General features: G+C 31.8%; 2 protein-coding genes across 3 annotated transcripts; one reads left to right on the top strand and one right to left on the bottom strand.

The window, feature by feature from the left end:
- Nucleotides 1–508: 508 nt before the first annotated feature.
- On the top strand, nt 509–54,383 carry LOC143230942 (cytoplasmic dynein 1 light intermediate chain 2-like). 2 transcript variants are annotated; one of them, XM_076465283.1, is made up of 12 exons: nt 509–687; nt 3,334–3,407; nt 5,182–5,298; nt 17,985–18,215; nt 23,388–23,548; nt 27,921–28,014; nt 30,181–30,316; nt 36,280–36,391; nt 38,324–38,425; nt 39,522–39,614; nt 42,498–42,615; nt 49,226–54,383. In XM_076465283.1, the coding sequence occupies exons 1-12, from the start codon at nt 605–607 to the stop codon at nt 49,240–49,242; spliced, it is 1,338 nt and encodes a 445-aa protein (XP_076321398.1). In that variant the 5' UTR covers nt 509–604; the 3' UTR covers nt 49,243–54,383. The 2 variants fall into 2 exon arrangements, with proteins under 2 accessions (XP_076321398.1, XP_076321397.1); XM_076465282.1 differs by having other exon boundaries at nt 49,221–54,383.
- A 910-nt stretch (nt 54,384–55,293) lies between these two features.
- LOC143230941 (pseudouridylate synthase RPUSD2-like) lies at nt 55,294–97,518 on the bottom strand. Its single transcript, XM_076465281.1, has 13 exons — nt 96,600–97,518; nt 95,218–95,296; nt 94,893–95,014; nt 90,788–90,888; nt 84,647–84,734; nt 83,519–83,597; nt 80,601–80,742; nt 79,721–79,857; nt 79,151–79,204; nt 78,340–78,431; nt 61,617–61,683; nt 56,894–57,342; nt 55,294–55,513 (listed from the first exon to the last, which is right to left on the bottom strand). Exons 1-13 carry the CDS (start codon nt 96,837–96,839, stop codon nt 55,448–55,450), a joined length of 1,716 nt encoding a protein of 571 aa, XP_076321396.1. The 5' UTR covers nt 96,840–97,518; the 3' UTR covers nt 55,294–55,447.
- Between the last annotated feature and the right edge of the window lie 4,013 nt (nt 97,519–101,531).

Genomic DNA, 101,531 nt, shown 5'->3' with positions numbered 1-101,531 from the left:
ATATTGGCTTTTAAAGTTGAAGGCGATACGTATAGTATTAAAAATTGTACCTTTATTACAGTTATCTTAATGCACTATAAAGTTTTGATATAATGTTTATTTCCATCTTACTTCCTCCAGTGCACAGCAGCATATCTGCGGACTTACAACGCTAGAAACCGAGTTTCGATACCCATGATGGGCAGAGCACACACAGCTCATTTTGTAGTTTTATGCTTAATTACGAGCAAATAAATCCATCTTGTTGAGATTGAGTACATAAATAATTTCGAAAAAATATGTTTGTATCTTCAAAAACTTACAACATTAAATTCTTAAAAAAGAGTCCATGTTATAAGATTTTCTATGGTTTGTAAGTCACGTTAGACATTAATAGAAACATTTACATTTGAAAATATTATTTATAGTATGTATTTCGTGTAATATAAATCTGTATTATATTCCTTCCAAAATTTTGGGATGATCCCTATTAGAGAAGTAAACGATCGGATATGACGTATTCGCCGTATATGTGACCACATGCTCTACCTGCTCTCTTATAGATGTAGTATTCTATAAATGTCTCTATAATATTAATAGTTACAATACAATTCCAAAGTCAGTAATGGGTCCTGTTAAAGAATATAAGAATTCGGACCCAGAATATTTGGAAGAGAAGTTGAACAGCAACATTGATCATAATATTTGGTAAGGAAACAAATGTGAAGAGACATGTATGTGAACTGTAACATGAGATGGAATTTTGCAACAATAAAACTAAATTAAATTGAAAAAGAGAGATGAATAGAGCTAGTGATAGCAATATATTACGAAACAATACCAGCAGTACCGTCTTTGTTAGGGAGTCTTACAACTAGTACTAGATTACAGAAGAAAGGAGCGTTTACGCCAATTAACACGCATTTCATCATAAAACATTAATATATCTATATTATGTTTTTCTATATATTATTTAATTATGGTCAAAATATTAACACCGCCTAGAGAAAAAATGTTTTATAAATTGATGTTTTTGAATTGGGACACATTTCGAAGCTTAAAGGCTTTCCTGAGTTATTAAAAGGCAGGTAAATGAGAAGTAAAAGTTATCTATAATTTAAGAATTATATTCACGTTGTGATACAATTCAAAGGTGGTTGTGTGTATTTGCCGTCTTGTAATTAAAATGTTACTAATAAAACAAGAATTTTAATTAGTAATATGCGCTGTGTGTAATTTATCATTTAAAAATAAAATTTAAAATACATAAAGTTTCTAAAGTATATAATACTTGGAGTAATGGCTGAATAATGACCTCTAATGGGTAAGTTCATGGTAAAAATATTACAAACTGCAAAAACAACTAGTTCATCTTTATAGTTGTGAAATGTAACAGGAAAAACTCATTTCTATAAAATTTGATATTTTAATTCAAAATATTTTAAATTTTATTTTTTAGTTTTACAATTTGAACAGGTTAGTTCAAATTTAATATTTGTATGATGTTTTACTTTATTAATTTTTTTAGTGAATCACATTTATTGTAAACTTGGAATTTGCTATTATTACTTGCCAAGTTTTTCTTTGTGAAACACTTGTAGATGATTTTTTTTATTTTTTTTTGCTCAGGAAATATTAAATTGGAATAGTTTAGGCATCAATGGCATACTGCCTATAAAAATTTAAAACCCACAAAATATATTCTTAGCTCTATGTAAAGGTGTGGTTAAAAAATATATTCATCTCTTTCCTCATTAAATACAACATTCATAAACATATCATTTTTGGACTAAAATATGTATAAAATATAATCCACTTAGTTTGCTTTTTACATTATTTATCAAAAAATATTCATATCATTCAGTAATCTCAGCTCAAGGCTGTGCATTAGTTCAAAAAGTGTTTTGAAAATGTATCTTCCTTAAAAAAATCATTAGATGTGAGTATTTAGACACTGAAACATTTTTGTTACAACATTGAAATCAGACAGTTTATATTAAAATATCAGAAAACAATCAGCATCATTAATCAATAACTTATGGAGATGTGACATATTATCAAATATGAAATAAGCTTAATGTTTGTTAATAGTTATTACATTTATTTCTTATCCATTCTGAAGTCTTAAAATATAAATTAGTGAGTTTGTTGATAGAAACTTCAAATTCGTGATTAATATCTCTCTCTATCTATGTGTAGGATAATGATGGAAAAAAGAGCAAGTATATGGGTCTTTAACTTTTGATTAATCTATTAAAAGTACTGAGGTACCAGAAGAGCAGTCAATCTCACTAATTTTTAAGAGTGGAATATAAATAATAAAAGTTAGTCTGACTTCAGCAGTTGGTAACATACTATTAATACTAGAGTATTTGGGCAGTTTTTGTGCTGTTGTAAAGAATTAGCATGAATTTAGAAAGAGAATGTCATGTATTATAAATTTGCAAATTGTTTTTTTATTGCTTTTATATTTAATTTGGCTATACATGATGTAATGAATTTGACATATTGGAACTTTCATACTGGCCTTAATAAGGTAGCCATATAAAAGATTCTTATAAAAAACATTTGTTAGGGCAAGAAACAAGTTAATTAAATGCATTAAGAGTGACAGAAAATTGTTGTCAGTAGTGTGAAGTTGGTGGATTAATGTTATTAGTGGCTCTGTACTGAACCTTTTGTTATTTATCATTTTCATTAATTTATCTGATACAGTAAAACCACTAAATTGGTTGTAGGTATTTAAATTGTAATAGATAAGTTGTTCTGTTAAGAAGTATAGACTACTTAGTCAGCTGGCAAACCTTGAAATAGACTTTTGTAGACACTAGCAAATGGTTGTTAAATACTTTTTGATCACTATCAGATTCAGGGCTGTAACTGTATTATACCATGTTTTCCTATACGTGTGAATGTCAAAATTCATTTTAGTTACATGTAATAGGGTTTTTATTTGACTTATTTCATAAAAATTGAAAAATGCTCAATTTGGGTGGAAACTGATGTGTCTAAGCCATGAGTTTCTGCATCGACAGAGCTTATATATCCCTATTCTGGTCACTATTTTATACTAATGAGGTTATTATTGAATGTTAAAGTTTAAATGGCAAAAACTTATTGCAGTCCTCATTTATGAACCCATATTGTGGCTCATGATAACTGTTCAGACTGAAACATTTAAAAATATATCAGAGTCTGCAAGTTAAATAAACACATCTCATTGAACAGGCTTTTTGTATTGGTTTCTTACCTGTACCTAAAAAGGAATTATCCTGAACAGCTGGTGACATTAAGTCTAGTATTAGCAAAATTAATTAATCTAATTACTTTCATAAAAAGTTAATTTTTACACAGGTCAAACCTTCTGACTCAGGTTCAAGCATCTTCTCCAAACAAGTTACCATCTGGAAAACTTCTTTTAGTATTAGGTGAGTGGTGGGAGTTATTTATTAATGAATTGAAAATTTTTTTATTGAAATATATTGTAATTAAACCTCATGAAGTTTTGTCATTATGATTACAATAAATTCTTTAGCTACTAGGAATTTAAAAAGAAATCATACTGGCATATATTGTATACTTAGGTATGGAGTCTATTATGTACATGTATCAGTTGTCTTTTGAAATTTTGCCTTCTTTGAAACAATAAAGCATAGTCATTTTTAATGAATATAAATACTGCATTTTCTAATTTTGAAAGTTTTCTCTTGCAATATGAATTAAATTTTAGACTAGGTTAAAAACTGAAACATATAATAGAATTTAAATTTAAAAAAATAAAATTAATTATTTTAAGATCACAATTGTTAATATCATTTTCTATTAGAAAATAGAAGTTTAAAATATAGAGTTTTGTCACGTTTTTTTTATAAACTATCCTAAATTTTAATTCCTCTTGTAACCAAGAGTTTTAATGTCTATATGAGCTGTCTTTATAATACTTTCATCTTGTAAATAAAAGAGCTTTTTATTGTACTTTTATGCACTTTGAGACATTTTGTTTCTAGTATCTTGCTCAGAAACATATATGAGCTAATTCTAAGTTTTATTTATGGGTGTTCACATGGGAAATTTTTATGATCTTTCAGTTTATTACTATAATTATATGAAAAACGAAGTACAATATAGTAGGCTTATATGAGGGAAATAAATACAGAAATAATGGACTCCATATATTTATCAAACATTAATTCACAAACACTACATTGTATAAAATAGAGCTGGAATTTTCAAGGTTATCTTTTGCAATTCCTTTTTAAGTATAATTACTTCTTTTATCTAACATATTTTAAAATGATTTTAAGAAATGTAAATGTTACATTCTAACATGAGAACTGCATATTTTCTGTTTTAGATTATTTTAGTGTAGGTCAGGCACATCTTAGCAAGTTAACTTTTAAATGACACAATCTGTACAACTGGTTAAGGCTGATAGACCAGTTCCTTAAGATGTGATTAGGTGATGATTCTTTAAAGTGTATACATTTTTACTGTTGAAAACCTGGTGAAATTAGATATGGCAGGTTAATTTAAATTACCTAAGATATGATGGCATTTTCTTGGAATTTCTCATTATGTCAACTTATCATTATTGTATGAGGCTCCTTGTAGATAGGTTATTTATGTTCATGTAATGAATATTATATGAAGACATTATTTGATACTCAAGCATATTAATTTTTTTAATTCATAGAAACTTTCATATAAATACAGTCAGCAATTATCTTAGCTCATATTTGCAATTAATTTGTGTTATATGATAGTCAGTTTTCCTGCTTGTTAATTTTAACATATTTCTGAACATCTACAAGATTGGCTCTATTTCAATGATCCACTAATAGCAGCTATAGATATGTTTTATAGATGGGCCTAACTTTCTGTTTGTTACACTCAGAATGTACAACTAGATTAACTGAATGTAAAATAATGTAACAACAACAATTTCATTATAGACTGGTGTATAAAGAGGCTTCTCTGAACCAATTTGTGTGTACATATATATATATATATATATATATGTGTGTGTGTTTTATATACAAACATATATACAATCTAAATCTCATACTTGTTAAGTTGATAATAGTTAACAATCTAGTTATATTAAAAACTTTACTATGTTTCCTAGTGTTATAACAGTTACTTTGTTGAATGTGTAATTTTAGTTACCTTGTAGTACAGTGCTCTTTTCATATGCTGTACTAGGTGATGAGGGTTCTGGAAAAACTTCCCTCATTGCTAGGATCCAAGGAAATCGAGATGCTAAAAAGGGTTCTGGATTGGAGTTCAACTGTGTTGTAGTACAAGATGATTATAGAGATGGTAATTATTATGTTATTTAACCCAGCTTATTTACACAAATTTCACACGTATTTATTTTAACTGTTTATAAGAAGCTAATTATAATTTGTGCCATTGTTTTTCTAAGAGTTATTTTTTGTAATTCTTTAAAAGCTTATTGTTTGCCATCTGAGGAGACATTTTTTAATTAATTATTCTCTATTGCAAGAAATAATAAGTTGTGTCAAGTAATGTTGTGAAGTGTAATTATTTAGCAGCCATTTTTTAAACAGATAGTAATTCCAATAATTATTGAACAGAGTGCAAAGTTATGAAATTGGATGCAGATAAAAAAAGATTGTGATAGTGTAATATTACAGTATGGATAACTATTGTGATATATTTTAATCCTTTCACAATGGACCAGGGTTCAAAGGTCATGTCATCCCATTTGTTGACTTGCATTCAAAATTTTATTGAACTGCTATTTTATGAACTTATATCAATAAATTTGGGATCAAATTGTAGATTATAATTCAAACTTAATATTATATATGAGTGAATTTCTTAATTTAGAAGTAAATAGTAAAAGAACACCTTTAAATACAGATTTTGATGAGTTACGTGGTATGTTGAAAGCAGCACTGTTTAAAATTAGATGTTTGTGATGTCAAAATACTATGTCTATAGTTTTGTACAAATTGGGAAGTCAAATTGCTAATATTATTAAGTTAGATTATAAAATTAGAACCTCATACTTTTCTTTTTATTTTGCTGAGATATGGCTTATGTACTGAATCATACACCTCTTTCCATTTTCTGAAATGGTCCATTATATACACTTACTTCAACATATGACATGTGAAAAAACCAGCAGCTTAGAATGCCCCCTTTGTGGTTTTCTAAGCCATTTTAATTCTCAAAAGGCTACCACGTTCTTTCAAACCAAGGTTTCATAGAGGTAGGTTGTATTTTTAGTCTGCTCGAAGTTTCATATTTTTTAACATCTAAATAAATCTTAGTTATTCAGCTTAATAAATTATAGTGGAATTCTGTGCCCATATATATGATTTTTTGGTTATTCAAGTGTGTGTGTATATATATATATGTATAAAATCTAAAAACTGTTTTGTTGTTTTTTACATCCTCAGTGTGCGAAATTTTAAAAGGCTTAACAACCTGTATCCAACACCAACTAAGAAGAAAGGTCATAGTGAGAAGAGATAATTGTTTGCTTTACTTTTTGATTTATTGTTCTATATTTTAAGAAAAATGAGTTTAATAATTTATTTCTAAATAGTAATAATCTACACACACACATACACTACTGGCCAAAATCTTAAGGCCAATGAACATAAAAAAAATATGCATTTTGTGTTGTTAGACTCAACCACTTATTTGAGTAAAGCTTCAAAAGATGAAAATAAAGAAAGGTAAAATAAAAATAAAAAACGTTTTTAGCATTTAATAGGGAAAATGTGAACATTATGAAATTAGCCTAAATACTAGCTGGTCAAAAGTTTAAGACCATACCAAAAATAAGTCCTAAACAGGGTAGGAAATGCCCAACAAGATTTCTTAGTAGTGAGTTGCATGGCTGTCATTGCGAATAACTGCAAACATTCGCTTTGGTGGTCAATATAAGCATTTGCAGAAGGCTGGCTGGAATGTTATTCCAAATAGTGAAGATGGCTTCACGAAGATCATGCACTGTTTGGAATTGATGTCCATTTCTATAGACTTCCCTTGCTATCCACCCCTAAACATTTTCAATGGGGTTCAGTTCAAGAGAACACGCTGGGTGGTCCAAAAGAATCACGTTATACACCATGAAAAAGTCCTTTGTCCTGCGGGCATTGTGGATTGCAGCATTGTTTTGCTGAAAGATCCAGTCTTTTCCACACATGGGAGGGCTTTCAATCAATTAGGATGCTCTCTCCAACATGCCAATGTAACCAGCTGTTGTTTGATGCCCCAGTATAACCTGAAGCTCCATTGTTCCATTGAAAGAGAAAGCACCTCAGATCATGATGGAATCTCCTCCACTGTATCGTGTTGAAAATCTCTCGGGTGGGATATCCTTATCGTGCCAGTAATGTTGGAACCCATCTGGACCATCCAGGTTAATTTTTTTCTCAGCAGAGAAAAAAAACCTTCATCCACTTTTCTATGTCCCATGTTTGGTGCTTCCCAGCAAAGTTTAACCGAGCTGTTTCGTGGTTTGTAAGGAGGCATGGCCTTTGAAGACATTTACGGTTTTCAAAGCCTTTCTCTTGTAGGTGCCATCTTATTGTTCTTGAGCTGCATTCTGCACCTGTAAGGGCATTAATCTGGTTTGACGATTGGCTGGTGTCTTGCCGGACAACCCATCGGATCCTCCTGCTCAATGCCGGTGAAATTTTCTTGGGCCAACCACTTGAAATTCTCGTTCCATATCCCTCAGGGTCTTTAAAGAAATTTGCAACAGCAGTTTTACTATGCCCAATCTCACCAGCGATGGCACGTTGAGAGAGACCTTGCTTTTGCATCTCGACAATTCTGCCACATTCAAACTCAAACTCTGTCAGCTTTTTAGCCTTTCCATGTTTTTACCCAATGTAACACAAGTGACTAAATTTCGTTACGTGTTTACCAGTTAACGCTTCATTTCAGTATGGTCTTAAACTTTTGACCAGCTTGTATTTAGGCTAATTTCATAGTGTTCACATTTTCCTAGTAAATGCTAAAACAGTTTTTTATTTTTATTTTCCATTTTCTTTTGAAGCTTTACTCAAATAAGTGGTTGAGTCTAACAATGCAAAATGCATATTTTTTCTTTATATTCATTGGCCTTAATATTTTGGCTGCAGTGTATATATATATATATATGTATAATAATTGAAATATGATTGTATATTACAAAATACTAGTCCACTAAAACACAGCTATGTTTTCTGTACACAAAAAATCAGATATTTTATTGAAGTATTTTTACTAAAGATTTGTTTGTGAAAATATCTAGTCTGTTACATTACCAGTCTGAGTGCAAATTGACTTCTTGTTGTGATTAAAAATACTATTCTTTGTCCCATGAATTTTAAATATTTGCATAATCTCTAAAATCATCTAAATACATTTCAGATGTTTGTTTTCAGTAAGACTATATATTTTATGTATTTTTCTATACCTTGACTATTTGAGGTCTGTCATTTAACCAATCTCATAACTGTCATAAAAATATTAGGAAATATAAATTATGCTATTTTTGTGCTAGAATGACAACATATTATAACACAAAAATACAAATATTTAATCTAAGTAGCTTAAGTCTCAAATGCTATATATTTACATATATATTTATTATGTTTTTTCATTATATTGACATTCCAGTCATACCTAGCTAATATTACATAACTTGCATTGATGCAATGCACATGCACTCATGTTATGTATTTTATAATATAAAACTGACCTCTAGTCTTCCCCATCTTGGCTGTGTTTTAGTGGACTAATATTATGTATACAGTATACAGCCACATTTCAATTATATATATGTATAGATTATTACTACTTAGAAATAAATTATTGAACTTATTCTTTATAAAATTTATCCATATTACTGATACTGACAAGTTAGAATATAAAATAAAACCTCTCTCTTTTCTCTTTGGTGAGATATCATAACATTTACTGAAAACACAGCAGTCCTACTCATCTCTTTCTGTCTTTTGGAAACACTTCCATATGTACTACTACTTCTATCTGTGACATGTGAATAGCCAATAAAAAGCTCAGAATTTGTGATGATGAGAATTACACTTGAAGTAAAAATATATCTCAAGACAGCTGGTATGGGTATTAAAATATTTATTAAAATAAAGTAGAGAACATTTTGACCTTCTTAACCTGAAAATAACCTAAGAAGGCCAAAAGCTCAGAATGTACTCCTATTGGCTTTCTGAGCAATTTTGAACTATTAGGGTGTCAATCTTCTTATTTTGATACATGATTTCAAACTGGTAAAGTAGTTCTTTAATGGTTTTGAAACTCCATATTTTTTTAGACCCAATTACAGTGTAGTTACTAAGCTTGATAAAGTATAAGAGAGTTTGTGGTACTGATATAGTAATTTATGATTTTTTGTTTTTTTTTAATGTATGTACAAATACCTTAAAAATATTTTGTTCCACATCCTTCACATGAAAAATTTCTTAAGACTTAGCAACCTATGATAAGCAGTAATTGAGTACAAAGGTCATAATTGGAAGAGGTGATTGTTTACTTTTTTATTCACTGTTATATGTTTTAAGAGAAATAAGTTTTAAGACTTGTTTGTCAGTGATAATAATGTATTTACATATATAATGTATTAAAACTGAAATGTTTCTGTATTTTAGAAAATAATAGTTCACTAAAACACAGCTAAGACAGGTAATTGTGTAAAGGCTAGTCTTATATTATTGGATGTGGTAAGATGAGTGCACGTGTGCCATTTCATTATAATTTAAATAATATAAACCAGGCATGGCTAGAAGGTCAACATAATAATAATAATTATACATAAAACTATAATAGTATGAGATTTAAGTTCTTTAAACCCAACATTTGTGTTTTTGTGTTATAATCTGTAGTCATTCTTGAAAGAAAAGAGCTAATTTATTTCCTAATTTTTTATATGATGGTTACAAGGTCTGTCAAATCTACTGAACTGATAAAAATATTTTTTAGTAAAAATAACAGAAAGTTTTTAACAAATGTGTGATGGCTATGTGTATGTTATGAAAATTTTCTGATCCATTAAAGTATTTTAACCTTAAAATTAAAATTACTTTGCATGTTGAATAGTCAACAGGCAAAAAGAAAAAAGGCATGAGAAAAACATTACTTAAACAATCTTAAAACTTAATTCAAATATCTGATATTTTGCTTACAAAAGCCCTGTAATGTTTACTGATAATCTGGAAAATTTCATGAAAATATGCCTACTAATTTTACAGTTATAGCATGAAAACTGTAAAAAATATAGAATAGTTACAAGTTCAGTCTCAGGGACCAAGGTCATGCTGAAAGAGTTAGTAACAAAAATAAGTAATGAAAGGAAATTATGCATCACTGTAACCTGTTTTTTTTTTCACCTTTAAAATATGTTCTTTTGTAATCAAAATAAATGATAAAAGGAAATTTAATGTGAACCTACTCTAATGATTTTCCAACATTGATTTTTTGGATTCCTTCTTCATTTCCTTCTTTGTTACTCTCATGCACCTGATCCTCAATCTGTTACTTTGCAAGCATTTGGTCTCCTTGAGTGAAGTGATCCTGAGTTTCATGTTTGATGGAATCAAAATCACTTATTGGAGGCGAGTGGAGAATAGCTGATCAGTGATCCTGTCAGTAGGCAAGTGGAGCATAACTGATCAGTGATCCTGTCAGCAGGCAAGTGGAGTATGGCTGATCAGTGATCCTGTCAGGTCCCAGACAAGATTTAAGATTGGTGTTGATCATCTTTATCTTGCTGAATCATCTCTCAGCCTTAGCAGAGCTGGCTGGTGTAGATAGCAGTAGGTCATAGAGGGCACACATGTTAGATAGCTTCTCCTTAACCCTAGGGATAATATCAGCCCATGGCTGGCTTTTCTTGCTATGCCTGATGAAATTAAGTACTCAAAAATAAATGTAGAAAGTATATCAGAGACCATCTTGAGAATTGCATTATTATTCCTGTTTCTAGATCATTATTTTACATTCATTTAAATTACTTTGTGTGTTTTGTTCTTTTTAGTGCAGTTTGCAGAGTTAGATTCATAAGTGTTTGCCTGAACATGCATTTATCTACAAACTATGTACATACAGTAAGATAGATTCACCAAATTCCAATTTTGCTGGCCTGTTTCTGAAAAGCATTGACAAAAGAAAAAGAACTTCATGTACATTTTTCAAATGTGTATGAACCTTAATATAGACTTGGCATCATACAAAAAAGTTAAAAAAAGTGGCATTCTGATTAAAAACAGTAGTGAGCTTTATAAAAATTCAAACAATTACTAGTTATCAAATTTTGTAAATGAAATTTTAGATATATAACCACTACACTGATACAAAAAGTTTGAATATTGGATGAAATGATAATGGCATTCTTTTAATGACATTGCATTTATTTTTAAAATATCTATGCCTTCAGAAGGTCCCATTCAACACTTCTTATTAATATCATCTTGTTTCAAGATAGAATGGAAGTAGATGAATAAAGTGGCCACAACTTAATTTCCAAAGTCTTAATATCTTTCTTATATTTTCTCATTTATCAGTATATTACTTACTGAAAAGTTTCTTACATAAAAAAATAAGAATGGATACTTGAGAACATTTTCTAGTAACTGAGATATTTCTAATGTTGAAGACTGATTATAGTGTATTACTCTTTCCATTTACTTTCCTGTATAAATAAAGTCAATCATCGTTACCAATGACATGTTTTCTATCTCAAATATAAAATATTTTGCTGTTTAAATAGCATTTAAGTTGAATTTGCTATAGCTTGACATGCAAAATACCCTAGAATTTGACTATATGAACAAATTCAATGAATTTCATCAATGAAGTTTCCAAGACGGCTTTGTGCAGACAGTCATCATTCACTGCAGTTCAAGTTTTGGAAATGATTCAGCAAGATTTGGACTCAGAGTGACTGTTTTGAGTATGAAAGTTCAGAAGAAGACTGAAGGCAGTGGTAAAGAAAGTAGACTAAGCACACAAAGCAAATTGGAAGCAACCAAGGGAATATACATAGTTAAAACCTCAAGGGGACATGGTTCCACTACCAGTGGAAGGTGAGAAAAATCAAGGGGAAGAGCGACCATGGCTTGAGGAATGACCCAGGGAAGCAGTTCAGGAATTCCACTCCAGGTACAGTCTCCATCTCCACCTGAACCCAAACCATCAGTTAGTTCAGAACAGGATGCCAAGTAGCAGTGGAAAACTCTAGAAGAAATGAAGATGTTTGAAGAGGACCAACTATGTACACTCCAAACAAACCCTGAAAATTTCATGTTTATATGTTGATATGCATTGAAGTTATAAAATTTGTATGTAATGCATCCCTATTCAGAACTAACAGGCAAAAAGAATGTGGCAATTGGCATCAGTTAAAAATAATAACTTGGCAGTGAAAGAGTTAACAAGTTACTGGCAAAAACAAAAATTTCTTTAAAAAATGTCTGAATACCATTCCTAATAAATAATTCATGTTGTGTGTTTTATTTCAAATGTCTCATGCATGTTGATGACATCTACTTATTCAGACAGCCAGTCTGAATAATAGTATTGCCTAGCTGAATAAGTACATCTGGATTTAAAAATAATATTAGTCTACATTCAATACCATGTTTGCAGAAAAAAACAGTTGGGCTACAGGCAGCATTTTGGAAATCCATTTCCAAACTTATTTCAATATATTATTTAGAAATTGCTTCTTCGTACACTAGTTTGCTGAGAGATTGAAAACTGACTTGAATCATGTACAAAAGGTAGAGAATAAACTGGTCAATCACAAAAACAAGGACCTTCACTGAGGAATGTAATATGTCACAATCATGTTTTGATACATGATTATGTTTATAGAACCTCAGAATTAGTGATTCTATGCAGAAGATGTTTGGAAATAAATGCACTATATCTATTTTTTGCATTACCAAGCAACATTTTAAGATGTGATTTGAATCTATAGTTATGAAATATATTGACCTAATGGATTCAAGGTAGAATGCACAAATAAATTTATCATTATTTTGCAAGCTAAATTCATATCAGCAAAAGTATTATTAACCTGACGTGATCCCTTTAGTCAAGATCTATTTGGTAGATTCTCAACTTTTTCATGACTTCGTTCAAGTTACATGCATATTGTATTAGTCTATGCCCATGCACAGTATATTTTTAGGTATATTGAGAACTGCACTTTAGGTTTCAGTCTAGTTACTGTTTTGACTGTAAATCACACAGATGAAGGATTGATAAGTATATACCTGCATCTTAAGATGGCTAGTATGGGTATTAACACTTTTACTAGTAAAGCAAAGAACAATGTTTGGACCTAAAAGGGTCAAAATATTGTTCTCTGCTTTACTAGTAAAAGTGTTAACATCCATACCAGCTATTCTGAGATACATTTTTACTTCAAGTCAGTTTCTTGTCATCAAGAATGTAACTGCATGCTTTAATTCAGTTAAATTAAACCTGAACATTTGAAAACTAACAAAACAAACAAAACTACTGATTAACACTGTCCTTCACTATGAAGTGAATGAAGATCTGTAAAGGGCTGGCAGTGCTTTGAAATTGCATGTGCATCTTTGAAGTAATATTTCAACTAATGTATTGTCCATTGATTCTTTTTTTTTGCATAATCGTTTTTGCTTGGCTCTTGTAGATTTTATTGAAATTGTGACATTGTGATTTTCACTCCCCATATGTGTCTGGATCCCATCAAGCTTGAAATTACTGCATCAATAGTAGGATCCATTCAAAGTTTTAACAGGCTCACCTTTCACATTCTCTTCTTGACATACCTCTCAGAATTTTATTTCACCATTTTCATCAAACCCAGCCATATATTCTCCTTCTCCTACTCCTTCCTGTAAACTCTTTTCTACCTTGTCATATTTTCTGTCCATTTGTCTCTTTTCAGTTGCATCTATGTTGTCTAGGTATCATCACTTTGTTATGATTAAGATGAAATGTCTGCTTGTGACAGATCAGAATGTCTAAAAGATACTCAGTCAAAGATGTAAAGAAAACTGGGATTTTCATGTATCAAATGATATACTATATTACATTGTTTTCTGTACAGAAAAATATTAATTTTTCTTTTAATACAAGTTCCACTTCCATGGAAGACATATCAGCTAGCTTGGATAAATTTGTAACAGCTCTCATTGCATAGTTATAAAACCAGAAAAACTATGATAGTCATGGAATTGTCAGCATTTATCATTATTTTTATTATGTGTGTGTGTATATATATATTATTTAATTAATTATCTTATCATGGTTAAATCAAATTGACCAACCACATGACCACTTTGTACTTGTTATAGTTTCCATACTACTTACTTTTAATATAGTTAGTGTATCTTTATAAAATTTGCCAGACTTTCAGTAAACTTCTCAAGACTCTTATATACAAAGAAACCTTATTTTTAGTGGAGAATATTTATTAAAGATTTGTTCATGAATTATATTGTTTTTGTTTTTAACTAGTTTATATTCAAAGCAATTTTCATGTTAAGATTAAATAAACTTTTCTTCATCTCAAAAATCTTGAATGTTATTTGCTTACTCTCTGAAACCTCCTAAATACATTTCAAACATTTTTGTTTTTTCATTAAATATAGTTTATTTGTTATTTTTTCCACACAAACTCTATACAAATATTACAAGGTCAGTCAAATTGACCTATTATTTTAACTACCAAAATAATTAAAAATAATTTAAATTATCTTGTTTTCTTTCTAAAGTGACCTCAAATTGTATTGTGAAACTACATCTAGTTAAATTTACATTTTATTCTTTTATTGACCTTTGACCATGTCAAACCACTATTCATGCCAGTATAAGTTATAAATTACTTGGGGAACTTGCAGCTCATGCTACACTTCAATTTCGCTACTCCAAGCTGCTCATATGTGTGCTTCATGAAAATTTTTATTGTTATTTATTTTACCTAATCTAACTTTAACTAACCTAAAGAAATTCCTATTTTTACCTTTTAGTTACTTTTATAATAATAAATAAAAGAATATGCACAAGATTTTTTTGCTGTCAGTTGTTGAGAACACTTAACCCTACTTTTTTATCACAGTCTTGGGCTACCATGTTATGATATTCTGACAGATTGGTGAGCAGCTTTGCCACTCACTAGCATTGGTCCTTTGGGATAGCTTAATCTTACAGAGGTAATTTAGCTGCAACAGCCTTGGCAAAGACTATGAACCACATGGAGCACATTGACCTTGACCTTGTTATGTATTACAATTTAAAATAGCCTGAAATTGAGTTAAATAATAATTTAAATTTACAAGTTAAATAAATGTTTATACGTATCCTGTTTATGATATTTGCCAATAAGATTGATACACACACAGTTTTCTCTTTTTTAATACAAATATTTTGGTGCCTCACATTTATATAGAGGGGTAGAGTTTCTAGGAATTTCAGCCAGTAGAACAGTATAGATTATACTCTATTTCTGGGGGGTCATTGGCTCCTGCTACCCCTGGAGTTTTACAATCCAAGTGAAAAAACCTTCAAAAATCAGCAGATCTTATGTAATTACATCTCCATTGGCTTCTACTTTTTCATCTTTTGTAATCACAGTTGTCTTGTAAAGATAAAATTGTTTCAGAATCCTTTAGGTCTTTTGTATAATCTTCTTCTCCTTAAGACCTTTCATCTTGCAACCTTTCAATGTTTCTCCATTCATTGATAAGGGCACTTTCTGGACCTTTGCTTTTGGCCATGGAGGACATACTTTCTTCTCTTACTAGCATGTACTCCTAAACTTACTGACATTTATACTATTAATATTAGAAGGCATTGTTTTCTGAGTGCAAACTTTTATCTAGTCAGAGCCATTTGACTCAAAACTAACCGAGGCAAAAAAGAAACCATCTTTTTTTAATTTTATCTACTGTTATTTTGTGTTTGTTTTACAGGCCAAAATCTTCAGAGCCACACATTCTGTATACTACCGTATAAACCATTCTGTATCTTTATAATGCTCATAGATCATTGACTCTGCAATAAGTATGTGCTAGTAGTATCAGCAGCTCCAAGTTTCATTCCATTAGATAACATATCTACCAGTTTCTTTGGCTTGATCAGTTCAGATATTTTTGGAAGCATTCTGAGGATTAGAATTTGCAAATCTTCTTGCATAGCACTTCTCATAAATTACATTATATACAGCTTGCCTCCAAGTGAATTACAGCATTCTTTCCTGATGATCCATTGAAGAAGTGAATTTGTGTCAAGCAATCCTTTAGTTTTTTAAAAATTGTCTGGATACTCTAGTTTTGTCATTAATATACTTTTGGAGAAGTCCAATGTTTTGTATCTTTTTTTTTTCTGGTTTTCAAAGCTAGTGGTTTGAAACATATATCCAATACAAGGATTCAAGAGTACTCCTCTCCCTAATTTATGTGTATGTCTACATGTGTGTAAGTGAGAACTTACTACATTATTTTTCTCTTGAAAATTACTCACTCATTTCTCTATATGTTCAGGATTCTTTTTTCAAAAGAATGTACTGTTAAAAACCCTTCTTCATATCAGGTATTGAAACTGCCTAATGTTTTATCATAGAACCAGCAGTGGTTTGATTTCTGACTGTAGAACAGTTTCTGTCATTTCTTGTTGGTCTAACAGCCTTAAAAGTAAGTGTTGGTCAGCTTCTACCCACCAGTTATGTGCACTCTTGTGTCCACATTGTTGTTCAGTCAAAGCTTTTGAAGGAATTATGTATATATTAGAGCTTTCCAAGAGTAACGAGTGTCTTTCCATTTCCTGTAGACTCATTACTAAAAATACATGTAGGAATTCTAGTTGTAGTAATAGCAGAAGTTAGAAATGCTTGTTTTAGTTGTTTCAAGCCTTTCCTCATCAGTATAGTAACAGAGAGGACTTCTTTCTCTGAGAAGATCTCATCAGTATAGTAACAGAGAGGACTTCTTTCTCTGAGAAGATCAAATGGTGGTGAGTTGGAGAGAGAGGGGTAGAATTTTATTTGAGAATAGCCTGATCCTGTAATAGTGTATCTTTCTTTGGTGCTTATAATTAAATATATAGGTTTTGAAGTGTGATGTTGAATTTAAGAATAAAAAAACTTTTGTCATTTCTATAAGAGTAGTTAGACTTTATTTCATGTGCTGTCTTCAGTACTGGTTTTCTTATAGAAAGAATCTCTAATTTTATGAATAGTATACATGGCTACCTAAAATATTACTTAGGTTAAAATTACAACACTCATTCATTCTGGGTACACTTGATATCATATAACTGATATGTTATGATACATATGGAAAGTTTTATGTCTTTACTAATAAAAGGTACTTGAATATTAGAGGATTTAAAAGAAGATTTTTAAAAGCAATACTTGTTATTTAGTATAAGTCTTTTCTTAGGTCTTATAGATTGTCAAATATTTATTGTATTATAGAGTTAAAATTGGTTGTTTAGTGTTTAATGGTTATTACCTGTAGAGTCAGGCAATTGAGCACAAATTGCATTCATGAGTGTCATAAAGATATTTGAATAATAAAAAAAAATATGTAAATCACATAATGTCATGAAATTAAATACCAGATTGAAATTTGTGTTTGCAGATATTACTGTTTTTAACCATTCCAACTATCAAAATATCGCAATTATGATTTCTCATTATTATATTTAATTAAGTGAAGATTTTTCATTTTATTGAGTTAGCATTAAGACTCCAAAAAGTAATCAACTGTCAAAATTAGTGTTTCCAGTTATTCCAAAAATCCTAGTCACATATGAAAATAATTGATTCGTTGAATGTAATTGATTGATGAGCCTAACAGATAATATAATAGTAAATTTTACTACTTGCCCATTTCTAATCATCAGAGACCTGGATAGACCTTATGGTTTGTGGTCATATTGCTCATCTTTAGTGTTGAATTACTGACTTTGAATTGACTTTTGAAATGGATGTCATTTTTTGTTATCAGATCACACTAGACTTGGTGTGTGGATCTTAGATGGAGATCCATGGCAGAGAAACTTACTCAAATTTGCATTGAATGAGAGAACGTTCCCCCACACAGTAGTCCTGTTTACAGTAGCAATGACCCAGCCTTGGAAAATGATGGAGTCTCTGCAGAACTGGGCAGATATTCTAGAGGAACACATTAGAAGACTTAAGTTTGATCCTGGGCAATTAGAGGAATGTAAAGAGAAAGGTATATCTTGCTGTAGTCTTTAAGAATAATGTATATTATTACTCATTAAAATGTATATGTGGAAATTCATATATATATATATATATATATATATATATATTTTACCCACATTTAGGAATGATAAGTTGGCTACAATTGTATAGAGTAGTTACTTTTTCAGAGTGTTGCTTGTAGAGTTGGACTGTGAGGTTCATGAGTATCCTAGGTATGTTAAGTTCACCAGGTGTTTACATAAACTAGAATACAGATTTCAATAAGTAGTGGTTGAATACAGAAAAAAAAAAGTATTAGAAATCATTAAAAATTTTTATGAAGATGTAGCTTCTACATTTATAATCAAAATACAGATGTTTGTTATGATGACATAGCAATTTTGATTTTAAAAATAATCAGTAGATTACTTATGACTTATGTTTAGCTAACATGCTGTTAACAGCTGCCTTGTTAAAGGCAACATAGTGTCTATGTAGTCCTTTCATGGACCTTTTATACAACTCTTACTAGTCATTATACAGTATCTTACAGCTGTTCATAATGTTTGACTTACCCAGTAATTATATACTGAAAAGTTGTATCAAAGTAACAAGTGAAAATAACTTTCTGCCAGTTATTATTATAAAATTTTCACTCAGATTTTCAGAAAACACTTGAATGGGCTGAAGTGTCTGCCACAGATTAGCAGCTTTAGCCAATTTGAGAATTTCCAACTATCTGAGAAGCAATTGTGATACAAACCCTATGACCTTTAAAATGAATTTCTAAATCTCATATTTTTTGTAGTTATGGTTAATAAGTTTTTTCTGTTTTGTTTTAGAAATATATTGCAAATTAAATAGATGTTTTTCAGTCACAGTAAATGAAAGGGGAATATACCAGGGTTGCTTGCATGGACTGAAAGGCAGTATTTTGCAATACAGAAATACAGGCACATGGGTTCAGAAACAAAATAGCTGTAACAACAATGGAAAAGTGTACTTACGTGTTACTTGACATTGACTAAGAATGTCATAAAATAATAAAATAAATCAATGAAAATATACTGAAACAACCAGTATGAAACTGTTAATATTTAAATTATTCATAGCAGAATATGTAGTCTATCAATTTGCATATTTGACTCCATTTATTATGACATATAAATTCCGTGTATATAACTAAGTATAAAAAAAATGTATTTTTATGTGTCGATTTTAAGCTTGAAATACATGTACTGTTTGTTTTACTAGTTAGTTTGCAATGAAGTGTCTTTAGTTTTCAATGTTTAAAACTTGTAAATTATTCTTTTGTAATCCAGAACAAAAATAAACACTTAAAGAAAAGAACTTTTTCTGATTATGTATATCTCCACTAGCATATAGCTTTCCTGATTTAGTGTTGCCCTCTATGTACAAAAGTTTTGCTCACTACTAGCCATCTGAGCATGTGACAACCCTCCACCAATAGGAATATGACACATCCTCCTTGTATAGCTTACTTTCTCTATACAGATTATTTAATCTTCACATTTTAGTTTGGTATTTGTGTGTAATAATGTGTCCTCATTCTCCTCATGAGCTTTAGAATATTGAATTTTTTGTGAAATATCTACAAAATCACAAACTTATACAAAATGTTAAATTTGAATTTAAGACTTTAAACATTATGAATCCACATATGATATTAGTTTCCACTTTGGTATGGAACAGCAAGATGTTCACACTAGACAAACATCATGGCATCAGGTTCCTCTTTATCTTTTAAAGTTACAGTTGTTGTGCAGTGTGGAATGGAGTTTTTCATGTGATCTGGATATTCTTTTGAACCTGATATACTTCCTCCAATAAATCCATTTTCTAATGAAGAAAATTATTTTGACAGTCATTTCCTACCTGCCTTTTTCAAATCTTTTATTAGTTCTGTCATGGATCTAACCTAAGACTTTTTCATAATTTCTGAACTTGGTAGCTTTTGTTTGCTGCTTCCCTGTCTCCTATAGTTCTTCTCCACTTTCTTCTGACTTCTTTTTTTTTCTCCCTTTCCAGATATTGAAGTTAATATCAAACATTTTTTTTATTTTGGCATTACTCTGGTGCAGGCATGTCTTGTTCTCCTTGCCTGGTTTTCAGATATGCCTTGTCTTAACATCAGGCTGTATTCCTTTTCTTGGACTCCTAAACTTTGAGGTCTATTCTTCAGACTGAGGCTCAGATATATTTTTTCTGTTGGACTTTCTCAAGTCCAAATTTCTTGCCTTTATCTTACCATTACTATCCTCTTGTGTTATTTTTCTTACCCTTCTCTTCTTTTCAAAGCAATCCACTCTGCTTCTGTGGAGATTTAGTAGACACTTACTTGTCTGTTATCTTTTCTACATTTATGCATTATTCTTCCTCAGCCTTGTCTATTCTGACTTGGTTGCTTTGTTACTGGGATTTATTGGGGAGGGATGCTCTTTTTTCTTGGGTATATTTGCCTCCTTCTCCTTATCTCAGAAATGTTTCTGAGTTCTTTTGTCTGCTAAGGCCAATTTTGTTATCATATCTTATTCTCTATAGTCACTCTTTTCCTGTCCTCCCTTGTCTCCTGTTTTTCCATAGTTCCTTCCTTTCCCATTATAGTCTCCCATCTTTCTACATCTTCTCTCCCTGTCCCATTCTCTTGTTTTTCTTCTTCCACCTGTTCTTCCTCTAATTGTAGTTCTTGGTGCTAACAATCTCATCAGTGACTATCCTATAAGCTCAGAGTCACTAGGAACCATTTCACTTAATTTGTTCATCAAACGTGCTCGCCCTTTCAGCCGTGGGGGCATTATAATGTGACAATCAATCCCACTATTCATTGGAAACAGAGTAGCCCAAGACTTGGCAGTTGGTAGTGATGACTAGCTGCCTTCCTTAGTCTTACACTGCTAAATTAGGGACATCTTGCACATATAGCCCTCAAGTAGCTATGCACGGAATTCAAAACAAACCAAACTGTTTTCTTTTCACCATCATTGTGTGTTAATGGAAGTAGCATAAATGTTGTCATTGGTCACTGTCATTCTTTCCCCCTTCTCATCCTCCTGCTCCTCAACTGTCTGTGTAGTTGACTGGGCTCTTTGACCAGAGGTTCTCAGTTTCAATTGTTGCTTTTTACCAGGTAGATCTCATTCCTATGTTTTGGTTTTCCCTTTACTGTAAGAGCTGTTTTTCCCTCCATATTCTTTACTATGCTCTTTCATTTCTTTTTCCTCTATTGCCTTTGCCATCCTTCTAGCTTACCCAACTGAAACCTTAATGTTTTTCATGCTCTTATACAACCTCTTTTGGGACCCTTAAGCTACTTATTCTTTATATCATCTTTCCCTTAAAGTCTCTTTTTCTCATTTGTTCACCTATGGTCATCAACATTCTGACATGGATGCCATCAATTCTTTATGCATTCTTTTTCATATCCCCTATGCCATTTTCCATCCTGATCACACTTTTTTTCTTCAACTATCTCCTGCATGTAAGGAGAACTGTGCATTCACACCTCTCTCTCTCTCTTTTATTTCTCATCTACTTTTTTGTTCATTTCCTGTTTGCTTCCTTTCTCATGTCTGTGTGCTACATTATTATGTGGCCCTATATTTTTTCATATGTGATTCCTGGTACAATCTTTTCACTTGTTATATTACATCTTTTCAACATGTTCCTTCTCACTTTACCCTCTCTGAATAAATTCATCACCTCAATTGTTCCTCTCAGTGTGGATTCCTATACTTGGTGAGGAGACCTCCTAGAGAAGGTTCTGTTCTATCACTTTACCTTCTCTGGGGTCTAAACATTCACCTAAGTGTTTTCCATGCGTATTGACCTGTGAAGGGGAGGAGAGTATCCTGGTGGTTGAGAAATCCAACCCTAACACACCACCTTGGCATTGGATTTCTGCAGATGGGTGGTCCCCTTGGGTAATTCAGCTGGTCCACTTGGGCTAGGGTCAACCAAGTTCTCAGCTGGTTTTGTAGACATTGTATGTGATGCTGGTGTTTGAGTATAGTGCTCACAAAACCCTGGCAGTGCTGCAGTGTTTTGGTTTGGCACTGTAGTGCATCTCCTCATGGGGCTCCATGGTAAGTGGGGTCAGTGGGTACCGAAATATTCTTTCTTTAGTATGGATTCCCCCAAATAAAAACTAAATTAAAATAGTGAAAAACAGTCCACAGGTAAATGACCACGTCTTGAAGATTCTGAGCAGCAGTCTTCAACATCTTTAACACCTGTACCTAATATTCTTATAGTACATTATCTTTCAGACAAAACTGTAGGGAAAATGTCTTCCATTTTTTTTCAGAAGGGACTAGAGGGACTTGCTGACTCTCTTAAGTCAGTCAGAAAGCTTTGCTCTGATAACATATTGGTGGAAACATCCTCTCCCAAAAACAGTGAACTACTCTTGCATTTGAAGGCAATTGAGGATATGCCCATTGAGGTTCTTCCCATGCTACTTTGAATTCATCATGAGGAGTTATTGTTAAGAGGGATTTGAAGAACATCCCAGAGTCAAGAGATCCTCACTGGATTCTCCACCCAAGGAGTTTCTGCAGTAAGCCGTATCTCCACGGCTTACCAAATACAGACCATAAACACTCATGAACTATTATGAGTTTAAGCATCATCCATACCTAGTTTAGAACTTGGAGCTGACCTGCTTTTATGAATAGTCTTAGTGGTCTTTTGTTGACTTAGAGTGATGCAAGTCTTCAGGCTCCCTAATGCACTTTCATCTCACTCTTTTTCTAGTGAATCATGGAAGGCCTTGCCACTAGTGTTGGGGACCATGGAGGCAGCCTTCTGAACATGATCAGTTCTGTTTGGTACAGAACATAGTGTATTTTCTTACCTAATCTCAAAACCATGATTGTACAGTCAGTATAGATAGAATTAGCTGTTCCAGAAGGGTGGTTTCACTTCTATTAGTGAAGAGTTGTCAGATGCTCATTTGTATGCAGTGATGCAACAATATAATGTGAAATTGGCTAGTAGGGAGCCATAGTTTGTTTATAGATGAAAAAACACCAAATGTGAACAGCTATATGTGAGAAAGGATGAGTATTTTAGAAATACAGTGTTAACTTTTATTTGAAAACTGTTGATTGTGGAATTAATTTTAATTGAAATATGCTATATAATATTTCTTCTTAGATTTCAATAATTATATCTGTTTCAGTGAAAAAGAGATTTAATGGCTACCTTGAACCAGGAGCAGAATTGGAAGGATTTTCTATTTTTGGACGAACCAGAAATGAAACATTGGTGGCACCATTTGCCCTTGATGAGCATACATTAACTTGTAACTTGGGACTTGATTTGGTAGTAGTTGTCACTAAGGTATTCCATCTACATATTCTGTTAATTTGTGACATGATTTGATAATAGTTGTCTCTAAGGTAGCCTTTGACAAATATTTTCAAATCTAGGAGCCACGTTTACCTAGTATAGTTTTACAAGTGTTTGTATCATAAAATGGGGCTACTCTAGTGTTTCAGTTATCCTTACCTCCATTATCCACAATTCTCAATTATTTGCTCTTTTCTTTCCCCACCACATTTTTCTCCAAATAAGCATGCCATTACAATTCTAGACAATAATTTACATGTTTTGAAGGAATTGTCACTCATAAATTAACTCTGTTTGCCATAGTTCAGGTGTTCCATGATATCCAGGTTTTCACAGGCAGGATCTGGTGCCCCTTCAAATCATAAGTTGGCTTGTTAAAGCCTAGCCTTAAAAAAGAGGACGTATTATAAGAGAAAAAGTGGAATTGTGTAACTCCCCAAATGTAGAAAACCAAGTATGACCATCTGATTGACTGACTGACACTTGGCTTATATGATTATGTTTGTAAGGGATTGTGACAATTTTTCATGATAATTTGGTTAAATAACATAATGAAAAATAGTAATTTAAAACAAGGAAATTAAATACATTGAAAACTTTTATTTAGATTAAACAATGGGCTAACTAGTGAGATATACTGTTTTTCTTATTCTCAATTTCTTTACTCTCCAAGAGCAGCACATATTTATTTATTCATTTGGATTTGAAAGGGAGTGTGATAGGCTATGTTATGACATCATTTGGTTTTGTGAGAGATTCTCTTGATATTATAGGATGTCAATGATTGAAAACGGCAGGTACAAACACATTAAAAAAACACTTCATTTTCAAAAAAATTACTACATTTTTCTATCAAAATGATGGAAAAATAGAAATAAGTAAGGGAAAAAATGTATAGAGAAGAGGACTGCAATATAAGTTTTGTCAATTAATGCATAAACGTTTTGGTGAAAATGGATGAATTGATCAAATTTAGCTTACAAATCATGTTTTATTATGTTTTAAGTACCTACCCAAAATAATTTTCCCACTGAATATAATGCTATTTTTCATTATTTTTATTTCATTAATCCTCTCACTGTGGGTTGATCAGAATGTGTTGTCATAATCTTTTATAGAGTTGCATTCAAAATTAAACTATATTATTGTCAATGTATACAGTTAATAAATCCAATTTTAATATACTCTTTCTCATAAATCACCAGTAATTATCTCTGATGTTTTAATTTATATCATTTATAACTAAAGAATTTTTAATCTATCAAATAACAGAGAATTTTTGTTGTTTTCAGTAGAGAATATTTTCAGTTTCATCTTCAATTTGAAAGTTTATCTTGCAGAGTTCAGATAAAGCAGATAAGGGAATTAATATAAGCTCATCTTATCTTAGGTATAGGACATTGTTTTCTTTGAACATGTTATTATTATGATAATATGCATTCTTCAAATAAATAAAAATTATTTGATGAACTATTACCATCATGAAAAAGAAAAAGTAAGTCTTAAACTTGTTGTTAACTAACAGAAAAAAATATGTGGTCAAAAATGTACTGTATTTTTTGTTTTTCATAGCTATTTTTTCATTTATGGCTATAAGAGTAACTACAGTGTAAAAGAAAACAAATTAGGTTGGATAAATTTAGGTTACAAAAGGTGATGAAAAATAATAACTGTCAGAGGTATGCTCTTGAGTAGCTTATGTATCAGTCATTCAGGAAGGTAATGGGTGATTTATGACTTGTGTGGTAGAACTATTAGATTATTAAAATGACAATAAAATCAAGTAGAAACAAGTGTATACTGTTATGAGCCATAAGCCATTTAGAACAAGCAGTTACAGTTTTAATCTATGATCTGCATTCTCTCTTGAAAGAAAAGGATAATTTAGATGTATTTCATACTTTTCATGATATATAGAAGGCATATCAAATCAACCTAGTCCATATAGCATTAGGGTTGAGGAAATAACAAATTCATTACAAGATTTAACTGGAAGAAAAATATTTCAGTATTTAGTTTCAAAGTTTTAGAGCTTAGAGAAATGAAAATTGAAAATTATCAGATTAAGAAAAGTAATTTTAATATTAACATTAAATCACTTTCCACTTGGAGTATTAAACAATTTGTTAATATAAATTCCTAGACAAATCTTAGTAAAAATACCCAATTAAAAATTTTATTTTAGTGTCCAGAAGACTAGTAACACTTACTAAGATTTATAGTGTGGAAACTAATGGTTACTGTATGGTTACAAAGTGACTCACAGTGACTAATCCCATATGGAAAAAGTTTAATTTCCAACATCTAGATTTTCTGTTTGTAGAATTTTTAATATTGTATATGAATTTACTCTCTGACATTTTTACATTAGTTTTTTGTACACAAGGAACGACATTTTTGTGAAATGTCATGCATCATCAATATTTCTGATTGGCTTTTTTTTAATATTTGTGGAGCACAGAACTTTATTCTGTCTCAACTCTTTGAGAATATGTATTTGAATATTAACTAACAAATTAGTTGTTAACCTACCACAGTCATTTCATATATACATCCATTATTGTTCTATTAATTTGCAACAAATTCATACTGTCAACTTACAGTCATGTGAAAAAGTTAGGACACCCTATGAAAGCCTGTGTATTTTTGTAACATTTTTGAATACATTTAATCTCAATTTTAACAGTACTGAGAGATTAGAAATACTAAACAATTAAAACTGAAGAAAAGACTTTTCAAGATCTTCTGTAAATGTAATTCTACAAAAATGCATATTCGAACTGAGGAAAAAGTTAAGACACCCCCACATTTATTCCCACTTAAAATAGCTCAACTCACACACAGGTGTATTACACCAGGTGCACATGATTAGAAAATCCTTACTCAGCATTTTGAATGAGGCTTAGTTTGGTGTGCTCCTGACTGTTGAAGTGAGAGTGAGCACCATGGTGAGAAAAAAAGAGCTGCCTGAGGCCTACAGAAAGAAAATTGTAGCAGCTTATGAGTCTGGTAAGGGATTTAAAAAGATCCCAAAAGATTTTGAAATCAGCCATTCCACTGTCTGGAAAAAAGTCAACAAGTGGAGGGCTTTCCAAACAACTGCCAACATGTCCAGGTCTGGTTGTCCAAGCAAGTTTATCTCGAGAGCAGACAGCAAGATGCTAAAAGAGGTCTCCAAACACCCTAACATGTCATCACAGGACCTACAGCAGGCTCTGGCGACTGTTGATGTGAAAGTGAATGCCTCTACAATCAGAAAGAGACTGCACAAGTTTAACTTGCATGGGAGGTGTGCAAGGAGGAAACCTTTTCTCTCTAAGATAAACATCAAGACCAGACTGAAGTTTGCCAGAGAGAATGTAGACAAAGACCAGGACTTCTGGAATAATGTTCTTTGGACAGAGGAGTCCAAAATTGAATTATTTGGACACCAGAACAGAGGACATGTTTGGCGTAAACCAAATACAGCATTCCAGGAAAAGAACCTCATACCAACTGTGAAGCATGGAGGTGGAAGTGTCATGGTTTGGGGCTGCTTTGCTGCAGCAGGACCTGGACAGCTCACAATCATAGAATCCACCAGAATTCTACTGTGAATTAGAGGGTGCTAGAGGATCATGTGAGACCATCTGTACGAAAATTAAAGTTGAAGTGGAACTGGACCTTGCAACACGACAGTGACCCAAAACATATCAGTAAATCCACCAAGGACTGGCTGAAAACTAAGAAACAGAGAGTCCTGGAATGGCCGAGTCAAAGCCCAGATCTTAATTCCATTGAGATGCTGTGGGGTGACTTGAAATTGGCTGTACATGCAAGAAACCCCTCAAACATCTCACAGCTGAAAGAATTCTACATTGAGGAGTGGGGCAAACTTTCTTCAGACCGATGTCAGAGACTGGTAGATGGCTACAAGAAGTGTCTCACTGCAGTTATTTCAGCCAAAGGGGGTAACACTAGCTATCAGGGGGGTAGGGTGTCCTAACGTTTTCCTCAGTTATAATATACATTTTTGTAGAATTACATTTACATAAGATCTTGAAACGTCTTTTCTTTAGTTTTAATTGTTTAGTTATATTCCTATAATCTCTCAGTATTGTTGAAATTGAGATTAAATATCTATATATCAAAAAATGTTACACAAATACACAGGCTTTCATAGGGTGTCCTAACTTTTCACATGACTGTATATGAAAGTTGTATGCTTCTTTTTTATATGAAGTTATTCATTTAATGTAGGTTATGAAATGTTTGAATGGCACTGCATTTCATGTTATATAGAATATAAACAGATTGTTTTCTTAATTAATCCTAGTGGAATTTCATTGCTCTTCCTTACAATAAAAATGTTTACCATTATTAGACTGACTTCATCTCTACCTTAGAGAAAGAGTTTGATTACAAGGAAGAACACTTTGACTTTATCCAGCAAGCTGGAAGAAAGTTCTGCCTGAAATGTATCCTTGCTGTTTCTTTCTGTAAATTATACTTTATATTTTTCAAAATATAGCACAGAAAACATGTGCATATCAGTATGTTGCTTGGGTATTATAACAAGGACAAGATTTTAATATTTAACCACAAGCCTAAACGTTGGCTTGTTTGTATATTGTTAAACATTTAGGGCAAGATTTCTGTACATAATGTGTAAAACCAAAAACATGAGAAAATCTACAGAATTAATATATTGCCCCAGGAATTTTTTTTTTAAATGTTAGTGTCTTTATCTTTAGAAGTGTGAAGATAAGTAAAATGATGCTGCATTTTCTTCTCTAGTTATTTACTTTGTTAAAAATCTAACATAGATTGTTTAAGAATTTTTTCTTTTATATTAAGTTATTATTGGTTGTGTGTTTGACTATTTTGTTCCTATATATTTGTTCCTTCTACCACTATCAACTTTATTTCTTAATTTTGCTTTGAAATAAGAAAGTAAGTACTCATTAGTATTATATTATAACAAGGAAAAATATTTTAAAATTTAATATTTAAACATAAGTCCTAATGTTCAAGTGAGGCTACAACTATTGATAAACAACTGGTACTCCTTCATTGCAGATCCATGGGTACTTCAGCTTCTGATATTGAAGTTGGTCATTTCATTCAGTTCTCTACCTCCATTATTCCATCCTAGGTCATTGGTGGAGCACTGTGTTCCATGTCTATTCTCTAACCCCATGGCCATGTGAAATGCTCCTTGCCCACGTAGTTTGGGAGTGAGAACGAATGTTCATATTTTCAGACCATATGAGTTATGATCCTTTGGTTGAGTGAGGCATAAAAGATTTGACCATTCCTAGCCTACAGTGTTGCTTTTTGAACTTCTTCAAATGGAAGATAAAGTTTGTCTACTTCAGTGTTGCCTATTTTCTCATTGTGATTACGGTAGTTCAGAACACAACACTCAATGGCTACAGGTTGGGATCCAATCAAAAGTATATCTATATATATCATTGCAGTCCAATTGCCCTAATCACCAACATGGGATGTGAGGACCATGACCCCTTAACTCTAACCCCGAGTTGTGGAATCTTTATTATCAGATTGGAGCTGGCCTATCGAGATTACTCGTATTATTCCACCCTTGATACAAGTATTATGTTATAAAAACAAAATGGTGAAGAACATACCTGTTCTGTATAGATAATGCCTGCACATGCCCCTCCACGTTTTCAATGTGGAATTCTGGTTATGGTGTCAGTTGATGATAAATGTGTGTTAAAAGTTAACATTTTCCTAATCAAAAAATGTATTTCCAGTAATACTTACCTCTACTGACACTATCCCTGCCTTCTTTCCTTACTTTCAACTAAGAGACTGTGTTAGTGATAAGGATGGTGTAGGTTTCAGGAAAGAGATTATATTATCTGAGTGAAGTGTTTATATAGAGTACAAGGATAGAGGATCCATTGATGTGGGTGGAGAGATTTGCCAGTTAGATATTACCAATGTCATTTAAGTGGGGTATAAAAGACTAGAACATGCAAGAACAATTCTTAGGTAGGCAGGGTTAACATTGATGAATTACCATAGTGTCAGTGGGGGTATTATTGGAAACACATTAGTAGTTTAAGAAAATGTTAACTTGTACAATTGAAATTATTCAGAATTGGTTTCTTGAATTTCTTTATGACAACTAAAATTGTTCCTGTAATGCCACAGATTCCTTGTTTGAACATAGCATGATTGTAGTTATTATTTTATATTTATTTCATCTGAAATAAAAAAAATTACAGTGATTTTGTATCAAATAAAATTTAAAAATAGTATATGAAATGAGAGTTTTCACTTACTTATCCATCTGAAATTCATTCGTTTTTGTAAACATTGAAACACTTTTGAGGAAATTTCACATGGTCTAATTTATTAGGCCTGAAGGTTTAATAAACATTTAACGATTATAAAACTTTGCATTTGGCCAGCCATGTGAACAAACAACATGTTCTAAGTAATGATACAACTTTTCTTTTTTCCAAATAATTCCTGAAAGAATAATTTTACATTGTCCAGTTAATATTTATTTTTATCTTTTAATGTAACTACACAAGTTGAGAATCTTAAATATTCTTTTTGTCTTGAACACTTTGGAAAGAAAGTTGTTTGTTTCTTTAACATAGCTCTAGATGGGGCATCTTTATTTTATACATCTGTAAAAGAAGATAAAAACTGTGATCTCTTGTACAAGTACCTGGTTCACAGGATATATGGCTTTCCTTTCCGAACACCAGCTTTAGTAGTGGAGAAGGATGCTATATTTATGTATGTCAAGAATAATTTTTATGAAAGTTTGTTAAAGAAAGAGTGCTCCAATTCTTGTTGTAGAATGTTCTGAGTAGTTTTACTATGCCTTCACGTATTGTAGTTTTGGTTCTATTTGAAATATATAAATTGGATAATATAATTTAGTGACAATAACAACTTAGGTTTTTCTTGCTTAGTGGTTTGAAGATGTCTTTGTTAGATAAAGCTTTTGTATTCATTTTTTATGAATACATTAAAAAAACACAATTTGCAAAGTATCATTTTATGTATTGTAATTCTAAATAATTTAGTGTGAAAAAGTAATTCTTCAATTTGTAAATATTTTGAAATTTTATGGTCTGGCTGTTTGAGTATATGAGTGAAAAAAACTAATGCTTTGTCATATTATTGCTGGGTGATAGACCTGTCTTTAGTAATTTCTATTCTTTCATGACAGTAAATGCTGTTTGTGTTCTAAGAAAGTTATTTAAAGCTTATGAACCTCTTTTGTGAAAGCTGTAAATATCTCCAGTTATGTCATGAATCTTAATAATTTGTGTTATTTTCGAAGATTACAAGTTTTTATATTTGGTAATGAAGTAACAAAACATACAAAGCTTTTTTAAAACATAATCATTATTATTTTTAATTTCCAATACAGAAAAAGTTATGAAAGTTGTAGAAAGGTTTATGAGTTTCAGACTACTTTTAAACTTGCGTGCACAGGTTGGAGTTAAAAAGTGAGAATGCCCCAGCCTCTTAGTACATGGTATAATGTATTTTTTGTTAGAATTTTCAACTATTCTTTTTACCCTAAATTGCTGATGTAGCATTTCAGAGGTTCTAGAAGTTATGCAAATGCAGCATGCAGACTGTATGATGAAAAAAAAATTTTTTTAATCTTCAGATGCACATCATCTTGCTCTCCAACTTGTCAGAGCCTGAATCAGACTAACACCATCAATGTACAGATATATTTTGAGTACAGATACTTTTGTAATACATCTGAGTTCTTGTACACAACATACTTGTAAATTTTACTAAAAGCTTGCCACATTTCATGTAGATAAATTTGGTAAACTTGGAAATGTAGTTAACTTTCCTTTTTTAATATGTGTTCAACCCATTTGGTGAAACCCATGCCCATTTGGTTGATATAAACAAGGAGCAAGATATATAACATGTTATTGGAAATTTATTGTCTAGAGATTTAATAAATGCAAAGCTAATTAGCAACCTCAGTTATTCTATCAAAAACTTTTTAAGTATGTGTATATATTATAGTATATTTTATGGATGTGTTGGGCTAAGGAATTTTCTGTAATAGGTGTCTGTGACTTGTTGATGATAAATGAATGGCACAAATTCCATTTGTTTTTAAACTAAGTTAAATGTATATACACAAATTCTTTACATTATGGAGATCATAGTTGTATCTTAAACACATTACATTTCTCCTCTTCTTGTCAAAAGTTCACTTACGGCCAGTTCAGTTACTTTATAATTCAGTTGACAAGCTGAACTATTCTTCTCCATTTCTATGTCAATAGTAGTATCTGTGTATAATTCACTTTGTCACACGAGTTACCTCAATTGTATCCTGAGTTTCCGATAATCGTTTGACTTATCTTACTTCCAATTAAGCAACTGCCTTTTTCTCAAAATCCGCACAGATAGGTTCAATTAGTTTAGAACACCCTTTGATGAGACAACTTATTCTCCTTATTTATTCCACTTCTTTTAATTTCCTTCTTAATATATCAGCCTTTAGGCTTTTCACTCCTACAATGGTTAACTTTGTATTCCAATAAGATACTTCCCCCACTCCCACTTACAAGATCAGCATTACCTGTTTTGTGCTGCCTTCTACATGTGCGTGTTTTTATAATGTATACCACAAGCCTTTTGCACACATATATTGGAGTCCAATATTTATACATGTCTCTCATGCAAACTAACATGTATCATCTATTCATCAATAAGAGAGTGCCACCATCATGTGACATGATTTCCTCTCTGCACCATTACCAAATCATAACTTCTTGTTTGGCATTGCTCAAGTTCAGACTTCTTTCTTTTGTTCTAATCATGCTACATAATAGTTTACCTTAGTTCAACTTACACTTTATTTTGTTTATTTTCAAGCATGAATTTCAAAGTTAATGTTACCTCTTCAGGTTTATCTCATTTGTTTGATGTAATTCTTCAGGCCATAGATGTGTGTTATCCATTGGAGGATTTATTGACATTTATTTGTAAGGAGATTGGACAATATATGGAACAACATTTACCCCTTTCCTCCTGACCATTTTAATCCTAGCCACACCAGTGAGAATTTCAATCGTTTGTTCCACCCCTACCTGAGGATTCTGTTCAACTTTTTCAGTTTTTCAGACTTTATTTCTCAGAAACAAGATGTTTTGTCTGTTGCTTCTGTTTCTTATAACCCAAGCCATTCTCTTTAACATGATTCTGCCTCTCAACCCTATTTAGTCCCCCCATCCCCTGATCTTTGGGTTTGTTTTGAGCTTTTCATTTAGTTGACAGCATTAGTATGCCTCATTCCCCATGAGCTTTGGATTAGTCTGCTCTCTGTTATTATAGGGTGAACTGTCATTATCTGGACCAACTCTGCTTCAGTACTTTTTCTCAATCCATCTCCTTTCCAAGTTTCTTCACAGGAACCCTGAAGGGATTTCTGGGGATGTCCTCTCCCTCCTCACTTCCATGTTGGCCCATCTGTCATTTTGAGCTCTGGTCCTGCAAATGTATTTTATTTGTTGTTGGGACCTATTGGGTCATGATGCCATATTGCAGTGGACCCATTTCTCATCTCCTTATTGGCGGGATCTCAGTGTGGCCCCATTTTTGAGGCATTACATGTTTAACATGATTCCTGGAGTCTTTGGAGTCAAAGGTTGCTTCAGTCAAACAACAGTCCACCCTTTCTTATCTGGTGGCCTGCTTATCTCAGTTGGAGTCAAGTATGGCATTGAATCCTGTTTTCAAACCCAGTCCTTCCCTGTTTCTTCTTCCTGTGGTGCCACATCAACAACAGTTCCAGTGACTATCCTGTTGAAGCCCATCTGACAGCCTTTGTTTGCCAGTAGAGCCCTTTATGTATCCAATGTTTGGGTTCACAGGGTATTGACAAAAGGTTGCATCATTCCATTTCTTACTTCTCCTTTATCCAATGTGCTTATGTACTTTTCTCATCCTCAGTGCCCCTTTTGTGCCAATGTATTTTCAAGACATTACAAGACCTTCTCACACAACAGGTTATCAAACATGCCCCATTTAGTTTGGAGTTTTTTACTCCTGCTCATTTGTGGTTCCCAAAAAGATCAGGGAATGGATGTTGACCTGTGCTGTCATAATTAATAAGATCATGCCCCACAATTCACCATGGAATCATACCTTACTCTTCAGTGGGCCTTTGGGTGACTAAGGTGGATGTCTCCAATGCCTATCTTCATATTCCTATCTCAGAACATTTTTTCCTTATTTTTGGTTTGACCATCAAGAAGTGGTGTACCAAATTTACATCCTACCCTCCAGGCTGGCTTTGACACCGTATGTCATTTGGCAAATGTTGTAAGACTTTGCTCTATGTCTTCATGTTCTGAGGTTGCAGTTTCATTTCTATATAAATGACTGGCTTATTCTTGCTAATTTCAAACAAAATTCAACCTGTCATATTTGTCAGCTCCTTCTCAAAGCTGTTTGGGTTTACTGGTTAGGCAAATTGGAAAAGTGTTTTCTTCATCCTACTCAGTACTTCATTCAATTAGATGTTTTCTTCAACACCCATCTCAGACAAGCCCTGTCTGCATACTTCAGTTCCTGTTCATGAAGTCTTAGTCCTTTTAGAGGTGTGATCTTTGACTCCTCTCATACCCCTCTGTCGGTCTCATTGTTTGGAATCATTTAAATTCTCCTATCACCTTTCCTTCTCACGTTAAGGATAACATTTGATAGTGGTTGGACAAGGCTCATACCTTTAAGGGTATCCCACTTTCTCTCCCATGGCCAGATTTGCATCTGTTCACAGATACTTCCATTCAAGGCTGGGATACATGGGTCGATCACAAAGTGGCTTCAGATCATTTATCTGTGAAAGAATGTTCTCTCCATATAAACATTCTTAAACTTTTGCTGTTTGTTAGGCTTTTGATCATTTTCTTCCTATCTCCAGGGGATCAGTTAATCAGGATCCAGTTCAACAGTGGTAGCTCTTATTAATCACCAAGGAAAGCACCCAGTTGAGAACCCTGTGTTTTTTCACCTTGGATCTTCTCTTTTGTTTGAGGTTGTGTCACATACTAGGTGTTTTTAACTTTATGGTGGATTGTCTTTCCTGACAAGACTGGGTTTACCCAAAGGTTTGGTCCCCTTGATTTTTGGAAGCTTTGTGATTGGTGAGGTACTCCTTGTATCAATGCATTTATCACCTCCCTCAATTACCAGTTATCTTTGTTTAGGTCCACTGTTCTCCATCCTCGAACTTTGGCTAGAATTGGTCAGACAAGTTCCTTTATTTTTATCTTCCTATTTAATTATTTCATCAGGTAGTATCTCTCATCAATGCCACTCTGTTCAAAGTCTATATGATTGCTCCTACCAGCCATTTCAATCATAGTTTCCTTGCTTACTCCAGTTACAGGTGTTCCCTCCCATCCCTCTTACCCTTATTCCTCAAAATCTTTTGTAAACCACAGTCACCATTTCTGCATTCAACATTTCACATCCTCCATCTTCACACCTGGGTTTTGTCCAACTGGTGGAGAGGAGATCCGGTTTCTCATGTCGGACAGTGTTTCACTTAGTTCATTCCATTCGTCCTTCATATATGGCTGTGTATTAGCTGAAATGAAATATTTTTTGCAGCTGGACCCTGGCTTGGGGGCTCCAGCTTCTCATTTAACTATTGCTGATGTCTCTTAGTTTCTTTCTTCATTGTTTTAGAAGGGATCATTGGTCTCAATATCTGAGTATTGGCAGCCTATTCCACACTTTCCATTTTTCTTGCTACTGCAGAGTCTTTCCTTTCTCTACCCAATCCCTTTTCTTCCTTTCTTTCTGGATACATCAACCATCTAAATGTCCAGTATTTATTGATTTGGACAATAATGTTGTACTCCATTCCCCTAATTTACCTCCAGTTCTGTGTTTCACTGATCCCTTAAGGCATATTTCATTCTCCTCTCGGCTTGTGGGCAGTGTTAGTCAGATATCTTTACTATTGATGTCAGTCGCACACTGTACCATCCAACATATATTCTGCTTTATCTGGATCATTCTTTTTTTCCCAAGACCGTGGCAGTTCATGAGAGTAACTCTTCCTTTTTGCCCATTGCTCTTCTTTGTATTTTTCATTTCTACCCTCATCCTGTTCCAGATGAACTTTTATGACCACTGTGTGTGCCCTTCATTGTTATATTGCTCGCATGGCTGCCTTCAGTGGTTCTCATTCCCATTTATTTATCCCCTAGCAATCATCTTTCTCTTTTGATCTTTTTTCCTTTACCATTACCATTTAGATTCATCATTTAATCCAGATGGCTTATTCCTTTTTGTACATTATTCCATGCTACTTACCATCAAATCTGCTACCTCACCTTTTCACTTCCAGAGGGTTTGTGATATGCATTATATAAAAAAAAGTTTACATATAGAGAGCAGCACAAAATGGGGAGAGCTAATGTTGTGGAAGTGCCTGTCAGGAATATATTTTTCAGTTTAGGAAAGTTATTAAAACAGTCTTTTATATCTTACATATTGAATTAGAACTTTATACATGTACTCATTGATTAATTGATTTAGAAAACAAGAGCTTTACCATATTTTTATGCAAAACACATTACTTGAAGTATTCAATATAAGTGTATTATGTATGCAAATGTAGTACTTTATAAGTGGGATGTTTATAAAAATTATGTGTAATTTTATTTTTCAATAACATTTTGAAATGTTTTTTAAAGCCCATCTGGCTGGGATAGTGAAAAGAAAATTTCAATCCTCTATGAAAGCCTTACATCTGTGGATCCAGATGACAACTTTTCAGATATCATTATCAAACCAATAGTTAGAAAGGTAAATTTATTTAAATTATCATATTTTCTGAAGTATGATAGACAAATAAAATTTTCACTCTAGTCTTACTCTTTATTGAAACATTAGAAGAAGTTGACTGTAACTACACCCTTGTGCAAATCAATTGAAACAAGACGGAAAATTACGATTTTTTCAATTTTTTGCGTTTTATTTCTGAGAATCCAAAAATTACTTACAAATTAATACATGATATGACTGCCTTTATTTTTCAGAAGATCATTAATTTGCTTTGGCATCGAATCCACGAGGTGACTGCAATCTTTACTAACTTTTTGGATCACGGTACCACACCTCAATTATGGCCTCAGTTAGCTTATCTTTTGTAGTACAGTCTTTTCCCCGAAGTCTTTCTTTACAAATCGGCCAAAGATTTTCAATACAATTTAAGTCTGAAGTGTTTCCAGGTCAGTCCAGCACCTTTATTCATGTTGTAGTCATAAAATTCTTCACAAGTTTCCATGAGTAGCACGGAGCCAGATTTTGCTGAAAAATGCCAGATCCATCTGGAAATATCTTTTTCAATTCTGGAATGACTCTTCTCTGAAAAACTTCGATGTACTGTGGTCCTCGCATCATACCTTCTACGATATGTAAGCCTCCAATGCCATAGTAGCTGAAAAAACCCCAAAACATCTTTTTCAAGAGATGTTTTACAAACTGATTGATGTGAGATTCTTGAAGTTTCCCACCTGGAGATCTGCAAACATGCAGACTTCTTTGACCCTGTATGAAGAAATGAGTCTCATCACTGAATAACACCTTCCTCCATTGTTCTTGCATCCAGTTCTTGTATTTCAGACCCCATTGATACCGTTTTTTCTTCACTGAGTTGGTAAGAAGTTGTTTGTTGACTGGTTTCCTTGTCTTTCTAACGCAATTTCGAATGATGTAATATTCCTGAAATTTTCGTCATATATTCCAAAAATAGGTCGACTGTACTACAAAACACAGCTATTGACACTGTCTGTGTGAAAAAATGACTATTAAAGGAAATCAGCGGGTACAGCGAGCCTACACAGGCCGCCATGCTGAAAATATTGTAAAAATGACCATTTGTTTCAAGTAATTTGCACAAGTATAGTTGAGAACTTCATATTTTATAAGAAGTATTTTAATATTATTCTATTTTAACATTACTTTAGGGAGTTATATAAAATTTTGTATTTTAAAAACAGCTGGTAAGGGTATTAAAACTTTAATTAAAATAAAGTACTGAACAACATTTTGACCTTTTTAGGTCATCTTCAGATTAACAAAAAGGAATATTAATTTCTATTGAGATATATCTTATGGTCTAAAAGCTAGAAAGAGTGTTGTGTTCTACAAATGTGCAGCTTTTGTACAATGTTTTGTTTTTGGAAATTAAAACTAGAATCATTTGATTTTTATCCATGTTCTTTTATTTGTACATCCTGACAATTATAAATGAAACATTGAATCTATATAAAAGGATATGATCTATAATTGTATAAATAGTTGAAAATATTTGTTGATATTGTTTATTTTATGTTTTCTTAGTAAAAGTTAAACATTTAATTCTTGCAATATATTTTATATTTGGTTTTAGTATTTCCTTCAATATGTTTGTATATAGTTTTTTTCCATTATAATTAAAAAAAGTTTGCAGTGTTGGATTCTTCTATTAGTAGTATACAAAAATGAGAGTTAAACTTTAGATAATAGTAATTTCATGCCAATATGGTTGATGTATAGTAAGTGTACCACATCAACTGTAAAAGTTTTCTTGTGTAATTGAAAAAGAAATAAATTATTAGAGTGAATGTAATTTTTATTTTGTATCTTTGTACCACATTAGTTCTGTAATGAACAAAAGATAGTTCTTTTTATTAACAATTTTTCATAGGCTTTAGCAATTTGTTTATTCAGTTTAATAACATTAAATTCATTCAGCCTTTCCATCGGGAAATAGAGGTAGTTGCAGAGGAAGATCAACTCTTTCTTGTCAAACAACAAGCTACGTTAAGTCAACAGTCTGTGCATACCAGTAGGAATGTAAGTAGTAGACAAATGAAAAAAATTCAGTTTAGTTGTTTTTTTGTAGAAACTTTTATTCCATTTTTTTTTCCAACTCTAGCTTTGTTTTACACTGTTTCTTTAAAGCTGTAAAATAAATTGTTTTATCAGATTTTAGGCTTTTTTTTTCACATGTATTGCTTACAAATTATGAAGTGCCATTAAAGTCACATGAGGATTATAAAGAAAATCCTGAATTTAAAGTTATTAATTCATAGAATTTACTCAACCTGGAAGAACAACATTTTGCCAGATGGGGGATACACATTGAAAATCACAAGCTATATTCAGAAAAGTTTGTACATAGTGCCTGTGTATCAAAACTCTCACATATTATGTTCAGTATGTCCACTGTCACATATCAATGAGCTTCTCAAGCCTTGCATCATCTGATCTGTTCATGTACATTGACACACATTTTATTTTATTTGAGTCACCAAAGTTTGGGGCTTGGCATGGCCTTATGGATAGGGTTCTTGAATTAGAATTTGCTAGTCGGAAATTCAACATTGAGCATGCTTGCTATTTCAGCTGTGCAGGAATTATAATGTGATAATCAATCACATTATTCACTGGTAAAGGAGGAGCTCAAGAGTTTGTAGTAAGTGATGTTTATTAGTTGCATTAATCTGTCACTATTAAATTATCGATGACTAGTTCATATAGATTTCATGTAGTTTTATTCAAAATTCCAAACAAAACAAATTTGTGAGAGTTGAAAGAAAATGAAGAGAAATATAAGCAATACTAGTTTGCAAAGCAAATAATTTTAAGCATGCAGTGTACTATGATTTTGGTACAACCTGTGTTATGCCTCAACTTCCTTGAATAAAGCTTCAGGTTCTTGTGTGATGAAATATGTTTTCTCCAGAAGAAATGTTTTTTCAGTGCATAATCATTTTAAGTATTTGAGTTTAATAACTACCGTTCACTTTTTAAAACAGATTTACTGGGTTTGTTTTCTGGTTTTATGATATTATAAAATATTTTATTAAAGAGTATTGTGTTCAGTATGTTATAGTAAGAAGAATGACCTGAGATAGCCTGAGTTGTAATTATTTGTATTTGATAACAGCAAGAAACTCCAGTTAAGACCCTAGCAGCCATGCAGAAGTCAGCAGAGAGAAGATTTTCTAGTTCTGCTGGCATACCCATTTCTCCTAAAAAGGTGAGATGGATCTTTGCAGATAAAACTCAGAACTGGATTCAAGATTTTTAAATTGAGGGGGTCTAGTTGCAATGATACATGTAATTTTTTTAAAACATCTTAATCAGTAAAATAAATACATTGGAAAGCAACCCTTTATTCTTTTTAAAACAAATGTTTGATAACTCTTAAATAATAAACTAGCATATAGACCATCAAAAATGATAAGGCAAGTACTACCACCCCCACCTTATAGTATATCCTAAAATCTTATTTCATAGCTAACTGAAATAAATAAATTTTGTAAAATCAAGCTTTACCAACGAAGAGCCAGAAAAGTGCAGTTAAAGAAGTTAAACATTGGTGAATTTTTTTGTGAACCAATCAAAATTAAGATCCTTCATGAAATGAATTTGTGGTATATTCATAGAATAATTATTGGTAAAAATCATTTAGATTAACAACTTCTAATATATGTAGAACAGCCAGTGTATTTTTGGTAACACTATGTTTCAACAATGACTTTTATGTCATGTTGCTTAGCAAGAAAAGTATAATCTAATATTATTGTTAGTCTATGTGCTGAAAGTAAAAAATGAAATGCACAGGCAAAAAAAAACTGGAAAAATATTTGTTGATTTTTTAATTTAAATCTGTTGATTAAAGGGATTTGTTTTTTTATTTAAAACATTCATGAAGAGGAAAGAGCTTAATTCAGAAATGATTTAAGTTTAAAACTGAATTGGTATTTTTTTACTTTCATGATGAATTTTATGCAGTTGGCTCTAGACTATGTGATCCTATATAATGTCTTCACTTTAGGTTTACTATACCAAACTCACTACACTTTATAAGGTTTCATTGTCCATGTGCACCCCATTACTAAAATTGTAATGGGCAGTAAAGGTTATCAAAATTTCTAGTTGGTGAAATCAAGTGTGATGTGGCACTTACTTTTACATTTATACAGAGTAGAGTAGTAATTTTGGTGAATAGCTTTCCCTGTGTCTTTTTTTTATACTGTTTAGTGTACTGTTGCTTGAATGTTTCTACAGTTCTATTATGTTGACAAAAGCATGATTATTATCCTCTGAAGCACTACCATGGAAAACATTGTTAGTTCATTTAATTTGATCTATATCTCCTTTGCTCAGAATGTCCTGAAAAACAAAAGTGATGAAAATAATAAACTTTGTGCTTTAGTGTGAGAATTGTGACATTTGCTCTCTAGGTTGTACCTCTTCTCTAAATTATTTACCACTAGTCTGAGAAGTACAGAATTTAACTTAAAATTATTAATTATAATTTAGAGATTTCTTAAACAAAATATAATTTTTATAGCCTTCAGTCTTATTTTTTTATGGAGTTGAAAACTACAAAAGCAGATCCACATACCACACCCATCTGTTACATAGTATCATTCACAAATTGTCAGTTGTTCCTTCTGATGTTTTATATAATGTTATTTATAATGAATAGGAAGCCAAAGTTTTAATTTATCAAATTATAAATTAAATTATATTGTTTTCTGTAGACTGTTATTGTCTGCTTTGCCTCCACTTTGAAAATTTCACTTGGGATATTAACATCAACAAGCTTAGCAAAATTGTTTTAATGTTCTTATCACATAATTAGAGAGCTTGGTAAGTTATTTGATAATTATAGGACATTATTTGCTTTGCATATATCATTATACTGTATTCTTAGAAGCATTTAATCAAATGAAAATTTAGTGTACTAGTACCATTAGTATAAAAAAAAAGTAGCCTTATTTTCATCAATAGTCAATAGCATATAAACAAAAGGATACAGATAAGTACTACCTTTCTTGTTTGTCATGCATATTCTTTATTAATTATTATAAAAATCACTAAAATGTAAAAATAAGAAAATTATTGAGTAAGGTAATGAAAAATAATAATTCTTCACAAGGTATGCTTGTGTGTATATATAATTCAATAGGGTAACTTGAGTTATGTGTTCACTTATTGATTTAAAACTTTTGTGGCAGGATTGTGAGTTAGACATGGGTCAAAGGGCAATAAAATAATAGTTGAAGTATATACAGATGCAGACAGTTACAACCTTTAATCTCTTTAGAATAAACAGTTGTAGTTTCCTGTTATAATTTAGTCATTCTAGGAATAAAAAGAGAGAAATTTAGATTTACTACACTTATTTTTCTGATGATTATGAGATTGGTCAAATTGACCAAATGTATATAGAATTAGGGTAGAGAAAATAACAAACGAGATATAAAGTTTTAGTGGGAAAAAAATTAATTTTCATTTAGGAGGTTTTAGACATTATTCAAATCAGTTTGACAGTTATCATGTGAATAAATGTATTTTTATGATAATCACTTTGCATCCATGTATTCATGAACAAATCTTTAGTAAAAATATTTGGTTAAAAAACCTAATTTTTTTGTATACATAGACTTGTACTGTTAACTGAAATCTTGTCAAATTTTGTAAAACAACAAACGTATACTAGAAGTTATAGTATAGAAACTCTGGTTATCTTGGGGTTATGACATCAGTAAATCATATAAACCAATAGTGAGAGGGCTAAGGAGTTTTATGTGTCAAACTACCTAAATCTGAACATAATTTTAAGTTTTCAACTATTTTATATTTCTCTAGTTTTTTAGTTGTTTTTTTTTATATTTATTATATTTCAACAATAGTAACTGACAAAAATACCTCCACCTATTATCAGACATCACATACACCTCAAATAAACCATTTTTGCAGTTACATTATTATATCCTTTCAAAAGGTGAAAAAAAAAAAGAGTAGTGTGGTTCTCTCTCTCAAATTAGTTTTCAGTGGTTTTAAATAGTTTACCTATGTGTGTAAATGAAATTTCTTACAATGTGGTTAAAGTTTTTGATATTTTTAGGTGGATGGAAGCAAAGGAGTTGCAGGAAGTGAGGGAGTGCTTCAGAATTTCTTCAGTAGCTTGTTAAACAGAAAAACAGGCTCATCACCTGGAACTACAAGCTCATTTCGGCCCACAGGTAATGATGTTTGGTACATTTTTAGAAGTTTGTAGTAAATTTGAATGTTACATTATACCTCTTCATCACCTAAATTTGTATATTTGTTTTTGATGTTGCCAGGTGCCATCATTGTTTTATTTATATGTAGTTATATAGAAATTTTTTGTTGAATGATCAGCTTATTGGGGTTATAAGTGCAAAGATGTTATAATGCTTAGTCTGCAAGTTAATAAGAGAAAGAATCTCAGATATTTAATTATAAATGTTACCCATCTAGAATGAGCATCCTTATCAAAAACCATTGGTTTGATCATTTACTCATTAAGATCTGTTACATATCAGCAATTGAAAGGAATATGTCACATGAAACACTGGACTCTTAACTTCTGGTGACTGGTCCAAAGAAAACACAATTAGAAAGTATGTGAAGCACAAGAGACTTTGGCTTGTACCCCAGAGCTGATTGATAAAAGTTACCATTATTACAAACAATTAATATTTTTAACTGTGATATAATGATGCTCTTACATGTGGGGCATTTTATGTGGCATGCACTATTGAGGGTGAGTAGATCAAGAATGGGAAAAATTGAATGCCCTTTTCCTACCATGATACTTTCTTAAACTGGAAACATATTTCTTATAATACTTAATTCCATTCATACTACAGCTGTTGCTTAAGTACTGGGGTTTCTATCCTTTTTTCATCTAAACATTGGTCTGAATTTTTCTTACTGGTTCCAGTTTTTTATTCCCCACTTAACGTTTTCACAACAAGTCATAGGTCAAAGGCTATATCATCACATTTATTGATTTGCATTCAAACTTTTACTGAACTACTATTGTGTGTATTTATGTCGATAAGTTTGGAATCAAATTGTAGATTATAACTCAAACTTTAATGTTATATGTGAGTTAATTTTTTAATTTAAAAGTAAATATTAAAATAACACATCTAAATGTAGATTTTAATGAGTCACATGGTACATTGAATAAAGCAGTGCTTAAAATTATGTGTTTGTGATGTCAAAATACTAAGTCTGTAGTTTTGTACAAATTCAGAACTCAAATTACTAATATTATCAAACTATAACATAAAATAAGAACTTCATTTCTCTTTATTTTGCTGAGATATGGCTTAGGTACTGAATCAAACTTGATGGCCCTATTAAGCTCTTTCCATTTTTTTTTAAACAATCCCTTCTATACTCTTACTACAGTACATGACATGTGAATAACCAATTGAAAGCTTAGAATGTCCCCTTTGTGGTTTGCACGCACACAGAGAGAGAGAGACAGACAGACACATACATTTCCCTTACTAGGGTGCTAATCTTCTGTTGACATGCCCACAATCTCTTCAAACACATTTTGTATGAATGATGTTTTCATCATCCCCTTCCCACCTTATCAATGTGGGATTCCAGCTGAACTGTGAGAGGAAGTATGTTCTGGAAGTTAACTTTTTTAAATCTAAAATGTAATTCAATAACATTTACCTTTTTCACACTTTCCTGTCTATACTCCTTATTATTAAAGACTGTGGAATGGGCTAATATTGAAAAAGTGATAATATTATCTGAATGGGTTGCTTATACATGGTATTAGAATAGAGGGCACACTGAGGAGAATGACATGTGACAGATCAGGGCAATTAACCGTTTCACTACAGGCTCGGTATAATATAAACGAGTTAATCTACACATTTGCACATGTTAAGTATTTGCACTATAACTTTTGATACAGCAGTATATTTAATTTCTTCAAAAAGTTTGGTGTACTTTTAACAAAGATTACAAGTTTTTGTATACAAAAATCAGATTTTTTAATGAAATGGGGGGGACCCAACCTGTAGCCATAGAGGAATGTAGGCGCAGCCAAGGGATGTAGGACAGGAATGTAAGCAGCACAGAAATAGTTAAAGCAGAAGACATGTGAAAGACAACATCCCCAATTCACAATGCTAGGATCCTATATGCCGTGCTCCATCTGAGGAAAGAGAAGGCATCCGGTCTGGAAGTATGAACGAATATACATCTTCACACCCCAGTAGAGATAAAGTCTTGTTTCTACAATTATGGAGAGGATGTGGAACAAACTGTATTCAATGAAGGTCTCTGGATGAGTCCACTTTATGTTCAGAATTACAGAGAGACAATGGACCCTCTTCCATGAACAGTGTACTGAACCAATATTGATCAAAAAGAGAGGCCACACTCAACTCAACCATATGGTCAAGTGTCAAATCTAAACTAGTATAATGAGTAGACTGGTGCCTCTCCTACTAGCATCTTGGAAAACAAACTAAACAGGGCCCTGGGTAAGAGGGTCCTATACTTCACTCTCCTCTCCAAGATTGGAGAACTTTACTCAAACATTCTGGAGAAATAACCTTTGTCTACTGTTCTAGTAACTAGAAACCAGGTGTTAAGGACTCCCAAACTTCCTAAGAATCTTGGAGGGTAATGCATGATGAGGAGCCCTAAGGAATGGTGCAATAGGTGAACAAAGTTCCATAATTTGTTTTTAATAAACTGACCCTGTAGTCAGCACAAACCATTCCGAGTGGTGACATTTATAGGTCAACAACAAAGAAAATTAAATTTTCAAGGAAAAGTGATATATTGTGCATGAGACTAATCCCACCTTAATATACCAGTTAGGTAACTGACAAAACTAGAAGGTACTGGGGTTTTGAATGTGTGACTCGAATATCAAAAGTAGTTGATAAGGTCATCTTATACAGGGTGATTGTGGAAGATGCAAAACATTTGTCAAAGAGCCAGATCAAACAAATGTCTTATTGTTTGCACTTCTGAACAATGGGTTCAACCTCCTTTAAATACACATTGCTGATACATGTGCCACTTCAACTGATAATTGTCCATTGTGGGACTAAGCAATGATTGAGACAGATACATGATGACCTTAGAAACCAAACTGATGCACGAGTTTCTTGATAGCTGGGTGCATGATGTCAGATCATGGCTGTCTCAACAGAGATGGCCAAAGAAGAAATGCACTCCTGAAAGTACTGCATATGCAGAAACCAGGGTTTAGTGTCCAGTCTGGTGCTATCAACAGGACCCAATAATGGGTTGGAATGAATCATAGCCAGTACTTTGAGTAACATATAAATTGGTGGAAAAGCTTAGAGGTATAATCACATCTTCTCCCAATGAAATGAATCTATTACCAAAGCCCAAGGGTGAGGTACTGGAGACTAAATTGCCAGGAATTTGGTTGTGAGTAGCCTACACACCAGACATCATTGTTTCAAAATGAGAGTCAATTCAACAGAAAAGCTTGCAATGCATTATTCATTCTGTTAGGAGAATCTGTTTGGGTATAAACAATTGATCTGCCACAGAAGTCATCACTCATGGAACATGGCAAGCTGATATGTACATATGATAGGAGTGGTTTAAAAGTAAAGAGCTCTGAACCAAGTGTCTTCTTGATAGGAAATGCAAGGAACCACCATGAAATTGTCAAAGTGAAGCCTGACAATTTTTCCCATATTAAGTCCAGATCATAAGATCTAAAACATTGGATAGGAAAGCTTCATCATCTGTGTATAGATTCTGTAATTCCTGACCATTGAAATATGCACCCCATTCCCAAAGGGAGGAATCTATATCTTAGTATTGTTGCACTCTAACCACCCCTCAAGATTGAAGAGAATAATCTTGAATAAGGAAACTGGAGTATTCAGTGAATCACTTCTCATGATCCATTGATAACGTGAAGACTATTGAAGGGATTTCTTGTGCACTTGTCCCAAAAGAAAAAGAGTCATCCATGTAGTAAGAGAAGGAAAGGTGAGTAAGAGAAGGCTTGTTTTATGGCTTGGAGCCAGATAGCTGTCTGAGCCCAACTGAGTTGTGTGATGTAAAAGATTCCAAAACTGACAACACATTGTGTTCGAGTAAGAATAAGTCTCAACTCTGATTATGAAGCCTGCTTTGCTTGTTTCTAAAAATAGAATTCAGATGTGACATTCTGTTAATTGACAAAGTGGTGCCATTAGTAACCAGTCATCCATGGAATTGTGTATGAACAGGCCTAGGGTAAGATGGTAATAAGAAAAAAACAACTTTTATTATTGAGCAGAACACATATAGTGTCAATGCTAGTCCTAAGGCCAGAGCTCTGAACTGCAGCACCTGACTCTTGTGCACAAAATGTAGATAGGAATCAGCAACAGCAAACTTGAACAATCACAATTTTATTAAAAAGAAAAACAACTCAGAGTGAGGAATGACCCACATGTGAACTTTTTAGGATCTAGGAGATGAGAAAGACCAATGACTGGATGCAAATGAGAATAAAAGCCTGGAATAGTTGGCATAATTTGTTTCACTGCCACCAGACCAACAAAATTTGTATAGCCCTAAAACGAAGTTCCAAAATCCAAGTATTTGTGGGTGATGGAAACATTACAGGTTGGTTGGATAATGGTGGTGAAGAAGTGAACAGAATGATTAATCCTGACTCAAAGACCTGTAGTGCCCATGGACCCATGGCTACGTTACCACTCACATAGAAGTTCTTAGAGCCTACTCCCCACAGATCTCAGAAGCATACAATAATCACTGATGCTGCTGCCTACTTTCTGACTGAGTAGAGGAACCCTTGGATATGGATACATTTATTCTAAATAGCAGTGGACCAAAGGGTTGATGTTGGGGTGGGATCCCATAAATAGAGGTAAATCTATTATCCCCTTAGGAGTTCAAGGAAAGTCCAAATGCCAATGACAACAAGGATGAATATAGAAACTGACAGCCAAACCAATGTGCATTCTAATAATAGTCTGAACTCATCATCCATGGATGTGGGGATTTTGAGTCTTCCAAAAAAACTTAGAACAATAATAATGAACTCAGCACTGTATATAGAGGAAGATGATTCCCAGAAAGCTGTGATCTATTCAGATTAACTACAGACTCTGTTCTAGAACCACAGATTTCCAGGAGAAGACAGTATTTGAGAGTCTTAATATGCTTTCATCTGTGGTAGAAGGCTAAATCACACAGTTCCAACAACCTTGGGGGACAAAGCATAGCTGTCCCTTCATATAAGTAGGTAGTACAACTCCCTGCATGAACCACAATAGTGGTAAATGGAGGGAAAACTAAGTATTTGTTTCCAGGCTTTTCAGTTATTAAGGAAGGTGCAGGCTCAAAAACAACTTGGGAAAAGACTTGAAACACCACACATTCAATGGACCAACTGCAGAAAATGATCCTAAGGCAGCTGATCACAAAATGGTCTTCTAAGAAGACAGCACAGTAAAGGCATGGGAAAAACAAATTAAATTCTCTCCAGAATGTCCAAGGTTGTCCTTTATTGCAGCCTCAGAGCTTCCTGAAGGAATGCTGAATCAAATTGCTATATCACTACAAATAAGGTCACTGAAAGTCTCAATTAAGAGTGATTTATCTCTCAGCTGTTGAGCAATGATAAATAAGGGTAAAATGGGAGTGATCTGATTTATCTCTGTGCTGGAAATAATAACTTGAGGATTCATATCATATATCAGCTTGACATGTGGAATTATTTTTTTTTACAATTCAACTAGGTAACATGAAGAACACTCAAAATATCTCCAGTAATCATAATACAGAGAACCTGTTTGTGAATTGTTTGTCAAGAAAAGTGATGATGATAATCTGAATGAGGTGCTTATATACAGCATCAGGATGGAGAGAGTATTGATGTAGATGGAGAGCATCACATGACAGATATTGCTAAAGGTAATTAAGAAGGGAATAAAAGTCTGGAGCAAAAGTAACTGGCAGTCAAATAATTCAAGTGATAGCTACAGTGTGAGAGGAAACGTATATTTTGGAATTATCAAGCAAGTTTAGGTAACACTATATGGGTTTTTTTTATTATTGTTGTTAAGCCCTCAGAATCATCTAACTCTGACCTACCTCTGGATTATTTACACATATTTCTTGATGTTGTAGATGCAGTGTAAATATGTTACAGTTCCAATGTAAATTTAAAGTGCAGAAATAAAAATGTTCATTTACCTTTCATAAAACATTTTATACTATATGGTTTTAATGAAATGACTATTTGCACATTTAATTTTGGATTTAGTTCCTAGTTTTAAAATTTTAAAAACTGTGGTATTTTGGGTGGAATTTAGATGCTTTGATTATTTGATTCTATGACAGAAAGCAGTAAACTTCCATTATAGATTTATTGTGAGTCCATGAAAAAGTTCACAAAAAAACAGATTCTGTTTCTGGCAGCATTTAATTCTGTACTTGAATTGATAAGTTTTTCATTTACTGGATGTAAAAATCCTCTTTTGACTTCCTTTATTCATTTGTTATACATTTTTTTGGCATCTCTTCATTTTATTATGTGACCTCTCGTCATGAAAAGTTATTGCAGTGTTGTGGCCTGTTATAGCTCTATGTTCTTAGTTTCTGACATTTTTATGTGTCTAATATATAAAAATAACTTGCTTGTTTAGATTACTTTGAATTTCAGTTTAGATCATCACAGCCAAATGGTAAGTATGAAAACAAATGTAATTCAGAATTAGTTTTCTTGAATTTTTGAAGAAATGCTTATGTCTTCATAATTTTTTTTCATTTGACCTAGAGAAGATGATGGCACGGAGTGATGTCACAGTAGAGTTGGATCGTATGCTGTGGAACAGGAAATCACCAGTAACCAACCAGTCAGATAGAGTTGCTGCTCCAAGCCCCAGGTCTGGAGGTGGTAACTGTTAACCTTGAAGTGGTGGTGGTAGTTCTTGATTTCATCTATATATTTTAGAAAGATTAATTTAAAAGGAAAAAAATTGGTATTGAATTAAGTTGATTATTCATTCCATTTTAGTTAAACATGTTGCACTGTAATGAAGAGAATGTACAATGAGCATTTTTTCAAAACACAGAAGGAAAAGATGGTTTGTTATGTATAAATAAGAAACAATTTACTTTAAACACTTGATAACTGAAGCATGTGAGGTATTCAATAAAGCATTAAAGAAAGTAATGATTATGAAATAATTTTAATCTTTGTTTTGTTTAGTGTTTAATGGCAGCTGCATTGAAACTTGGATTAATGAATGGGTTGCAATATTGCCTGTTATATCTATATTTTTGATGTGTATATTTATTTTTGTAAAGATAATTTTAATTTTATTCTTGTTAAATTGTATTCTGTATTTATTTTTGTAACTTTTCAAGTTTCTGGAAAATGAGAAATGTTTCAAGGTAATTAATATTATTCCCTTTATTTGTGTTGTTGGCAGGTGTATAGTGTTTACAAATTTTCTTTGGGTCACCTTTTCCATATATCTTTACTAAATTTTACTGCCTTATTATTAACACTAGTAATCGGAAACTGTTGTGTTATCTGCTATTTTAAAAGTTATTCTTTTTAATGTGAACAGCTTTTAATATTGGGTTATACTCTATTTTGCAAAGCTTTACAAAATGATACTTGATATTTATATGTGTTAACCCTGACCAGTCTTTTACAACTTTTAAGTTTATATTTTTTATATTATTTTACTATCTAATACATCATTTAACATAAGGAAAAGATAACCTTATTGGGTTTTTTATGGTAAAGGTGTATGAAATATTTAATAGTATATATTGCATATCATTTTGTATTTAAGTTGACCAAGATGTTGAAATGAACAAGCATTACATTTAATACTTGTGTTTGTTCTAATTTATTTTTCAAATCAAAAGAAAGATGAAATATTCTGGTTCTTTATTATTTAAATAAAGTAACTTGTATATTTCACTTGTTAAGATTTCTTATCAAAGGATTGTAACAAAACTTACAGTATTTCCTGTAGTGGAATTGATACTTGCATTGTTTTATACAGTTTTCTTACACAAGTCATTAATTAGTGCTAGTTCTATTAGCTTGTATGTTATATCAAGTATACTCTTTTCTGCTGTTGCTCATGAATTGAAATCATTACAAAAGTCCATTGTAACAAGATGTTTCAGCAACTTTAAACAAATGTTGCTACCCTACTCTGAAGAAAGTTTTTAAGAAACTACTATTTAATTTTTAGTCTGTTATTTTTTGTTTAAATACCAGCAGTGAGGTTGTAAATGAAATGAAATAACTCAATTTCCAAGGCTTAAAAATAGTATTTAATAGAATAAAATTGGTTACCTTTTTAACATTAATTGATCTATTCAGGACAACATTCAAAAAATATATTAAAGTTTGCACACCACTAAGAAAAACAAAAACTTGAGAATGTCTTCTTTAAAAGTATAAAATAGTTCTTGACTGTAATATTCTACATCAACATTAATTGCTTTATAGTGTAGAAATTACAATTATAAAAATGTAGAGTAGACTTGATTTTCATTAGTAGTTTTGATAAAAAAATATTTAGTAATAATTTTATTTTAATTAAAGGCTTGTTAGTTTATATAACTATTTTATAACTTTCAATCATAACACCTGTTATTAAAAATATCACTTATTTGTTCCATCTGTTTCTTTGAAGAACTCAACCTGTGCCATTGATGTGAATACACAGGATAGAGTTATATTTGCATCTATTTATCTTCTTAAATATGTTTCTTTTTCAACTGTTTAAGATATTTCTAACCATTATATTTATATTAAGTCAAGAGTTAGTGAATTTTTCTGTTTTTGTTTAATGAACAAAGTAAAGAAAATATTTTTATCAGTTTGCAACAACTCTTGGGTAAATGAGGTAAAAATTATCAAAATAATAAGCAATGCAAATGATGATTTGTTAAACTGAGAATGGATTTGAGTGTCTTCAGTTATTATTAATCTGGGCATGGTATAAGTTCCATGTAAACATTTTAATATATCTTAAACAAAAATAACCTATTTTGAGTAATTAATATTTATGAAACATTTCATCATCATGCAAAATAATATAACATTTCTTAGTTTATTAATATTAACTTCCAATCAAGGCAAGCTACTTATTTAGATCACAAATAAAAACAAACTTGGTAATGAGTACAGCTAATTAAATACACTGTTCTTGGGTTTTTACTTGTAAAGATTACAATTCTTGTTTCATCAGTTATAAATTATAGTTTTTAATACATACTCAAAAGCTAGTTTCTTACATTTGTATACATTTTTCTCTCTTGTAAAACTGCATAGAGAAGAAGGACGTGTGATTGATCAGTTCAAATGTATGTCCAGGGTGAGAATGCAAAAATATTTAAAATATTTATTGGTAAATGACAAAATCTACTAAAAATTAAATAAGAAGAATTAAAAAAAATACAAGGGTTAATAGAATACGGGAGTTGACAAGGAATTTTTCTTGTTTGCTTACAAGTGGCTGTGATATTGTATATACTGGTGTATTTGTGTCTGAGTGACCTTTAAGTTTATGTCTAATTTTTCTTCTATCTACTATGTAGGAGAATGGTAGAAAGTTTCATCAGCTGTTACATATCTTGAACTTTTAAATGTTGTCTGTTGTGTAGTGTGGCTTTCAGTAAATATAAGTTTTACTTCAACCTTATAATCAGCTCCAATCAAAGCTTGTGCAAATCGTTCACAAAAACAATTCTGGACTCGTGATTATACTTATAAAACAACCATTTAAACATTTTGAACTAGGGGTTGAAGAACTGTAAGATTAAGTTATTAAAACTGTTAGAAACTTTGAAAGTTAGAAGCAAGCAATATTCATCTATGATGTCAATTTTTAAACTTGTCTGTTGATAGTTTCACTTCTTTTACACATTACAAATATTAAAGTTTATGGTTCCCTAATGTCACCTATAATGGGATTGTTTAGTTGGATTGTTCTATAGTATTGTATATGAAACCTCACTAGTTTTTAGGGAACATGCAATTTAAAAAACACAGCGCACAGATTTCCATTTATTTTTGTTTAATTAAACATAACTTTTTGATGTGCAAATTATTACTTAATTAATATTTGTACATGCATGTACATTATCTTAATTATAATACTGCAATAAATGTGTAAGTAAAAATATAGTTCTATGAAATAAAAGATTAATTTTTCAGAAATTAACTATCAAACAGTTCAAGTTATACGATTAGATTTTGAAGACTTTAGTTGCTTTGAGAAATTCTGTTCATAGCAGGGTAAAGGTTTTAATTTGTGATTCACTTAACTTTTTACTGCCAGAATTCAAGAGGTACTTAAAATGTTTTTTTTTAATGGTGTTCACTCAGTTTAGATGCACTACAATGACTTAATTATACATATACTTTAGTATCAGGTACAATAATTATAGTAATTCTTGAGTAAAGTTAATATTCATAATTTTGTGTTCTTTAGTGAACAGAGTAAAAACAAGTAATGCTTGACATTTTCAAAATATGGAGCTCAAAAGTGAACAAATTTTTTGTGAACTAATAATGTATGTATGCTTTGAATGTAGCTTATGGTCTGTGATATTTTAGTAATGTGTGATGTAAACTTTCATTATTAAAACATTCTCATCAGCTTTCACTTTATTTCAGTAGAAATAACTGGTTAATAACTGTACTCTGTTAAGAATAACAGTGAAAATAAAACTGCATATTGTTTTAATAAACTGAAAGTAAAGCAAATTCCAGTTTTATTCAATTATCTGAGTATTTATTACTATCACACCAGAAGAGGTTGGATTCCTGTTGTTTAAATTACTTCAATAACTATTAGCTATTAACTTTAGGTTAAGATGTGATTTTACTTCTAGTTGTCTTTAAGTTACAAAGATATATGGTAATAAAATAAGTTGAAAGCATTATTAGTTCTGGCTCCTACCTGCTTGTTTATCTTGCTCAAGCAGTTTTGTTGTGAGTAAACGAACTTCATTTAAATATTAAAAATATTATCATTTCAATGACAACTTTTTCAAAGACACAATTTACAAAGGGATTTGGTAATTTTTAGAAACAAAAATAGCAAATAGAAATTGGTTTATCTTCTGTGTGAATGTCAGTACTTAATACTAAGTTAATCTGAAAGTTTGTTTATTTCTTAGCTGTTTTATATGTTTATATAACTTAAACATTTTCACAAATGCTTTTGTTTGGTTCAGCTATGGTAACTCCCAGTGGCACAGCAGTATATCTGCAGACTTGTACTGCAATAAACTATTGTATAGCTTTGTGTTTACAACAAACAACAGCTAAGGTAAGAAAATACACCTGTGCAATAAGATACTCAGTTTAGACTAGTAAATTCTGTGGTAAATGAAAAAAATTGCTACTTTAATGTTTCTTAAAAAAATAATTTTAATGCCACCATTTATTTGTAGAAGTTGAATTCAAGGAACAATCTAGACCTCAATATCTCTGAAGTTTTAAATGTTTGAGATCCTTAAAATTGCATTGCAAGTTGTATATCTAACTTGATCATTTGATATTCTTCACCTAAGCTTTTCTATTAATAACATCTTCTAATCTACTTTCATGAAAATAAGGTTATGGAAATCTGACAGAAATACACGTGAAAAAGTCTTCCCTGATTTGAGCAAATGTGGTGATAATAACAATGTATATAAAATGCAGGACTAACATGAATCATGAATTGTAAGGATTTCAGAAAGTTATTGATGAAATATTCAAACTACGAAGGGTGTGTTTGGTTATTCTAATCTTTTATAATTATTTTGCATGCATTTGTTAATATTTATAGTAAAGACTGCTCAATGTTAACAACTGTTGTTATTTGTTGCCTATTTAATGTGATATGTAGATTATGTTTTTGAACTTGTCAGTAGCTTTAATAAGTTGTCAAAATAAATGTTTGAATAAAACAAACTGTTGTCTCCATCCTTGTGTAAAGTATGAACCAAGCTGTAAATGAGTCATTATATAGAACTTTAATGGCAAGTTGGGTACCACTTGTTGTAACATCTTTAAACCAGAGTCCTGGCCCAGTCACAATTACTCATCTTTACAATGCTTTCCAAAAAAAATTGATATTTCAATGAAATTACTACATCTATTAGCATTAAATAATTATAAGCTACATTTATTAAAATAAATCTGACTTTTAAAATTTCACACTAACACAATAGTATCAGGTTTTTATATCAAGAAACATATTTTTACTTTGTATTTTCAAGATGGCTGGTAGGGGTATTAAAATGAACAATGTTTTGACCTCCTTAGGTAATCTTCTGGTTCACAAAGAGAGTTTGCAACATTTTTACTTCAGGTGGGTTTCTCATCATTACAAAATACTTCTACACTCATATTTTGTTAAAACAGGGGCGTAAATAAGTTGTTTGTGCATAAAGAACTGACATATTGTGATAAATATAAAAGTCATTACACTTTAAACTTTACCCATTTACAACAACTGCCACAAAATTTACAAATGTAAGTTAAACATGAAGGTTAGGTTATTTATGCTCAACTGATTTTATGCAATAAGCCAGTTCTGAATACTTACTTATTAAACACTGATTGCATTCAAATATATTTGTTATAATATTACGGTATTATACAATATTAAAAGATTTTTTTTTCTAAATCCTGAAGTTACTTGTAACTGGTTTAGACAATTGTTACAAATAACAGATATTTTACATATTTTATCACACAAAAGAAACACATTTACAAATCTGTGAATGTAGTACTGCATAAAACAAAACACTTAGAGGAATGATATAGCTATTAGCCCTTGTTAGGTTATCAGATAGCAAAAAAGAAGATGAATGGACAGTTCTGTTTAAAATTTAAACAAAATTCTTTTCTCTCCTTTTCTGAATTTTTAGTTTATTTCAGACTATTTACAAAAGTCCATTAAAAAACAAGATGTCATTTTAAACTTTATTTACACAAGTATCCAATACCAAAAATGAAAGCCTTGGTCATAATCAACTTTCAGTCCAATCATCTTTTGCCCAAGCTGGCATCTCTGTCTTGAATTCCCAGTCAAGACCCTAGAAAAACAAGATAATTATAAGATTTCAAAAAGTTTGGGTAGATTATTATGTAACTTTTTTTACTTCAGATAAGGAGTATTTAAGTTTGAATAATCAGTTGAATGTAAATTAACACTGTACAAGCAATACTAGATTTAATTAATTGAATCTATGAAATAAGACTATATATATTTTAAACACTTCAGACTTAAACAAAATCCAAATTTTCTAAAATATAAAACCTAATACAACATTATCAAAGTCTTGCTGTTGTTAATATTACAAAACTGTATTTTTTACCACTGATCAGAAAATTCAAATCTAGAACATTTAATCATCTTTAATATGTTAAACAAAAATATATATATACACAACATGAAATTCAAACAAAAAAATACAATCTCATGGCACATTGCAAACAATTTGTAATACTGTCTAACTATATCTCACCATTATAGGATACTACAGGTTATGAGAAAACTGAAAGTGTAAATATTCCTAACTTTTGAAATCACTTTATTAGCTCCACTTTTTGTATTTATAAAAATGTCAATAAAAGAAAATGGCAAAAAAGTATTTTTTCTATGAGCATAACTACTGGTACAAAACATGGTTTTCCTTACATGTTATTTATTGACATTCTTGATACATCCCTATTCCAATACTACATTTATTTCAATCAACATCTAAAAAATGACTTATTTTTCTTAACAGCTTTAATAAAAAATGTATGTTTCACTTTATTAAGTTTTGCTCATACTTTGTGTTACCTTGAAAACTACATCCTATATTTACAAGTACAATAACAAAAATAAAGTTAAAAAAATTTAAGGCCCTCTTTTAAAACTTTTACTGTTGTGTGATCATAAATGTAATGTAAACTAACTAAATGATATTACAGATTAGTCAACTGCAAACTGAATAATTAACACATACAACTAGAAAAAACTTTATGCCAATGCAGAAGTACACAGTAACTTTCTTTCCAGCTCTTATGTAGCCCTATGTAATACAATGGCTTTTTTATTACTGTTTTACTGTTCATTTATTTTCATATTATGTTACAATGAATAGTATATTTGTGGTATAAAAGCTAACATTACAATACAACCTATATGCAAAGCTTGCTAATTTTGCTATTAAGAATGTTTAGTCACTGCAAAGCAATGAACTAAGATTTACAACAAAAATCACAGGTTTATGAAATGAAAAGCAAGTGAAACCATCTACTTTTATTCTAGAGGAAGTACAAACAACTTGACATTTTAGTTGTTTTTATGGCCATAGTTGGCAGTATATTTCCAACAAATATAACACTAAAAAAGAGGGAATAAGCTACACCTATTTCTTCTTTAGATTTACTAATGAGTCCATATCACTCACTGTTCAGAATCTTACCTTATACTTGAGAGCATGTAGAAACATGATGAGATCTGATGGTTTTGGATCTTTAAACTTTCGTTGACACTCGTAACAGTTGGAATAATAAGTTACCTTATTGGGGTCAAAAACATATTGTTTCTTTAATTTTTCATACTGCTGGTCATTCTCAGTGTAATGTTTTAAACTAGAAGTAATACCACAAATTAAGGAACTAGATTCTGCAGGTTCTACATTTTTATTTTCTTCTTCATTTGTAGCTTGTTGTCCTGGTGTGTCTTCATTTGTAGCTTGTTGTCCTGGTGTGTCTTCATTTGTAGCTTGTTGTCCTGGTGTGTCCTCATTTGTAACTTGTTGTCCTGGTGTGTCTTCATTTGTAGCTTGTTGTCCTGGTGTGTCCTCATTTTCATTTTTCTTTTCTACTACACATTTGTCACATTTGGTCTGATTACTTTCATTACTTGTGCCTACCACAAAAATATAAATCACAAAAGTTGAATTTAAATAATAATAAGTAATAGCTTTAACTTCTCAATACATCTAAACACAACTGAAGTTTACTCTAATCATTTCTCAGTCATGACTCTTTATAGTTTTATAGTGCACACTAGCAGCAAAATACTCCATTTCAATCAGTGCATGTAAGATAAAAAAACAAAATATTAACTCTTTCACCATTCTTCATGTAAAGTGATGCCTTATTTGAAGGAAAACAAAATGCTATGTACCATTCTTATATTTCTATTGGAGTGGGTCAAATATCTAACCTGGTTAATGTTTTGTGGCACAAATACAATCTGCACTAAATATAAATGAAAAAGAAACCTATAACCTGAGCACTTTTAAAAGGTGGACTATTCTTCTTTAGGGGCAAAATGGGAGTGGTAGTGTGACTGAAAGAGTGAGTGATATAAATGGAGAGGGTGTTCAGTGACATCATTGGGGTCATCTGGTTTTCCAGGAATTGTTTATTTCTCTGTGTATGTTTAACCACACATAACCCTTCAATGAAATAATGAGACCAATAAAACTGATTTTCATCAATTTTCCTCATTGGTTAAGCAAAACTATTACATGATTCTGACTGACAAGAGCCCAAAAGTGATACTCATCTTATACCTACATCCAAAAATAAACAACATAACCTTATGAAAGAGAATCTCACTAGAATATCACTTTTAAGTAACTTACAATTAATAATGACAATGAATACGAACTAATGTTCTTAATCAATAGGTTTGTAAATACTTGAAGGGTTATCAGCAATAATAATCTCTTTTATCAATTGTTCTAAATGAAGAATTACAAGCACAAGGCTTCAGATGTTCCTTCAGCTGTTTTAATCCTATGATCCCCAGCTATGCTCTCAGAAAGAAGCTTATGAAATTTTCATTACATAATATAACAAAATTAAAACTAGTGGGTGAAATCATGATTAAAATGTTTCTAAAAGTATATAGCTTCAGAATTCTTATTTTTTCTCACTATTTCTAATAATTCGTTATTTCATGTTGTTACTTGCTCTTAAGCTCTGAATAATCACCTGCAGAGTGATATTCATATGAAGTATAAAAATACTATTTTTAATCTTACAGTTATTACATTTCATTTGCGTAATCTCTAGATCCTCATAAATTATTATCGAAATTTTTAATTAAGGTAAATTTTTATATTTTCCATTTTCTCCACCATATCACTAATTATCTATTATCAACAACATACAGAGTAATGAGGTATTTAAACCCAATAAAGGGTTATATGTACATACCTTTCAACTCTTCACAGAAATCCACTAGAATAGTCTCATCTTTCTTGTGTAATTTTGCATTCTGATAACTTTTCAATTATAGTTTATTTTCCTTTCATATTTTATGTTTTATCATTTATGTTCATAAGTCAACTGATGTCCACAAGGCTTTATGAAGTTATTTTGTTACCCACACCACAGAAATGCATTGTTTAAACAAGATTCTGTGTATACATTATTATTTATTACTTTTCGAATTCCAGGCAGCAATTTAATTTACAAAAATTATTGAATTGTTCAAATATGATTTTTAAAACATGCATAATACATAAATAACTAAAAATCACCAATCAAGCAGATAGCAATACAACTGACAGTTACATGCACATTGTGAGGAAGACTGCACACCATTTTCAAATTGACTGTTGGTTGAGTGTAGTGTAAACTGAGCTCTTTCAAATGACTACATACTTGTGTCAACTAACTGCATATACATTGTAATTCTGAAAATAAACTATAGATTGTGGGCATGGTAACCATTAAGTGTTGGAAAATGAATGTTTCCCACAAACTTTGGATATCACATGTCACATAGTTCAAACACATTACCATTCACATTACCATTCAGATACACAAACTTTGGATATCACATGTCACATAGTTCAAACACATTACCATTCAGATACACAAACTTTGGATATCACATGTCACATAGTTCAAACACATATACATTACCATTCAGATACACAAACTTTGGATATCACATGTCACATAGTTCAAACACATATACATTACCATTCAGATACACAAACTTTGGATATCACATGTCACATAGTTCAAACACATATACATTACCATTCAGATACACAAACTTTGGATATCACATGTCACATAGTTCAAACACATATACATTACCATTCAGATACACAAACTTTGGATATCACATGTCACATAGTTCAAACACATATACATTACCATTCAGATACACAAACTTTGGATATCACATGTCACATAGTTCAAACACATATACATTACCATTCAGATACACAAACTTTGGATATCACATGTCACATAGTTCAAACACATATACATTACCATTCAGATACACAAACTTTGGATATCACATGTCACATAGTTCAAACACATATACATTACCATTCAGATACACAAACTTTGGATATCACATGTCACATAGTTCAAACACATATACATTACCATTCAGATACACAAACTTTGGATATCACATGTCACATAGTTCAAACACATATACATTACCATTCAGATACACAAACTTTGGATATCACATGTCACATAGTTCAAACACATATACATTACCATTCAGATACACAAACTTTGGATATCACATGTCACATAGTTCAAACACATACACATTACCATTCAGATACACAAACTTTGGATATCACATGTCACAGTTCAAACACATATACATTACCATTCAGATACACAAACTTTGGATATCACATGTCACATAGTTCAAACACATACACATTACCATTCAGATACACAAACTTTGGATATCACATGTCACATAGTTCAAACACATTACCATTCAGATACACAAACTTTGGATATCACATGTCACATAGTTCAAACACATATACATTACCATTCAGATACACAAACTTTGGATATCACATGTCACATAGTTCAAACACATATACATTACCATTCAGATACACAAACTTTGGATATCACATGTCACATAGTTCAAACACATATACATTACCATTCAGATACACAAACTTTGGATATCACATGTCACATAGTTCAAACACATTACCATTCAGATACACAAACTTTGGATATCACATGTCACAGTTCAAACACATATACATTACCATTCAGATACACAAACTTTGGATATCACATGTCACATAGTTCAAACACATATACATTACCATTCAGATACACAAACTTTGGATATCACATGTCACATAGTTCAAACACATATACATTACCATTCAGATACACAAACTTTGGATATCACATGTCACATAGTTCAAACACATACACATTACCATTCAGATACACAAACTTTGGATATCACATGTCACATAGTTCAAACACAAACTATATCATTACCATTCAGATACACAAACTTTGGATATCACATGTCACATAGTTCAAACACATATACATTACCATTCAGATACACAAACTTTGGATATCACATGTCACATAGTTCAAACACATATACATTACCATTCAGATACACAAACTTTGGATATCACATGTCACATAGTTCAAACACATATACATTACCATTCAGATACACAAACTTTGGATATCACATGTCACATAGTTCAAACACATACACATTACAATTCAGATATTCATGTACATTGTCAACTTATGTGGCTAAGAGTGAACCCTGGCTAAAGTTGAGATTTTTCATACCATGTGGATCACATGAAACAAAACTGCAGTTTAAGTTTGTTTTTTAAATGTTTCCTTTAAAACAAGGAATTAAATCTGAGATAATATAAACATTCAAATTATAACATACATTACAATGTTAATTTCATTGGCATATATTGAATGAAACACAGTACCATGTACTATTCACACTTTAATGCATCCTGTCTTAAAACTGGTACCAAGAACCGAGACAGCATTGAATACTGATACATTTCTTCTCAAAGTGGATGAGGTCATATGGATCAATCATGAACATTTAAAACAGGGTAGAAAACCTGAAGTCTAGTGCTGGTAATGTTTCAAACACTTAGATCAGAAATGTAACAGAACTGCTGATAAAAGGAACTTTGACAAGATATGTAGTTTAAACAATAAACAAGACATACAAATAAAAGGGCTTTTAGCCAACAAGAAACTAATACCAAAAACAAACTTTAACAAAAGAATAAATTATCAATAAGTGATTTATGTTTTATAATTCAAAACTTAAATTTTTTGGAGACAGTAAATCCAACAAAAAGAATATTAGCATTCATTAAACATCTTCATCCTTACCTGAAGAAGTGTCTTCATCATTGAGCCAGTTTTCTACAGTATGTACTTTTATAAGATCTTCAAGAAGCTGAAAAAAAAAAAAAAATATGTCAAAATAATTCATATCATTAAATACTTAATCTTACATCACAGTCACCTTGTTGTTAACATAATAGTAGTCCTGCATCAACCACAGAAAGTATTCTAATTGTCTTTATTTTGTTGGTTTTGCTAAGTTATGTTCTGTTCACTTAAAAATAAATTTTTCCAATTCTTTATATAAATATATACCTCTGTTTTCAATACTGTATTTTACTTTCAAATTTACTTATCCAAAGATACCACTAATATGAAAATAATTAAGAGGAAATATTGGAGAGCTGTGAATTAATCACAAAAGTCATTTTTTTTCCCTTCAAAACTTACCAATTATTAAACAATTTCATCGCTACTATACAAGTATAATAAAGAAGCTGACAATACAAACATCATTATAATGAAACTCTTTTATTTAGTTTCAAAACAGTACCTTATCACTGTTAATAATACAAAGGCAAAATTAAACTAAGAATCTGAACTTAATAATTCACATTATTCAAAATTTCAATGATTCAAAACACATGTCCTTATCAGCAACATAACTTTACAACTAATCAGATACGAAACATGTGTTTTGTTGGTTTATTTTGAAATTTGCACACAGTTACATGACAGTTAGCCATCCCTAATTTAGAAGTGAAAGACTAGACAGAAGGCAGCTAGTTATCAATACCCACTGCCAAATCTTGGGCTACTCTTTTACCAATGAATATTTGGATTGACCACCACACTATAATGCCCCCACAGATGAAAAAGCAAGCATGTTTGCTGGAACAGGGATCCGAATCAATGACCCTCAAATTGAGAGTCAAGTGCTCTAACCACCTGACCATAACAGGCCTAGTTATACTTGAATACCAAAAATCTCAGCTACACAACACACGATATTTCACTTGTTCAGTTACTAAGCATGTAGAATTCAAAATATCACTAGAAATGAGTAGTGTAATTAACTGATAAAACTTACTACTACAAACAGCAATTACACTGATTAGTGTTATGAAAACTAATCAATTGACAAATATTATAATTAAACCAACAGTCATGAGGAAAAGAGTTTCTGATTATTCAAACTGTACAAATTGAAATACCACTACCAAACTTTTTCACCCCATCTTTGTTACAGTAAAACTGCTAAGGTTACCTGCCACTGTCACTGATTTTCATTGGATTGATGATTAGTTTGACATTTATTAACTCAAAACAACTAGACTATCTGCACCAAACAACTGGTAAAAAATTAAAAATAAAGTAAAATTATTAAAATTCATAAAAAAGGAACCATGTTAAAACAAAACATAGTCTAATTTTTGAATTAAAAAATTAAAAACTTCAACAGCATTAAAAAGGCCAATGACCTTTAGAAACTAAAAGCATTTGTAAGGTGGACAGTATGACCATCATCAATGGCACTGTCCACCATAAGGGGTAAACCTTGTGGACAAACCATGTCTAAAATGGTGCTGTCATTGGGAGTCATAAAGATGGCATGACAGCAAAATGTGAGATTATTGTGACCTAAATGTCACGAAGACCGTACACTGGTAAATCAGTCCCAGATACAAGAAAACAATGAATTAAAACCTGTGACCATTGCATAGTCTAGTTAGGACAACTTCTTTCCAATTCTCATGGAAACAAGACAGACAAAGTCCAATAGAGGATTTTACCTGGAAAAGCTTGTTATGAAATTGCTCACTCCAAGTCAACTGCCAATTGGCATGGAGCCGAGTCTTAAGTACGGGACCATAGTCCATGTGATTTATGGGAACAGAAATGGCATACAGTAGAAAGTTAAGTCAGTCAGTATAAATAGTACAATTCAAGTACTGCTTAGTTTTTATGTGATCCATGGCAAAAGAAATGGCATACAGTTTGTCAGTGAACACAAACTGTGGGGAGAATTCTGCACGCAGCCACCACACCACAACAAACCAATATAGAGTCTACAGAATCACCTGATTTCGAACCATCTGGATAAATGGGATAGGAAGAATGGTTCATCAAAAAATGTTTGGCAAATAGAAGACAGTACTTCCAATCTGGAGTACCCACCTTTGGCAGATGACTGAAAGAAATATCACACTTGAGATTGGTTTTAAGCCATGGTCAGATGGGTTGACCAGTGGATGCAGCAGCAATATCCATGCACAAACCCAATTCATCCAACTGTGCCTGGACACGAAAGCCAAAAGGAACAATGTTTTGAAAAAGCATGGCCCACTGAGGAATGAAAACACAACCCCAGGTGGGATACTGAAGTAAGGATCGAAGTTTTGAAGGATACAGTAAAGACAGTTGTAAACAGGTGTAGAGGAGGTTCATGAAACTCTGTACTGGAGAAGTGCAGAAAACCCCTGTGCAGAGCTGAAGCCCCTGATGATAGATGGGGACCAGCATCTTCAAGGCCAAGGTCATGATAGAAACATAGACCAAAAACCCATAGTCTAGTTTTGTTTGAATAAGAGCACAATATATCTTTAGCACAGAACATCTATCTGCTCCCCAAGTGGTGGAAGAAGGGACATGGAAAATGTTCAGTGGTCTTGTAGATGTGGTTCATAACTGCTTGATGTGTGGTATAAAGGTCAGCTTATGATCAATGATAAGCTTCAGGGACTACAGGAAGCACAACTTCACTGACAGTATCGGCAGTGCTCTGGGCATCAGCTACTACTTGGCCATCAGAGAGCAAAATCAAAATAGGGACAGAATTATACTGCCCACTGACTTTCCAAATCTTGTCCCACATGACTTTGGAAATGGTCAAAGAAAAAATTGCTTGTTGTGAATTTAATCCAAGATTCCTTCTGGCTTTTATGTCCTACTTGTGCATGGCCTCGCTGAAAAGTGATGCAGTTCAAAAGTATGGGATATCTGCGAAAGATATCCCAGGCCTGTTTTTAAGATGTCCATGCCATGTGGCAGGCAGAGTTCCATCATGAATGAGGATACCATGGAAAATGCACCGAGGATTTAGGTAAAGCCTGAACAGCTACTTGGACAATAAAGTCAATTATTGCTGCCACATATTTGTCTATTGATGGCTTACAAACAATGGTGGGGTCAAATTTCAAGAGAGTAGTGAAAGAGAACCATTTAACTTGGTCCAGCTTCCACATAAGCAGACGGGTCACATGGCATCAACTACAGCCAGTCTCTCTCAAAATGACAGAAAAGTAATCGCTTCCCCATGGGTTACTGACAACCCTCCAAGAAAAGAGAGAGAAAAGTGAATGAGAGAGCAAACGATAAGATCAATAGCAGTAAAAGACCAACTAGGTGCATGAAAATAAGTACAAACATCAGTATTGAAGAGAGAAAGGTTTTGATCCGACAGCATACACTGTACGGAGCAACCCCTTCCATCAATATCAGCACCTTCCCAGAGGGGATTATGTCCATTAAAGTCCTGAAGAATTAAAAAGCGAGATAACAACTGATTAACAAGAGCATCATGGTCTCTACAGAAGATAGGTAGAAAGAACAAACAGTGATGGTATGGCCCAAGGAAACAGGAATAGCTACATCCTCCAAGGATGTCGAGTGACAAAGACAGGGTGGGTACATGTTGATCGACCAGCAGTGTCACCCCTCCATGCACTCTTCCATCACACAACCTCTCATTTCTGTACAAAGGAAACTGCCAAAAGGTGACTGTATCGGCAAGTTTCAGAAATGTTTCCTGTAATGAAAGACACAAAAGATGATAGGAATCAAATGTGCCTTGATATAACTTAAATTAGGATGGAAATCTCAACAGTTCTACTATATCAATGTGGTCAATTTTATTTACATGGAGGAGAACTAGGCAAAGAGCCCTTCTGTTTTTGATCATGTCTCTTCCTTTCATTCTCTTTATTAAGAGGAGGTCTATCGACCTCCATGGATCTCTCCCTGGGTTTACTGGACAGGTCTCTGTCATCAAAAGAAGATTCCAGCAAATGATGGTATGAACAAATAACCATTCTGCATTTCAAGGCCAGAGAAGATAGACCAAAGGAAACGCCTAAACCCAGAACCAAAGAAAGTGGATCCAGAGATCCGATGGAAGAAACAGTAGGGAGAGAGAGAGGTGTTGATGTTGATTCATTAACTTTCTTAACCATGGAGGGCAAAAGACCTTTTGCATGGTTTAGGAATGATTCTTTCAGAGGCATAGAGAGATCTATCTGCACTTCCACTGCACCAGTGGAATGAAGCACAGCAGAATATGTCCGAGATGTAGTGGTGGACAGTAACTTTTGAGACTCAGGGTGAGAAATGTTGAGAACCGTTTTTAAATGCTGTACCTCTGTAATTAACACAATGAGGATCTATTTTATACTCATACGCATCATGATCCCTGCTACCTCAATGAGCACAAATCAAGGAACCATGACATGATGTCTTTGAGTGACCGAACTGCTGACATTGAAAACATCTAAGAGGGTTCAAAATATATGGCTGTACTTCACAATTTAGATAACCTGCCTTGATGGTGGCAGGTGGATATGGTGATGTAAACGTCAGAATGAGGATATTGGTCGACATCATCACTCCATCTAGGCGAGCGAAGATATGCCTCACTGCAGAAACTCCTCGAGTAGAGAAACCAGCAAGGATCTTTGACTCGAGGATGCTCTTCAAATCCCTCTCAACAATAACTCATGACAAACTCAAAGTAGCATGGAGAGTAACCTCAATGGGAATATCCCCAATGGCCTTTGAATACAAGAAGAGTTCACTGTGTTTAGAAATGGATGTCACCAAAATGTAACTTTCTGACCATCTTAGGAGAGACAGCAAGTCCCTTTAGTCCCATCTGTATAAAAAAAGAGGAAGACATTTACCTTAAAAATTTGTCTGATAAAGAATGTAATATCAAAAATGAGGTACAGGTGTCGAAGAAGTTGAAGATTGCTGCTCAGAATCTTCAAGATGTGGTCATTTACCTGTGGACTGTTTTTCACTATTTTATTTAAGTTTCTTTGGGGATTCCATAAAAAAAGAAATATTTCAGTGTCCACTGATCCCACCCACCATAAAGCCCTACGAGGGGATGTACTACAATGCCAAACAAGGACACTGCAGCATTACCAGGGTTTTGTGAGCACTATACCCAAACCCTGGCATCAAATACAATGTATACAAAACCCGCTGAAAACATCCAACATTGGTACTTGGTTGATCCTAGCCCAAGTGGACCAGTCAATTGACCCTAGGGGGACCACCCATCTACAGGAATTCAAGGCCAAAGTGGTGTGTTAGGATTAGACTCCTCAACCATCAGGATCCTTACCTCTCCTTCACAGATCACCATGCACAGCAAGCACATGTGTGGATGTTCAGACCCCAGAGGAGGCAAACTGAAAGAGTAGAACCTACTCTGGAAGGTCCCCTCACATGTACAGGAATCCACACCGTGAGGCACTGATTTTGAACTGATAACTAGAGGAAAGATATCCAACTAGCACCTTTTTTCTTCTTGTATGTACTAAAGTTTGAGTAATACTATAATAATTAATCAAATGTAATAAATTAATCTTCTCGTTACATGTACATGAAAGTGCACATCACAACTTTTTGCACAGTTGCACTCAAAATGTATTTAAACTACTTTATTACCAATGCATACAAATAAACTTAGCATCCAAATGTGGTTAGTAAATCAAATATATGTACTAAATAAATGTTAATTTCTAAATTTTAAAAGGAAATAATTAAATATATCCTCAATCTTTCCTCATTTCAGAATCATGGTATTTGTCTCTAAATCTTGCCCATTCTCTGTTTTTCATCATCTCTCTCTGATGTCCTGAATTTAACTTAAATTACTCATTGTAAATGTTACTAAGACAATGCCTGATTTTTGTAGTCTTCATTTCTGGAGACAGAAATTAAAAAGTCAAGCCCACTTCTTGAATCTGCTCTTCAAATAATTCTCTCCAACCATTCTATTACATCATTTATAAACTAAGAGAAGCACAGTTTTAATTTACCAAAAGATGTAAAATACTACTTTGTTCTTAGAAGAGATGTTTTTTGTTATTTTACTCCATAAATGGAAGTTTAAATCAAAAAACCAAGTGAATTATTTTAAGGCACTTATGCTTTATTTAGAAAGCCAATTAAGTTGTAAGTTATAGGATCTTTTTTTTGTTTTGTTTGTTTTATTGTTATTTGTTTTATGTGTATTCTTCATGGAAAGTTAAATTATTTTATGTACTAATGCCATAATTACAAAGAAGTAAACTCAAAAAAATTCATCAGTGGGTTAACAGCAGAAAATTAAGATGCCAAACACAAATACTAAATTTCTTGTTTTCATAATGGTTGCAAAATCAAGAAAGTTAAGGTAGAAGAAACAACAGATAAGATATAAAACTTTATTTAAAAAACATATGATATTAATTTATATGATTTCAGAGATTATACAAATAAAACTGCAAGATAAAAAGATAAAAAAAAGTATTTTTAATCTTAGGTTGAAAATCTCCTGGAATTCAAGTGGTATTTATATATTCATGGATAAATCATTAATAAAATGGATGACTTTAGAGCAATGATAAGAACAAAGGATTCTGATACAATGAGAATAACTGAAATCTGGCTGAACGTAAACACTTACGATAAAAGGAATTTCTCTGAAATACATGATTACAGGTTTTTTTCATAAGGATAAAGTACTAAAAACAGGGAATGGAAATGGTTTTATATGTAAAATGTAAGTTAGTTGTTCACGTTGAGGATAACAAAGGTGATATCAATAAAATTAAATCTGTTTGAGTTTCTGTTGGTGGTTATAAGTGAAGAAGGCTTTTAGTTAGAATCTGCTTTAGACTACCAAATAAAAGTGATGAAACTGACAAACTCTATACAGAGATAAAGAATTTAAACTGAAATAAGGTTACAGTTGTGGCAGATTTTAATGTCAGGCATACAGACTAGGAAAAGTTAAAAGCCATAAGAGAAAAAGATTTTTAAACTGTTCAGGTTTGGTTTTCTTGAACAATTAGTTATGAAATTTACAAGGTATAATGCTATTTCAGCTCTATCCTATCAATCATTTCTTTATTAAAAATGTACAAAATGTGCTATATCAGGTATAATGTAAATTTTTAATAAAGAAATGGTTGATAGGACAGAGTTTGGGAAACATCTGGGTGAAAGTGATCACTGCTCAATTAGATTTGATGTTTTTAAAAATAAGAAGTGGATATTAGTTTAAGATTAAAAAAAAATTAAAAGAGATAAGACAAGAATAATTTGCTGCAAATCAGGCAACTAAATTAGTTGGAGATACCTGTTAAATGTGAAAAAAATAAATTAAATAAATTTGTAAATGTTCAAGACAGGCTATAAGAAGTATAAACTTATTTCTGTGATGGGAGGTTTGAAAAATGATAAAAGATTAAAAGAGTTGGTTAAATGGAAAACTACAAAATCAGAAAACTATATGAAAATGATCAGCTGAAAATGTAAAAAAACAAATAGAAAGTATTTCTTTAAATACACTAAGCATAAGTAAAATGTTAAGATGAGAGTTGGGCTAATACAAGATTATTATGGGATGGCTAGGTTATTAAATTCTACTTTTATTTCAGTTTTTACTGATGAAGGTTTATGCAATATTAATAAACCTGAACAGTTGCTATACAAAAACAAAATTAAATAAGATGATCACATTAGTTACGAGTTTTGCTCTCTCTGATTTACATCCATGACATAGATGAGAAAATGGTCAATAGATTATTTATATTTGCTAATGACATTATAGTTTTTGATGTTGATGGCTATGAGAAGGATTCTACAGCCTTACATTCTTGGATTATTTAGTTTGTGGGGCAAATAAGTTGCAGACGGATTTTAGTTATAATAAATGCAAGGAATACATGAAAGTATCACAATTCCAATTATAAGGATAATTTTTATGAGAATAACCTTAACACTTTTTTTTGAAGAAAATAATCTTGCTGTTCTTTTTGATCATTCTCTTAAGCCATCCAAGCTGTTGTCAGTAGCAGAAAAATAGGATTTTAGGTTGTTTTTACAGAAATACTGAATGCAAGTGAAAACAGGTTATAAGTTCATTGTGTAGGTTGTTGGTTAAGAGACATCTGATGTATTGTGTTCAGTCTTGAGTTCTGTATATTACCATATATGAAACACTGAATTGTTGGAAAGGGTTCAGAGGAGAGCTACTAATATGATTGTTTGGGCAGAAAAATTATTACATGAGGATAGGTTACAATCTCTAAACCTGTTTTATCTTGAAAAAAGAAGAGTTAGAGGAGATCTGACTAATGTGTTTAAAATTCTTAAAGTTACTGATAGTGTTAACACAATTTCTTTTTTCATATTCAATAGAAGAAATATTAAGACTAGGAGAACAATTATAAATTTTGGAAGAGAAGGAGTCATCTGCAGTTAAAACAGCTTTATTTTTCTATCAAGGTGGTCAAGTCCTTGGTACAGGTAGTTCATTGATGCAGAAAATGCAGGTAATTTAAGAGAAAAATATTTGAATAAGGGCTGGTTTTGAGCTGTTTTTAAAAATTTAGATTAATTTAGTGGATAGATCAGCCTTACTGTTCTTTAATGTTGTTTATATTCGTTTATAAAAATACTTAATTAAAAAACATATTTTTTTTGTGTACAGAAGACTTGTATGTTTACTAAAACGTTTGTTAAATTTGGTGAAGATACACATACTACATTTTAATTTTTGTATGGGTTCATTCCCTAGTACTGACCTAGTAACCATTTTGTTGTTATAGTTTTCATGCTTTAAATTTTAAATTATTAAGCACACATTAAGAAACTTGGACAGATTATAAATAAATATTACAAGGCTTTCATATGCAAAATATAACATTCTTTTTATGAAGTCTTAAGGTTTGTTAAGCAATGTTTTTCTCATGCATTTTTTTTAAGTTGTCTGTCCAACATACAAAGTAATTTTCATTTTAAGATTAAAAATATTTTTATACATCAGAAAATTTTCAAATTTCATATGCATAATCTTTATAATGACCAGATAGTTATCAAATATTTCTTAAGAAAAAAACTTTATATTTTATCTGTTATTTTTACTAATAAATCTCTGTACAGGTTCAATTGAGTTGACACATATGGTAAATACCATAAAAAAAAACTAGGAAATAAGTAAATATTATGCTTCGTTTATAGTAAGATGACATCAAATTATAACAGAAAAACATAAATGTTTAAACTAAGTAGTTTAAGTCTCATAACTATACATTTATATGTATTTATTATTATTATCATATTATCATATCATACCTAACTTTCAGTCTTTACAAAGTGACCCACTATGTTTTAGTGGACTGGTATTTTGTAATATACAGTTAAAGTTCAATTATTATGCATTATATATGTACAATGATTATTAATATTTAGGAATAAGTTATTAAACTTATTTTTCTTAAAATATAGAACAGTAAATATACAGGTAAAGCAAACAATTATCTCCTCAAGTTGCAACCTTTGTACTGAGTTGCTGCTTGACATAAGTTGCTAAGCCTTTTAAAATTTCCCACATGGAGGATACCATATAAAATAATTTTCTTCAGGTTTTATATGTGTTGTTTAATAACAAAAAAAAAAAAAAAAATCATAAATTACTACATCAATTACACAGAGTTCCACTATAATTTATTAAGCTTAGTAACTAGGCTGCATTTTGTTCTAAGAAAACATTTCAAGCACACTAAAGATACAACCTACCTCCTTGAAATCTTGTTTTCAAAAAATAATGTGACCTCTTTAACAAATTAAAATGCCTGAGGAAACCATTCGTAGAATATTAGATTTTCATTAGTTATTCACGTCATATCTTGAAGTAAGTATATATAAGGGACCATTTCCAAAAGTGAACAATGTTAAACAGGGCCACTTTGTTTGATTCAGCACGTAAACCATATCTCAACAAAATTTTTAAAAAATGAGATTCTTATTTTACATTCTAGCTTTTAAATATTGATAATTTGAGCTCCTAAATCATATAAAACTACACATTTGGTATTTTGGCATAACAAAAATCTAATTAGAACCAGCACTGTATTCAATATACCATGTGACACACAAAAATAAATGTTTAATTGTGTTTTTTAAATATTTACTTTTACATTCAGAAATTGAGTAATGCACAATACTAAAATTTGAATTCAACTAAATTACAACAAAATTTTATTGAAGTATTATCTTACAAATCTATGTCAATAAATTTGGTATTATGAAATTATACTTCAATAAAATTTTGAATGTAAGTCAACAAACATTCTGGAAAGGGTTAAAGATTATAGTAGGGATACACTCAGATTACTTGATGATTACCAGGTTGGTCAAGATGACCAAACCTATAGACAATAGGGCTATCAAATATATCTAATTACTCAGCTTTAAATATCATATCACACCTTCTCAGCTACACGATACATAACACTTCACAGTTTTCAATTACTGACTATGTTATATTTGAATACTATACCTTCTCAGCTACATAAAATGTAATACTTCCCTATTGTTCAGTTATTAAACATGTAACACTTGAATATCATGCCTCATACACACTATACATAACACTAAATTGTTGTTTTATTACCAAACATTTGGTTTTTAAATAACACATCTTCTCAGCTAAATAACACATCATACTTCACAGTTTAGTTACTAATCATGTAATATTTGGATATCACCTTCTCTGCTACACATAAATTATTTTAGCTTTTCAATTACACAAAAAGTGATATTTCAGTCTCTCAGATACTACATACAAGTTGTATTACATTAACCGTCAAACTGCTAATTAGTTTTCATCCCATTTACTACAAATACAAATCACACATTAATTTTTTTGACTATGGGATGGGTGGATTTCACCCAGCCTGTAACCACCAAATTATCCATGAGAATAGTCATACTTTATTTCTTTATATGTATCCATACCTCAGAAACTTTTGCAATTTACACAGACCTATGAATTAAAGTCTATAAGTGTTGTTTTGGTTTTTTACCAGATTTTCCATAATTCAGTCACCTGGATTTTGAAAATAATATTAATCTTTTTCTATCATATAAGGATTTTCTATAAATCAGGATGTGAAAATACTCTTACTTAGATCAAATTATTATTTACATCACTGCAACAAACATTGTAATATTACATTTGTTAACAAATATACAAACAAACTGATGTATAACAAACAAGTATCTAAAATCATCCTGACTTTTTTGTGAAATCTGTATATTTTAGTTTCAAAACTACATGTTGTGGTGTTTTAAGCATGACAAAAATGTGACTAATTTTTAATGAAAATGATTAACTTATGTAAAAGTACTTATGATTTTTTTGTTAAAATCTGTACACGTTGAAGAAAATTCAATATCATTTTTGGATTCAGCATACAAGAATTAATGTAAAACATGTAAAAATACCAAGACCATAAAACTATGCCAGACCCACGCTGCAAATAAAAATTACAAAACTTCTGTACACAAAATATCAGGTTTTTTAATTAGGCATTGATATTTGTCACAAGATATTTTCCTTCAGAATACTGGATATCCAGCACGCAAAGTAATTTTGATTTTAAGATTAAAAATACTTTATCTGAAATGTGTCAAGTTTCACTTGCATAACATCTATAACCTCCTAAATATTTATCAAAAGTTATTTTTTATAAAAACTTTATACTACATCTATTATTTTCTCTACCCTAACTCTATACAGATTGGATCTATTTGACTAGCCTCACACCCACTGAAAAAATTAGGAAATACATTTAAATTAGGCTTTTTGCATTCTAAGATAACTGCAATTGCTCCTAAACCATAGATGTTTGTTCTAAATACCTTAAGTCTCATAACAGTGTAAATCTATTTATATTTATTATTTTTGATTTACTAACCTTTCTGCCATTTCTGACTAATAGTGTTGAAGAAGTTGCACATGTGCATCTCATTTTACTGTATTCATTTGCATAAAACTGGCTGTTACAAAGTATAACTGTCCTAGAATTACACAGAAGTTCTTAAATTTAAATTACTGTTCTTCAAGCTTAAAACAACAAATAAAAGAATGTAGAAAACTGATTTCTACTACAACTTATGATTTTTAGTGTTATGAAGTTTGTATCTGCTTGCCCTAAATTACTAAGTCTTGTTGAATTTCACATGTAAAAGATGTTTTATATATGCTTTTGAAATAACAAAATATTATAAATTACTGTATCAATACCACAGAATTCCACTGAATTATCAAGGTTACTAGCTAAACTGTATTTGGGTCTAAAATATATCCAATCACCATTTTGTCTTACGTCTACTCTCCAAACTTCAAACTAAAAAGACTATTATTTAGCACCAGAAATCTTATAAAGGCTGAGGAAGTCACATGGAGCAAACCTGAACTTTCAATTGGTTAGACAAATGTCATGAAGAGCATATAAACAAGTACTTCCAAAAATCGAAGAAGGGGAGGATCCTCTGTGGCTGATTCACTAGATAGAATATCTCAGCAAATAAAAAAATAAGAAGTTATTCTGTCATATTCTTGCCTGTAAATATTGATAACTTAAGTTTATAATTCATAAAAAAACTATTGATGTTGTATTGTGTGCATCATAAAATGTAGTGTGATAAAACATAACAAACAGCACACAGAAACTAATATTTAGGAATTTCAGCTTAATATTTACTTTTAAATTAAGAAATTAACTAATGTGTAATACTAAAATCTGAATCTTAATATACAGTTTAATGTCAAACTTATTGACATAGATTCATAACACAGCAGTTCAATAAAATTTTAAATATAAGTCAACAAATGTGATGATATATCCTTTGACCCCTACCTGTAGGAAAACCCATCTCAACACCATTAAATAATTTTAAGTTTTCATCTGAGAAGAGTGCTGTGTTAAAATGAACAAAAACAGGATGAAATTTTTTCTTACACAGGAAACTTTGGAAGACATAGGTGAGGTTAAATACAATATTTATATTTCAGTTTAAATTACTTTGTTTAACTCTCATTTTAGAGAACCTGTAACTACCATACAGAAACCCCATAAGTAAGTTTAAACTTAACAGAAGTTTCAATATGTGCTATTTAATAACTGTTTGTTTGTTGAACTTGTGATCATTCACATTTACTAACATAAATAATATGCTACACCACAACAGCATTTTTACTATACCATGCTTCACATCTACTTTATTACAAAGGAATTATTTATTTATAACATTCATTTATATGATATATCACAGCTAAGTTAATAAGCACGTCTCTCAGTTTTCTTATTACTGTTGCAAAAGAAATGTCAAATTTTTAAATGAAAATGTGAACTAAGTACATCTTTTTGTTTAATTTATTTAACCAAAATAAGTTCCTTTAGACTCAACTCAATACATTTCTGTCTATGAATTTTAAGCTTATAAATATCATCATTAAAGAATTGGACATCATTTAATTGCAATGAAGTCTTCAAAGGCATTTTCAATTGATCTTTGGTAAGCAAATGTTTTATCCTTTAAAAATGTCCAAATGTTTAAAATAGTGATAATCTGTAAAGAAAATATCTGGTGAATATGTGGGATGAGGTAAAGTTGCATACTGAAATTCATTTAGTTTTTGTATAGTAACGAGTAAGACATGAGGCTGAGTATTATCATGAAGCACTATGGGTCCACAGCAATTGACTACTACTGGAAGTATGGGTCCACTGTGATTGACTACTGCTGGAAGTACTGGTCCACTGTGACTGACTACTGCTGTAAGTATGGTCCAATGTGACTGACTACTGCTGTAAGTACTGGTCCAATGTGACTGACTACTGCTGTAAGTACTGGTCCAATGTGACTGACTACTGCTGTAAGTACTGGTCCAATGTGACTGACTACTGCTGGAAGTATTGGTCCAATGTGACTGACTACTGCTGGAAGTATTGGGTCCAATGTGACTGACTACTGCTGGAAGTATGGGTCCACTGTGACTGACTACTGCTGGAAGTATGGTCCACTGTGACTGATAACTGCTGTAAGTATTGGTCCACTGTGACTGATAACTGCTGTAAGTATGGGTCCAATGTGACTGACTACTGCTGTAAGTATGGGTCCACTGTGACTGACTACTGCTGTAAGTATGGGTCCAATGTGACTGACTACTGCTGTAAGTATGGGTCCAATGTGACTGACTACTGCTGTAAGTATGGGTCCAATGTGACTGACTACTACTGGAAGTATGGGTCCAATGTGACTGTCTACTACTGGAAGTATGGGTCCAATGTGACTGTCTACTGCTGGAAGTATGGGTCCACTGTGATTGACTACCACTGGATGTTTTAATGACAACTTTGATGCATAATTTCAAGTTCACACGAACATTTCTCTGCTGTGACTGTTTCTTTTGGGTTTAGTAATGCATAATGGATCACACTTGCTAATGACAACCAAACACTGACTATAAGCTTCTTAGAGTGAAGAGCTGATTTTGAGAAACAAATTTCGTTTGTTTTGTTGGGTGGTTTTTAGTCAGTTCATTCGGTACCCATTTATTATGTTTTTCACCTTACCAATTGCTTCAAGATGTTGGGAAACTGTTGAATAATGAATATTAAGTTCTTCAGCAAATTCTCTCACTATTTGTCAGGTATCTGATTCAACTAAGATAGCTGTCTGAGGGTAGCCTCGAGGCTCATTTTAAAAGCTTGTGTAATCTCCTAAACCAATGCTGTGTTTTGTACTCATTAGCTGTGCTATCACCAAATGCATGATTGATATTACAAGCTGCTGTCACCACACTGTGGCCAAGCTTGAACTCATACCAGAAAATTATATTAATATAAATTTTATCACAGTGACAAAAATCAATATAAGTACGATTTACTTTCTTAAATAAGAAAAATAAAGTGAGTTTGAAATGAACCAGACAACACACTATATTATGCTGAGAAATTTACAAGAATGGTTCTCTTTCAGCCACTAAAAATTGAGTTTCAAATTTGCACATAAAAATCAAACATTTCATATGCTTAGCCTGATACTTCCCTGGTTATCCCAAGCAGTCTTGTAAGTAGCTGTTATAACGAATTAAATCGTAATGTTTATATTCTGAAAGATTTTCACCCAAGAACACTTGTTGTTAAACTGAAATTCTATTTTATACTACATACGTAAAAACTGCTGGTTGGGGTTAGAAATATTTTATGTGGAGGAGCGAACAATGTTTCAACCTTTTTTGGTCATCGTCAGGTTCATAAAGAAAGAAAACGAACCTGACGATGACCAAAGAAAGTCAAAACGTTGTTCACTCCTCCACATGAAAAATTTCTCAACCCAAACCAGCCGTTTTTACATATACATTTCTCTACAAGTGAGTTTTCTCGTCATCACTGATTATCTATTTTACACTAATTCTATGTTTCACCAAAGGCTAGCAGCACAAGCTGGTAATTGTGAAGCCAGCTACTGATAAGAAAAGGTAAAAGACCCTGAGAAGAAAGCAAATACTTTTGTTTTGACTGTGATGTACCACTTTGTGACACACCATGCTTATGAATCTACCACACAATAAACATCTAGCTGAATGTTATTTACTTGATACATTTTTTGAAAGATTTACATCTAAATGTTTTTATAGTTGTTTGTTTTCTGTATGTATATTTCATGCAAATAGATGTATTATTTTCCTTATAATTTTCTTATATTCCATGATACACACACACCTAGACTAAAACCAAAATCAACTAACAAAAGTAAATATACCCCACGATTTAAAAACATCATGAAACCATATACTGCTGCATACCATATATTCCCGTCATCAGAAGAAAAATAACCAACATTTGGCGAAAATTAGTAACAAAATGACATTTCAGTTAATACCAAATTTATTCAAAAACCAGGCACAAAACTAAGGTCTATACTATGTAAAAACTACACTGACAAACACCACACCAACATTATTTATAAAATACAATGTGATAACTGCCACGACTTCTATATTGAGAAACAAGTAGAAAATGGAAACCAGATTCAAAGAACATAAAAAGTCACATTCACACGTTTTCAAACACTGCAAGTCAAATAAACACAACATAACCACAGAAAACACTCAAATACTAAATAAAGAAACAAACGCAAAATTAAAAAAAGCCTTACTTATATAACAACTCAAGCCCAAAATAAAACAATACAAAGGAACTCCTTTACATCTATGTTAATAAATATATCCAACATCTAAACACGCCCTATACATTCCTACACTCAATTACATAACTGCCTTCAAACATGTGGTCAGCTACTGGTCAGTAACCCTTTCTTTCTTTACGAACCTGACGATGACCAAAGAAGCTTGGAATGTTGTTCGCTCCTCTACTAGTGCTTTTTCTACCCATACCAGCCATTTTTTTAAATATATATTTAGGGAAAAATACAGTAAGTCACTAAACATACATTATTTCTCTATTCTCTAGTTGTTACCAAACATATAGCATTATACAGTTACTGTACTGCAGTCACTCAATAATGTACTGTGGTATTTAGAGCTCCCCAATTATAGATTTTGTACTTATTCAATATGTGGTTATATTTCCATACCAGACCAGAAACAAGCTTAATTTTCACAATGAAAATCTCTCACCTGTTCCCTTGATTTTCCCAAATCTCCTCCTTTCCCTTTGTTTGGCCCAAACACTTCATGGTTATACAAAGGATCATTCACTATAGGATGTCCTACAGTTAAGAAGTACAAGTAACAGAACATAACACTTCCTACTCATAATTAACTGTTAAAACTTAAAGTATTTTAAAAATAACAATACTGTTAAATGTTTATGTAGCCTCAAAACACTGCTACAGAAATGGTTCATTTTAAGAAAGTTTCAACCCATAAAACCATATGAAAGTATTTATTTTTCATTGAATAATTACACTTTTCCACTACAAACGTTTTAAGTACAAAATTTAATATGGGATAAACACTATAAAACGTTTATAAATTTCTAAGTTTCCACAAATAAGTAATAATTAATACAAATCTTACTTTCTTCACATTTTTAAATCTCATGAATCATAATTAGGTTAAGAACTATATAAAATAATTAGATGCCTTGTAAGGAAGGATATTATCTAAAGATAGTTTTGTTGCACTGTTTAGAGAATACAAAGTTGCTTGAATAAAAGTTGAATGTATCCCTAAACGTAATCTGAACACAAAGACATTTTTAAGCAAAAGCATTATAAGTTAATGTTTTTTAAGCTGAAAATGTAATTCCACTAACACTTACTCTTACTGACACTTACAGCTGTTACTTGACCACCAGGATTGAGTAATTAATAGCCACAAGTGTCCGCAGGGGTGAGTTTTGGAAAAAGTTATTCATAGCTTTTCTTTTTTTCCACTTCCACAAAATAATCAATGAAATATTGATATGATAAGATTAAACACTTACCTAGATACTGCAGATGTATTCTTATTTGATGCATTCGACCTGTTATTGGACGACCTGAGAGAAAAATCTGATTTTACCTCTTTGATTCCTTAAATAAGATGACATAATGTAAGGTAAATTCAATTAATCAAATGGCCTTCTGCTGCTGAGTCCTTTCTTATATTCTTATATCTAAATTTTTATATTTCATTTTCGCATCATTCTGTTACTAGTATTGAGAACAATATTTCTAAAGGTAAAAGTTCTATGGGTAAAAAACAATATGTTTTTTAATTACAAATTAAAATATTTTATAAAATATTTTGATTTTCATTATAAGGATTTGAACAAACAAAACAACTTACAATTAACATTGAAATAACACAATTAGTCTAAACAAAAGTTTACTAATCAGAATAAAAACAATGTCTTGCCTCATTCTGCTATGTTAGTACTTGCAGAAAACACTGACAAATAAATATTGCTCTTTCTGACCCATAAAAAAATAACAGTTTGAAGAACTTCTTTTCTATAAAGATAACTTCCACATCTAATAGGCGAATCTATTTAATAACAAATTAGAGTACTTACACATTACAACACTTGACTTTCCATTATAACTAAGCTTGGAAAACTCTGTTTTACAACTTTTACCAGAAGGACTTACAACACATACTCCTATTTTGTGAGATATTACTTCAATGGGTTCAATACAACAAACAGGTTGACTGAAAGATAAAGATAAAAGCTTTTATTATTTACCACAGTGATTCTTTATTGTAAACTAAACATAATGATTTCTCAATTAACCTTCCTTTATAAACACACAGTTGTTTTCAAAGTATGTAATTTACTGAATCTTCTAAGAATACACAATGCATGCCATCTTTTTTTTTTATGACTAAGAAAATAAACATTAGTAAATTTACATACCAAATGTTTACAGTAGAACTTGTTTTAACACTGAAAGCTTGGTACTTTTTAAACTAACACAATTAGCTTCAATACATGTTTTCTATACAAGACTGTATTGAGAAATAATTCCATAATAAGCTTTATGACCAATTCTTTCTTTTTATAAGGTTTGAAACTATAATTCTCTATGTTTATAAAAACAGCAATCTATCTGTATGTAAATATGTGTTAACATGAGTGACAAAAAAAATAATGTTTTTTCAAATTCATAATTCATTAGTAATTATCCTTGGACATTTACTACATTTATCTTCCAATTATCTGTTTTCTAAAATAACATTCTTAACACTATATATCTTAGGATTTCTGGTAAAATGGTTAAAAAATTTATGCAAGAAATCAGGTCTCCAAATATTGATTTATTTTAGAAACTGCAGTAACTTAAGTGAAAAAGGACACTATTAACTTTTTTAAGACAACCAAAGGCAGAATATTCATTGTTTATTTAACTTTAAAAGTCACTGTGTTGAGAAATGTTTAGCAATATAACACTGACTCAGGGAAGTTACCATCCACACGACAAACATATTCTTTGCTGACTTGTCTTTCTCGTATTTGATCCATCATGTTCCTAACCCTGTCAGCTTTCAACCCAAACATCAGTAATCCAGAGGTTAACCTGTCCAATCGATGAAGTACTAAAGGTTTAAAAAGAAATACAGATCATTTAACACTTAATAGTGTTTAAGTGATTTGTTCTAAGCCACAAAAACTAAACATTCAAATATTAAATTGTGCAAGCTTTCTTGGTCATCCATAAACCAAGAGTAAAAGATCACCAAAAGACAAGAAAGGACTCCATGGTAAAATGAGGAAGGTCACTGAAACAACTGAGGCCCAACAGATCAATCAATACCAATCCCCCATTTTCTTTGATATGACAAACATACAGGTATAAAAACCCAAAGAGGCAAATTAAACCACTTCTTCCAACAGATACTGGCAACAAACTGGGTGTAAAGGAGGAGGAGAGGAAAAATGAGGATCCTGTCCCCTGACAACACCCAAAGGACCCAACAATCTGCAACAAATGGGTGCCATTGGGGAAACATGCTCCAAGAGATAGTTATCATTCATTTCAAGAATGGGAAAGATGATGGTGAGAGTACAAATGGACCACAGCAGAAACACAGAGAGAAAAGGAAAAGGACAGGATGAGATACAATTACAAATGCAGGAAAAGAATGCAAAAGATGGGAAACCAAAGATGAAATGGAGAAGTGGCAGCATGCATCCTTCATAAAAGATTCAAAAAGAAATAAGGATCCACAAAAAACACACTGGCAAAGGAAAGGAGCCAGCTGAAGTTTACAAAAATAGAAATCTGGCAAACGTGCCTGAGACGTCAACAACAAATCAACCATGCATGGTGAGACAAAGCAAAAGATAACCGATTAATGTTGAAAAGACAAGAGAATGAGTATCCACCAAACATTCCCTCAGGGGAATGGTGGATAGATAAAAGATATCATAGTAGAGTATTAAGGGTAAAATGAAGATGAGAGAATTGGGAAGGGGAAAAGCAAAGAGAAGAGAAAAGATCTGACTCGCTTGCCTGTATAAGGTATTCCAAAGTCTGAAGTTCAAGAAAAGGGAACTCAGACTGATGGTTGATCAAGGCATGTGTGTATACCAAACAAAAAGGATGAGGCATGCTGACTCCAGCACAAAGGTGAGAGAAGCCAGTCTGCATGTACTTGAATATCTGAGGAAGGAAGAAAACAAAATAAACAGAAGTAAGCTCATAACAGGGCAAAGAAGGAGAGGATTTAAAAGATACAAGAGAAAGTAACGAAAGACAACCCTGAGACAACATATCCAAGAAGGATGAGGTAGCTCAATGGCACAGGATTGAGAGGGTGTAGCAAAAGCAGGTTAAGAAAAAAAGCTATCAAAATTGTTATCTTTAACACAATCCCCAAGGAAAATATTTATCCCTGGGTCAGAAGAAACCAAGCTGCATATATATATATATATATATGGCTTCAAATTCTGACATACTGTGGCCTACACCTCCTTGACAGAAAGAGAGAAATCCAACATCACAATCATAATCTGTCTAGCAGGATTAAGAACAAATGGATCTTCACCAAACAAAGTAATATAAACTTCTGAGTTCATAATATGGAAAGGAAGAGGAGGGGGAATCAAAAACCTAAGTCTGCCACAAAATAAGTAGAAACAAGAGAAAAATAATTGTCAACAAGTGAAATATTAATCACTGACATGAGCAAAATTTTAACATGTCTGCACATGTGAATGTCAAATTGAGAAGTGATGATTTTACAATTAATATATAGGGAGTGAGCTGTGCTTGGAGGGTTGTCCCCAGTCATTCACAATTTGTGTGGCAGGATTCTTAGTTAGGATAAACAATGATGGATTCCTGTCACAATCTGAAGTCATTCCAAGAAGAAAAAAGGATAATTCAGAATTATTTCCGAATTTTGTATAGTGGTTATGAGATCAGTAAAATCAACCAACCATGCATGTAGTTATAGTATAAAAAATAACATTTTTTGGGGGAAAAAAAAAACTTGTTTATTTAGAAGGTTTTAGAGATTATGCAAGTGAAATATGAAAATTTTCAGATGAATAAAAGTATTTTTAGTCTTAACATGAAAATCACTTTGTACATGGAGGAGTCAACACTCTGAGTTTATTTAATTGTTTACAATATTTCAGTAAAAAGACTTAAATTCTTATTTTTTTGTCTACAAAAGACTTAATGTTTACTGATAGCATACCAAATTTTGTGAAGGTAGATTAAGTACTTTCAGTATTATAATCTGTTTACCACTATGGTTACATGATTATCACAGTTTCACACAAATACAAAAGTCTGTTGCAATAGGGTTATGCACATTTCTCTTCAAAGTGCATATCTGAGATTGTTCATCAAACAGAGAAACAAAATTTAAAAAATACAATGCTGTGGTGTACTCTTTGCTATTAAGCCATTTTTTTCCATGTTCTTTCTGGCATTTCTTGATCTTTTGTCTATTAACTGTGTGGTTAGACTTTATCTTTTTGTAACTCATATTCAACTCAAGTTGAGGCTAGATAGTGATTCTCTCTCTGTCAATAATTATCTTGAAATTAAACTTTCTTCTGGAGACACAATTGTTATAGTACCAACATCTGAGTTCCTGAGGACAGCAACTTAAAAACTATTCAACAATTAAGTACAAAGTGAAACTTAATAATTCAAACTTTTAAAGGACATAAACTGAGGATCATAAACACTTTAGCTAATAATATTTATACAGTATTTATTGTTTTTAGTATACTAATTCAAACTGTTAACATAACCACATCATAATATTATTTTTACAGATAAGCACTGTAGAAGAAATGAGGTCTTAGTCAAATATTTGCTCTAAAACCCTTATATAAAATATTATTATTACTTACTATTCAACTTCCTCAGATTGTATTCCTTTGCCAGAATAAATGCTATAGAGTTATGTCTGTATCTCCCACATGGATGAACCTGCAGATGTAATCGTATTGTTCAGTCAAATGTCAGAACTTGTTGCATTCTGAACACCAGAAAAACATATTAAAACTCAATGTGGGCTTTTGTAAAACTTAGTTCAGTCTCTGTTCTCGTGCTTTTAACACTGGGTTACCTAATTTAAAATAATCATACTTAACTTGAATCATTTAACAGTTTCCAGCAGAATGATACAAATATTCATTTCTTGTGAGTAGATTATTCAAGAGAAATCTTACACCACAAAAGTCAGAGTAAATGTTAAAAGCACAACACTGTATGAGTCTCAGAAAGTAAGGTACAATACTAAATTAGATACAATAAATAAAATACAAAAGTAGAAATGAGGAACAATACCACAACAACTACAGCAACTCAGGTACAAAACACATGATTTCTGCAACAAATCAGATACAATTTTACAGTAACTACAGTAAATAATGTGAGTTATTCAAAGATCAACCCAAGTCCCCAAGCATTACAGGGAAAGGTCACTTCTCACTCCATGTGCCAATATATCGAGCTTTTAAAAAACAGGGAGACTTCATGTTTCTATATGAAATGTTTTCACAACACACAAACATAATTTAAAAGAGAAAATTTGAGGTTATTTATTAATTAATGATGTTTCTTTTTTAATTTATAACTTTTTCTTAAGAAACTAGAAAACTGTTTTATTTATTTGCATTTTATTTTTTGCAATTTGAATCAATAAAATAATCTGTCTATATTCAAAATAATATACAATTATTTTTAACCTTTACTTCTTTCACATTAATTTTGGATGCTGGTTGTGACTTGTAGTTTTAGCAGAATATTTGTTTCTATTTGCACATATGCACTGTCTTAAAAAAACTGATAAATAAACAACACGTCATTTTTGTTTCAAACTGCAATACAGTAGCACTTGCTTATGAAATAAAAAATTAGTGCTTTCTCCCCAAGTTACTGCAAATCTTGTGAGCAACCTTGGCTTAAAAATTTAGAAACCTAATAGTTGGTAGAAAATTCTCATTTGAAAATGAACATAAGAATTTTTTACGAACAGGAACTGATGGTGGTTTATCGATGACAACCAAATCATCTGACTGATGAATGATCTTCAGAGGAGCCCCTAACACAGGAATTTCATGCCTAAAATAGAAGAAAATAAACCAATATTTTTCAAAATTGTTCTAAGTAATTACAGCTTCTTTTCAGAATTTACAACTGCTTACACAAAACACAATTCACATGCAAACAACTGATTAAACATCCATGCAAACAAGTACTAACTGGAAACCATTTTATGATCGCATTCAATTATAATATTGACAAAAAAATAATGACTCCAGTTGCTACGTTAAACCAAAAAAGTATTCGTATTTCTCTGTTTCACAAAATAAATATCCTCTTCAACCAAAACTTATGTTACTTGATACCACTGTTTCAGATGTTTATATTCATTATTATTTTATGTTTAAGCTGTTAAACTAAATAACTATGTGGATATTAAAGTTTTTTGGTATAGATATTAATTTCTGTCAAAATACTAAATGAGCAGACCAATTTAGATTAGTGAATTTAAATTAACAAAATTTTTGTTTATAGAATTGTTATAGTGTTATGAAGTTTCGCAAAATTATGTTGTTTTTTAAAATCACCTTATGAAACCTCAATAATTTCTACACCTATATATATTACTAAATGTGTAAAAAACCTTATTTTTTCTCAGAAATTCCAGAATATGTTGGTTACCATTTAGAAGTTTTCAGATTATCAAAAGTTATTAAAAAAAAAAAGGAAACTTCTTAGGAGCAAAAATAACAAACCTCACTCTCATAGCAACAGTTATTTCAAATTGTAGATTTGTATTTTATTACAATTAATCTGGTCATTTTTTGTCATTTCTTTATATTTTAGTGTAAGTTGATACTATGAACATGTACATTATGCATCTAACACATACACACACACTTTCCATGTGCTTAAACTCTAAATATGGCCAAATAGTTTTCCAAGAATAAAGAAACCATTTATGGCTACTTCAGTCACAGTAAAATAATAATTAACTCTACTAACAGATGAACAGCCCTATGGACAGTTGTTTGTACAAATTGTAGTATTCATATTATATTGAAAAAAATATGCTAAAAGTGAACATTTTCTAAAAAAGAATTTTTCTAGAAAGTACTAGACAGGAAAAGTGTTTGCATTGTGTTGATATAAACTGTAATGTTTCTGTATATAATAAAAATGGAACTCTATTGAAAGAAAAATAAGTATTTTAAGAAGTCCATTTCTTTAGTTATATATTTACAAATTACTTCAATGTAGATATAATCAAACCCTCACACAAAGTCCTAATGAAAGTCATGCTATTGTTGTGAGAATAGTTTTATTCAAAATTATATTCTGTTATAAATAAATTACTGTTACATAAAACACAGTTATTTTTATAACTGTGTGAATATTGAATATCCAAACTGTGAAATTTGTTTATGAAATTTTGTTTGTGCAACACTGTATTATTTTGGTTACATACATAGATAGACACACTAAGTCCATCATAGTAAGAAATGCACATCTAGGTCAAAGACTTCATCAGAACCTTTTTAAGTGTTAGATTCAAAATTAATTAAACTATTATGTATGTTAATAAGCTTGGCATTAAACACAGCCTACAATTCAAAGTTGTAACATTATCTACATTTTGTCTTCTTAATTTCAAAAGGAAATACTTCTATAAGTACCTAATATTGATTTTTTATGCCATATCACACATCTTCCTTTTGATTCTCTTTTTTAGATTTTCTCCATTCCCTTCTAATTATTTTATATAGGCCAACAATCAAACAGAAACTATAAATACTGACACACCAGAAGATAAATGTTAACATTTTCTTATACTTAAAATCTAAAATCTATTTTTATTGGAACTTACCACTTCCTCTCACACAAACCTATCTATATCCTTATTTGTCCTCTAAACATTGTCTTTTCTTTTTTTGCCTCTAATGCATCAGTCTTTATACCCCACAATGTTTTGCACCATTTCTGAACAGGTACATATCATGAGACTATTCTTCACTAATAGTATTGTACCATCTGTACCGGCACAGCAACATCTCTCTACTATTCCCATTCAATTCTCACTTTCGAGAATTCACATTTATTAACATAAAAACATTGTCAGTGAGAGGAAGCAAATACTTATTAGAAATTCATTTTCAGTTGAAAAGAATGTAAATTTTCCAAATGATCTTATCTTCTCTCACACCAAGCTACAATTCCTTATTGCAAAGGTGATGAAGCTGGTTTAGGTTTACAAATATCAAACCAAATGGACAGTTGAGAATAAATAGCTGTGCTACGATATGAAAATGAAGCACACTACTAGTGTGACAGGTATGCTCTTTCCCCAGGAAACAGAAAAGTAATACAAAATGGTCAGAATGGAAAAAACAGGCATAACTGAATACAATAACACTTACAGCATTGGACAAGTGATGGTAGTGTTAAATGCACTGAAGAACATATCTACCACTTTTCACAGGATTGTGACTGATAATGTACTAGTACAAAAGAAACAGAATAACAATATGTTGTTAGGGCATGAAAACTGTGTATGTGATATACACATGAAGACATCAACAGATTAAAGAAATTGTCTAAAGCAGTTCACCCGAGCAAAAACATTCAGGAGAAATGTAAGTAGGTCATCTGATAACATCAACTGAATAAAGTAGTTGGTCTATTGAGATCCAGCTGGACAAAAACATCCACAGGGAAATCCAGAAGGAGTATTTGTTTTTGTCAATTAATAAAGTTATATTGTCAAGTGAAGTCATCCTGGGCAAAACATCCATGGGAAACTGAAAAAAGGCTTTTGTTTTTAATCATCTTATGAAGTTATATTGCCTACTGAAATTCACCTGGGCAAAAACATTCACAGGAAAATCCAGAAATAGTATTTGTTTTTGACAATTAATATACAGTTATACTGTTGAGTGAAGTCCCTAGATAAAACATACAGGAGAAACTCAAGTAGGGCCTTTGTTTATATCATCTGATGAAGTTATATTGTCTAATGAGGTTCACCAGGGCAAAAACATCCAGGGATAATTCAAGCTAGGTTTTAACACTGTGACCCATTGATGAAGTTTTATTATTTAGTACAGTCTACCAGAGTAAAAACATTTTAAAATTGATCGAAGTATTTTGTCTAGTGCAGTCCATCCAGATAAAAACATACAAGGGAAGTGCACTATAAAATGAATAATATATTTTATCTAGTGCAGCCCATCTGGAAAAAAAACATCCAGGTGAAAGACATCATAAATGGATTAAGTAATATTTTCTTCCAGTGCAATCCCATCGAGGGGAAATGCACAATCAACTGAATAAGGAACTTTGTCTAAAAGTAGTTTAACAAACTTAGTCCTCCTCTTGCTGAGTGGATAAACATGAGTATTGGAAAGTAAATATCAAAACACAGAAAAAAACCTTTGTGGTCAACCACCCTAGCATCTTGCAACTGAGAATGATAAATACTTCCATGCTTACTCGAAGGAAAAAGGTGTGGAAAAATGCACTGGAGAGTCTGTAAGATTATTGCACCAGAGATTGTGCAATGGATACTGATGATTCCCTGTTTTGACTGTGGCAGACTTACTATTGTATATCTATTTTAATATTGATGTTTGTTTAAGTTTAATCAATATTTGGAAATGCACATAATTTATGTTGTTAAATTTGTATTGCAAAATACTAGCCTATTCACTAACACTGTTGAAAAGGATTGTGTGTAAGAATCAACAATACATATGTGTGTACACAAACACTAGTGTATTGCCTGTATTGTTGTGCAAGCTAAAACTTCACGAAATTCTTCTTACACACAGAAGTATAATCAATGCAACACACCAAGAGACAGTATATATTACTGGTTTGCTATAAACCTCAGAAGCTATAGCTGTGATTGTTATAACACTTATTAATTGGAACTTTCAATATATAACCAAGAACATTTATAGATTGTGAATATTACAAATCATTTACCTTCAGTGGATTCATATCAGACATTAGTATTTTTACAAAAACATTATAAAACTTCTGTGGTGGATAACTTTACAAGTGACTGGAGAAGAACACAGAGCTGGATAGCTCTCTGTTAAGTGAACTGTATCTACATCACCTCAAAACTAATTCACTCATTATGAACTTTCTATAAGATATTAAAGAAGTTCCTGTCCTGATAGAAGACTCAATATTGTTTTAAACCTTTTGTACATATATAATTATTTGTAATAACCATTACTATAAATTGTGATTATTGTTTATATATTAAAATATATGTGTATTAAAAAACTTTGTATATCAACCTTCTTGGAAAGTATAGTAAACTGGATACATATCAAAATGTATTTACCTTCTAAATCCAATTCACATTTAACTCAGTGTCAGTCAGGCTATTCAAAATTACAATATGTTATGTATTAAACTGGAGATTCAACTGGGATAAACTGTCATACTTAATAACACCAACCCCAATATATGTAATCAAAAGGTTGAAAGGGATGAGAAAAAAAATCCCCTTTTGCTTTACTCATGAAGTCTGTGATTGAAACTGATCAATATATAGTCCATATATTATCTATACATGCCACTAGGTAAGTGGCCAGTGGTCTGACAAACACCTCATCTCATCAGTGAGCATTATATAGTTACTCGAAACTAGTGTGGGTTCTAAGTAAAGTATAAACCTGAGCAAGCAACACCCACCACGAAGTGGGATCCATAAATATGTGACAATTATGAAGCTAAAAATAAAACACAAAGAAAAGTGATCAGATATGCCACAGTCAAAAGTGAATGGATGTATGTATAATCACCACAGGAGAGTTGGTTGGTTGTTTGTTTAGCTTTATGAGAAGTAGTAAGATCATTTTTGGAACCTAAATCTCCACCTTCTTGAATTGCTGAGACATAACCATGTGGTATCCACCATTAAGGTTCCTCTCATCTTGATATTGCTACAAACAAGTTTATTTATACCACGTGCCATTCTTCTTTACGCAGATTTAGAGCCAACAAAAAGAGAATATTTTCCCAGAAAAGTATCAACAAAGTGTCTAATAAAAATTTTTAAAACCCATTTGTAGCTTAGTTAAGGGCTTTCTATCCCAGCACTTGATGAACATTTTATGTCCAATAATGCATGTTTCAAGCTTAAAGGATTGGTATTTAAAGAGCTAGCTTAGTAAATCAAAAGTGAGGCCTAGCTCAGTTATGGCATGTACTAGTAAAGATCACATGGGTCATAAACTGTGTCACAAATTATCCTGCACAGTAATTAAAGTTTTAGATTGAAGAATTAATGCTGAAGTAATAAATACATTAATAAAACGATAAACTTACAGAAAATAGATAAGGTTAAAACTTGAAACAGAGTAAATTATGCATCAGAAAGTTGTCTGTGTTTTTTCATTTATTTCAACTTTTCAGTCAAATTACTCAGTCTTAATTGACTAAATAAAAAATCACAGAAAAATATTTGCTAAAAATACTTTACTAAAAAAAACCTGATCTTTTGTCCACAACAGAACTGTTGCATTTTTAAAAAGCTTGCTAAATTTTGTGAAGGTAGTAGTAGTAAATTCAAAATTATAGTAAAGATCACTATGCACAATATGTCAAAGATCGTAAACAATAAAAAAACTTGTACAGAAATGTGATAAGGTAAACACACATCTTTTCTTGTTAATGTTTATTTAAAGGTGGTTACTTAACATCTCTTTCACTCACTAACCTTAAAAAAATCATCTGACCTTTAAGTTATATTTATTTTAAACATTCAACTGCTGATAGTAAAGTTCTAATAATTTATACAATCTTATCTATACCTTTAAAAAGATAATGATAAAAAACATCAAACAGTTCAATATAAGATTTTAATATGATGCATTTTTAGATTTATTACATTCAGAACAGTAAAAATAAAAGTAATCTGTCTTTAGAATTTGAAAATAACAATAAACTTCACAAACTTACATGAAAAGAACTATTACCACCTAAATGGTTAAGAAGTAAGAAACATAACACCACATAAATAAAGTTGGTATACAATAAATATTTTCAAGATTAATGTTTGGAGTGTATAAATAAGTATCTTACTTCATCTGTCATCACATAGTACAGTACTTTACCTGTGCACTTTGTTAGCTATCAAATCATTATCCCGCAGGACATAATCTATCCCCACTGATTTTCCATTCACAGTTACACTTCCTGATAGAACAGCTTTTACCTGAGAATAAAAATTATAGAATCAACATTCCAACGTCAGGTGTTCATACAATTTGTTTGTTTTTTGTTTTTTTAAAGTACCACCTTGAAGATAGATAAAACTAACTTGTGAATAAACAAGCAAATAGCTTATGTTTAGAAATCACAGCAGGTTTAAAACAAGTAGCACTTGTTATTTTATTTACAATAAGCTTTACAAAAAACCACAAGTAATGTAAATGAGAATAAAGTGACTACTTATTCATGAGAGATAAATTCATTCAGGAATGTCTGTTTGAGATGTCAATTACTTAAAATATTCAAATATGTTTGTTAAAATTGCTACAGAAGTCTGAATTATAATCTCAAGATCTATCAATAACATAAAAAACTTTAGAAATTCTCAAATATTCAATATAAAAACTTCAAGATGAGACACGGGATATACAAAAAAACTTATTTATACATAATATTTGTACAAAATAATAGCTTTGAAAATTCATAAAAATTTTATTATGATATCATCTTTTAATAAAGAACTTTTCTTTTTATAGAACTGTAAATTTTAGCTTTGTTGTGTTTGAAAAGACAGCATAGTTTCATCATGTTTACATCTAGCACAGATAAATACAGCACTTTTTCTACATCAAATTACACAATACAACAAAATTTTTACTTGTTCTCGTTCCTTGGCAGAAAGTGTTATTTCCCAATTGCATATGCCTAAAGTAAATGGAAAAAGACCTATTTTTCTCTTCAAACATTGCTTCTGTGACCTAGGTAATGAAATGTTCAAATTTACCCACTTTCCAAAACATTCCAGGTAGATTCAGTACTGAGTAGCTGATAGAAAATTTTCTCAAACTTACAAGAATTTTCAAGAACTTTCTAGAACTTATGACAATTTTTTTGAACTTTCATAGTAATATATATACAGGTGCTCACTACTCACCACTTCAGTTTAGTTCTAGCTGCCTAAGTGAACACATAGACCTATCTGATTTTATCAGAGATGACATAAAGAAGCTGCAAGCATTCTCCATATGCATTCTGCTATGTATGTGGCTAATTTTTCAAGACAAGAGCAAAAAAGTACTCTGTGACAGCATCTGCTAAAATGTGTGAAGCCTACAAGGCATATTTCAGCATGCCTGTTGGGGATCAAGACAAACCCTGGGCATCTCATTTTACCAGCAAGCACTGCAAAAAAACTCCAGAATGTAAGACAGACAATTTTTCCTTGCTTCAATAGTAAGATTTTATATTATACAAATTTTAGACCTTTAAAATTTAAATGTTTTATTTTATTTTTTTTAATTTCCAACTATAAAAAAAAATCACATATAAAATAATTTGCATGAACCTCTTACACAGAAGTTGTGGATGAAATAAATTTATTCTTCATAATAATTTTATTTTGCTCTTTTGGAGGATGGTACAGAGAGGAAAGAGAGCCATGAAGTTCGCTATTCCAAGAATTTGGCATGAACCCATTGACCACTCAAGCAATTGCTACTTCTGCATGGTGGACCCTTCCAAATGTCAGGCTGGCAAGAATACATCTGCTATCATGTATCCAGACCTTCCATCATCCATCACCCCAGTGCCACACTGCCCTGAGCTCCCTGTACCCACTTTGCCAGAGAGAAAGCAGTCACCTCAAAAAACTACTCACTTCTAAACATTGTTCCCTTTTGTATAACTTTAGTATAAATACACATAAATCTTGATTCATATGCTGTTTTATTCAGACCTCATGTGCCCCCTGCTAGTACAGCGGTATGTCTCGGGATTTACAACGCTAAAATCAGGGGTTTGATTCCCCTCAGTGGGCTCAGCAGATAGCCCGATGTGGCTTTGCTATAAAAAAACACACTCAGACCTCATGTAAATGAAAATGCAACCCATTTTTACACAGAAAACAGGTTAATTTCTAAATTTCATTATCCAGGTCACAAAAGCAAAGTTTGAAAGGAATAATGGCCATTTTCTGTTCTTTCACAACACAAGCTTTTAAGAAATGACACATACTATCCAGGAACAAAATTTGTTACATAGTGTTATTAAAAACCTTTATTTAATTGTTAATCAGAAGAGAGCTTCATTTAATACATGTAATAAGTTCTGAACCCATTTTATATTAATTTATTTGAAGTGATTTTTTTATGTCCATTAAGAAATGATTTGCTAATAAGGTCTAACATAAAGCTGTGCAAACAACAGCAGCCTTGTCAATAAAAAACAACATGATACAGCTGAATGCAAACTGACCTAAGCATATCCTATCTTATTGCATGAAGAGCATTTATTTTCCAATTACAATACAATTAAAATAAAATCACGATCATAATTGTGGTGGAAGTTATTCAGAAATATCTCTTCTCCTAGCATCATATCACCAAACTAAGCTTTTATCTCCTTGTTACAATTTCTGTGTGAGTCTCCAATGAATCAGAAGCCATAAAACTGATAAAGTAGCACTTTTATTGAAGTTACAAGATCCAAACTGTGATATTTTATTTAAATAATCTATTTTGACTTTCTACCATGGTCCTTTGAGCACGATGTCACACTCAGAAAAAATTTTGAAAATCCATAAGCACCAATATTTTTTGTGTTAATTACAGTCCCTTTAAAATAACAAATATAAATCTGGTGTTTCATCTAGAACTTGACAACGTCAAGAATCCTTTATCTCAGGAATTATTTTCTTTTTAATAAAGCTTTAGTGGCAAAAATAAAAATTACAAAAATGTAAACAACAGTAAAGTACCAGTGTTTGTTGCTCCTAAATGATGTCTAACCAACAGTCTTATCATTTTCAGGTTCTTTAAGTTTTAAAATAAGAAAATATATTGAAAATTTTCATATAGATGTATCTCTTACAAACATATTTATACTGGTTCCATGGTATAATATTAACAGTCCTTACCAAATAAAACCTTGAACCAATCAATAAAATTCATTTCAGTATTTACCCACATAATGAGGCACTTGCATACAAAGACTTAAGCATTATCTCATCAGCACAGAATGAAAAAACATTGCAAATAAGAGCTTTATTAACAAGCCCTATGGAGCTAAGTCTTAATGATACCTCATTATTTTTTCCCAAATGCTTGAAAATCTATTTAGGTTTCATTATCACTGTAATTATAAATGATACATTTCATTCTCTTACTTCAACTATTACTAAAACAAAGCAAAAACCAACAATACGAGACTTCAAGTTTTGTATTCCATTCAGCCATTGAAGAAAAAATGTACATGTATTTGTACAAGAAAAATGGAAAAGGATAAAGAGGCAGAAACAATTATTAACACTTGCATGAAATTTTATTTTTAACACAGCTATTTGCTGATATCAAGTTTCCAGAGTTTATTTAAATCTTGAGAACAAAGAACTATGGATTATCATAACAGGTGTAATCACAGTAATATTTCACATCACATCTCAGTTCACCCTACAAGTAATTATTATCATAACAGGTGTAATCACAGTAATATTTCACATCACATCTCAGTTCACCCTACAAGTAATTATTATCATAACAGGTGTAATCACAGTAATATTTCACATCACATCTCAGTTCACCCTACAAGTAATTATTATCATAACAGGTGTAATCACAGTAATATTTCACATCACATCTCAGTTCACCCTACAAGTAATTATTATCATAACAGGTGTAATCACAGTAATATTTCACATCACATCTCAGTTCACCCTACAAGTAATTATTATCATAACAGGTGTAATCACAGTAATATTTCACATCACATCTCAGTTCACCCTACAAGTAATTATTATCATAACAGGTGTAATCACAGTAATATTTCACATCACATCTCAGTTCACCCTACAAGTAATTATTATCATAACAGGTGTAATCACAGTAATATTTCACATCACATCTCAGTTCACCCTACAAGTAATTATTATCATAACAGGTGTAATCACAGTAATATTTCACATCACATCTCAGTTCACCCTACAAGCAATTATTAAAGATATTTTGCACTCACGTATTCTTCTCTTGGGTGTGCTCTAAATTCTCGAGCATATATATCCATAAGCTTTTCTCCTACCCATCGACCTTTACAGTATGAAGTGTATGTAAACATGTAAGGATAAACTTTCCGCAAACCTGATGAAAAGAAACCGATCTTAAATTAATAAGTAATAAAAACTTTTAAATGAATCCTCAGTTTCTAATAAAATAATGAATTATCAAACTTTTTAAAACAGCTATTTAAAAAATGTTTCAAAAACAAATACAGTACTGAAATAATACTTTTTAATTTTCATTTGAAAATGCACAATACAAATGTCTTTTGATTTACATATTACCATTCTCAAAGTAGTAATCTGTTTCATCAAATTTCTCTTCTCCAAATCCAGGCCGAAACGGCTTGTTACTCCCTTTCACCTAAACCAAAAGTAGTAAGTTAAAATAATACTGCTTGAATTCTTTATCTTTTTTAGAATTCTACAGTGAACAACCATGTTTTATGTGATATCAACTGATCAAATTTATTTAAAATTTTACCATAAATAAGTATATTTTGTACATGGTAAAATCACAAAACATCTATTTCAACACACTTATCATTAGTTTTCAGCCCCACCTTCAACACAAACTTCATTAATTGTCATTTTATAAGCATTTAATGGCCTTAAACATCCTTTACACAGATGATATTTACAGGACTTTTACCTTTATCAGTGTAAAATGTAACAGAAATTTTTCAGTAGAATATCCATATACTTTTTTAGTAAAGGTTAAAGAACATTAACTATAACACAATTTTTAATAAACCTTTATGAAAAAGTACATTACCAAAAGTGACATTATTCTGTACTCTATTATATATTTCAAACACTGAATTGCTCACTTGAAATATTAAGTTTCTTGTAAATAAACAGTTTGGATAATTGAGTTAACACAAAATATTGACGGGCCTGGCATGGCCAAGCGCGTAAGGCGTGCGACTCTTAATCTGAGGGTCGCGGGTTCGAGCCCGCGTCGAGCTAAACATGCTCGCCCTCCCAGCCGTGGGAGTGTATAATGTTACGGTCAATCCCACTATTCGTTGGTAAAAGAGTAGCCCAAGAGTTGGCGGTGGGTGGTGATGACTAGCTGCCTTCCCTCTAGTCTTACACTGCTAAATTAGGGACGGCTAGCACAGATAGCCCTCGAGTAGCTTTGTGCGAAATTCCAAAACAAACAAACAAAATATTGATAAAACCTTATCTAGAAAATTTTAAAGCTTCTAAATATAATGTTCTTTATTGTTTTTTTAGTTGCTTCTTGAAATTTCCTGAACTGTTAAATAAAAGATCACAAACATGGAATAAAAATATCAAGGATGATGGTTAATATCTTGAGATGTTCTATTGTTATTTCTCATTACTTTCTAGGCCGGGTGAACAAATCAGAAGTATCATATGACATGAAATGTGGAAATGCTGATTAAATTAAATCACTTTTTCCTCATTACTTTGCTTACATATTACTGACTATACCCTTACTTGATTAACTGAATTCACTGGTAAGCAACAGTAGTATGCTATTAAGTTTGAAACATTTCTAACTTATGTGAACCATGTTCTTTGTAAGTATATTATGCATGATTATTCATTTAAATGCACCAAGTTGATTAATATAATTTTATAAATATAGGTTATTCCTTCAGTGTTATTTAAAATTATTAACATATTAGTTTGTGTACCTTTTTAGAGGTAGTAGATAAAACATCCTCCTTTGCTTTGCGCTTTACAGCTGTATTCTCTGTCACATTTGATATTTCCATAACTTTTAATTTGATTTCAGTGTGAGATGACGATGAATGGACAGTCAAGTCACAACTTACATGAGTAAGACTAAGAATCCTTGTAAATAAAGTCACGTTAAAAATCCTTTTCAAATAAGATAAGCTTAAATTCTGGATATACTTATATCCAAAATACATTTACTGACCTGACAGCAATGACTACTACCAGTAAAAGTTGTAGTAAAGATAACATTAATAGCCAAACTCTATGAGTATGTCTATTAGTATAGCTATTAATATTCCTCTCACAATATTACAGTATTAGCAATTTACTAAACTACTAACTCCGTCCTTAATCTGTTTTAACTTTCTGCACACCATAGACGTACTCAGTAAAGTTTCTGCGTATAATATTAATAAATTGTTACTGATGCTATTTCTAAGTTAGCACACTGCTCAAAACTTGACAATTATTTTTAAATATTTCAAATTCAGTAGTAAAATACTACTACTACTACTACTACTACTAACAGTTATTAGTAGTGAAGAAAATACAGAATTACACTGTAAACGTAAATACAATTAGCTAAATTTCGAATACTGAATTAGGCCTATACCACATGGTCCGTACAAATCATAAGGTCAGTCAAGTTTTCATGAAAACAGTACACAAGAGACTTTCAGTAGTAATAATTTTGATTACGTTTTCTTCAACATTACTTTTTATCGATATACACTACTAATAACACTGCAATTAACGTTTGACACTAAACATACAAAATTTCTGCTGAAAACAAAACATGATATTGACTGCACAAAGAATATCTTCACCACGAGCTATCGTAATCATGGTTTTATGAAATATGGTTTATTTTTCGATATATGACTTATCGTTAAACATGGAAATCAAGAAATATATTATAACATTGAATAAAATAGTTCATTAGCAATGAAATAACATTACTCTTCTAAAGTAATATCAGTTGATTTTATCAATTTTTTCTCTGCAAAAATTAAAATAAATTTTCTGGTAAAATTAAAGATATGTATCAGAAAATATTATGTATTGTTTTGATCATCAAAAAAGTATCCGTCGACGACTTTGTTAAATAGGAATCCCCTGGTAGTTCATTGGTAAATTTCAGATCTCATAATGTTTAAATTCGAGTCTAGATTCTTAGGCTGGACAAAGCACAGATAGTGTGATATATGTACATATTTCACACTTTATACCTGCTTTTGCAATATGGAAAAGTTTCGATTTTTTTTCGTGTTGTAATAAAAGTAACAAGCAATCCAGAAAGTCACTGAAATAGCCGTGTTCTTGCTGCTGTGTCAATAATGCACAAATTCCATGTTAAAAGGATTAGTAGAGTAATATCCTTTACTGGCCTTTTACGAGGTCTGATCAAAAAGTTCTAAGACTTCTTTCTGTTACAGGTTCCAGTATAAAGTCAGTGAGCTTCACTTGAGGTATGTACAAAGTACAAATAGTGATCTACCCCACGAACAAGCCATTTCTCCAGACCTTATACCCGTGTTGCGAAAAATGTGTTCAAAGACAGACGTATCTCTTGCCCCTGTCGTAATAAAAGTGGAGCAACGTGTTTCCATCAAGTTTTGTGTGAAAAAATGGTAAAGGAGGAACGGAAGTAATCGAAATGTGAAGAAATTTGAAAGACAAAATTCGAAGTGAATGACGAATAACTATCCGCGAAATTGCTGATGAACTGGACATTTCCTTTGGATCGTGTTATGCGATTTTAACTGAAAACTCTGCATGCGTCGAGTGTCTGCAAAATTTGTTCCATGGTTGTTGAAGGATGGCCAAAAGTTTCACCATCGACCAGTGTGCGAGGATCTGATAAGAAGGCTAAAAAATGATTCTAATTTCATCAACGTTATTATTACTGGTAATGAGTCATGGGTATACAGTTACGAACCTGAAACGACACTTCAGTCATCCCAATCGGAGTCTCCATCATCACCAAGTCCGAAAAAGGCAAGAGAGTCTCGATCAAATGTGACGACAATGTTGATCGTGTTTTTTGATGTTCGAAGTATTGTTCATACGGATTCGTACCTCACGGCCAGACAGTTAATCAGGTCTTTTATAAAGAGGTCTTAATTCGCTTAGGAAGAAAGTTAGAAGCAACCGCCGCGAGCTATGGGAAAATGGTCACTGGTTTCTTCATCATGACAACGTGCTTTCACACACCTTTGTGTCTATTCAAGAGTTTTTAGCAGAAAAAAACATTCATGTGACACCCCCCCGTATTCTCCCGATCTTGCCCCATGTATTTTTTTCTGTTCCTAAAAATCAAAATTAAGTTGAAAGAAAAGAGATTTGATGTCTTTCCAACCGCCCATAACAATGTTAAAGCAGAACTTGATCGCATAACGGTGACTTCCAGCATTGCTTCCGAAAATGGCAGGAACGTTGGAACAAGTGAGTATCAGCTGAGAGAGATTACTTTGGAGGAGATAGCACATAATTCTGATGTATGTGCATTATTCTTGGGAATAAAAGTGAAGTATTAGAACTTTTTAATCACACCTTGTATAACATTGACAAAATGCAACAGCCAATCCATGGTTAAGGGAAATGAGGTCATGAAGTGAAGTTGTTCAATGCATTAAAAAAGCGAGTCTACTTGTAAAATACCTGTGTTCTCTTTATTCAGCTCTACTACGCAGTAGAGTAATGACTCTCTTTTTTATTACCGTATTTAGTTCAATAAAGGCCTGCTTTAAGAGAAAGAAGGCTGTGTGGCTGTCTTTTTGTGTTTACAAGTACGTAAGCTGTATTTTCGAACTGCTTGTAAAATTGTAATAAATGTTTTAAATTTTACCAACTTATTTCAGTCTCATCATTATAAAGAAACTGAAAAGACTCACTTAAGTAATCTAGTCAGAATCATTCTGCTTAGTTCATGAATGAATCTGTATTTATTTTCAGATACCTCTTTCTGGCAAGTATGGGAAATCAACAGTTTTTACCTGATAATACTACAATAGTTCTTTGAGTAAGCGCCTGGCATGGCCTAGCGCGTTAAGGCGTGCGCTTCGTAATTTGAGGGTCGCGGGTTCGCGCCCGAGTCGCGCCAAACATGCTCGCCCTCCCAGCCGTGGGGGCGTTATAATGTGACGGTCAATCCCCCTATTCGTTGGTAAAAGAGTAGCCGAAGAGTTGGCGGTGGGTGGTGATGACTAGCTGCCTTCCCTCTAGTCTTACACTGCTAAATTAGGGACGGCTAGCACAGATTAGCCCTCGAGTAGCTTTGTGCGAAATTCCAAAACAAATCTTTGGGTAAAGTTGTTCAATTCAGGTCATTTACACTTATAGTTTCTATCTCACCTGAAAATAAATTATTTTAGGCATCTAATGTCATAAATGTAGAAAGTTTTGATATTTTCGAATAGTTTCTTTATTTATAATTCTAGTATCGTTCATAAAAGTGTTAAAATTATTTCGTTCTAGTTATCTTCGTGTTCTTTACACATTCTACAGTAAAGATTATTTACTCTGTACAATAGATGTTGCAGCAGAAAGAAAGGATATCAGGTGCAAGCTTAAGAGTGTACCAAACCCACGTTTTGATGTTATTAAACGCATATACGATTAAACTTTCATGAAGGAAAACTGGTTATCAAATTCCTAATATTTACTTACATGCATATATTTTAAATAAATGCCATATTAAAAAACATAAATGTGTTTTTTATATCCCATACAAAATATCATACATTCACTATTTATAAAATCCAAGCCCTTACATCAATAAAATAAAAATTTAGTGACTAGTATATCCCAGATTCTTGTATGTGGACTTCTGTGGTCGATATGAATCACTGTTAAGAATCTGAAATGTAATTCAAGCAACTGGTTCATTGAAATTTTTGACATTTGGCCATGTTACATTGAACTTTCTCGTGAGTTCTATGACTAGTAACTATACAGTCCATCACTACATGCCAAACCCAGGTAGAATACTTCAATTGCTAATCAACTCCTCAGTGACATAAAGCCCTCTATCATATCAGAATAATCTAAGCAGTTTATTATACCATTTTCTATCGAAAACATTAGCAGTAAATTAATATTTCTTGGGACGTCATCGAATAGAGGTATGCCTTGATGTATTTAAGTGAAAAATAGCTTCTTTCTCTTGAAGCAACTGTAACTAGTATACTAAGAACTGTGCAAAGTTCTACATTAGCCTTAGGGTATATCACATATAAGCTATCGTCAAAGATGAATTTAAAGGTGCATTTCTTATTGGTGCTAGAGGGAGAGACCCTGCAAAGCTCAGTATAATATTGAAGTTTTTGTAATGTTGTAAAAGTTCTGCAATGGTGTGAAGTTCTGATACATTATATAAAAATCCAAAATTACCAACATACCTCAAAACGGGTTTTAGTATTCATACGAATCGTATCAGCCATAACGTTAAAATGTGTAATATTGTTTAATTAATTACAACCTTTGGTACGTTCATCTTCACTCTTTAACTGATTATTTTATTCTTAAATCGACATCGCGATTTTATTATTTTTTTATTTTTTTTGCCAAATCTTGCCTGTAATTGTGCTGATTTAAAGCTCGTTTGTCTGTTTTCATCAAGTCATTTCAGAAATTATTCTGAGAGTATAATAGTAGTAGTTAGGATGCTACTTGAGAAACGGAAATTATTTTTCATCAGAGAGTATGTTATTGGAGACGCGTTGCTAGGAAAGGGTGAAATAATATGATTACATCATCAACACCATTTTACTAAAGAGGAATTGCTATAAGAGAGAGGTGACATAATATAATTACATCATCAACATTATCTGTTAAATTGTTGTTGAAAAGCAAAAGTTGTCCAGTACCAGAGAGCACGTTGCTAC

This window comes from Tachypleus tridentatus, chromosome 10, assembly GCF_004210375.1.
Source record: "Tachypleus tridentatus isolate NWPU-2018 chromosome 10, ASM421037v1, whole genome shotgun sequence".
Lineage (NCBI taxonomy): Eukaryota > Metazoa > Arthropoda > Merostomata > Xiphosura > Limulidae > Tachypleus > Tachypleus tridentatus.
The sequence above is the reverse complement of the archived record's forward strand: the minus strand, read 5'-3'. Positions and strand labels throughout refer to the sequence as shown.

Coding starts and splice junctions, on each gene's coding strand:
- LOC143230941 (XM_076465281.1), bottom strand. CDS start 96,839: ATGTATTTTGGATATAAGTATATCCAGAATTTAAGCTTATCTTATTTG. Junction 84,735..90,787: donor ATAGCTAACAAAGTGCACAG/GTAAAGTACTGT, acceptor CTTCTATTTTAG/GCATGAAATTCCTGTGTTAG. Junction 55,514..56,893: donor TACATGCTCTCAAGTATAAG/GTAAGATTCTGA, acceptor TTGTTTTTCTAG/GGTCTTGACTGGGAATTCAA.
- LOC143230942 (XM_076465282.1), top strand. CDS start 605: ATGGGTCCTGTTAAAGAATATAAGAATTCGGACCCAGAATATTTGGAA. Junction 39,615..42,497: donor TACCCATTTCTCCTAAAAAG/GTGAGATGGATC, acceptor TGATATTTTTAG/GTGGATGGAAGCAAAGGAGT. Junction 42,616..49,220: donor AAGCTCATTTCGGCCCACAG/GTAATGATGTTT, acceptor CATTTGACCTAG/AGAAGATGATGGCACGGAGT.